This window comes from Crassostrea angulata, chromosome 7 (genome assembly GCF_025612915.1).
Source record: "Crassostrea angulata isolate pt1a10 chromosome 7, ASM2561291v2, whole genome shotgun sequence".
In the NCBI taxonomy this organism is placed as follows: Eukaryota; Metazoa; Mollusca; class Bivalvia; order Ostreida; family Ostreidae; genus Magallana; species Magallana angulata.
This window is the reverse complement of record NC_069117.1, coordinates 13067087-13180254: the sequence shown is the minus strand read 5'-3', so window position 1 is coordinate 13180254 and position 113168 is coordinate 13067087. Positions and strand designations below refer to the sequence as shown.

The 113168-nt window shown below is 33.2% G+C and overlaps 10 protein-coding genes and 1 pseudogene across 14 annotated transcripts; 9 read left to right on the top strand and 2 right to left on the bottom strand.

Annotated features, from left to right (window-relative positions):
• The first annotated feature begins 9552 nt into the window (after positions 1–9552).
• LOC128155147 (uncharacterized) lies at positions 9553–13862 on the top strand. The gene is made up of 8 exons (XM_052816716.1): positions 9553–9719; positions 9942–10192; positions 10374–10562; positions 10921–11321; positions 11527–11728; positions 12252–12368; positions 12618–12752; positions 13156–13862. Exons 1-8 carry the CDS (start codon positions 9710–9712, stop codon positions 13444–13446), a joined length of 1596 nt encoding a protein of 531 aa, XP_052672676.1. The 5' UTR covers positions 9553–9709; the 3' UTR covers positions 13447–13862.
• A 315-nt stretch (positions 13863–14177) lies between these two features.
• On the top strand, positions 14178–24476 carry LOC128156708 (uncharacterized). Its single transcript, XM_052818957.1, has 15 exons — positions 14178–14340; positions 15370–15520; positions 15851–15988; positions 16314–16456; positions 16699–16903; positions 17422–17517; positions 18012–18107; positions 18601–18878; positions 20451–20625; positions 22154–22309; positions 22446–22492; positions 22599–22809; positions 23285–23407; positions 23807–23902; positions 24007–24476. The coding sequence occupies exons 2-15, from the start codon at positions 15377–15379 to the stop codon at positions 24283–24285; spliced, it is 2187 nt and encodes a 728-aa protein (XP_052674917.1). The 5' UTR covers positions 14178–14340; positions 15370–15376; the 3' UTR covers positions 24286–24476.
• A 420-nt stretch (positions 24477–24896) lies between these two features.
• LOC128155727 (uncharacterized) lies at positions 24897–30174 on the top strand. 2 transcript variants are annotated; one of them, XM_052817575.1, is made up of 8 exons: positions 24897–25536; positions 26101–26326; positions 27393–27602; positions 27956–28146; positions 28699–28870; positions 29143–29244; positions 29445–29555; positions 29646–30174. In XM_052817575.1, exons 2-8 carry the CDS (start codon positions 26123–26125, stop codon positions 29934–29936), a joined length of 1281 nt encoding a protein of 426 aa, XP_052673535.1. In that variant the 5' UTR covers positions 24897–25536; positions 26101–26122; the 3' UTR covers positions 29937–30174. The 2 variants fall into 2 exon arrangements, with proteins under 2 accessions (XP_052673535.1, XP_052673536.1); XM_052817576.1 differs by having other exon boundaries at positions 25524–25659.
• Positions 30175–31045: 871 nt separating this feature from the next.
• LOC128191756 (uncharacterized) lies at positions 31046–35563 on the top strand. The gene is made up of 8 exons (XM_052864010.1): positions 31046–31222; positions 31391–31584; positions 32015–32149; positions 32711–32970; positions 33383–33584; positions 34334–34426; positions 34706–34801; positions 35042–35563. The coding sequence occupies exons 2-8, from the start codon at positions 31438–31440 to the stop codon at positions 35321–35323; spliced, it is 1215 nt and encodes a 404-aa protein (XP_052719970.1). The 5' UTR covers positions 31046–31222; positions 31391–31437; the 3' UTR covers positions 35324–35563.
• Positions 35564–35732: 169 nt separating this feature from the next.
• On the top strand, positions 35733–39733 carry LOC128191757 (uncharacterized). Of its 4 annotated transcripts, XM_052864011.1 has the most exons (7): positions 36096–36324; positions 36432–36489; positions 36607–36714; positions 37397–37618; positions 37863–37946; positions 38040–38135; positions 38345–39733. In XM_052864011.1, exons 4-7 carry the CDS (start codon positions 37433–37435, stop codon positions 39095–39097), a joined length of 1119 nt encoding a protein of 372 aa, XP_052719971.1. In that variant the 5' UTR covers positions 36096–36324; positions 36432–36489; positions 36607–36714; positions 37397–37432; the 3' UTR covers positions 39098–39733. The 4 variants fall into 4 exon arrangements, with proteins under 4 accessions (XP_052719975.1, XP_052719974.1, XP_052719971.1 ...); XM_052864015.1 differs by lacking the exons at positions 36096–36324; positions 36607–36714 and adding an exon at positions 35733–36031; XM_052864014.1 differs by lacking the exon at positions 36607–36714 and having other exon boundaries at positions 36095–36324.
• Positions 39734–42363: 2630 nt separating this feature from the next.
• LOC128191755 (uncharacterized) lies at positions 42364–48929 on the top strand. Its single transcript, XM_052864009.1, has 6 exons — positions 42364–42506; positions 43600–43709; positions 43927–44125; positions 44233–44304; positions 44394–44486; positions 46993–48929. The coding sequence occupies exons 1-6, from the start codon at positions 42477–42479 to the stop codon at positions 47488–47490; spliced, it is 1002 nt and encodes a 333-aa protein (XP_052719969.1). The 5' UTR covers positions 42364–42476; the 3' UTR covers positions 47491–48929.
• A 113-nt stretch (positions 48930–49042) lies between these two features.
• LOC128191753 (uncharacterized) lies at positions 49043–54201 on the bottom strand. Its single transcript, XM_052864008.1, has 8 exons — positions 54080–54201; positions 51727–52091; positions 50933–51130; positions 50458–50711; positions 50136–50337; positions 49909–50007; positions 49690–49812; positions 49043–49553 (listed from the first exon to the last, which is right to left on the bottom strand). The coding sequence occupies exons 2-8, from the start codon at positions 51934–51936 to the stop codon at positions 49269–49271; spliced, it is 1371 nt and encodes a 456-aa protein (XP_052719968.1). The 5' UTR covers positions 51937–52091; positions 54080–54201; the 3' UTR covers positions 49043–49268.
• LOC128191752 (uncharacterized) lies at positions 54131–69114 on the bottom strand. The gene is made up of 17 exons (XM_052864007.1): positions 69077–69114; positions 66182–66361; positions 65804–65983; positions 65359–65490; positions 61626–61796; positions 61316–61390; positions 60862–60993; positions 60090–60260; positions 59206–59358; positions 58827–59030; positions 58493–58711; positions 58166–58348; positions 57896–58014; positions 56462–56690; positions 56101–56184; positions 55533–55637; positions 54131–54412 (listed from the first exon to the last, which is right to left on the bottom strand). The coding sequence occupies exons 2-17, from the start codon at positions 66335–66337 to the stop codon at positions 54131–54133; spliced, it is 2595 nt and encodes an 864-aa protein (XP_052719967.1). The 5' UTR covers positions 66338–66361; positions 69077–69114.
• Positions 69115–71067: 1953 nt separating this feature from the next.
• LOC128157323 (uncharacterized) lies at positions 71068–80996 on the top strand. Its single transcript, XM_052819821.1, has 9 exons — positions 71068–71173; positions 71362–71673; positions 72185–72466; positions 72918–73268; positions 73421–73528; positions 78504–78552; positions 78653–78723; positions 78842–78908; positions 79092–80996. Exons 1-9 carry the CDS (start codon positions 71122–71124, stop codon positions 79207–79209), a joined length of 1410 nt encoding a protein of 469 aa, XP_052675781.1. The 5' UTR covers positions 71068–71121; the 3' UTR covers positions 79210–80996.
• Positions 80997–86266: 5270 nt separating this feature from the next.
• On the top strand, positions 86267–89307 carry LOC128157126 (uncharacterized). Its single transcript, XM_052819512.1, has 7 exons — positions 86267–86574; positions 86738–87016; positions 87472–87822; positions 88267–88371; positions 88473–88494; positions 88624–88688; positions 88814–89307. The coding sequence occupies exons 1-7, from the start codon at positions 86364–86366 to the stop codon at positions 88861–88863; spliced, it is 1083 nt and encodes a 360-aa protein (XP_052675472.1). The 5' UTR covers positions 86267–86363; the 3' UTR covers positions 88864–89307.
• Positions 89308–96287: 6980 nt separating this feature from the next.
• LOC128156706 (uncharacterized) lies at positions 96288–101787 on the top strand (annotated as a pseudogene).
• Positions 101788–113168: the final 11381 nt, after the last annotated feature.

Genomic DNA, 113168 nt, shown 5'->3' with positions numbered 1-113168 from the left:
AGAAAATTTTAATTACTCATAAGTAATTTGAAATCTAATTGTGTAAACGCCAGTTTGTCTAGAGCTAATTTACATGTAGAACAGAACTACATATAATTATCATTTAGAATTACTATTCTTAATTCACAACCTCTTAATTGCCAAAGACACGTATATACGTTTTATAACAGAATTATTACAATATTATGAAGTGAAAAAATAGACCAACAAAAAGACGTCGCATTTATCACCAGTGCTTCGGGGCGTGATCTTTTGTTTAAAAAACTACACAGTTTTATGCATGTATTAATGTTTGAATGCCTTTCACACCTTCATACTGTATACATGTACCTTTATATGAATGGCTATTTGCATTGACAAACAGTAAGTTCTCCGATGCCCACATAGCATTACTTACAGTGGTGGAGAAGAATTAAGGTGCATCATATCACAGAATACTAGTAGCCCATTCTAGTGCCTTTGCAGTTCATAATGTAACGATAGCAAAATCAAAATGCAATTCATTGTTTAGATTTCCTGTCATTCTTATGAGAGAGAGAGAGAGAGAGAGAGAGAGAGAGAGAGAGAGCAAGCATACATTAACCTTATATGGTGATATTATTTCCTCTGATAAAAAAAAGTGTTTATGTCACAGCTACCGTAACAGAAATTTAAACGTTTTTAAAATATGATAAAATCGGAAGACAAACATCGAAGTAACTATATGATGCTATTTCCTAGAAATAAGCCTGAAATACGCCATTAATGACGATCAAATTTTATTAATACAACATCTGTTTCGTCTATATCGATACTCATATCAGGCACGTAGCATCAGGGGGGGGGGGGGGGGCAGGGGGGGGGGGGGGGCCTGGCCCCCCAACTTTTTCTCGCAGCAACAAATTTTTTAAAATTTACATATAAAAAAAGGATTATCAATGTGTTGGCCCTCCCCACTTTTTTTGAAGTAAGGAAAAAATTGATATGAAAATAAGGAAATGAGGAGTAAATTGAAGTAACCTCCCCCCCCCCCCCCCCCACGGATTAGGAATTTCATGATTGGGAGGGAAGAAAATTTTGGTAGGGGAATTTTTTTTTTGGAAGTATAGTTAAGTCAAAATCAAAATGCAATTCATTGTTTAGATTTCCTGTCATTCTTATGAACGAGAGAGAGAGAGAGAGAGAGAGAGAGAGAGAGAGAGAGAGAGAGAGAGAGAGAGAGAGAGAGAGAGAGCGCAAGCATACATTAAACTTATATGGTGATATTATTTCCTCTGATAAAAAAAAGTGTTTATGTCACAGCTACCGTAACAGAAATTTAAACGTTTTTAAAATATGATAAAATCGGAAGACAAACATCGAAGTAACTATATGATGCTATTTCCTAGAAATAAGCCTGAAATACGCCATTAATGACGATCAAATTTTATTAATACAACATCTGTTTCGTCTACATCGATACTCATATCAGGCACGTAGCATCAGGGGGGAGGGGGGGGGGGCAGAGGGGGCCTGGCCCCCCCCCCCCCCCCCCACTTGTTCTCGCAGCAACAAATTTTTTAAAATTTACATATAAAAAAAAGAATTATCATTGTGTTGCCCCCCCCCCCCCCCCCACTTTTTTGGAAGTAAGGAAAAAATTGATATGAAAATAAGGAAATGAGGAGTAAATTGAAGTAACCTCTCCCCCCCCCCCCCCCCCCACGGATTAGGAATTTCATGATTTGGAGGGAAGACAATTTTGGTAGGGGAATTTGTAGTATAGTTAAGTCTACCCCCCCCCCCCCACCCCACGGATTAGGATTTTGAAAATTTTTGGAAACTTTAAATTTCCTTTTTTTTTTTTTTTGCTTGTCAAGATTTTTTGGATGGGTCTGGCCCCCCCCCCCCACTTTCAAAAACGATGCTACGTGCCTGCATATAATAGCATTCATTTATATAAAAAAAAATTTCTGTCCTTCGCATATAACATCACTGAAATGTAATAGCTATGCAGTTCAACAAATTTATGATAAAATCCATTACCAAGGTTGATAAAATCAATTCACTTAGGAAAATGTTTGATGCGCGAGTATTTTAAAACCAGTTTAACATTTTATCTCACATCAGACACGTGTAACACAAGCTGTCTTGAAGCCCACTTTCCTGATTTGAAAATAATATGTGAAAAGATTCAAGGTTATTCATTTCGAGCCAACGGAGGACTTCCCTGTCTAGATAGTAATATTGATATTCGTATAGCGTTAAGGTAGTACAGATTTTATTAATTTAACTTTTCAGTTGAGGACAGAGGCGTCCAAGGCCTGTTAAATTCCCTGCAGACAAATATTTTTATGTTTTACATTTTGACGTGAAATTTGATTTATCCAAATATTTAGATAGAATAGCCTAATCATTGCACTGACTAACGTTAAACAACACAAACACAAAAGTTGTGTGAATTGTCATTTTTTAAAATGACATTGAAAGTTTACATATATATTTTTGTAAATTATATATGTACATACATAGATCAATAATGCAAGAAGAAATCAGAAAACCAAAATAAGATTTTATTCTACATGTGTATATATAATTACAATACAGTAGGCATGTTCACGAAAGTATCTTAAGATTCGTCTTAAGACATGTCCTAAGACATATCTTAAGACGAATCTTATGACCAATCTGAGATATATCTTAGGATGTTTCTCGAGGCTATCTCAGATGTGTCCTAATTTAAGACATCTTAATTTCAGTTTGTATGTATCCTTACAAGAAAAACAGTTTAAAACGATGATACAAAATACTGTTCTATACTTTGGAATGTATTTTTTCAATCAGAAAACATAATTTGGGTACATATATCATAAATAGAGTAAATAAAATCGTCTTAATAAAGTATTTATATTTTCACATAAGTATTATATAAACTATGCAGTGTGTTGAGCATTTGGTCGTTATTGATTTACGGTATAAGCGTTGTAACGAAGCGGGGGAGGGGGTGTTAAAAGAATAATACATGTACATGTACACAGAGAGAGAGAGAGAGAGAGAGAGAGCGAGAGAGAGAGAGAGAGAGAGAGAGAGAGAGAGAGAGAGAGAGAGATATTTCTTGTGAAACATTCACTACATTATTGTTCTTTTGGATTTTTTATCTGCCTTTAATCCAATAAATGTAAGTGATTGTCTTCAATATTATGGAATTTTAACATGTAAATAAATACTTTTAGGAAAAGCTAATGTATGTAAATGAATGGTTCACACAGCAGTCAACATACACTTGTAAAAGCACGTGTACATTGTTTATGTTTTTATATGATCAGCTAATGATATTGGTAATTGGTTTTAATTCGCGCCAGTCTTAAATCATCCGTGCGTCCAGTTCTGTCCAGTGCCTATTCATTACATTATACATGTTAAGCGAGTATTGTATTGTTTATTACCAAGAACCATACGATTCATAGGTTTAACATATATACATAAGTGAACAAACATATGAAAACATTTTTAAAAAACAAAAAAAAAGAAAGACCCTCATAATCTTGTATTAGACTGCGTGAACCATAGCCATGTCATCAAGAACTTTTTTGTTCTGAGGCTGAAATTCAAATCATTCTCAAAGAAGTGGAGAAATGCAAAGGAGTCTTGTTTTCGAAACTTTCGACGGTAACGACAAACAACACAAAAAAGCGAGTATGGGAGGCAATTTGCGAAAAAGTCAATTCCTGCAACTCCTCCGGACATGCCAGGAATGTGGATGAGATACGAAAGAAATGGACAACATACATGTCAGAAACAAAGAAAAAAGCAGCAAAACAAAGAAGAGAGCTAAAAAAGACTGAAGGAGGACCGCCGCCGGCTGATCTGACGCCTCTTGAGGAGTCGGTGATAGGTATAATTGGGGACACGCCCATTGACGGAATTCCTGGGGGTATTGATGTTGGAGTGGAGACAGAACTCGGTACCGCAATGTATGTATGTTGTAATAGGCGACGGCAATTTTTACTAGTTAAGACACCTGTTAGGATGTCTTAAAGTTAAGATAATTTTAAGACATGTCCTAAAATAGGACGGCTTCAAGAAATTGACTTAGGCCTAAGACGTGTCCTAAGTGATGTCTGAGACATATCTTAGTCTTAAGATAGCTTCGTGAACATGTCCACAGGAGTATAATGGTGGTTTCCCCTGATAACAATTAAATCATTGTAAAATGATCAACAAGAGAACAGACTATAAAACATATAATACAATATACCCCAAAAATTGTTGGTGTTCAAAAATAAGAAATTGCCCACAAAAAGCAAACACAACTCCAAGAGTTGACTAGCCAAATTAGGATTATCAGCCTTCAAATTAGTGCAGTATTGGTTTAAGTATACTTGGTTAAAACTATAACTGTTCCCTAAATTGGCTGATAATATACAATTTGGAATAAATATTCATAAATTATATAATGATTCAGAATTCAAGCAGAAAATGTGTTTTTATGTAATAATTATATTTTATGTATACCTGAGAACCAGTAGGCACAGCAAAAATTTGAGAACTATGGAGTTAGATTAAGCCAGATGATTGAACAAGATGTATAAAAAATAATATATCCTCAACAAATCAATAGCATGAATAATGTTTAAATTAAATGCTTATCCATATACATATATTTCTTAAACACAGCGGTTGACTTCCAGCCTATAAACTGCCCAAATACTGACACAGCAGTTTACTTCTAACCCGTGTGATATTTTTATTATATTATATTATATATCATTATTATACATCGCAAATTCACAGCAGTTTTTAAATGACCTTATAGATTAATTAATGTATGCTAATAAAATATAACACAAACAATAAAGTTATTTATTTTCGTTAGATAAAGTACAACAATTGAATTTTGATTGTCATGTTGTAAATTTTGTATTTACTGCCACCTGGTAAATTCAAAATTTACAACATGACAGCCTGTTAAAGATATTTGAACGAAAAAATTACAATGTCATATAATCATAAAGAAAACTTACATTTCAAGGAGTGTATTGACATTTCTAATAAAAAAAATCAAGAGTGATAAAATCGCCGGCCGTGTTAAATGATTTAGAATTCTCTATCTGTTATGTTTACAAAAATCACGCAATTTATTTACATTAATCAGATTTATATAATAATCAATATGTATAAAATAGAATAACACATGCATATTATAACTACCTATGAAAATCGTGTGTCTTCATTGTTTCAATCTAACGCCCTGTTCGCCACACTCCTTTCATTTAAAAATTTAAAATCATATAATTCATTAATCCAAATATTTCAAATTTCTAATAGTGTTGTATACGTAGAACTGCAGGCATGTTCACGAAGCTATCTTAGGACAAGGTGCGTCCTAAGTACATCTTAGGATACGTCTTAGTCTTAAGTCTGTTTCTCGAAGCTCTCCTAAATTTAGGAAACGTCATAACTTTGTCCTCTTTAGGACATCTCTTACCTTGTCCTAAGACCATCATTAGACTGTATAATAACGTTTTGGGGATATTGGGGTTGCTGTGAAGCTTATTCCTACGACTGATAGAATAAAGCAATATTTTTACAGTTCCAGCATTTCAAACAAACATCTAATTCCTAATCCTGGAGGGGGGCATATTCATTTATTCTATCATGTACGTTCATTTTATGAATATAAATTGGAGAGGGACCCTGAACCCCCCCCCCCCCCCCCCCCCTGAACTTCCCCGTTGCTACATGCTTGCCTGTGAGCTGACAAATTAAGCAATTTTTTTTCCAGCAAATACTGTCTCTGTTTGACAAATGAAAATTATTCACTTATTTTTAATGTATACAATGAACACTAAGTAAGTTACATTCATTGTTTTGATTACTTTTGGATAAAATTTTTCTAATTTTCTTGGCTAAAAAGTAAAACATCGGTTTATATAAGCCATGCGTGATCATTCGAAAATTCTCACTTCATTCTGAAAAAAATAATCTTCGAAAAAACCGTTAGGTTGAATAAACTTTATTTATGAATTTTCTAGATATATTACAACTTATTTCTTATTTACCATCGTGTATTCTATATATGACAGATTAAAGGGAAATTGGTTGTGTTTCTACATGTAACGCTAAATTCTATGAAAAGCGTATGTTTATGTATAACAGAACTTGAATGACAAGACTATCCAATGTTAATTTACACTCAAAGAATGAAAACGTGTTATTTAAATAATTATTTGCTTGTAAGCCTATTCTGTCCTGATAATATTTTCATCGAATAAAGAAGTAATTTGGATTTCTGGGGGTGCTGTTTAAATTTTTTATAATTTTTTCTATTTTGTTTGTTTTTGGGTTTGTTTTGGTTTGTTTTTGTTTGTTTGTTTTTTGTTTGTTGTTGTTGATATCTTCAACTATCTATAAGTTGTTATTGCTTATTGATATATATTTAATTAAATGTAAATTTTTAAAAATGTATACGATAAAATTACTAGTTTTTGACCTATTGTGTTACATGTAACTACCGCCACGTACAATTTCTCTGGCAACATGTTTGATGATTTGTCCCCGCATAAGTCTCTCAAATTCGATTTTTATGAATAAATGTGAAAAATAAGAATGGTTGTAGAAGGTTAGGATATCCTAACTTAAGATGTTCCTAAGTAACCGTCGAGCTACATCTTAAGACGTGTCCTAGGTTGATCTTAGGGCGTTCTTATCTTAGGAACACTTAGGTCATATCTTAGGAAACTTTCGTGAACATGCCTGCTGGTCAATAGAATTTCAAGAGTTACTTTTCCTTTAAATGTTATTGGTATACTGTTTTAAGTTGTTATGCTCTGATCATTGGAATCCGATCTACGTGGCATAACATCACATTACATGTGGCAAAACACTACAAACTACATATTGTAGAATCGGTTAGAGCTTGATTTGACCAAATATGATAATTGTCAAAGGTCGATTAAGCGTCGTTGTAACATGGTGATCGCCCATTTTTTTTTAAAAGTTTCTAGAAAAAAGATGTGAATTAAAAAAAAACAACAACTACCACTACCGAATTTTAGAAATACACAAATACATGTACTTCCTCTGAACTGATTTAATAGTAGTGTGGTCGTACTTGTATACTATAGTATATATGGCTATTCAAAGTTAATTCTTTGTTTACCGTTACCCGCACGCATAGGTTTTGGACACATTGTCAGTTTTTTCCAAGTGTGATTTTATAATTTGCAACAAATGCAAAATACTATACTCTGTCCCGAGTTTTTGCTTCCACCACTTTTTGCTTGATATTTCGATAATCATAAATACCTTTGTGCTCAAACTACGTTCATCCACTAACATCAAAAATGTCCAGATTATCTGTTTTGAAACGCCCCCTCTACCACTTCAGGTTTCAATACACATCCAAAAAATAGAAAGTTTACGGGGATTATGCGTTGCATCAGCCATTAATAATCCCGGATGATAACGTTGAAAATTGCGCGAGGTATCCCGAGTACTTCCGAATGGAGAAAAGATGTAAACATTTCCCATTATAAATCTCCGTTAGAAATTTGTTTTCGTTCCTGTGAACTTTTATGAGTGAAAAATGATAATTGTTCAATGAAGATATCTTGGATATATTCCTTTTTGTCGATTTCAACTGTATTTCTTTCACAGGTATGTGTATTTTTATTAAAAATCATCAAAAAGTGATGGAAGCAATAACTAGGGACAGACTATAATTGTAAATCTGTAGAAATACGAAATGTTTAGGGCACATTATGGAATATTTACATTTTCCAGTGTCTTTGCCTGTGATAACGCTACGTATCGATTTTGTATTATATAACCCATAACTTCAAATAAAGCCAAATTGAGGCGCCAGTAGGGTTTGCTTATTCGTATTTAAATATTTAATCGTACGATGGTTTAAAATTATTTAAATATAAGTAATAAGGAATCATCCTTTGAATATTATGAGGTGATAATTTCGGTCGGGGCGTGATCAAATCTATCATAAAGCCCTTCGGGCTTTATTGGATTTGATCACGCCCCGACCGAAATTATGACCTCATAATACTCAAAGAATGATTCCTTGTTCCTTAATTATAATCGGTTCTTAATTGGATTGTCTTTAAAACTGATAGGAAAGAAATTAGATAGTTAGTTTACATAAAGCTTGAATGCTCACTATATTTGTATTAATATAAAAATTTGTATTAATATAAAATTCAAAATCATATATTCAAAGATATTCTAGGTGTACATAGAAAAGCATCAAATTTAGCAGTCAATGCTGAACTAGGTTTTTATCCACTTTACTATTTTTGTTATGAAAACATGTTTAAATACTATATCAGACTAAGAATTATGGAATCAAATACCACATATATGTATAATAATGCACTGTTAGTATCAGCTTTTAAAGAAGACAAAGAGTTAACTTCGAAAAAGAGTTATACTTCATGGCCAAACAAGATTTTTAATCTCCAACAAAAACTAAACTTAACATCTTTAGATATTTTCCATAAGGATTTGAGGTTTAAGTTAAATAAATTTTTTGTTGATAAGATCTTTGAGCTATTGAACAAAATCTCATCCTCTAACTCCGGAAAACTTCATCTTTACAGTAAAATATTAAATACTAACGAGTACAAGTTGCAAGATTACTTAAGTTTTCCTTGAAAAAGCACGAAAGATCCCAGCTAGAAGATTAAGAATACGTGCACATTCAATATTCATTGAAACATTTAGATATTGTAAACCAATTATCCCAAAGGAAAAACGTTTATGCTATGCTTTTAAATTATTAGTCGAAAATGAAAAACAGTTTGTACTTTACTGTCCTGTGAATGACAATCTTCGATTTCATTATTGTGATATCTTTAATGATAAATTGTACTGTGGTATTGATCCCATAAAAGAAATTGTTAATTCATGTGGTTATAATACTACAAAACGTCAATGTATCTACTTGGATAAATGTTTTATGCAGAGAAAACAGTTCCAGTGACTATGAAGTATTGTATAAAACTGTATTGCATGCTGTAGCCTTTATGCTACAATTTTCTTTTGTCTGTCATTTGATTTTATTTTGACTGTATGCCAACATGGTGATGTCAATAAACCATTGAATTGAATTGAATTGAATATAAATGAATAAAATTTTTATCGCCCTGTCTCGAAGGGTTGGTGTTTTGAAGGTGGTCACATCAACGTTAGTGGTGGTGGTAAGGGGGGTCTGGACCCCCTCTGCAAATTCAAATTTCTTTAAATTTACATTATAAATTTACCATATGCCTCGGACCCCCCCCCCCCCCCCCCCGGTAAAATTTTCTGGATCCGCACATGGACGTTAAATGTAGAATTAACTTTGGGCAACCTAACTGGAACATCTGGTACATATTGTACCTGCAAATATAACACTTCTACATGTACATATTCTTCTTACCATACAACTTACATGTACCAATATACTAGTACATATATCGCATAACAAGATCTAGAGTTATCTCTCTTTCCATAAATTCTTTGAGTCTAAGTCTTTTCCTTAATGTGCCCCAGTTTATTGATTTTTTAGTTTACCTGTGATATTGAACATTTAAATCTCCAATATGTTAGATATTATATCCAGTTATATCCAGGTATGATTCAGGAATACGATAAAAATAGAAAAGCATTCTACTAAATCTTGTGTACACATTTTCTCAATAAATCGACTTGATCATAAAGGTCAACTATTGGTGAGATTCGGCTTCTCGTATCAAGTATGGCTGAAGGTAAGTGAAATCGAAAGTAGACAGTAATTACATTGACAACCATCAAGCGTTTGATATATAGAGATACGCATGTACATTGACAAAATACTTAGATATTTTTTTATAATAAAAAAAAATTGAGGAAATATTTTATAAAGTACTAAATAACATTACCGTATTGTTTCACTCTTTAATGAGATGTTATTCGTACATATCTCATTGTTATGTTCCAATTTTTACCAGGGGTCGTGTTGAGGTCTTCCTTTGGTCGTAACATTAAAGCACCAAGACATGGTTCCTCTGGAAAGGGGTTCGGACTCGGAACAAATGACATCAAACCCGCAGGACTAGAGGAACACTGCAGGACCAATATTGACAAACTACTGAACAAAATGGGCCAGCACGTGGAACAGAGTATGATTATGATGGCAAATATGGAATACACAGAACTGATGAACTTGGAGAAGAAACTTAAGCAGCTAGACTATAAGACGGTTAGTTGGTAGGAAATCTTAAATTACATTGCACATGTCATGATTATATAAAAGAAGGAAAAACTTCTGAAAAAAATACAATCATAACGTGTAAAGGATGTACATGTTACAAAGACTTACGGGGATGGGTGGCTTATTGTCCGCGATTTTACTGTTTCTAATTTAAAAATATCGTCATCAGTTTCAGAAAACATCGGAACTAAAACCAAGACCGAACACCAAAGTAGACGATCTCTGGGGACCACAGCTTTTTCATATCATACAAAAATCAAGGGACACACAGTTATGGAGCCTTGCCGATGACGCCTTAAGAGAATTAAACGCTTTACAGCGGTCAGCAAAAGCGTACGATGACCTAAATAAATCAAAAGTAGGTCTATATTGGAATGTTTATACATTGTATCTATCAAATTCATGGTGTTGTTTTGCATATTGAATGTTGGTGCGAAATGTTTTTTTTTTTCGCTTAGGTTTATATCCTCTACGAAATTTAAATATTAAAATTACTTTACAGATCTAAAAGAAATCGTGAAAAACATTGAATAATTCGGAATTAATTGTAAAGCTGACCTGCAACAAAAAGAAGAAAAAAACCCGACCCCCCCCCCCCCCCCCAAAAAAAACCCCCAAAAAACCACAACAACAAACTAATTATACGGTATCGTTACATATATTAAAAAACCCAACACAAATCAATAAATAAGCATATATATGTTTGACATTTTCAGCCCGATGGCACGCCACGTGAAAAAAAATTGCAGCAAAACTTTAGTGGTTCTTTCCTCGTTAGACGCAATTCCAACCAAGGCCAAAATCACCGACCTCCCCAAAAAGGAGGTCCAATGAAAGCAGTGCACCCTGTTGAGGAGGTGACGACTAAACCCCTGCATCATGGGAATAAAGCCACGGCAACAAAGCCAGACTTCAGTAAGAGTTTCATCAAAGGTTCCATCATAGACAGTCCCTTTAATAGAAGTATAACACCATCCAACCGACCGCCGTCTGTGCAAAGATCTAAAAATGTGCAACACGGATCTGGAGGCGCCATTTATTTATCGAAAGAGGAACATGATCGTCTGCAGCGGAAAGTCAAACAGCAGGAGATGCAAATTGAAGAGCTCACAACGAGGTTTGCTCTCTTTATGAATATATCGATGTTCTCAATGATTTTTAAAAAATAAGAAATTATTATGTCACCAAAGCAGTTCATCATTGTTATCATTCAATTTTATGATTACGTGTATTTGACAGCAATTAGGAAGAAAGATACATTTTTTGTAATTGCATGTGTTTTATGTTGCAAAGAAATGCACGAATACTGATATATTTTGCAGATTAAGTAGCTTTGCCAGCAAACAGCTGCTAGCCGGAAACCCAAACATGGCTGACCTGAGCGACAAAAACCGGCCTACAAAGATCGGGGAGAAATTTGGTCTGTTATTTGATGAGGAATGGTCCGAAGCATTCGAATCTTTCAACGAAAAGCTCCGGTTTCCGGAGGAAGAATGCCTGCGAGTTCTGTCTAAAATACTTAGGGTACGTACTAGCTATCTTTTTTTCTGACAAAATTATTACACATATAAAATCTTCAGTAATTAAAAGTCTTGAAATTGCGGAAAAAATTACAAGACTCTCATAATTTCATTGCATTATTTTCACGATTTCTGACATAGAATTATAAGGTATATTGTTATACTTTCATGTTAAATACTGAAATCTGATTGGTTAAGACGCATTTATAATATTTACTATTACCCTCAGCGTTAGCAACGCACTTGGCAACGGGTAACATTAAAAAATGTTACATGCGCGAAAATTATGCGCGTACGGTTCGCTGTAGAATTCACGTTATTCCTATATAAAAGCAGTAACATTTTCTTAAAATTTTTAAAAAAGACATTCAGTATACCCTCCCAAACAGGCACTATTTATATATTTTAGTACCCGCTACCACTGTTGAGAGACTTATCAGATTTATGTTAATCCTGAAATTAACATATAAATAATTTACACACTTCCTTGAGTAAAATTCTGGACTTTTTTTTATTGGGACCTGAAGTTAGCCTTTGATTTCTGTAATACAACGTCGGAGAGCCAGCTACAAGATTTGACAGCATCAATGAAGATGCACATACTGCACCCGGTCTCCTACCCAAACAAGTCACCAAACAATTCGGTATGGAATACTAGTACACGTTATTATGAAATGAATTCAAAGAAAGAATTAAAACTATTGAATTGCTTCATTTCTTACCTTTGTGTGAATTGTGGTTGGCAGAAAAGTTTAGAAAAATGCCCATATACTAGCTTAAATATACATAATGTACATGGTATCTGACTTTTTTGTTAGTAATTTTGTTTTAAAGTTTAACCAAAATTTTTATTAATTTTGAATGATTAAGCATCTTGACTGCTTTTTCTACAGTTGACGTCATCGATTGGTTCAATCAATTTAAGACTTAGTGAGAGCGAAGGAAAGGCGCTGCAATCCTTGTGTCACAGGCATTCCAAGGAGTTCAGAAAGGCCGCGGGGCTCAAATCGGTTCCTGACCTACAGGAGGTCAGTGTGCATCATCGTTCAATTACATATACATATATATACTGGGTCAATTCAAATTTTTTTTAAAAATCCCCACGTGCAGGGATATATGTTATATAATGAACGTTACTATTTTTATCTTTATTACAAACCAATCTTGTGTTACGATGTGGAACCTGGGTATATTGTTTTCTTTTCTTTTCCTGGCACAAAAATGATTAATGACATGTAATATATTATTTTTTAATTTAAGTTCAGAAAAAAGGAAATTATAAGTTGAAGTTGAAATGATATTTGCCATGACAAGTTTGTGACTTGATGTAACTTACCCGTTAATTCACAAAGCGATTATTGTAATCGTATGAGGTAATTTAACATACATTTTTACTGAGCACTGACCAACTATATATTATCTTTTTGACAGATTTTTAAAGCGCAAGATTTAAGAAAAAACTTTCAACTTGAGCCGAGGCAGTTGCCAAAACCAATACTGGAATATGTTGATGCCTGTATTGAGATCACGTGGTTAATGTGCATACAAGATCCGCCAATGGTGATCACGTGGGCATCAGAAAGGGAGACAATTAATACCAACTATTACAAATGTTACAAAACAAGCGGTAACACTGTGAAAATTTGCGTCTGGCCGTTGCTGCTATTACATAGCAAGGGACCAATAGTGAGCAAAGGGTATATTCTGCCAAATGAACGTTAATCAAATGATGCGTATGAGATTTTTATGAAATCTTGTCTTGCAAATCTGTGATATAGTTTCTTCAGTAAGTTATTTATTGCCAAAGAAGAGAATGCATAATATTGTATTATTTTGAACAAAGATACACATAAATCATTTCATGTGTATTGTTTCCGTCAACTTAGTTTGAGTTCAATACAACCGAACTGACAAAAGAGAACTTGCAAAGTAAATTGAAGCAAATACATGTAAATACGTATACATCTTATCAGAGTACGGAAGTTCCTGGTAACATGTACATTTACATGTAGATGTTAATATATTTATCTGAATTATAATATCGCTATTAAACGTGTACTTACAATTAAAGATTTGTAAATCTTGATATGAATCATTTTAAAAAAAAACTACTTAATGAAATAAATAATTATACTAGATGTTTTTGTTTTAAAATTTCTATAGTATATCTGATGGACACGGTCTGTAGTATTTATTCAATTGAATATGTTTGGGTTTTTTCCTGTAGTAAAGATATATGCATTTTATCATTATACGATGCCAAAAACAAGTGAAGTTATCCTTCCTTGCAAATACAAGTAGATCAATATTTGCCACTAATTTCGATATTGTTGAATACATGTATGATGGTCCTTTAAAAAGATTTTAAAGTATTTAAAAAGTATTTGTCTCAAACAGATATAGAAATAGCTAGAATTAGTGTAGAATGATACACGAAGGACGGCCTCAATTGCAGGTGTTTATAAAGGAATTATCATTGATGATCAATACTATAACGCAAACCTAGCTAGTAGCTATAGGACATCCCTGCAAGGAGCCTCACATATAGATGTTGTCTTGATGTCGCCTTGACAACCAGGTAAAACCGAAACAGGAAGTAGATCGTGACAAGCTCAGGTAAGTTTGTATAATCTTGTGACTGTGTGCACTAGTAGATTACGCGGGAGCAAATTGTAGAAAGTATATTTACAAAACAAAAAAAGTAAAAAACAAAAATTTAAAAAAAATGAAACTAGCTAAGCTAATAACCCTAACTTGTTGATTCAGAGCCTTTGAGAGATTGTGGTGGGACTTCCAATTGATTTAAGTGTCATATTTACAAAACTCTTAGAACCTGTAATCATAAATTACCAATTGAAATTGGAAGATAGAGTAACATAGAAAGATGTCATAGACTTTGTTTATTATTTAATAAAAACACTTTGGGTGACGAATACCACTATGTTTTGGAATGTCAGGCATTTTCTTTATTCCGCATCAAATTAATTGAGGAAAATTCTCATCAAATGTTAACACTTATAAATTCGGGAATCTTATGAATACATTTATGAATACCATAGATGGTATATTTCATTAAAAAATGTCCATATTTGTTAAAAAATTAGCTCGACTTGTTTAATTTCTTTACTTTTCCTAAATTGACCCTACATTTGTACATTTGTAAATATTTTTTTGTACCTCATGTACCATTGAAATGGTTTGAGAGAAATAAACGTTCAGAGGTGGGGGTGTGGACGGGGGGGGGGGGGGATCTGTTAAAAACAAATAGACATTAAAAAAAAAAAAAGGGATAGATTCCGATGCTTTGTCGACAAAGGCGACGAGGGGTAGTGGGATAGGAGTGATCGTTTCTGAAAATATCAATAAATCAAATTTACCTCGAGTCGATATACATTTTTTAGTTGAGATGGTCCACTCCCTCCTTTAGCGGCTCGAAATTTCTTAATAGAAAAAAGTACAATGTATTAGCTCCGTGGAAAATTCGGACCGTCAACCCCGAATTTCCCATGGAGCTACAGAAAATATGAAAAGAACACACTACCACCAACATGTTTGAATTCTTGTATTAATATGTTTCATAAAAGAAGTCTTGTTTTGAAAAAAAATGCTGCAAAATTGCCATCCGAATACCTGGATTATTTACAGGTTAAGGATGACGAACAGATGCCATAAACTGAGAAATCTTATGACAAACATCGAAACTGGGAAATATTCAGATATCAGTGATGTAGAGGCCGCTAAACGAGAACTTTCAATTATTTTTCAAGCACTGCCGTCAGTACCACCTAATGCACAGGTATACATCTATAAATACTACAGCTTATGTAAAATGATTACATATCACCGTTTTCACGTGTTAATAGATGAAATGAATTGATATCGTTAATAGAACATATTTTGCAATCTAGTGTAATTATTACAGTTTGTATGCAAATAAATTACTAATGAACAATATCTTTATAAAATTGTGCATGTAACTTCACCAAAGTTATCTTTATCATACTTGAATAATTGGTCAATTTCTTCCATTTCGAAGCTCATTTGCACAATGATTGCGTTGATTACTGTAACAGGAAAGAGGCATATAGCAAATAGTTTCATCAATTAGTTTATCTTTTTATTTTAGAGAGATTTGATCAAATTCCTTCAAGTAGCCGAGTCAAAGAGTCCTGGAGAAATACTTAAATTCAAGAAACAGTACGATTTTGTATCATATCACAAAATCCTTAAGGAGTATGACGAATATCTAGATAAAATATCAAAAGTACGTATTCGTGAAAATGACTAATATGTAAAAATTTCCTTTTAGCAAATATATAAAAATCTATTTTATATACAATTGTACATATAGTAAAACATGTATATGAAGTCAGATTCTGTCTCTTCTTATTTGATAATTTTTTCTGCAATCCAATTATTTGTATAATGGGGTAAGATATAATAAAATCGACAAATGAAATTAACCATGAATTTGAGAATTGCACATTTAGAAATCAACCCAAACAAAGGCAGCGAAGATGTGTAGTGTATAGTTCTTTGCAAAAGATGTCGTAAACCAAATCTTTTATAATGTTTTATATAAATCTTAGCCTGGGTCACAGAAAGGTTCTGGGAAATCATCAGCCGACAAAACTCGTCAACAAAATGAACTCCCAAAAGCAGAACCCATGAATACTAAAGAAAACTACGAAATAGCAAAAAAGGATTTACAAATCCAAGAACTGCAAAATAGGTAATCGCAAAAAGAGCATTCTTTTGCATTTCATTTCACATGAGTTTCACAGTGAATTGTTTTGTGGTAATAAGCACATAAAATCTTATAGAATTCGATTCATTTGTACATTTTTCTATAATTAAGTACATACACCAAGTTTGATTTAATACACAATGTCAACGTGTTTTAATGTATCTATCGGTCATATGTGTATGTATACACGTGATTATTATACATGACGATGTATCTATATTTTACAGACTTAGCAAAGTTGCCGGAGAAAAATTAACGGACGGTAACCCAAACATTACAGATCTCAGTGACGTCAACAGACCGACTAAACTGGCCGAACAATTTAGGGAGCTCTACGACAACGAATGGACATGCGCATACGAAGAGTTACAGAAGGAATCTGGGAAGAAGGACGAGGAAGAAATAGTGAAAAAACTTGGTAAAATATTAAAGGTTCGTATCTGTAGCTTTATTATATAAAGTTGATAAGTAAATATTTATTGTACGAATGTTTTATTTGACAGTGATATTTTTTCATATCTTACTGTATACTTTTGATTTCACTCGTGGAATAATATGACATTTTAGTACAAATCATGAAAGATTTAATATTTTCCTTTTTCGATTTTTTTCAGTGCACTTTAATGCATGGACCTCTCTTTAGATACATATAAAATACTGTATACAGGGTTATTTTCGCCCAGTGTTATTTTCGCCCTTCATCACTTGCTTGCATACGGTGTCGCCCCGTCGTGAATTCGCCAAGACAAAATTGTGTTTAAAGAGAGACAATATGAAACATTGTAATTCGTTCAATCTAATCCATAAAAGCATGGGTTTATTCCTTTAGAACCATTACTCCGAGCATCAAATCTTTTTAGGGAGAATTAATGTAGATGTGAATGCCTGAATACGAAATTCATACTGGTATTGCACATAAAATGTTTAATTAAATGGCGTCTTTGTTTCAGTTATGCTATGAATTCTGTGTTCGCCAGGCCAGAGAACACAGGCATAAGATACGAGAAACTCTGGTGTACCCCACCGGTGTCCAGGCCACCATCAATGTAAGAACTACAAATGTAGAAATGCTATAATATTAAAAGCCTACGATGAAATTCAGATTCATCAAACTCCCGTACTGCAGAATTTAGAAATTACTTACTGTAGCGACAAAATCAAATCATTGCAGATAAAAAAAACAACTAAAGATTTTAGTATTTTATTGTTGAGTATCTGCTTACTATTTGTATGATGCATTGATTATTACATTGGATTCTTTTATTATAAGGAGGCTTGATGGTGAATAAATTAACAATCAGATCCTCCTTAATACAATATTACTCTCAACGCCATGACTTGTGCTTAGTAAATATTTACGAGTACAATTTGTTCTTTTCCTATAGGTTTATACAAAGCTTTTCTTCTTAGGAAGATTAATATAGTTTTAAAATGTCCTCGACCATCCAACCTAAAGACATTATTTTTATTTCTCTCTTTGAAATACACGTACTAGATGTGATATGAACAATTTTGAAATCGGCTTTTTTCCGTGTTCTAGGCAAACGTTGAACCAAACATTGAAGAAATTCTCAAACCAAAGGTTCGCCAAATACAACGAGAAACTGGTGTCTACGCCATTCCCGCCATTCAAGAGGTAGATTCTTAACTTCATTTCTAACTACAGGGGAAATGCTCAGTGGCATTGTTATCGTAATATCGCACTTTAGATTGATAGAGATAGGATAACTAAAGAACCATGTCAGACACGTTAAAAATACAGACTTAACTGACTGACAGATCTTTAAAAGAAGATAAACAAGTTTGAACTCTTTTACCAGAATCATAAATATATGCAAAGCCATAGTTTATAGTGACATGAATCGTTTGGCATAACTTGTCAAGTAAAACACATTCTTTTATTGCTTCAAAAATTACATTTACGTCATGCATGCAATGTACCAAATGTTATGAACGTTCCATAAATGTAACAAATAACATGAACTTTCTCATTTTTCTCTCTGATATGTATTTGAAGTTCACTATTAGTCTAATGGAAAGAAATGTATTACTATATGGTTTGTTTACTGGACCAACGATTTTATCGTTCTATTTCTATCATGTTCAATGATTCTGGATTTTGTTTACAGATATTCCGTATGGAACATGAACGCGATATCAAACGAAACGAATGGGGCGAATCAAAAGGCATCTCAAGCTACATCACGAAATGCGTACAGATCTGTTGGCTGTTCGCAATTCAAAATCCGCCAATGAAACTGAACTGGCCAAAAGAGGAGACAACGTTGGATGATCATTTGGTTGAATTCACAAAGAGGGGGACCCATATCAAGTTTGTTGTATGGCCGACATTGTATTTACACGACAAGGGACCATTGATGGCAAAGGGCGTGGTTCAACCGTTATAGCATTGACTGAATGAAATTAACGAGATTGTCTAACAATTCTTATATAGATTAATTCTATGGGAAATGGTATTGATTAGAATTAGTTATTATTAATTATTATTATTATTATTATTATTAAAATTTTAAAATCATATTGCTATTTATTGTATTAGAACTGCAGACAGTTTCATACAAATTGGAATAGCAATGCATGAAAAATAGAGAAACCTGCACTGAGTTGAAATAGCATTCTGCGAGAACTACATGTAGTTTTATCTGACGAAAGTGTTTCTGTATATTTTGTATAAAAATATTCAAAGAAATGATGTATTATGTAAATATAACAATGATGCAATAAAATAATATTCAAACATATGATGTACAATATACAGATAACAATCATGAACTTAATATCTTAACTACCTTAAAATGAAATAAAAATGAGCAAAAGTAAATAATAAAAAAAACAAAACAAAACTCAGTCTTAAAAAACATTTTAGAAAAAGCAGCGATAAACGACCATCTCATCTTCATCATCATCATAAACATTTATCATTCTGTGATTGATTGATTTTTAACACAAATATTTCGCATCCAGTTTAGATGACACTGGCTGTACATGTGCACAAATCATTGATTAAAAGGAATTAACAAACAAAAATGTCTTATCGCTCTTTTAGAGAGACCAGAGTGGAATGAGTGCGATGTTTACAAAAATTATTCTATTGTTGTAAATGTTGGTTTGTATCCTTCACGGACATCAACGTTTTTAAAAACTACCGGTATTTAAACCTTACAATTAAGTTCATATCTCTGTTACTTATGATCAGCGTAAAGTTAACGATGTGTTTGATAGAGGAATAGATGACTCTTTTGTATTGCCTTGTATACCACTTTGGAGATGCATGTGAACAAGAAACAAGGGAATAATACTGGGCTCCTTGCGGGGGATTTAGTTAAAAACTTAAATGTTTTATTAAATTATTTTATTAAGCAACAACTTAAACTACGTCTCCCTGATCAATCTTATGAAATTTTCATGGACAATATGCAAATTTTATTTAGAACCATGAGTTGTACTATAAAGAAAATAAAATATCTCATGCTCGAGAGGTCAATGTGAATGAATTGAGTGAGAGTTGAGTTTGTTAGAAACAATCAGAATATTAAAAATAATGGACGTTATGAAATAATGTGGAGATTCTCAATTCGATGTCCTTTTAATTCACAATGCATGCATATGTAGTCAATCCATTATATCACAATGCAATGCCCCTATTATGCCTCAAACAATCAAGCAGTTGTATTCTAGTAAACAAAACGTGTACATGGTTGTAGTCAAGAATCGAGGTACGTACCGACTTTAAACAGATTATGTATCCAATATTATAATCATGAATTGAAAAATAACTTATTACCGAAAGGTTTCTACGTCCCTTAATATTTTTTATTCAAGTTTACTTAATTTTTCTGAATATAAACCACATCCCCTTAAAAATCTCCGAAACAAACCAAATCTATCGATAATTTGTCGACATTTCATTCCACAGATTTCCGACTGGAAGAATGCCTTTAGACTTTTAATGTGGCAGCAGTTATAATTTAATAAAAATGTCGGATAAGTACGAATATTTGAAGAAAGTGATCGACAAACTCCATTTCGGTAAATATTACGAGAGCGACTTCAGCTCGACAGACGTTGAAATCGCCATGAGAGAACTAAAAGCTATATGTCAGAGTCTACCTCTACTCTCTCCTGATGTACAGGTAGGACAGCAAAAGAATTTCCTTCACTTTCAGTGCATTGAGAATATGCATATCACTGGCGTCGGAAGCAAATTGAAAGTGTGTGTGTGGGGGGGGGGGGGGGGCTAGACTAATCCTCAGAAATATTGAGAAAAAGTAATTCCCAAAATCATTGAAATTCCTAATCCGGGGGGGGGGGTTGCTTCTGAATCCAACTTCTCCATCTTTCGAGGTAATTTTAGGAACAATAATCTTTCCCGCGAGAAAAAGTGGGGGGGGGGGGGGGGGGGGGGGGGCTGAACCCTCTATCATGCTATGTTTCTAATGGTTAGGTATAACTTTGCAAAAAAAGTTGGGGGGGGGGGGGGGGGGGGCTTATACCCCGGTTCCGACGCCTATGCATATCACAAAGCTGGGATTTCATTAATATTCGTTGGTATCAAATTCGTGGATGAAGTGAAAACCATAGTTTCAAGGATACGTAAATTCGTGGTCGATGATCCTATTAATGCAAATGTTGATAGAAATCATACTTCAATGAACATTTAAATTTCGTGGATCAACTTAACAACGAAATCAACGAAAATTGGCATTCAACGAATATTGATACATGTAAATCCGCAGTATTTATGTTGGAAAGCAATCGGTTTTTTTTGGTCACCATACCACTTTTTGATGTTGCTGTACTTTTATCAGAAATAAGAAACTGACATACCAGTATGTTATATAACTAAGTTGCAGGTCAGCATAATTAAGTTGTATGTCGACCAGAATAAGATGCACGTGTGTAGACTGTGCGATATGGTAACCGTAGTTCATGCATGATGTTTTAAAATAAATTCTTAAAGCTGCTTGGTCCGATTTTATACCAAATTTTATGCACGCTTTTAAACGATGGCTATGCTTAGTATATGTATAATAATAGACATTGCAATTGTTTACCCAGTAAATTAAGCCAAATTTCAATAAAGAAAAATACGTACAAAATCTGCTAACAAAACATACGACATTAAAAGGTACCGCGTTATTTCGCCTCATGTTAAATTTCACCCCTGACGACGATACGGGTTTGGTTGTATTACGAATTTGACATCGCTTTAAATAAAGGTCGAAATGGTCAGACAAATGATCAGACAAATTACAAATAAACATGTGTACGTTTTGTTCGCCAATATTTCTAAAGCCTGCTTTCTTTACAATCGATGCAAAGCATGCGGGTAGAATAATCCCAATCATTCGGGGGACGAAACCATGCGGTTTCCTCGTGATGCATTTTGGTTTGTTTTTTCGTTTGCCCAAAGAGAAATTATTTTTATTTACTTTGAATATTTCTAACTTAGAAAGGAGATTGATTCTGCTGGTGTAAATAGGAGAAAGTCCATAACTTTGTAAGATAAATGATTTGTATGAACAAAATTTTGATACTGTAATTACGAAAAAATCGGACCAAGCAGCTTTAAAGATCATTCATGTTGCATGCCTATATAAAATCCATTTAGTGGCAGAACTATGCCACCATATAAAACATCTCTAACTTCCACATCTACAGAAAGATATTATGAGATTACTGGAGGCTGCCCAGTCCCGACATTTGAGGGAGGTGCTGAAATACAAGGCTGACGGAGAGGAGAAGTTCCACCATCTACTGAAAGAGTACAACCATTTCCTCCAGCGACAGACCTTCCTACCAGATATACACCGTCACGTATGTATTACACGTACATCTGAATTCGGATTACTTAGTTTATGGTAATTATCAAAACATTTCTCGCAAAGAAGTAATTTTATTGAAAAGGTGTCATTTTATTCATACTTCTGTATTCTCCTTTACCTGTATAAAGGACCAAGTTCAATCCGACGATGTGAAATCGAGTGAAAATAAAACAAGGTAAATCAGTTCTTGAAATCAAAAATATTTTCTGAATGAATATAGAAATTAAAGTAGTTACTAATGACAAAAAAAAAACAGATTTAAAATCAAACACAATTTTCAGTGTAAGTTTTAGTACAATTGGGGAAGAAATTTGGAGAGACAATTTTGGATCACCAGTAAATCCAATGGAAGCCATTAGTCCGGACAAGATAGCTGAGAGTTACAAGGAACTCTACCACAATGAGTGGTCCGCCGCATACAAGGCCTTACAGAAAACTGGAATGATAGTTATGGAAGAGGAAATAGTTAAGAAACTGAGTACAATCTTGCATGTGAGTTTCCGTTTCATTTTCTTTGTCTGTTTTGTGTTGCCATAATAAAGGCTGTGGACAGGTTTCCCCACAAAACAACTCTAGGTCATTTCCATTGTATAATAAACCTATATTGGCATATATTTATATACGGATCTATGTTAACAACAAAAGAAATAATGATTTGAATGAATCTTTACTCACAAAATTCTGACATACTGTATACGGGGTTATTTTTGGCCTTCTTTATTTGTGAAGGGTTTCTTCCCGTCTTGTATTTGCTCGAAAAAAGTTGTGTTGAAAGAGAGATAATCTGAAACATTGAAATTCGCCCAGGCATAAATTTATACGCCCGCTGGCGTCGAGGGCATGAGCGAAAATAAAACGGGGACGAATATTTCCCTGTATTTCATCTTTTTAAAGTCAGAACTACGTTATACATGCATGTGATTTTGTTTCGATTAATATTGAGACGCTTAGAAATATTTGGTTACAGTTGGTGTATGAATTGTGTCGTGATGAAGCCAAGAAACATCGATCCAAAATAATGGAGACACTGGTTTACCCGTTAGGAGTCTCTGCGACGATTGATGAAGATGGAAATTCTCATTTTCAACAGGTATAGAACTCTGTATGCTTTCCGACCCTTGAAAAGTTACGATGTTTTTATCAAAAAAGAAAAATAAACAAGACGAAAAAATAACCATATTTTATGATCGAAGTCGCAGCCAGACAAAATATTATTTGACCATACATATATTGAAAGTTCAACAGTCCATATGTACACATACCTGATTCAGAACTGTATTTTCAATGCACCATACTTAAACGACAAAAGTCACTGCTTACTGAAATTAAAGCATATCATACTATCTACACCCTGTATGTCAAAGAATTTCTAGAATAACCAAGCTCGCATGTTCAAAAGGTAGTCATTTGGTAAATCATTATATGCATAGTGTACCCTACTTTTTTCTGTTTGCTAACTCATAGATAAGAATTTTCATCCATTCCAAAGGCACATGTAGATCCCGAGACAGATAGGAAATTACAACCAGAGGTACATCGGATACAACATGAAACTGGCGTGTACGCAGTTCCTGCGGTCCAAGAGGTAAAAACAAAAATTTCTGCACTGTCTCACTCTAGAAATAGAATCAGTTGAAAACTGAAACCAAGGCTAAAAGACGTTTTGACTTTTTCTGACTTCTTGAACAGATCTTTTGGCACAAACATGGAGGAGGGTTTATGGAAACTGGATGGGATAAATCGAAGGAGATCATGGCCTATGTGGAGAGTTGTGTTCGATTGTGTTGGTTATTTTCTATCCAGGACCCGCCCATGAAACTATCGTGGCCCGAGGAAGGATCAGAAATAAATGAACACGTAAAAGTGTACACAAAACATGGCAAAAGGGTCCATTATACCGTGTGGCCGGCGTTGTATTTACACGAGAACGGCGCCTTGCTGTCGAAAGGTGTTGTACAGCCATACTGAGCACTCTTTTGTAGCACGTGACATACGAGACTCAATTTCATAGGTTATCAAAGTCCAGCTTGTGTAGTACTTAAGATAGAAGTGAGAGTCAGCAGTTGATATTTCATCTGTTTGATCCTTACACATATTATGTCATTTGTGTGGCCGTTTCGTAATCAACACAAGGTCAATTAATAAAACATTATCAAGGTTGCACGATTTATTTCCTACTTTCCGACAAAGAGCACGTAGTTACAGCTTCTTTCTTTCTTTATTTTAATTTTGGTCAAATATTTTATCCAATCTGAGTGTGATACAATGTTTCTTATGTAAAAAAAAAATTCGAGTCGAAATCTTCGGCATAAGTGATTGAAAATATATTGTATTAGATATTCATTACAGCAAATCAAAAGATGTAAAATGCTTTATTTGGAGGAAAACATATGTTAAATCTTCTCTGAATATATGCACAAACTTTTGTTATCATTATAATTCAGAGTTAATGTCCACAATAAATACCTTAACGATCCTTATTGTAGCAATCAACTTTTAAAAAACTAGCATGGCATGAGTCCATAGTGTATATGTCTGTCTTTGACAGATGTGATACGATCAGGGTTAACAAAAAAACCCCTAGGTCCAACTTACAGCTTGGTCCAACTTAACGTCTGCACAGATCGTTCTGGAAATGTTATTTCTGTGTAAGAATTTAAAAACGAGCAGCAACACACTCTTAAGGTAGTTATGTATTCGTGTATTTAATTTCCTGCAATTTTCAATGACAAACGTGTTTCCTTTAAGGCACTGCTAGTGAAATTAATGTGCCAGCAACTCGTTTAAAGCACATTTATATTCTTTGTTATTATGTAGGAAATCAATTTCCCTGTGATTTATCAAGAAATTCATTTAACCTTCTATTTTCATTACTGCATGGTTACCAAGAAGCACACAATCCCGAGAAACATTGTCCATGCACGGACAGGGAAAGCTTTCGTAGTGTATCCGAGGTTTTACTCCAGGTCACTGCAGGCAAACAAAGGCCTCATACAAATATTTATAGAGATCTTATCAACCAGCCATGCTCAGTTCTTCTAATTATTGACGTCCACCGGATTCCCTTTTTTCTCTTGGTCTATTTAAACCACAAGAAGATCATATTTTGTTTGGAAATCCGAAGATATATATTCTGTGACCCCCTGAGAGAAGCAATCCGTTGAACTGTTACTATTTAAATGATATCTGCTTCAAAATAGCTGTGACTGTCACGCCACGGTAAGTCTTGAGCAATGGGGAATTGATAGTTCATCTGATTTAACCTATTTGGATGTGTCTTTGTGTATTGATTTTATTCAAATGATCAATAGAATTCAAGGATTACTTTTTATCCAGTTATTGGTAAGTCAAATTTCATCGCCATATTACATCTAGTCAATCTAAAGAACCCATATATGTATGCGTCCTAAATTTTAATTCGTTTTCAGCTGGGAACTCATATTTCTAAAGGCCCAAACGTATATGTTAAGAGGGTGATATATTTGATAAATCGGGCTGAATTTTCAAACAATTTTCTAAGGTCTGGACGTTATCTAGAACAAATTCTCACGAATCTTTTTGCTTGCCAAAATGATAGATAAAGAGGTAACGTTTTTAGCAAAGTAAATATTTCTCCTATTGATTCAAAAAAATCTTTCAAAGGTAACACTTTATTAAAACTCAAAAGCGATCTAATCGTCTTACATAAGAGAGTATTTAGTTAGAGCTTTAGTCTTCGATCAATGTTAAAGTATCAATGACTGGCTAGAACTGTTTTAATTAGTTTTTTCTCTTCATTCGCAGTCCTGTGGGTAACTTATGAGAGATGCATAAAACCGTTACTTCTACGACAAAGCGGGCACCGGATCTTAACTTGCCCTCCCTGAAGACCCATGCCCGGAGCAACATTCAAAAGACTCTCCAAGAAATTGAAGGATACGTATCAAAAGAGGAACTAGAGGCGGCCAAACTGGAATACGTGGGGCTGGTGCAAGCTGAGCAGCTTCTCAAAGAACGGTATCCACAACTGGTGAGTCCATTTACATTTAATATAGTGTCTGTTTGCGAGTTTGATTTGTGTAGATTCAGTACATAAACAATGGTGAAATGATCAATTTTGTTTCAATCACTTGTTTACATATCATTGAAATATAATGAGTGTGCTTCTGCATGCACATTAGGCAAATGACGAATTGGGTTGTATATATATCATTCAGTGCTACAAAACTGATCAGACGGTTTTTTTAACACCCACTGAGAACTACAATTGACTTTCCATTTTTTTAATTACATATATATGGACGCGTCAAAGTGAAAACTTTAAAAGCTTAAACACCAATTCCCTTACAAAACATTTATAGCAAGGTCCGAAAATGAATTAAACCTTGCACGCGAAGTCCCATTCACGTTGTTTTCCTTTATACTATATGAAAATATTTACTCGAGATGTATAATAAACTTTAAATCAATTCTACTTTATTTTATATTTTAACCATGCCGCTTTTAACCACTTATAGAATTTGACATTTAATCACTCTCTTGAATGAACAGTGCATTAATGATCGAGAAATTCTGTTGACAGAAAACTCTAGTGTTTCAAGCTTAAACAGCTTGGTTGAATTCGAATACAAGTTCCTTCGATTTTTCAGATAATAAAGTTTGCCTTATATATTCAAAACATACGAAGCTCTATTTTTGCAATCACTTTATTTCTGGAGTGAAATAAATATAAACTTTGTAAACAATGTGTCTTTTATGATTTTTTAGATAGTTACACATATTTGGTTTCTAAACCAAAGGAATTGTAAAACTTGCATGTCATTGGCCAAACCCTGTTTCAAATGAGTCTACACCTAAATGTGTTAATGTATTGAAGAGTTTTCAAACGAGAAATTTTGATTTAATATTCTAAAAAAAATTGAATACTAGTGACAAAACCTTTCATACAGCAGAAAATTACCTTCCTATGGTTTGCAATAGATTACACTTTATTTTTTATGCGTGCTTTTGAAACTGCACTTTAAAGCTTTTATTGTGCTACTGATAAAATCACGTTTTAAAACCTCAAAATAACTCTCTCTGTTTTGTTATTTAAGTACCAAGATGTTTTGATATCTGGAATTGTGGAAACGCAGAAAAGCGCCCGCCATGGTCCGGAAACCGGCGCAAAAAGCAGACTGAAGGAAGTATTGATGGTGGCATGCCGGGAGCCGAGCATCAATAAATACACTTCCGGTACATCTCTGTACGAATATAATTCATTGAAACGCTCTGAGAAAATGCTGATGGGTATGCAGAATAAGGCGGTTAGTATGCATGTAGCTATTACTTCAGCTTACTTCGTCCTTATTCGTCTAACAGCTGATTATGATCTATGAAAAAATTCTGATTTTGACTCACAGTATTATGAATGAATCAGTGTTCAATATATGGATAGCCTTCAATATGATAGAAGATTTACCATTGAATTGAAAGAAAAGAATGAGTTTGGACTATATTTCTAAATTATGGACGTATCGTCACACCATCTTTACGCACCATATTTAAATATAAAGAAAACATTTTTTTCTTAATTTTTTATATTATAATAATTATGCTGAATACAGAACTTACTTACATCGAAACAATTGTAATACCGATACCTGCTCCCTTTTACCAGGAGTTACCACAAAGGTATCAGCCCAAGAGGATGACCATCATGGAAGTATCCCCCCGCGGTAAGCACAGTAAGAAGACGTCCCGTGGGGACTCCACCCAGAGGTCGGTGGCCGGGTCCTCCATCAGCGAGTTTGAAGACGTACTGAGGACGGTGGAATTCCAGCAGTCCAAGATAGACCAGCTCACCAAACGGTATTGTTTGATCCATTTGGTTTATAATTTACCCTTTATTTTGAATCAGAGGGAAAAAACCCATTGTATATGGAAAGAACCATTTTAACAAGTCCTTGGACTTTCAGTAGGACGTTATTATCTATTTCTTGCATCCAAATAGGTTAAAAATGGCGCTGGTTTCAAGTGAAATGCGTATATGTAGTCTTAGCTCAAAGGTCAGACAAATCTTGATGATTTTAAAGAGCCATTGCTGAGTGGCCAGCAATGAAATAAACAGGCCTACGTCAAATTGCTGTTTGACACAACTGTTCGAAATGTACATAAAATCCAAGCTCTTGTTAAAACGGTTTTAGGATGAAAGTACTCAAGTTAGAATGTTATGAATTGCAGAATTCAGAGTGTAAATACACCGTTATGTTGTATTTTTGGGATGTTAACGTAATGTTACAAAAATATAAATTTACTTCGCACCAGTCCTACCGGTATTAAAATCAACCTTCTCCATTCACTTTCATTGTTGCGACAATCAAAATGAAAAGAACATGTGAAGCTTTGATTTTCCTTTTGTAGACTCGGTGGCGGACCAGAGGAAGACGATACAACACTCAGTAGGGCACTTAAAATCACCAAGCGATTCAAAGACTTCCGGGACAAGGAGTACGCAGGCGCGTACCATGAGATGAGCCTATGGAACCAAGGCAAAGACACTGAAATCATGTATAACCTCATGCGGATAATACGGGTAAATCACTGGTCCATATTTTAAACAATTTCTTGTCATATCTAGTACATATAAAACTTTCTTATTATACTTCAGTGAAATTTATATCAAATAATAAAGCAATATATTAAATGTGAATGCCATTGAATGTAGGTCACTAAATGACAATTTTGACATTAGGTCGCAGCTTATTGATTGGACCATTTCAGAATGATTTATTTAACGTATTGAATTCATACACTGAATTGTAAGATTTAGAGCCAATCTTCTATAAAAATGTACTTGACTTTCAGTACGCCTATTCTTACTGCCAGACGGCTGCATACGGGCAACTCTTGGACTTAACCACAACCTCAGCAGTGCCACTACTGCAGCCCATTAAACTTCCGTATCTGGTAAAACATAAATACATTCTTGATTTTTGTCTTCATGCGCACAATTTACTTATCACTGTATTTTTCATTTCTGTTTAAGTTTGAACATCTTAAAAATTACGAACAGTTTAAAACTTAATGTTTTGATGAATGAAAAATTGCTACAGTAACTATGACAACTTATTCCTGGTCAATGGATATGAGAATGATTTATGTTACAGGAAAATTCGCCAACACGAGAGCAACGATTAATGCTATCATCAAAGGGAATGAAATACGTCAAGGGATTGCGACAAGAAGTGGCTACCATGTCTGTACCTCAACTTTGCAAGGTAGACAACTCGTTATATCTCAATTACAAAAGTCAGAGTTTGCTTTCCTTATCTCGGTCTTACTTGTGACCAATGCTTCTCTCCTTGTAGAAATTTAAAGAAACAACAATAGAGAGAGATTTCCGATGGGATCATACAAAGCTTCCCATTGTTCTTAGTGACTACATCGACAAATGTATAGAGATTTTGTGGTTAATGTGTGTACAAGACCCACCAATGGCGCTTACTTGGCCGTCAGAGGGAGACAGAGTTGACACGGATAAATACGAGTTTTACTCTGATAGCGGCAGATATGTGTCCATGTGTGTCTGGCCTGCAGTTCTGTTACAAGACCGAGGAAAGGTTTTATGTAAAGGATCCATTATTGCAGCGAAAAGATGAAATATCTATAGATGATCTATTAACTAGGAATGTATATTTGTAAATGTTATTATTATTAATATATATAATGTAGACTCGCACATGTACGCACCTAAAAACCTTTTATCTGGTTCTGCATCTACATGTATGACACAGACTGTGATACCATATACTAGATTCCTCCCCATGTTGCAAGTAGCATAATTTGTAAACTAGGTGGTGTGTATTTTCATCATTTCATCATTTGTTATGCCTTTTTGTTAATTCTTGAAATAAATTCAGTATAATGGAAAAGTTATATTTTTGTTTTTCTTGCATAAACATTTCGTTATATTCAGTCCTTTCACTCAGTTTATACTAGGATAAACGATATACATTGCATTACCTAAGTTAGACAACTGTATTATATAAATTCTGCCAAACGAGAATTTCCCTCTGTGCATTTTACGCTTTTATTTTTATCTAATTTGAGTATGAATTCATAAGCCATTAGGTTCATTGAATTTTGTTTAAGAAGAAAAAATAATGAATTGAAAAATAGTTAACATAATACGTCATGCGGATTGATCATACATTTTTCGCACAATTCATTGAGACGATAACAAAATATTGATACGAAGGACAAGGATAAGAAAATATATCAGCCCCTGAAATACTGAATACACGCACATCTTGAATTTTCTACTCATTAAGGATTTATCTAATAACCTATACGTGCATGAAAAATTAGATAAACAATATACAGATGTCACACTACTGACTTATATCTACGATCATTTTTGTTTTTTTGTTTTTTTTTGCAACGCACATCGGTATATTTACTGATGTGTATAAAGTAAATAAACGCGGGAGATTAATTACAATCAAATGGATCATTGGAATTTACCTAAAGAACAGGACATTCTTGGACAATTTGTGAAAATGATTGCGAATTTCAAAAGACTAGTATAGCTTAATTTAAAGTGAGGGAAACTCAAAAGGGGGAGTTATTGGTTGGTCTTGGATCAAATTTAATTTGATTTTTCACATCTGCTATTTATCTGTACACAAATATTGAACTGTGTACAAGTCTTTATGGTGCTAATCTCCAATGGATCAAGGCAATCAGGTCCATTTAAATGCACAGCGTGGAATCACAGACAAGAATTCCTAATCAAGCCACGGCATATATCAATTAAATCAATGATCAGAAACAATGTTACCATACCTGGAAAGATTCCGTCGACAGGTAACTTAATACCTGTCTGCTTTGTACAGACAGGAATATAAGACCATTGCAGGTCAGGTCGGGATTTAAGACGAATAAGGTAAGATTTGACCTCTTGACGCTCTACTATTTGTTAGCAAACAATACAAAAGTTCTGTACATAAACAAATTAATGATTTACAAAATACGGAAAGCAATAGCAAATATGTATATATGTACATGTTCTGTACATAATGATTATCTTATCCTCCATTTAACGTTCATACAGACGACAAAAGTTGTAAAGAGAGGATAAAAAATAAAATGATGTAAAAGATGGCCAAACCCGAACGGGCCCTACAAGAGGTTGTGGGGATTGTGGCTCACAAGAAGTATCACCTGTTGAGCAGGGAAAATATTCAAAATGCCAGAACGGAGCTAAATTATCTCCTGAAAGGAGTAATTGGAGCTGGAGCTGATAATGTAAGTCTCTCTCTCTCTCTCTCTCTCTCTCTCTCTCTCTCTAATAATTATTTAGATTGAAGGTTCCAACCGAGATTGGTCTTGTTGCTGAAAGTAAACAAACCTTTAGGTCTCCGGTGACCAATGTCATTGGATTACCTGAATAGAGATTGCTGTACTTTTAAACATGCAAATATATGATGGTTTAAATCGCCAAAGGCTTATTGAAATTACATGAACAACAGACATAAAGATGTGAATATATAAAAAGATGTTTTGAATTATGTAATTTACATGTTTTGAATAATATAATAATGAATCTGATGTGAGGCATTTATTTCACAGTATAAATACATGGCCAAATTCGACTGATCCAAGTTCTCGTACAAAGAAATTTGACATTGGTTAATTGTGATTACGACGAGCTATAAACATCTCAATGTTTTTGTAGGTGGAGTCGCTGAGAGCTGCCCTGGACGCGGCAGAAAGCAAGGACTGGGACAAGCTTGACCGGGTGTTAGTGGACGCCCAGATCGACTACACCACTCTGATGAGGGCCCTGGGCAAGGGCTACAGACAGACTCCCGTAAGTCCAGTTACGATCTAAAGAATACGCTTCCCAATTCTAAAGTAATCCCTAAATAATCAAGACCGGTAGTTGAGAATAACAGGTCAACTTTTGTAGTTTACGTTTGTACACGTCAATATACACAAACAATGGTGAATTTTAAAGCAACATGGGTAATCCCATGGCTTAATGCTTAAAAGCATTGCACATGTCTTGAGGTGATATAGGACATCTCTCGATATTAATATAGATATAAGTGCATTATAACTGAAATACTTTCACCGATTTAGAATTTTTAAATTTTAAAACCAAAAATTAGCTTTTAAAAATATTTGGAGAGGTAAAAATTGTAAAAGCCCAAGAGGGAACCCTCTTTCCAACTGCGCTACGCTGTCAGGTAACAATAATGGAAGAAAAACTTCTTCTATAATTACACTTTATTTTGTTGCTTATTTCGAAAAACACGTCACAACATGGAAGTGTCCCATACCACCTTAAAGTAGATATTGTATTGGAACCCTAACTGTGAACAATAATTCCATATTTATAAGTTTCCGTTTGGTTTATGTCTACTTTAAGAGAACCGTCGAAAGTAAGAGGTTCGCTGGAATTCACGATTTGCGGGATGTTCCAAGAGATCTTAACAGTCTGTCCAGAGCTTCCAAGATGTTCGTGATCGCTGAAAAAACAGAGGTAGATGACCTTCTGGAGGGGATACCTGAGAGGTTTGTGGACGAGGACGAGAAGGAAGAGCTGGAACAGCCGGAGACTGCCCGCCAGACGGACCAGTCCAAACTCATAGAGCAGCAGCAGAAGGAGATCGATGAGCTCAAGACCAGGTAGCATGCCGTGAATTTCTACAAGAAAATTCGGATTAAAATTTTCATGCAGACAGCTACAACTTTCAACCCCTCCTTAATCCTTAACTTTCCCTTGTCACACGTACATTTTGTACATTGTAACAAAGATACCTTGTGCTACATATGCATGACCTTCTTCAATTATACCTGTATTTATTCCTGTATCTGTCACATTAGATAAGAAAAGCAAACATGTTTTACGATAAAATAAATAAATTAGTAAGTAAAGTAATTAAAACTTTTGAATACATTTGACGCGTATGCATATACTTTCTTGATACTGCCATATGTATATTGTTATTCACATATGGATTACATGTTAAATTCCAAATATGAATGATCAGTCATTAGGTTCTATAACTCAATAAAATATTACGTACACTTAACATAGATTGAGTAAAGTGGCAGGAGAAAAGCTGACGGAGAACCACCCAATGACAGTTGACCTTAGCGACACAAACAGACCCACAAACCTGGCTGACCGGTTCTCCGAGCTCTACGACAACGAGTGGACCAAGGCCCTGGACGACCTGAATAAAGTCAAAGAGGAGCACGAGGACGGAAATATCAAACTCCTCGCCGACATCTTGGAGGTATAGTCAAAATCTTTGGAAGCCTGGGTCAATCGCCAACCACCGACAAAGACATTATTTACTCTATTTACAAACTAGGGTACAAATCAATAAAACTGATAAATAAACAAAAACAATTATGTGACAAGCAAAGTGAATTTTATCATTGTAGCTAAGAAACACGCACATGCATTTACACGCGTCTCTACATATTAGTTGATTGAAAATGCATTCAATCCTTTCTTAATCGAGGTAAAGGGAGACATTACTTGGCATCTGGGTATAAAAGTATTTGTTTCCAGACTAATAATAACACAAAATTACAGATGCGAAGTTTTACTGGGTTTTTATATTTCATAAAAAAAGTATTCTGTATGTTTGTATATTTTCTATGCACGCCAATCATTTTGCATTAAACCGAATGTTCCAAAATGTTTCGAGACATTTTAGTTCAAAAATAAACTCTCAGCTGATGTATTAATTTGACTGATGTGATGAGTTGAAATCTTGGAGACTTTCTCCATTCATGGGCGACTTTCGAGTCTTGTACATTGTAATTAGAAAGTTGATCCGTTTACAGGTAACTTACTTTTCTAACAGGCGACTTTTCAGTACTGTAGTTTAGATACTTGCTCCCTTTTCAGGCGTCTTTCTAGTACTATAACTAAAGATATTTCTTTTACAGGCGACTTCCAGTACAGTTATAAAGACTTTTTTTTATTTACAGGCGACTTTCAAGTGCTGTAATTAGAGAATTGCTTCTTTTACAGGCGACTTTTCAGTACTGTAAAAAACTGTCAATGGACCAGTTCCAAGATTTGTGGGAGAAAACAATATTCCCAATGAAGTCAGTACCAGAGTGGGTGTGTATCTAAATCATTTTGATTAAATATCCAAAAGGTATAAATCTTAAAATCTTTGACGCGGGCCTGTCTGTTCCTTGACAACCCTTGAATAAAAAAATTCAGAGGGAAAAATTCAATATTAAAACATGATATACAGGTGAATAAACTAAACAATAAGATTTTTGTCATCATGAGTTGTATTGAAATCGTGTGATAAAAGAAGCCATCTAATCAGATGTTTAAAGGTGTGTCACTCTAAGTTACATAACTTTACGTTGTCTATTTGTCTGTTTTAAGCTTCATGTGTCGAAAGCATTGCAGAAGGAAGCCTCGAAGGGGTTGAAGGCTTTTAGAAAAGATCATGGTGTGTTGAGCGTCCCTTCAATACAAATGGTGAGAATTAATGGAATCAAAATGTCACCGCAGTGAAAATATCTGAAGGCACATTTCCTTATTGCAAACTTGACATAACGTTTGACTCCTTATATGAAAATACTTCATGCAAATGTTTTTGTGTTTTTACGTTTGGTTTTGTTACAAGTAAATAATACGTTATTTTATTCATGATTGTACATCTTCACGTTTTAAATAATACTTTTTCTCTTGATTTTTGTCGATATCTCTTTTTTACAGATATTCACAAGAAAACATCTGGCCATTATGATTGACCGAGACTTGCACTCGGACAGTTTGATAAAATATGCTAATAAGTGCATAGAGTTATGCTGGCTTTTCAACATCCAGGATCCGCCCCTGTGTTTGTTGTGGGCCCGCGAGGGACAGAGGGTGTCCGAGCATTTAAGACTTTACACTGTTCAGGGAAAAACGGTCTCGTTCAATGTGTGGCCGTCATTGCTTCTACATGAGGGCGGTCCGTTGTTGAAGAGAGGCGTTGTTCAACCATATAGCAATTAAAACTCGTGTAAAACTACAACACATTCTTCATAGAGAATCTGCCATGACAACCATATTTCATAATCTTGCCAAAATTGATCATATTGTCATTTATGAATATGTTACATGTATATAATAATTGTTGCGTTATTATGACTTTTGTACATGTGTATATGTGTATGCTTGCAAATGTACATGATTATAATGGGTCATGCAACATGTAAAACGACGCATGTAAAATAAAAGGTACTAGATATATATTGTTTCTTTTTATAAATATAAAGGTTCAAATATTTTAATCTCATGGTGTCTGTTTATCCATTCAATGCATGAATGACCTAAATGTTTGCGCTCTAACCGTCAGATTATTCAAGTCAAATGTTATCTTTGTAAAACACTATCACTACCCCGTTATGCGGAGGTGGTGCAGATTAAAGTATGCACACTGCTGATAATATATATTTTTTTTGGAATTGTGACATTTTACATGATATGTTGGAACTTAAAGGGTGAACAGAAAAAAATCCTGACGTCGTCGAAGTATTTTAAAATATTTCTTTCTGACAGGAAGTAATAATACCCAGAAATTCCTGGTTAGATTGTAAAACGCAAGTCAAATCAAAGAGAGTCTCTAGGAGGGAAGTTAATTTCCGATCAGTGGGCGGTCAAGACGAGGGTACTAACCGATCACCTTTTGCCAGAGACGAAAAGACAACTGAAGTCTCCAAGGCAAGTACATTGTATTCTTCTTCTCTTCTTGTGCAATGGGCAAGACAGTTGCGTGCAAAACACCGTAATAGATAGATTATGCAAAGGGACTGTGTGTGAATATATTATAGATATGAAAGATACGGAAAAGTCGTAAGAATTAATGAAGACGCATCACATAATTTATAATAAGATATTAATATGTGCCCAGGAATGCATTAGTCGATCGTCAAGCTATTTTCACCACGGAAACAATGTAGTGCTAATTACTTCACGTGACGGTCCGACAATTAGTACAATAGGAAATAGCCCAGGTAAAAACTGAATTTCTGCTTAAGATGTTAGATATGTATCTACAGGCTTGAAGCGATATTTTCACCTGTCAATGCTAGTTATAAGTAAAACACATCTTTATCAATAGGTCAGCGATCTTCAACGTGGACGCCAGTTAGAGGTGTAAAAATCAGTATACCTGTCAGGTGAGAACAGAAAAGGTTTTGAATTTATTACGATTTACAACCTGCTGGATTTACATTTGTGAGTGCAAATAGACGTTGTATATAAATGTCCTTTACTTGATGTTATGGTCTTTTTAGAGACGACCTGGAACGGTTGTAAAAGGACAGAGTTATATATACACCGAGGACTATACGAGGACAGACGACAGACAATGATAAGACGTGAGCAGACGACATATGATAAAGGTAAAGATTAATATTGAAGTATTGTCTATGACTCTGTCTCATTGGTGCTGATCATCTGGCAATTCAATATGACAGTTTCACTAATTGGAATTTTATGCATATATCCTTTTAGAAATTAAGCCTGCAAATGTTTTTTCTCGGTCATATGGAAGGTCGTCTTCTTTTGAATGTTATGCAAAAGAAAAATCCCAACTGTGCCAAATGAATTAAATCCCTATCAAGTTACGTAGAAAAATTGCAAAATTATTATTTTCAATAGCTCTTCCATATCAATGGCATTGTATTTAACTATAACATAATGTTTGATCTTGTCGCTGAGTTTTGTGCTCAGATATTATTACATTCATACAATGTATGTATCATTCTAATTTGCCGTTCCACTTACATGTATCGTGTACAACCCTTCAAGCTATCATGTAAAAAATCAAGACGCATGTTTATTCACGTGTCTAACCATTTATACATCATATCAACTTGCTTTTGATGGTTAGGTAAAAAAAAATAGCATTATTATCAGGGACTTGCATACATCAGTTTATCGATCCCCTTGATAGCAGGTCGAGTTTCATCAATTGTATAAATAAATTGTAGACTCATTTGTATCTCGTTCCAAATAGCAAGAAGAAAGAAATCGTCTGGGAACGTATATTTGCTATTGAAGTACATGTATATTCAATTTCAGATTAAAAAGTGACAAGGAAAAGAAGTGAAAATTTTAATGGAGGGGCGTTGTGCTATCTCGGATCTAAGTGATCCAATCAGACCTCAAAAAGTGTCGGAGATGTTCAACGAATTGTACGACAACCAGTGGACGGAAGCCTTTGAATGGCTGGTCTCTCAGGCCAAGACGGCAGACGATCGGAGCGACCGAGTCGTCACAAAACAGCTGCTGGACATTTTGATGGTATATGACATCATGTACTATATGTACATGTACCTGTATCTGTATAGAATTGTCCTCTATAACTCTTAATGAGTTCATTAATTGTATTCTATTCCACGCTTTTCTTTTTTGTAAAAAAAAAAGCAAACAAACGAAACATACTTTTTTCGAATTTGTAAATCCGGGTGAATAATATTGTTATGTTTGAAATAACACATTCAATTTCGTTAATTTTTCAATCTCTATTGTTTGTTTCCGTGTAAAGGATTGTCACAAGTATTGCAGTCGAGAAGCAGAAGCACAGAGGAAAAGCATCATGGCTGCCTTAACATTCGACTCTGGAAATCAGGTTTAACTCTCTCTCTCTCTCTCTCTCTCTCTCTCTCTCTCTCTCTCTCATATTATTAGAACGTCGTAACATGAATAATCTGGTTAATTACAGGTAGACCAAGCCACGATGCTGGCACAAGACACAAGAAGAAAACTCAGTGATTTTATCAAAAGCGTGGCCCCAGAATTAGTGTCATTCCTAAAGCGTGTAGGTATATCACACATATTATACATGAAGGTTAAGATCATTAATCCCTCCATCGGAAAAAATAACCTAAATATTCTATAGAATCCTCACAATAGTCGCTCTGCATTAAACAGTGCATTGGGATTTTAAAACGTTGACATCAATTGAAACACATAACTGTTGTTGTATAGATATGTTATCTCATGTTCCACATGTATTGTGATTTGCAGAAATATTCTTCAAAGGTGGTTAATACGGCCTTCAGAAATTACCAGGACCGATGTCTCGAATGTTGTTGGTATGCTTGCATCCAGACTCCTCCCCTCCATCTTAGTACAGATTTCACATTGTTTGACGATGATTGTCACAGAGGGTATCAGACTCCCGGAGATTTGGTCGATTATGTCGTCTGGCCTGCAATATATATAGAACGTAACGGGGCTTTGTTGAGCAAAGCTGTCGTTGAAAGTTGCAATGAAAAGAAAAGTGCTAAAGACGAAAATGCAGTCACAGTAGATAAAATGTCGTTACCTAAGCAAGAGCTTAATAATAACACTTCTGCTGCTCCATCTTTGTCATCAGAGAATGATGTTGAAAGAAAACATGTGGCTAGAATTCAGATTGGTTCCAACGGTTCCGGGACCGAACCCACAGTAACAATATCTAACAACGCTTCAAGCTCAAACTCAACATACGGACGGCAATTCAGTTTTACAGCAGAAGACTTGGAAAGTAAAAAGTCCGAGTTAAGAGAAACAAAGACTTTTGAAGCTAAACCTGAAAGCAGACAAGAAAAGAAAGAACTGGCAAACTTGCTTGATAGAAGTCTATCTAGCCAAGAACCGATGTTACAAAGGACACCTTCTGCTGTCTTAGACGTTTCTGCCGAGGAACTAGAGGATAGAAAATCAACATTGAAAGAAACCAAGACCCCGGATACTAGGCAGCAACCAAAAGAAATCGGCTCATTCAACTTTGGTTAATTATGTTCTTTAGATACTTTATCTGTAGAGTGTTTATGGTTCAATAACATCATTGATGTAAACTGCATATTGAACACATACATTATTATTAACGTGATTGAACATTGTACATTGTGACATACTGGAGCAATTTCGAACAAATGTACCGGAAGTCGTCAAAAGCTACAAACTTTAAGATAAAACGAATTTGATGAACGAAAACTCTTAACTATATATTGGTTTTTTATACGCAACTCGAATTGGATATTAAAGAAGATGGGGGAATAAGATAGCGCAAATGCCCATTTAGTTTAGTCGTAAAATACAAATTTAAATTCTAATTTTCCCCCCAACTTAATATACTTGATAATGTTATAATACAAGTTTACAGATTGGGAAGCACAATTTATAACTATATTTAGTTTTGAATATCTTTTATTATAATATATAACAAACGAGAAGAAAAAAATAAATTCTAAAGTTTTGGTGGTATCAAACCCACAACCATAAAACCCGAGCCCTATTATGTTACCTTATGTCTGTTGCTCTAACAACTGAGCCATTTCAGTCACAACAAGCTATATACGACTTCAACTACGAATGTATGGACTTGTATTATTTTTCTAAAACGTTCAATTGTTAGTATGCAATACGACATTTTTCAAAGTAAAGTGGGTCACCTTCCACGTTTTCGTTGATTGAAATCGGTATGATTTCCTTTAAATCGTATATAACTATGACAAAAATATGGAGCTCAGACCCACTCTATAAAAGAAAAGGCATTAATTGTCAAAGTTCTAAAAATGACAATGTGGAGGTTTTGATACGCACACGCCAGTTTAAATCAACGTATTCCAAATATTTTACATATTTAAGGGTTATAAATCGATGATTTGATTAATATACATTGTTTTCAATAATTTAGAAAAAAAAAATGAGATTTGTTGATATTTTGATTTTATAGCGTCTTATCTATCCTCAAATAGGCAATTTGCACGCCTTATTTACCCATTTTCTTTTTTGTTGTTGTTGATTATATAAAATATAAATGTTGACATATTAACACATTACATATAGTTTTTTTAGCACACGACAGGTGCACGTGTCACCTTTGTTTATCTGATTCAATATTACGGCTTTTAAATAAAAAGAGACAGTTTATCAAAATGCAAAATATAAAAAAAAAACATATTGCAGAATTAATTGACAATTTAAGAAATAATAGCAAAGTTTTGTAAGTTATCTTTTTAATTTATAAATAAAATTTGCATCTTTTTGACCAGTTGAAATCACGTGAGTTTTGCTGAGTGCTGGTTATGAAATTCCTTTAATTATCACATAATCATTTGAATACTGCTATAGAGCTACAAATTTCATGCTTAAATGTTCATTTGTAATCAGCGATAAAGAAGGTCCGTTATACAAGCATAATTATTCTTTTGTGATAGTTTTACCATCATCATATCATAAGGGGAAAACTAAAGGCGGAGAATAATATTATTATCAACTATATTTATGTTTACATGTACCGCAGTAATTTTGTTTTCATTATATAAACTATAAAAAAAATATGATTTGAGATACTAGTAATGAATATTTTGTAAAAGATCACCAACTCTATTGTGAACATTCGAACAAAGAAAAATTAATCTAGAAAGACAAGTGGGCAGTTTCTTATAGTTATATAATCTAAAATACTTTAGATCTAACAGCATGACATTATATTGTCCCTTATGAATATACTTAAACAATAAATTACTTTCTTTGTTGATTCATTCGGGATATGAATTTAGCGACATCGCAGAAAAAATACATGTATAACCTGCGTTATAGCGGGTTATGTAAATTTTTTCTGCATTGATCGCTACCTTTATAACCCGAATGAATCATCAAATTAAAGAAAGCATTTTATTGTTTATAATAACATCTTTCTTTTAGCTAATTGATAAATTGATTATGAAAAGTAAGTAAAATTCACTTAATTACTGTCAATGTACGTAAGTACGTTAGCTAAAATAAACAGCCAAAACCGTCTCCTGTGAGACTTTGAGTCTGACATCGTCATGATTATTTCGTGCAATCCGTGATTTTTTCTAGGTCGCTGTAGGTTTGGACAAATCAATAAACAGGGTCTAAAACTAACAGATATATTGCTATTTAGACCCTCAAGTCAAAATGTTTTCTTCTAAAATAATTGTATCGCATAGCACCCTAACTCCGTCACTACCCTAACTCCGTCACTTTCGGGAAACTCCTCGCCGTTTGAAATCAAGTGCGATTATGACGTCATTTTTTGCATGTCAAAAATCTTCAATCAAATGTCAACAATTTACAACGGTTAAATTTAAGAATGTGTTCAAACATAACAAAATTACACCCTGTTCATTTTATGCAACAATAATTGCGTGAAATCAGCTAACACCTTTTTACGGGTGCACTAAAATAACGATATTTCTGACATGCGGGCCTATTCGATTATTTACTGTGGTCAGTCATTTTAAGAGAGGTCAAGATGAAACATTTCACATGTAATTTATTTTTTATTACGGTTATTGATACATTTTTTTCAGTCCGCAATAGCGTTAATGCACTACACTGATGATAACGTCAAATCGCTCATGCCGTAATTTTTGCCTTATACAGGGTTACAGATATATACGGTAATTATAGAATATGCTACATTTATTAAAAATGTAATAAATAAATAACATAATCATTGATATATTCATTCTTGATATGATATATTTGAAACATATAAGGACAGAAATCAAATGACATCCATACATTCTGAAAAGGTCGTTGTGATTGTTGTTACAAGGACCAATTTTTTTTTTATTCTGGCGATCATTTCACTTTGATGAAATGATATACAATTTAAATTGTTTACACCGATTTTACTTATTATAACTTGGTCTAGATGCAAGTTGAGTTTAAACTAAATTGTTAATGTGTCTTCATTCCCTGGCGTATCATTGATCATGTGGGTGACGGAGTTAGGTTCATAAGTTATGATAGCACGTGTGATAAACGTCGTTTTCAGAGGGCTTATTTGAATAATATTAAGAATATTTTTGTTAATAATTTTATAAATTATAACATTTCATGTTATATTTAGTGATTGCAAATGATAAAAACCGCAAAAAATAATTTGCAGAGAAACGCGGACTGTTTTTTCCGGTTATGGTGACGGAGTTTGGGTACTCGGGGATACAACATTAAAACATGTACCTGTTCATTCTCCGTGCATTGCCAATTTAATATCGGGCTCGATATACACTAAACTCGACAAAACAGAGAACTGAGAAGTAAATAAATAAAAAAACAAATACCAGTTTATTTTAGACGCTGATTGCGGAAGGCCTACAACTTATACAGGTCGCTTACAGTAAAATTTGCAAAAATGTCCAAGTCAAGAACTGGTAACGATACAGTGAGTAAAGCATGAATATTTTATATCAATGTGTAGGAACCGTTAACGTTATTAACATTAGTATTACTAATGTAACTATTCATATTGGAAAAAAACAAAACAAAACAAAAAACCAACAACCGTGCGCAAAATATATTTTGCAATTTACATGTTTATAAGTCCTTTTATATAGAAGTCCAAGCACACAATGCATCACACAAACAATATTTCCAAAGCATAAGACAATGTAGTACATTACGTAAATTCAGTTTTAACTACTCTGTAAAATGCACTTTCAGTTTGAGACTTATACTGGTAAATAATGGATTGAAATGCCTTTTTACGCTCTCATCACTCGCAGATGCTATTCAAGAAATTCATTCCTTGCATTTTAAACAATTTTACAGCTTTAAAAAAATCAAAATACAAAACAGCTAGCCTCTTACACCTAGCATGAAATTATGAACTGCCATTGATAATTGTTGGTATATTTATCTAAAAATACTACATATTTGAAGCTTGCATCAATCTTCCCAAAGGATTATTGGTATAAGTTTCATACAGTAATATTAATTTTTTTGCACTATAAAACTTAAATCATCATATTAATTGACATAAAAGCATGTACATGTAAGCCTCTAAGTTTGATAAGCAGTAACAGTTCCTTTGATATAACCATTTTTTTTTTTTGAAACCTCATGTTAATTTTGTAAATTGGACTGTTTTTAAAATTAATTCATTATATGTATGTATGAACTAAATAAACCTTTTTTTTTTTTTTAGGATTTTCCACGACATGATCATTCATTCACTAATAACTGAATAAAAATAATATTTCCTCATAATTAAGACGAAATGCCTTTGGCAGACCAGATTAACTTTGAAAATACTGCCTTTTTTCCTTAGTATAATAAACTACTAAAACTGCCAACTTATAGCATGTTTTAAAACAGTATTTAAAAAGATAGTTGTTGAAAATTCAAGCTTCATATGGTACATTTGTACTAGTATATTTGTCTAACATTGTACCATTTTAAGTATCTTTTTGTATGAAATTCATATGAAATTTACATAGAGTTAAAAATCTTACATGTTCATATTCAATATTTTTCAGGGAACCTGCAGGGAAATGGAAGAAAAATCTCCAACTTTGGAAGAAAAATTGGAAAAATATAAAACTGAAAATGAAAAGTTAAAAAATGAAAAGCAGAGTTTGTTATCAAGGTAAGGATGAATTCTGTCACAGACTCACAGTGGTAGATTTTGTTTTAAAATTAATTCATATAAGTCACTTTTTAAATAGTACATGTTTTCAAAACATTTGTTTTCATTTGGTGTAATCTATTATCAAAGGATTCACTTTTTTAATACATGTACATTTTAGATTAAGTCAATTTATTAATACATTTAGATTTGAAGTCACTTTATTAATACATTTTAGATTAAGTCAACTTGCTGGGGTTCAAATGACAGAGAATAACCCAAATGTAACAGATCTGAGTGACATTAATCGTCCCATCAACCTTGGCGAAGATTTCTCTGAGATATATGACAATGAGTATACAGATGTTCTTGTGTATTTAAAAAGAAAATCTGATGATGTTAAAAACATGCAAGACAAGTTGCTGAAAACAGCAGAGGTAAGCTTCAGTTAAAATGATTTGTAGCATATTCCATGAATCTAATAAATCAGGCAATATTTTGATTTTCACCTGAATTACTTTTTTTTTTTTTTTCATATTTTTAGATTTGCCACAAGTTCTGTGAAGACTTTGAAAAGAAGCAGTTTAAAGAGATACTGGGAGTCTTTCACTTACATGTACCAGTGAGATATTTTTTTCTTTCCTTTATAATGGAGATACCTTAAAATACTTCATGTGCATATATTGACAGTATTAATTTTTTCAGGATGATCGACAGTCACTACCTAAAGGTGTTATCAAACATGTGAAAGATTTAAGGACTTCACTTCTTCATAAAACAGAGGGTGATCTTGAAAAGGTGAGAAATAAATCACATTTGAAACTGACTATACATTTAAAAAAAAAAAATCAACTTGATTTTTAGGTCACCTGAGTAAACGTGCGTCGTGCGTTAACAATTTACATTTCTAACTTCTTCTTAAAAACTACAAGGCTGATTGTTACCATTTTTGGTGTGAGGCATCTCTATGGTAAGAGGAATCTAAATTGTGAAATTCATGGCTCTACCATCCCCGGGGCATCACATGTGGGACCAAACATGCAAAAAAAGCCAAGTTTTTAAAAATCTTCTTCTCTACTCCTGCACATGTGAGGAAAAAAATGGTTGCAGAGTTATGAAGTCCATGAAGCCCTCTACTAAAATTGTGAAATTCATGGCCCCTGGGTCAGGGGTTCTGGCTCTAGGGTGGGGTCAATATGGCCATATAGTAAAAATGTATTAAATCTTAGAAAATCTTCTTCTCTACTCCCATATATATTTGTTAAAAACTAAATGCATGAATATGATGTCCATGAAGCCCTCTACACCAAAATTGTGAAATTCATGACCCTTGGGTCAGGGGTTCAGGCTCTAGGGTGGGGCCAATATGACCATATAATAAAAGTGTATTAAATATAAGAAAATCTTCTTCTCTACTCCCATATATATTTGTTAAAAACCAAATGCCTGGTTATAATGTCCATGAGGCTCTCTACCAAAATTGTGAAATTCATGACCCCTGGGTCAGGGGTTCTGGCTCTAGGTGTGGGACCAATATGGCCATATAGTAAAAATGTATTAAATCTTAGAAAATCTTCTTCTCTACTCAGATGCTCGATGCTCCCGTTTTAATATGACATATCATTAAAACGGGAGCATCGAGGATCTGATTTTAATCCGATTGTGTGTTAATGCATATAATGTTTAATTTTTTTTTTCTTTTCTAACACATCTGTATAAAAAACTGACTAGTCTTATAATTATGTTTACCAGGAAGTCCTCTACTGAAATTTTAATTTTCATGTCCCTTGGAGTATGTGTTTTGACTCTAGGACAGGGCCAATATGGATGTATAGGTGTACATGCATATAATATTAAAAAATGATCTTCTTTACTCCCACACACCTGAAAGGAGAACTGAATTCATGATTTTGTAGACCGGATCTTTAAGTTTTTCGCCAAAATTTTAGGTTTCACAGTTCTTTTGAAAGATTTCAGGCAGGGAGGTGGTCATCTACAAATTTATAATTTTTCTACCCCAGAATGAAATTTAATTAATTAAATGCATATATGAGACTCCTCAACAAGTTTGTGTGTGGGTTATTTGCTACTCAGGTGACTGTTAAGGCCAATTGGCCTCTTGTTTGTTATTATGTCTAATAATCAAAACTGTCTGAAAAATAAAAGCGATTAAAATCTGCAAGGATTGCTTCTCACGATTTTATGCGAAAATTAATTCCTCGCATTTAATTAGGAATCTACAGTATTGGTATTAACAGTATAGGGAATATTTTCAAACAGTTTATGGTTTGTAGATCTAATCATTTCAAAATACATGTGCATGTATCTGTTTATACAAGTACAGTGGGGCCTCCGGTATCCGGACATCTATTAATCAAGAAAACTGGAAATTTTTACATGACTTTGTGTCTTATCTACATATTCAAACGTTATTTTAAAACGAATTGTCACATGAATTAATGCCTTGATAGATTAAGTCAAAACCGGAAGTACAGGAAGAAAACAAAATAACATGTTGTCTCATCGGAAGTGCATTCATTTGGTGGATCTTGCAATTTTCTAACTAGTAAACGTTTATTTTATCAATAAAATTGACTTTTTTTAAGAATAGAAAATACTTTTAAAAAATAAACCAATTATTGTGGAAAATGGCACGTCGTTGAAAACAATACGTAGATATAAATGGGCACATATCACACTTGGACATAAAGAATTTAGCTAGATCCGGTTATCATTATAGTTTGGTTGATATTTCATGACAAAATGATAATATTAAGCGGGGTTCTTTATATTTAAAAATGTTCATATCAACGACAACTCTAAAATGTGTTGTTTTTTAGTATGAAAGGCCAAAAAACAAGTATCAACACTGGGAGTCATCGTCTACAAATACATTATCATTCATGACAACAATAGATACATTTCAGATATCTGGACGCTTCACCTATCCGGACGATTGGACTTGGGAACGAAAGCGTCTGGATAACTGAGGCTCCACTGTAATTGCAATATAATTGCCTATAAACTGGAAAGGTTGCAAAACAAATGAATACTTTTTAAAATTTCTGTAGAGTTTTTCAAAACAAAAATTTCACAACCTTCATTACAAGCATTATAGATTCTCTTTTAACAAAATAGTGTCGAAGTTAATAAATATGATAATAGTTAATAAAATTTAAAACGATGATTTAAACAATGTATTTTTTTTTAACAGAAATTTTAGTAATATTATCAGTACATCAATTTACTATGTTTTTCTTTATGGCAATTCTATATTTTCAATTTTTTTTTTTTTTTCATTTAGGAATTTTTTCAGAGTTTGACACCACATCAATTGCAGAATTCCTTACTGGCCTGTAATGATGACAGTGTGAAGAAATACATAAGCAAGTGCCTGTCGTTCTTCTGGAGGGCCTGTATCCAAACACCACCACTGTATTTCGACTTCAATGTAAAACCAGGCACACCTTTTGATAATGCAGTACACAGGAAATGCACAGTGAATGGACCAATGGTTACATACACGGTATGGCCTGTGGCTTATTTACATGAAAAAGGTCCTCTTCTTGTGAAAGGCGTGGTGCAGTGTGAAAAGCAGGAAAAGACACCAGTGGAAGGTGTAAAGCCAAAAGAATCTAAAGATGGCATGAATTTACATACAGGGCAGACATCTTCACCTGGGAAAGCTGTTCAGGTGATTTCTATTAAAACATGTAGTAGAGGCACAGAGCCAACAAAAGAAAAAAATGCAGAGAAAAGTCTAGCATCAAAACCTGAATCTACGTCTAGAGAGAAGAAATGACAACAATCTCGTGATCAGCAGTGATACATTGATTTGTAGCAGATTTAAGAGATGTGGAGTTACATTTATGTTAATACAAGACTTTACCTTCCCATCCAATGAGCCGAAAACAGCATTTACTTTGATATGAGAGAAGTCAATTAAAGATCAGTATTTAAGATTATTTTGTGATATATCTAGCCCTATTAAAAATTTCCTGTTGATATTTTTTGGCAGGCATTGTTTTGATAAAAAAGTCATGTTTTATTGCATGATTCTTTTAAAATTAAAATATCTTCAAATTTTGATGATCTCAAATGAAATTTTGACTTACAATTGTATTAGATCTAATGATAAAATACATACTACATGTAGGTATGACATTTGTATACTGAATGAGTCAAACTTACAACAATATTGTCTCTGAAAAAACGACAAGCTACATGTATATCTAAGAATGAATCTGTCCTAGTGATGTTTCAGGCAGATTGTTTTGTTAGATACAGGGACACAGAATCCACTCAATCTGATGTACTTTGGTTTACATGTTTTAGCCGATCAGTTGATCATTTTAGAGAAGTAAAAAAATACATGTTTCATATTATGATACATGTAATTACACACTTTTGTGATATCCAACTGATATACATGTACATACCGATGTGATTTCCTTTGTGGTGTATGTCTTATTTATGAAATATTTATTGAAACATTTTATGAAAGTCTATTTATTTAAATGTATGCTGCTTAAAAATCTTTTATCAGTGTACGGTTCATTTGTGAATGTTTTATGCTTCTTTTAAATATTTCTAGAGTAGAATTGAAATTTCTTGATAGCTTTTACAAAGTAAAGGCAAATGTTTACGATTGGCGTAGCGGAAAGCTAAGGGTCTTTGCCAAGATGCGAGGTTTTTGGTGCTACTTTTAACAATTGTGGTTAGATAAAAGAATGTATGAATGCATGTTCATGATTTAGCAAATAGCCAAAGTTTTTAAAAGTGAGAAAGGTTTTAATAGTGACGATTTGCACTCCAGACTTGCTTTTGTCAAATATTTCAAAAACTCTGCATGTAAATGATTATGGAATGAAAAGGCAGCAATAGTCCAATAGTATTGTATTTTGTTTTAGAGTGATTGTTTTATGGGAAAGAGTTGAACAAATTAAGTCATAACTATGTGCTTGCTATAATTTAATATTTCTGTTTTTATTTGTAAGAAATTAGTTAAATTCTAACCATAGCCATGAGCGGGTAAATCTAGTATAAATTTGAAACTGAACACTTAAATTGTTTTGATACAGTTATAAGTCAGCTCTGAAAAAGAGTGATACCAGCTTAGTTTAACTACAATCAAAACAAATTGATTACAGATGTACATGTTAGATGATGTTGGAATAGACAAGAAAAGAGAACATATTTTTCGATTTATATTTTAATCACATAAAACATTCATTGATACTCTGGACGCCTTGTTTGTTAAATGAGAATCTACTGAAAAAAATGAAACAAAAACGTAAGGCCTTTGTTTTTGCATCCATCAATGTATATATATATATTTTTTTTTATTTTTTTTCAAAATTCAATATTTTTTTTTCCATCAATGTATATGATGCAGTTGTAGAGATGAAATATTCCAATTGTTAAATCGCTGATCAAATACTTCCAGTTATCAAAAGCTAACGATGGAATTGATGAATACAATCAAAACAGTCAGCCATAAACATTCTAAAATGCACGAAAACACCAAAGTCATTAAAACTGTACATGTTAAACTACATGTACGTATTCCGGATATTTTATCTAAACAGGAACCACAACTCCTCTGGTTAGCAGTGGGCCGCCATGTTGAAGGAACACAGCTGGCCACACGGGTTGTTTGACTATCTCCCCTTTCCTTGAGTAAAACGTGTAGTAATTGGTATTGACGCTTTCCCCATCATTCGCCCACGTTATCACCATTGGAGGCTCCTGTATGCACATTAACCAAATTATTTCCATGCATTTATCAATAAAATTAAGCACGGCTGCCGGCAAAAGGTCCAGGTCCCATTTGAATATATGCCTCACAACCTGGTCTTTGAAGTCCTGTAAATAGAGTGTTATATCATTAAAAAAATCGAGATAAAGGTACATGCAAATGATGCATTGTAATGACGTTTATGTAGTTTGACATAATGAATCCCATAATAATATTTATCGTCTATAGTGAATTAACACTTACTAAGCAAAGCTCTGGAACAGATACTCCAGCGTTAACTTTCCTAAAATCCTTTGCGCATCTCACAGCGCATGACGACATCAGTAGCTGCTGTCCATCGGGAAGATTCTCGACATCATTGGAATCCTTGAAAAAATAATAAAAACGCGGGTAAAGAATATCTTGTTACATGTATTTGTTCAGTATAGAAAAAGGATTAAGTCAAGTTTACTAATAATATACCTTATACTGTCGTTTTGGATGAATCAGAGGACCATATAAAACATTTTCTAACATCTGTAGTTGCTCTTTCGCAGTTGTTTCACAATAGTCGTAAATGTACTGGAATGGAATCAAATTCTTTTTGTCAAATAAAGGAAACTAATAAATTGATTGTATAACCGTGTACTAGTATTACTATTCAAAAACACATGCTTTATGATAATTATATCATTCATTTATACTGATACCCGGACAATCCTAAGTAGATGGAAGATTGCATCCATTTCTCCCCATCGAAGCGTCATTGTCAGTGCGTCAAACGCGTCGTTCCATTCTTCTTCATATACGATGGCAAAGCGTTCTGCAAGACGCGTTGGTCGACCTTCATCATCAGAATTGGTAATATAAGTGGTTTCTTCCGTTGGCTTGATGTTTAAGGTATGCGTCAACCTATTGATTATTTCATTTGAATATTGTACATTAAGATGTCACAAATTATATATATATATACTTGTGATTAAGTTAACAAAATTTGGGAAAAGGTAAGTGGGGTGACTCTTATTTTCTTACCTGGACGTCAGCTCTGCGATTTTTGATCTCTGAAATTCTATTGTACTTTTCAGTTTCAAATAATCATCAAACAACACCATTGTCCACTCCCCGTCTTTGAGTTTATCGGGGGATTTAGACCTAGGATTGTCTGAATTCTTAAAATTTTCCTCCTCAGGATTCGTTTCCGAGTAGGATTGTTTGTCTTTCTTCAATTTCCTCTTGTCTTTCTCGGGAGTGGCTTTCGGAGATTTCTTTGATTTTCTCCCTTTGTCCTGATATGGAAGAAAAGTTCTATTAATCATATACATGTAATTCAATTTAGAGTGTGAATTCATTTAAAAAAGTGTTAATTATATTACTTAAATATACGTTATTGTTGTCATGCATCTGAGTTTGTTTTCGCCATCAAGATGCGTTACGAGTGTCTGCATTTGATTGTCATTTGTTCATGTAAATGTAGTAAACATAAAAACAAAGAATTTCGTGCTAGCACCTGCTCTTCAATCTGATGCTTCTCCAGTACCTCCTGGGACCTTTTGAGGGACACCATCTCGTTGAGTGCCGCTGGGATCTTGTAGCTGAGGGGTGTTTCCTGTGCGTTCTGGATGATATGATAGAGGACTCCAGTGAGGTAGTCCATAGGGTGAGTCGGATCACTGTTCTCCATACGACTTCTCTTCAGAGCTATGTACTGCAGTGTAAACATTATAATTTCATGCATCACCCAAGATTTGAATAAAAATTTATATACACACTCTGGTTTCCTCTTTCACGTGACCACAAGAAATCACCATTTGGAAAATCATTTACTTAAATAACAACCTTTTGAACCTACTAAAATGATCTCTTGATCTAATGTAAGACCACCGTGAAAGATTACAATGTACAAATGTTGCAACTTTTGTAAAAAGATTCGATAGTCTGTAATGATATTGCCGCTTGGAATATACGCAAAGCCACTAGCTAGCTAATTCGACCATCAGATGGCACACGAAAAATGCGCGTGTCAAGAGGTTGGGATTTAATTATTATTGATAGGCACGAACCATGCCGATTTTTATCAATTAAAGTAGGATTCGGAAATTTGTAATTTCACGCACACGTAACTACAAACAGGTTTATCATTTAATATTTACCATTTTTGATAACTATTTCCATCAAAATTACTAACATGAAAGAAATACTAGAAATGAAAAATGATTATAAATTGGTGATATAACGCCATAAAAACCACCATTTAACACTAGACAACTTTCATGTAAGATACAAAAAAGTTTATATACAAACCTTGCCGGGATAGAGGTCTTTCAACAAATGTTCACATCTCAACAGTTCGAGGTACTCAGCTTCGGCGACATCGATGTCTACTTTCGATACAAGTCGGCGCATCCCTTGCAAAATGTCCGTTATATTTTCTCGCCAGTGTTGCTCGTACTTCAATGGATGCAAACTAGAGTAAGTAGCTACTATTGCTGGTACTCGTTTTGGTGCTTCCATAATGTTACTAGTATGGTTGGACACCACAGTCTTAGGAGAAGGCAATTGTTGTTGAGTCCGATTTATAACATTGCTTTACACTGGAGAGTTAGAGCAGAAATGTACCCCGGAACAGCACTGACGAATGTTTGAAGGCGAGGTCAACTGAGTTTCCGCTGGAACCGGTATGGCACAATAGTATGTGGGATTGCCTTTAATTGTTTATTTATTTACGATGGGTTTTAATTTTAGATAATGAAACAATTGAAACACAGACAAGACTTGACAATGCAAAAGAATTTGATGTTGAACACAATACATGTTTGGTCCATTTTGGTGTAGTGTTTAAAAGTCTGTAAAGAGATTTACACAATGGTATTCATTAGCAAAACAACCTTTTATTCATTTGAAATGTCTCATCAGAGAATTGATTATGAGATAATTAAGACAAATGTTTATCTTGTTATGGGAGATGAAAAAGGAAGGGGGGGTCTCCTAACCTGTCCAATCCATCTGATGTGTCCATTTTAAAGGATTTTATAAAATTCTAAGTAAATTAAAAAAATAACGATGACTTTGTATATTGATTTGCTAACACAATTACATGTCTTTTTTTTTTTTTTTTTATAGGAAAATTGTTTATTCCAACTTTGTCTATATGCACTCTCTTTGTTTAAATAGAAAAATAAAACTTTTTAATTTGGAAGTATCTTAATTTTCGGGCACAACTTTAGCAGTTTGATTAAAACCAAACCATAGCAAAGGATAAAAGACACAATAATGGGATATAGAATATAAAGCATGGCATTTTCTCTCCCTTTTATTGATCACAATAAGGTGTTACTTATACAGTGTACATTTGAATATCATGCATGACAAGTCAAATTTTTTATACTATAGCATAATGCAAACATTAATCGTTTTGGGGATTATGTTTGTATTTGTAAAAATAACCTTCACCAAAATATACATTGTATATCTGTGACGTCAGGAAATTTTAATAAAACAAAACGAAACATAATGCAAGTGTATATACAAATTATAATGTACAAATATCTTTAACAAAATTTGTCGCTTTCAAATGCAGTACGGAATGCTCCAATACGTTACACGGACATGTTAGTTGTGGCAAGTGACGGCAAACGATAAAGTAAGCAGGCACTGAAACCATTACCGAATTATTGCTTTAACAGACTATATCATGTGGTAAATCGATAAACACAAACGTCTGTATATATACATGTACATGCTATTCTAGACCCTAAACGATTGCTAATTTCTACACATCTTATTTCTATTTTCTTCAGATTGTCAAACATTCATTGCCTAAATAAAAGCATAAATAGTCAACTCCCAAATACAATCATTTGTAAAAATGACATGTAAAAAAAATGATACTTTTAATCACAAAAAGGCACTTTAATTGTATAGCCAATTAAAATATGTTGCGACTAGACATGGTTTTGATTTTTTTTAAATTATTATCTTATTGGATAATCTTACAAAGCAGGTCACCATGCTCATGTGAAACAACGAAAAAAGTACCGCAAGTCCATCAGTAAAAATAACCCCTTATTATATCTGTAAATATGATATTGTTTCGGAATGACAACGGTATTTTATTATATAATAAAGATTATTACATTGATATCATTATGAACATATTTTAATTTCTGCATACGTTTAAAAGGAAATGATTATGCCAGGAATGATACTAATATGGCATCCTAGTGAATCTGTTATTGTTCGTATAAATGGATTAATAATTGGTCATTTTCGCTTTTTTTCTTTTTTGCGGTTCTCAATAATTTGTGTGTAATGTTGGTACGATAAAACTTTACGTATGAAAAAATTAAATAAAATACTTAAACACAGGCATCTCACAAATCACCAAAATAACTAGTGTCTTTTTCTAATTAACAATTTTTAATTGTCAATCAGTACATGTAAATAAATATAGCCACGAACTCACTGACAATTAAAAATTGTTAATTAGTAAATTACATAAGTGATTTATATTTTTGTCGAAAAATGCTCATAATAATGTTTAAAAAACAATTACAAATTGAAAACTTATATATTAAAACTTTGATCGAAATTATAGTTAAAGGCTTAGAAAAGTTAGTTCCAAATAATAACCATGTAACAAAAAAATTCATAGTACCTTTCTGAGCTTAGAGAATGGACGTGAATGTTAAAAAAGAACTGTATTTAATTACTCCTCCGGCAAAACATGACCTTTTGTCACCAAATGACCTCCATTAAAGAGAAGCAGGGCTGGCCAAACACACACCAAAGTGGTTTTCCCCTTTCGTCCGTGAAATGCAAACTCAGCTTTAGAAATTGTTTCCTTTTCTTGAAGACAGTGTAAGTGCATTGGTGGATCTTGAATGCGCATATACCATGTTAGTTCGACGCATTTGTCGACGTAAGCAAGTAATTTGGGATCCTCCGATTTTTGCTTTAAGAATTTCTGCAAACCATCCTGTTTGAACACCTTCAAAAATAAAAGAGGAAAAATAAACACTTACTCATACAGATTTTTGTGGGTAGAGAAGTTTAAATGAATCACTGATTTGCTCCTGGGATCAATATCCAGTGAGCCATATTCTAAAATTTTATATTCAATCGCCGCGGACAGTCAAATTAGGTTTATTCTCCAGCATCATATACATTGTATATATTTCATCCCAACATCTATACTACTATGTTTAAATAATAGACTCGAATTTTGGGGGCTTTGATACCGAGAAATCGGAAGAGTAAGTACTGTCTTTTGTTTTATATATTTTAAACATCATTCGTACTTGAAGATTACCAATTTGATTTTATTTTTTCTCAATCTTATTAATAATCAACGAAAATATCTTTTAAAAAATTCGGAAATCATCGGGATTTTATGGATTTTACAATCTTGCGCATGCGCATTACATTTACACTAAGTCATGGAAGGCTCTTTAATTTACGTTTCCACAATTTTTAAATGAAAGGTATTATAGCCTCAAAATGGTTCTTTGTGAATAATTTGACTGTTATTTTCAACTAAGCTTCATTTATTTTCTCAAAAATCATTTCGGAGCGATTCTGCAATTTTTTGCTACATTACGGGTATATCATATGTATATATCGGAGGCATTTAACTATGGTGAAGGCCTGTCCCAAGACACAGTTACATTATTCTAACTAAGCATAGTGTAGTGAAAGTAATAGCATTATTGAAGGCTTAAAGCTTGGTTATGTAAATTATGTCAACAATAAGGTGTGACGATGTATCTATTTCGTAAATGTCCGATATCATATGCATATGACAACCCGTAAACTCTAGTGTTTTTTAAATATTTGGCCATGTTTAAAAATGCTTGTATTTAGAATGTAATCCATGAAAATTTTGTCTATTGCTAATAACGAGAGTGAAGATTAGGAGACCCTTGTTTTCGTTCAGAGATTTAAATTAAAGTTCACCTATTGCCCCCCCCCCCCCCCCCAACCACGAATTTTTATTTAAATTTTAAAATTTGATGTTGACTACTAGTTTTATCAAGTAGGCATGTTCATCTTTTACCGTCAGTATTAATCTCATCTTTAAGAAGAGACAGGTGTTTTGTGATTTGGCAAACCTTTGAGGCCATTTTGATGGCGTAAGCCGCTGCCTCCTTCCTGTACTTCATGGCGTGTTCAGTCACAAACCGGTCGTACTCTGTTCCTTTTGCTTTATCTTTTTCCTAAATATCACACATAACCACATTAGGGTTAGAACCATTTTAACAAGAGCTGGACTTTAGGTAGTTGGTAACAAACAGCATTGTGACGTAGGCTTGTTTATTTCATTGTTGGCCACTCAGCCATTCCTTTTTGAAATCACCAAGATTTGTCTGGCTTTTGAGCTAAGACTACAGTGTAAATTTATTGAAACCATCGTCATTTTAAACTTGTTTTGACACAAGAAATAGATAGTTACGTCCTACTGAAAGTCCAAGGCCTTGTTAAAATGGTTCTAATTACAAAATATACCTTGCATAGTACAGTGTATATTCACATGTATCTTTAGTTTTGTGTACTTATTATCTAATTCATAGAAGGATTTGAATCATGGATGTTATTGTGGTAATTACGTTTATCCTAAGAAAGTTAAGACAGACCATTTGAAATATTTTTCAGATTTTGATAATACAAATGCCATCAAACCTGGTCCGTTATAGTTCCAAGTAATGTTAGTTTAATGTCTTCGAGATGTTTTTCTGTTCTCTCAGCAGAAAACTCATACGCAGCCTACGAGTAGCATGACAAGTTTATCATACAATAGACACATGCATCATGTTCAAATAAATAAAAGGCCCAGACTTACCCACATGACATTTAATGCTATAAGAGACAATTCATTTAAATATGATAGTGGATTCCTGAATTATGAACTTAAGAATATATGAGATGTGAAATTCTAGAGACATGTATTAATATTTTTATGTTACAATGAGAGAAATATTTTGCAATGAAATCTTAAAATTAATGAAAAAAACCCACTTGCACAACATGAACATTTTCTAACCATTAAAATATTTTTTAGAATCCGGAGGACTTCTTCAAAATACTCGGTGTCTGGATCCTCAGTAGCGTTAGGGTATACCAGGGGTTTGATCACTTCGAACGCCTCCGACCACTCGTTGTCGTACAGCTCACTGTAGAACTCGCCAATCTTTGTAGGCCGATGCTTGTCACTCAGGTCTGCTATGTTAGGATTGCCCGCCGTCAGCTGCTGGCTAGCAAACTTGCTTAATCTTTGAATAGAAAATTTGAGCATTGTGAAAGCATTAAAGTCGAATCACCTATAACACATACTAGTATTAGAAAAAAAATATCAAGCCATTGGTAATGACCGTTATATGTGAAAAAATATAAAATACGCCATGGACAAAAATATTTTTGTAATGTCACATTTTAAAACAAACAAAACAACTCAACCCCCCCCCCCCCCCAAAAAAAAAATAGAAACAAAAACCAAGAGGCCTATGGACCACGTCGTCAACCTGAGCAAATTGACAAAATAAAATCAACTTGACAGAATCATATGCAAAATATCTTTTTTTCCTTGGATATTTTTATGTTTATCATTGAGCCCTTGTTGTAACAGGATTATTTAATAGTTATATCACGTATTGAGAATTGCAGCTCTCGAGAAGATTTTAAACAACTGTTTACAAATGTGATATAACCTACATCAAACGAGGCAAAAGAATTGTCCAGGAGCCAAAGTCTAAACATTATGTAAAAATGCTTGAATACAATACCAAACTAGATTACCACCAGTTGTGACCCACCCTACCCTCTAGGGCCATGATTGAACAAACTTGAATCTACCCTACCCGAAAATGCTTTTATACAAGTTACAGCATTCCTGGCTGATAGGTTTCTGAGCAGAAGATATACTCTTAGTAGACTACATATTCCTATTTAACAATTCGACCCTCCATTGTGGCCACAACCTACTTTTGGGGATAATGATTTAAACAAAAATAAATCTACCATACCTGAGGATGCCACCACATAAGGTTTAGCTTTTCTGGCCAAATGTTTTTTTAGAAGAAGTTTAAAAAATATAAACATATATATATATATATATATATTTATATATATATTCAATACTTTTTAATTAACTTCCCTTGAAAGAAGGCGTGCACCTCATTTTAACAAATTTGAATCTCCTTTATCCAATGATGCTTGACGTTTGGTTAAAAATTACCAAAAATGTTTAAAAATTACAGAAAGACAGGTGTTGGGACGGACAGACGGACGTTAGACAAAAAGTGATCAGAAAAGCTTTAAGCTATCAGCAAAAGTGAGCTATAAGCCACTCAACCATTATATGTAATGTAAGTTACATTGAACGTCTAAAGTAATTGTCATATTTAAAGTTTTCTACATAAAAATGAAATAAAGTTCAAATGTTTCCATCTATGTAATATACATGTAAATGTATATATACCTTGATGTCAATTCGTCGATCTGTTTAATTTTCTCCACGAGTTCATTTTGAAGCTCTTCGTATGATTTGCGTGGTATCACCATAGTATCGCTATGTTTGTTATAAACGGTCTGGGTAAGCTGTTAATGGCGATATCAAAAGACGAATCAACAAATGATCAATATTAAATATTATCATCATTATTCTGTTTATTAATCCTGTCCACTTTATGATTCAATATAGGAATTAATAATATTATTTAATTAACTGTTGTAATTGGGATATACTTACTTTGCCACAGCTTTCTGCAATAATAAATTGTTGTTCAGATGTTATAAGAAAAAAGAATTCCTCCCACGCCTCTCTGTATAAGGGATCCGTTTTTTGTAACCTTCTTAGAGCAGAATACAAAGCTTCGTAAGAAGCTATAGCGCATTCTTCTGGGTCTGTCATGAAAACTTGCAGTTCTCTGTGCTACAATAAGAAGATAGTACATCTATAGCAATAAAAATACTAAGACTTTTGTATGTATCAAAAGTGAATTGAAAAAGTTAACTTTGCATCGGTAACTAAAATGAAGGGAAAAATATCAAGAATTGCTTGAAACAATGTAAATACTTGTTCAGGAAATCTCCTTTTAAAGTTTTCGTCTCGTTTGAACAACTGATAATACTGTTTTTCTGCCGCCGTCAAATCTGTACAAGTCAGTTTAAGTTTATTCAATGCCTTCTGTATTGGCTTCAACTTTGCATACTCCGATTGTGATATTTTATTCACATTATTGACCGAGGCACAAGGCACATCTTTTTTCGGATAATTGGGTGCAGCGGCCGACGCCTGTGTTCAATGGAGAATATGAGTTAGTTAATTGTTATTCAAGAGTGTATATGTAAGCATGTGTGGGATTGCACAAATAAAAAGAGACAGAGAAAGTGAAAGCAATAATACATACCCCCTTTGTTTTTTTATCTGCTGGAGGATCATATGAGGCACCAGTTAGAATTATGAATTCATACAATGCTCTTTTAACTAATTCTTGTGATTTGTCTTTTGTTTTTTCAAATGTGTCCTTCAGATAATCAAATAAACCTGGTGATTGTTTTCTCTGTTCATCTGTTATGTCTTCGATATCGATATCAGTAGATTTTTTATACGTCTATAAAATATATGTAAGCAAGCATTGATTCAAAACAGTTTTTTATAACAATTTGCTCAAAATTGGAAGGGGAAAGATATCGAAATTAGCTTTGTTGAAGCACTGATTAAAATTTGCTCTTTCAATGTCGCTAAATATAACCTGAATTTAAAAAAAACCTGAGATATTTCTTTACCTGTAAATTCTGACGATCTTTGAACCTACGTTTCTGATTATCCAGAAGTTTCTGATACGCCGTTTCAGCTTCCTTTGACCTTCTCGTTGAAAGAAGTTGAGAAATTGGCCTTTCTACCTCGCGCTCAGCGTTGACGATATCTCCAGTTGTACTCTATTAAGATATATGATGTAAAAAATATTTATAACGAACCGGATCCCTATGATGTTAAATTTAATGTACGCGCAATACAAATTCATCTCACAAGATGACACAATCCAAGTGTAATCATTGTTACCGTTATTGGTGAGCAGTACAGCCCCGCCAATTGTGCAACAACAAAACACGACTGTGAAAAGATCATTCATATGAACTGTATACACGTGCATTTTTGGCGTGAAAATCACTTGTTACAAAATTAACTTTACATAAACATTCATTTGCATAAAATATTTTCACATGAGTATTACGTTAACTGTTGTTAACGTTTGATAGCACACCCATAATTCATATACACTAAACATTTTGTTTTTATGATTCCCAAATACATTGTTCTAACTGGACTACTTTTTACACGTTTTTTTTTAATATGAAGACCGCGTGAGGCACTGTTGGCTGTTAAGTAACGACATAACGACATACTTAATGTATATTTTAAACAGAATTTAAAGAACGTGCATTGCTATTAGCAATAGTAAACTGTAGAATTAGATTTGATCTATAAGATAATGTTGTTCAGAGTCCCTCTCACTAAGAAGACAACCTCCTTCATGCTGTTGGGTCGGACCTTGGAATTTAATGAAAAATAATATGAGAAATGTGAATAAGAAAAACATTTACATAATACCATATTGAGTAAACTTGCAATAATACAATAGATAAGCATTTTGAATGTGATCACATACATCTGTTTGTTGTCTTTCTGGCTTTCCTGCTTTAACCGTTGGTTGGATTTCATTCTTTCCTGTTTTAGTCGGCTGTTCTGGTTTTTGTCTTCCAGGTTCTCCTGAACATCCATGGTATGTTTTTCGAGGATCAGAAATGTTCTTGGACATATCAGATCCAATCGCCATTCCCTGCAGATAGTTTTATAAATAAAAGAAACCTCACTTAAGACTTTAAGATGTGAATAGCTATTTAATATAAGTTAATATGATTCGCAAGTGCGGTACCTTATTTCAAAAAGACTTTATAATACCTAAATGAATTGATACCATTGCTTAATATAACAATTTATCCAAGTAGGATTTGATTTTAGTCGCTCTAAGTTATGAATTCTGACATGATGTCTCTGACACACCTCACTTTTCAACAAATAAGATGGTTCTGCATCATATTGAAAAGTTGAGTACATTTTTATCATACAATGTCACTACCTTCATACCCCCAGGGATTATCGCAGTATGCTTTTATTATTTGAGTAATAACGTTACGTATACATTTTAAAATCACAGGACACAGATAACGCTTATCCTGACACATTTTCATCTTTGCTAAAAATAAACCATTCTGTATCATACACAATCTTCTAGATACCGGTACAGTACAGTTTTCTTTCCTCGTTTACATATGAAACGCCCACGTTCGTGGTCTGTATTGTAGTAATTGTACTGATGAGTCCAAGGAAAGCATTTCAGGCCGTGTCAGAAAATTAAGATAAAAGAGTTCTTAACTTACCTGTGTAAAAGACTGTGAATCAGGACGACCTCCTATATTCTGATGGGTGGGGCTGTTCTCTGATCCTAAAACGATGCCCATTGTCTGTCTGTCAGAACTAGTAGGAGATGCTATTGCACCATGACCATCAGCCTTGTATCATATTAATAAAAAAGGAAGATATTAATGGAACTTTATTCATTATGTTTTAATGGGTGGATTTAGAAAGAATAAAAACATGTTTACTGAAAACTTTACCGGTAGAAATCTAAAAATAAAAAGATTTATAAAAACAAAACAAGGAAACTTCTTCAAACAGTACAAAATTCCTACTTTAAAACAAAAGCAAGTTCCCGGTTTATCTGCTATTCTAAACTATGTATTTGAATAAAAACTAGTTTATCTATAGTTACTCCATGTTAAAGTAGAAAGAAAGGTAAAATACACACATCTTTTATCAGTTTGACAAACGTACATGTGTTGGATGTGTTGTCATCTTCTCTGTGTGCGCGGATTGATGTGTGGGTAAATGGCGGTTATCTTTTTGGAGCTATATAGCAAATAAACGATCAATAAAAAGGTCCCTGTTTATACATGTAAATGTTTAAAGCTTACGTTAATAAGTATCAAATAGTGTTTATATAGTTACTGGTCATACATGTTGTCTGCATTCATTGAGCCTCTGATGCATATTCTCTCTCTCTCTCTCTCTCTCTCTCTCTCTCTCTCTCTCTCTCTCTCTCTCTCTCGTAAAATTAAAAGGTAATAGTAGAAAGGCCACATACATCTGTTTGCTGTTTTTCAGACGTTCCTGTTTTGGTCGTTAGTTGAATTTCAGACTTTCCTGTGTTGGGCGCCCGGTCTGCTTTTCCCCTTCCACGTTCTCCAGAAAGTCCATGGTGTGTGTTTTGGGGATCAGAGATGTTCATGGACATACCCGAAGCATTCGCCATTCCCTGAAGACAGTTTTAATTTAAAACAAGAGTCCCGTAGGCCACATCTCTCCTGAGCAACAATATGTATGATAAACTCAGCTTAACGTAGTCATAATACAAACTATCTGGACAATGTAGTATAATACATGTAGATCCTGCATATATAAAAGTCCATTTTTTTAACCCTCGATATTCTTATGTTTATCATCAAGTCCCTTTTTAACATGATGACTTTATACTTATATCACCTGTTGAGCATTGTAGTTCTCAAAAAGATCCTAAACAATTGTTTATATATGGGATATATAGCTACATCAAACTCTGAACACCTTGTGAGGCCAAAGAATCGTCCAGGGGCCAAAGTCTACCCAATTTTAAAGAATCAGAAATATGTCAAAATGCTTGCATATAAGTAAAACCATATATATCATTTCAGTTTTTGTGATTGATTAAAATATTTTTCATTGTAAAATTCGATTACCATTGTGGCCCCCACCCTAATCCTCAAGACTTCGACAGAGTTTAAATCTACATTATCTGAGGTTGCTTTCAGTAAGTTACAGCTTTTCTAGGCAAGTGGTTTTTAGAAAAAAAAGATATTTTACATTTTTTAGATTTATATTCCTATGTATATTTTTGTTCCCTCCCCCATGTTGTGACCCCATTCTACCCCCGGGGGTCATGATTTTCACAATTTTGTATCTAAACTACATAAAGATGCTTCCACACAAGTTTCAGCTTTCCTTAGTGAACAGTTTGTGAAAAGAAGATTTCTTAAAAGATTTACTCTATATATTCCTTTGACCTCCCCCCTCCCATTGTGGCCCCACCTTACCCCGGAGACCATGATTTAAACAAACTTGAATCTACATTATCTGAGGATGCTTCAACACAAGTTTTAGCTTTCTGACTGAATGATTTCTGAGAGGAATATTTCAAGATTTACAATATATATTCCTATGTAAATTTCGACACCCCCCCCCCCATTGTGGCCCTACCCTGCCCGTAGGGTGATGATTTTAAACTTTAAATCTACCCTACATGAGGTTGCTTCCATACAAGTTTCAGCTTTCCTGGCTGATTAGTTTTGAGAAGATTTTTAAAGATTTACTCTATATTTTTCTGTATAAAACTTCACCCCCCCCCCAAAAAAAAAATTGTGTCCCCACCCTACCCACCCTCGGGGATCATGATTTGAACAAACTTGAATCTACACAAGCTGAGGATGCTTCCACACAAGAATTAGCATTCCTGGCTGATCGGTTTCTAAGATGAAGATTTTTTAAAGATTTACTTTATATATTTCTATGTTAAACTACACTATATGAGGATGCTTCCATACAAGTTTCAGCTTTTCTAATCAAATGGTTTTTGAGAAAAAGATTTTTGAAAAATATTAACAAATTTTCAATAAACCGCAATTATAAGATCTCCATTTGAAAGAAAGCAAGGCCCTTCATTTTATCAAACTTGAATGAATCCCCTTTACCCTATGATGCTTTCTGCCAGGTTTAGTTGAAATTGGCCCAGTGGTTCTGGAGAAGAAGTCGAAAATATAAAAAGTTTACAGACAGATGGACAGACAGACAGACGGACGCCGGGCAAAAAGTGATCAGAAAAGCTCACTTGAGCTCTCAGCTCAGATGAGCAAAAAACCACCTAGATTTGTCTTTAAGATATGAACAGCAATTAAAGTTAACAATATTCCTGAGAGAGGTACCGCTGTTCAACAAGAAGCCCAGGGGACACATCGCTCACATGAAACAGACTGAGAATAGTTTTCTTCATTGATTATTACAAGTGGGATATGTAACACACGTGTATTTCTAACTCCTAATTTCACATGCTTTAACATAATTTTGACTTTTTATTATCCTATTTTATTTTCAATTTTTTTCTTCAAATTATAATTTTGATGCATAAAAATGTTGAGAGAATGTCAAAAAGCCAATAAACGTTTGACGCACTTGAGGGTCCTCCAAACCTCTCTTTCTGACAGAAAAGGACAATATGATTGAATTGCATTGGGTATACTGAGAAAAATGTTTGACTACTTCATAGCCCGATGAATATCACAGATTGTTATCCCCCTATAACTCTATACGAAAAAAAGTCCAGCATTTTGTCTGTAGGACTGGAACTGTTGGATTGGAACTGTTAAAATCAACTGTTAACAAGAATAGAATTCCTGGGTCCTCCGCCGGTCAAGCAGTTTACAAGTATCGAGTCTATCGACCAAGGCTGATTTAGGAACCTGACCAAGGTATTAGTGGTATAAACATTTGGTATAAATTTAATGAAAATCCGTCAAAATTTGTAGGCATGAGAGCGCTTACAAGGTCAATTTTAGGATAAAACGGAGTCATTATTGTGGTCAAAGTCCCATAACTCCAACAAAAAGTATCGACCAATGCTGATTTTCGAACTTGACCAAAGTATTAGTAGTATAAACATTTGGTATAAATTTAATGAAAATCCGTCAAAGTTTGTAGGCATGAGAGCGCTTACAAGGTCAATTTTTGGATAAAACGGAGTCATTATTGTGGTCAAAGTCCTATAACTCCAACAAAAAGTAGCAACCAATGCTGATTTTCAAACTTGACCAAGGTATTAGTGGTATGAACATTTGGTATTAATTTAATGAAATCCCGTCAAAATTTGTAGGCATGAGAGCGCTTACAAGGTCAATATTTGGATAAACGGAGTCATTATTGTGATCAAAGTCTCATAACTCCAACAAAAAGTATCGACCAATGCTGATTTTTTAACTTGACCAAGGTATTAGTGGTATGAAATTTGGTATAAATTTAATGAAAATCCGTCAAAATTTGTAGGCATGAGAGCGCTTACAAAAAAGTGTGACGGACGAATGCACGGACACGTTGTCTCGTCGTTTTCACTGTTTGGTTTCAAATCAGGAAAACACAGTAAAATGACACCCCTTAGCTTTAAATCTAGTACACTCGTGTTTGTGCATTTTCCTGAAAACAGTTTTCCGTTGAATACTAGTATCTTGTGCTTTCAAATTGGTTCTCGGGACCTACTGGTCAGCAGTATACAGTTGTTGACTGGGGTCGAGGGCAACAGCCTTCGGCCTTGGGCAACAGTTTGCGAGCCAGTCGGACAGATCAACTGTTGCCCGAGACGCAGTCAACAACTGTTTTGTTATACCCCTTCTAATCAATTACACGTTTATGCGGAATGTGACGTTACCGGTCAACAGTCTTTTTTGTCCCCCGCCGCAACGCGGAGCGGGAACATAGAAATGCCGGGCGTCCGTCCGTGTGTCCGTGCGTCGGGTCGGGGAAGAAAAAAGAAACTTTTCTCTAAATAGAAGTTTATGCCAAAGAAAATAGCACCCTGATTTCACTTTTTCAACACAGGTGCTCTCTGAATTTCTGAATTAAATGAACAACGTTCAGTACACATTTAGCACAATTTTCTAGATAGAGAACAGTTTTTCCAAATACATATTAAACGCTACTTAGTGCTCTGTATCGCAGTTATTGCAAGGCAGACTTCCAAGGGGAACATACCAGACTGTGTCACAAAATTAAGATAAAAGAGCTCATATATAACTAACCTGTGTAAAAGACCTTGAGGCAGGACGGCCTCCTATATTCTGATGGGTCGGGTTGTTGCCTGATCCTAAAACGGTGCCCATTGTTTGTCTATCACAACTGGTAGAAAATGCTTTTGCATCATGACCATAAGCCTATAACATATTTATTCAACAAAATTATTTTATAAGTTGCATTTTAATGTGTCCACTTAAAGGTATGGTCATAGAAAGCATTTGTCATATAAGAATACCGATAGTTAAACCAAAAATAATGAAAAAAAACAAAGACAAGGACATTTCTTTAAAAAAAGTGCAAATTCCTACTTTTAAAGAAAAACAAACATTAATAAATATTACTTTAAGGAAATAACCGATTGTAATTACATCTGGCTTTCATTATGTTTCTAATTCTCTCTCTCTCTCTCTCTCTCTCTCTCTCTCTCACTCTCTCATGTTTTTCAATTACCTCTTTTAAGAAGTATCTTGCATTCAAAAGATAATAAAACTCGTCCCACTCTTCCTCTTTTGATTCTGTCACATTCAACACAGTGTATAAAGCAGATATCTCTTTATCCTTTGTCAAAGTTGCGCTAAAGTCTGCATTCTTTGTTTTAGTTGATTTTCCTTTTCTCTCTAACATCTTGGCCTACAAAGTGAAGAATTTTTCATTTTTATAAGGAACATATTAATTACAAAGTTTGATAGATTAAAAGTTTTAAAATACCTTGCAGTGCGATGGTTAATCTTTACTGAGATCCGTTTTGATATCAGTTATAAATTAGTTATAGATTCAACTTATAAACCCGCTATTATTTATAAATGTAACACAAAAAAGGATGCCTGCCTTTTCTGGGTAGTCTTGTTTTAGCTTTCGGAGATACTCAAGAAGGTTTTGATACTGATGCTGAGCACTCGTAAGGTAATCTGGTAGATTTTTACACATCTCATTTAGGTCGGGGCGACTCAGAAGTTGTCTGATTGGTTCCTCAGAAGTTGCCATTCCTTCAAACTGTTTTCAGCTCTGCTGTAAATATAGTGAAAACAATCTTTCAATAATTAACAGCACTGTACATTTCTTACGTTCTGGTAAGGATGTTTGATTGTTGCAACATTTGGTTATTTGAATGCAGGTAGGCATGGCTGACCATACGTTACTAGTATTCAGTACAATCATGGATATAAACTAATGAGGTTCATATTTTACCATGTCATCCTTTTCAAAAATACCTTACTAGATGCCCTGAAAAACCAAAGGTACTCAAATATGTGTTTCCTCTATCCCCACTGCCACAATCAGGTTTTGTACCAAATCATTAAATCATTAGATAAACAATATTTTGCCTTATAGATAAGCTATAAATTATATGTGTTTGATTTATTGTTTGCATGTCTTTATACCTTTTCCTGACCGTTTGCTTCATTATACAGTTTTCGCTAGGTATTAAAAGATAATTTACCTCTTATTCTTATGTTACGTGTTAGATACTTGTACCACCAAAGCAATAAACAATAAATGTATACTTCATGATAGAAGTCTTGGATAGAATGTAAATATGAATATTGCATTAACAGGAATTAGGTAAGTTTTTACCAGTAAACAAACTTCTTTACCAGATGTACATGTACATTCAGTTACAGTGTTCAGGTTTATTTTCTCTCTCATTACTACTTTAACATATGGTTCAAGAGGACAATATACATGTACAATTATTTTAAAAATAAAATGCTTTTTTGGGTGATTCATGCAGGATATGAAGGTGGCGCCATAACAGAAAAAAATCAGAACCCGCATTAACAGGTTAAGTAAAATTTATTCTGCAATGATCGCTACTTTCATAACCCGCATGAATCAGCAAAGAATGCATTTTATTGTTTATATTTACATCTAAATTGATTTCAAAAAGTAGGTAAAATTCACCAAATTACTGTACACTAGTACGTTAGCTAAGGAAACAGCCAAATCGTCTCCTCCAGGAATTTGAGTCTGGCATCATCATGATTATTTCATTTTTCTTAAATAGCAGTAGATTTCGACTAATCGATAAACGGGGCGTGTAGATTTTAGTCTGGTTGATTCTATAGAGTTTTGAATTAACTTTTAGTATCGGTAAAAGATTGGAGAAAACATACTCGGTACATGAAAATATATTACAATATACATGTAGATGAATTAGATCAGAGGTACAGAAGTACAGATTAATAATCTGAGAGAGAAAATTTATGCAACTTAAACTCGCGGAGGACAATGCAACTTATGATCATAATGAATAAATTGCGGTAAATGTATTGTTTTGATCGTGCAATCTGTCCCAGTTATCTTATGTATTTTGAACTATAAGAGGTGGGTCGTTAAAGTTATTAAAACATTATTTGCATTACGTGATAGTTTTCGATTATAGATTTTTTTGTGGGTTTGTACTGATGCTTTAAAAAAAAGGAGGGGGAAAGGTCTTGTATTGAGGTTCTAAAAGAATTCTAGCATAAAATTAAAAAGTATGTCGTTTGCATGCGAAAGGAAGTATTGCATGGTCCTAATGAAAATATGGAACTCGTTCGGAGAAGCTAGGACACACTGCAAAATCCGTAAAAATGATGCCATTTAGAATTCTCGTTCTCCAGGGCTTTTTTTCTTCGTATTGTTCAGCGACCTGGTTCATGTAAGCTATTGCCTTACTAAAAAAACTATTCATGCTTAGCCTTAAAAATTTATTTGTGCTAACACTTCATTTTTTCGTCTTATTTTTTTTTTTACTTTATAACATTACAGCGTTCTGGCTATTGCCTTAACATGGTAGGATTATCGTCCGAAATCCCACTATATTATTATAGAAGCGTCACTAAAAATATTTAGCTTAAAAGGAAACTCAAAGGCATAAATGAACAGAGAATATAAGGGACATAACAGGCCCTATTGTTTCCTTCCGATTTTACATTTTTATCCATATATGACTTCCTCTATTTCTTACTAAAATTATTTGTTATTTAGAGCAATATAGAAACTGACAGCACTGATATCTACACGATCGAGTTCAAACCGGTTTATCGATCGGTCGACACCTTCAGCAACCCAAAAAATATAAAGAACTGCCCGAAATAATTAAGAGGATGGCAAACTCAAATTCCATATAAGACGTACGATTTGCCTTTTTCTAATATCTAACGTACGGATGTACATTAACAATAATTTAGTTATACTTACCTTACTTTTTACGATATCAGTTCCGATTAATTTGTTCAAAGAAAGATGTAAATATATATGAACAATAAAATGTTTTTTTCATGACTCATGCGGATAATGAAGGTAGCGCTCATTGCAGAAAAAATTACGTAACCTACTGTACATGTAACGCAGGTTGTGTGCCTGCAATTTTTTCTGCAATGTCGCTACCTTAAAATCCTGCATTCAAATATACGAGAGTTATCGATCTTCCATAATTAAACTCTCATTGTTTATTATACACAGCATCTCTAAAGTTATACAAAGTAATTGTAACATTCATGCCCATATATTAAACATCCTTTCTATATTAAGAGCAAACGATCAAATTATACACTTTCGTTACACTCTTACTCCTACTATATGTATATCTCAACTGAAGAACAATTATTAAACATATCGATGTCACATAAAAGAACATTAAATCTTCAGGGAAAATAAAAAATCAATTATATCCATGCACGTTTTTATGATAAATCCAAGTTTAGACTTTAATTAAACTAAACGATACGCGATACTTACCAAGCTTCTCATGAAAAACCTACTTTCGGTTTAAAAACAAACAAACGAGAGTTATCGTTCCTCTCTCTCTCTCTCTCTCTCTCTCTCTCTCTCTCTCTCTCTCTCTCTCTCTCTCTCTCTCTCCGTAAATAGGAATAAAACATTCTACAGAATCGTTTTTGTATAGCTTGTTTTATCTTTGTTGGCGTTAATAATATCTTAAATCGGACATATGATATGAAGAAAAAAAGAAACGTCGTGGATAAAAATTCAGACTACAAAGTTAAAAATATTTTTATCTTCAAAGTTACATGTAAGTACACAAATTGGTTTTGTTCATTGTCTAAAGATAAACAGATTGGATAAGTCGAATCTGTGTTTGCAAGATCATCGATATCGAACGTTTTACACCAATTTACAGCTTGATGACAATTTTCAATTTCTTAACATACAATGTTCTAAATTTACTTGTACATTATAATTCTTCATAATTAAATTATGTAAACGCACAATGACTATGTAGTTTATCTCTGAAATATCATATATAAGTATATACACATTCTAATAATATTCTATTAAATTACAAATAATACATATAAATTCCCTCAAAACAAAACTGTTTTACTTTACATTCATAATCATCATGGACATCAAATTCCATTGTAAATTTTTTAACCTCAACTTTTTAAAATCTAACAATTTCTTATGCAATTTTAAGAAATGCTACAAATATTTCTAGAGTTTTTTTGCAAACAAAAATAATTAACCAAAAATAACCCCAAAAAGTAATTATTTTTGGATGTGTAGTTGATCATTACTTAATTAGTAGATATTTTTATTTGACCTTTCAATTCTCATTTACATAAATGAATACTTCACAAGTACTAAATTTATTACTCACGCCTCATATCTCTGCATTATATAAAATAGTTTGTTAAATGGTTGAATCTGAGTATAATAATTTAGTCAAAGAATTTCAATGCATAAAATCATTTTTACCTCACGAAAAGTGAAATTTTAAACTTTCAGAATAAGAGCACATGAATAAATTTATGTTCATCGTTTTATTCTGTGCAAATGTACTTACACATGGTCTTGTTATCTTTGGATCTATTTTCTCTTCTTGTGATTTCTGTTTTGTTCTTTTGTGTATATTTTTCTGTTACTTGGATCCATAGCTTTTCATTTTTACTTTTATGGCTTACAATGATACTTCTTAAATTAACACCATTTGCATGTTGACGTGTCGCAAGAAAGCGACGTTACATCTATAATGACAAATCAATGCAAAACTATAAATGAATGAAATGATTTCATGGTCTCCTGCTAAACTTTACTAGTTCATGGTTTTGGTAATATGATATAAATCCTAAATATGAAGCACGTACAATGTACACACGCCCCCACTTCCAGTAACACTTGACTCTGTATACAAATTTATTCAATCAGGGTTGTGTATAATGCAAGTGTCAGGCACGTAGCATCGGGTGGGGAGGGGGGGGGCACTTTTTCTCGCAGCAACAATTTTTTTAAAATTTACATATAAAAAATTGAATTACCATGGAGTTGCCCCCCCCCCCCCCCACATTTTTTAGTTATATACTACCCCAGCCCCCCAGCCCCCCCCCCCCCCCCCCCCCCCCCGGATTAGGATTTTGAAGATTCTGGAAAAGTTTAGTTTTCCATGTTTTTTTTTTTTTTTTTTTGCTGTCAAGATTTTTTGGATGAGTCTGGCCAGACCCCCCCCCCCCCCCCCCCCCCACACACACACACTTTCAAAAACGATGCTATTTGCCTGAGTGTTACTTGATAAACTTATGATTTTAGTTCTGTGATGTGATTGCGTGTCATAGCTCCAAATTAAAACAACTTTGTGAGAGTGGAAATGTTGTTAAAACGACAAAGTATGCATCTCAATGTTTGATTATCGCAATAGTACTTACGCTGGTGTATTTTTGATGTAATAAAAAGTACTTTGGAATTGCGGAAATTATTCTCATCACTTCCGCATGATTTATATATAAAACGTTTATAATAGTATACCATTTATTCTCATAAAATTAGAAATGTACATTATGATATGTCTGTTCATTGTTCTGTTGAGATTTACTCTTATCAGTAAGTAGTTGTTTCATTGTTTAGTTCGATTTCTCACACTTTTATCGTTTAATGTCCATTAAGAATTCATGTGATCAATTGTTATCAATTTGAAACAATCAATTTTTTTTTATACATAAACTAGGGGAAAATGTTTTTAATTTCACTACAACAGAAATTTAACTAAGACAACATTTTCTACCTAAAAGGGTGCAACTCGGATTTGGACTCTTCCACTTCAGTAAATGTTTGGATTGATCGATGCACGCTACATATAAATTACACTCGACCAGCTGGAAATGGATCATGTTTGCCAAGATCCTATCGTGTTATGATTGTTTATTCAGAACACGATAAAATTACTCAGACAGATACAGACATCCTAAAATACTCTTATTATGGCATAAACTCAACATCGCAATATACAGTAAAAGTCCTACCAGCATTTTCATGCAACGTTTCCAACAATACTTCAACTCTTTTTGGAAATTCTAGTGAAACGACGATTTCAGCCTTAGCAGGTAAGTTTAACTGTTGTTATATACTAACAGTAGTTATTTACAAGTGGTGAATGCGTTTCGTTATAAAACTTAATGAAATTCGTTGAGATTTTTTCTTTCTTTTGTTTTATTTTTTTTCAATAATTTAAAATCACATGTACATAGCTCATATAAATAAATGCAATATTCTCTGTAAAGTTCTGGAAGGCGCTATTCGTTTAGTGTTATAATTAATTATTTCACTATGAAAATGTTAAATTCTAATTAATAATTATGTATTTCAATTTTTGTATTACATCGATATGTTTATTCTAACTTGACCTGTAATCATTTGGTTTTTTGCACTACTTCCGATGCTGTAGAATACCTCATATATGTCCGTTTCTGTTAATTTGGTCTAAGTGGAACAAACTAAGAGGAGCTAATCGTTCTGTCAAATTTTTGTTTAAAAGAAAAGATCTCCTGAACAAGAATCAGTTATTACAAATATTTCAGAGCAAAATGGCAAGTAAGCTGTTTTCATTCTTTTCAGAATTTTATAATCAAACTGTCACAGCGAATGAGTCAACAAACGTTTCCATAAATTGTCCTGTTCAAGAAGGAGCCTATGGAACCATCAACTTTATAAAATGGAACCACAAGGTAGGCAAAAACAACGTTGTGGTTCGGAACTTCGCCACACCAACAGTAAGACTAGATAATGTGAAATTTGAGGATTCGGGAACGTACTTTTACACTGCGGAGTACCGAGGATGCGGGTTCCAGGCTGCCAAGCTTTTGCAAAGGAAAGGATTTGTACATGTTAATTTTCACGGTGAGAAACAAGATTTTTTTTCTCATTAATTGAATGCATTTTTATTTACAACCTGCATTCGAGTAACATCTATAAGTTAGAAGCAGTCTTATTGGATAGATAAAGTGAAATCTGTAAAATACTTATAAACTTTATTATATTTTATTTATTTGATTAATAAATCTAAGTTTTGAAAATGTCTCGATTATCATACTTCTTGTAATGCTTGCGACTATCATACCCGTTTGAACCTACAAAAATAAAATGCATTCCTTTGTTTTAAAAGAGATAAAAATGAAATGCTTTAGTAATTCATGCAGATATATTTATATCAATGGAGTTCATTTTCAACAGATAATTGTAAGACTACAAATTCTTTTTTTTTTCAAATTAGAATTTGAATTTTGGCATATAGGTAGAGATCTTTCTTCAAATAAGACTGAAAAGATTTACAAAGACCATTGCATTGTAGGTTCACCAATTATCTCAGAAGTTAAAAGAGCAATTGATGGACAGGCAGAAAATAACTCAACCTATGTAATGAACGTAATAAGTCTTCCTAAAGCACCTAGGTCTGGAATAATGATTGAATATAAAAACGGACCCAAGTTGAAAATTAATTGCTCAAAGGTTGTTCCAGCTGCTTTTCCGTATTACATGCATGGACAGGTTCTAGATGTCAATGGTTATCAAATGGCATTTGAAATTGAAAAAGTAACCGAAAAATGGCTGAATGAATTCACAGTTTACGTTGACAACGACTTTGGAGAACATGGATTTAAAGTTGTGCTGGAGGAAAGTAAACTGAAATTGAACACGTTTGGTATAATATTTTCTTTTTTTTTCTTTTTACAAAAAATTATAAAAATATACTATGCAATTTTAGACAGATTAAAATAAGATAATGAAAAGAATTCTATACTTCTTATGATACAAAAGACTCATTAAAATCGTTTGCTTTTCTTTTCATATCAGATATAGAAAGTTTCATCAACATGAACACAGCTGCTGTCTTTGGTTTAAGTGGAGGAGTTGTTTTGTTTGTTGTGATAACATCTGGAGTTGTTATCTGCTGTATAAGAAGTAATATTTGTTAATATTCAAATTTTCAATTTTACATTTTTTGATACACATGCAAATCACTTTTGACAATTTTTTTACTTCAAAGTCTGTCCTGAGTCTATCATAGTTCCTAAGTATTATCAGTGGTGTAGTGTTGGTCCGTACTGTTAACGTGTGTGTAGAATGAAGATGGTCCGCGATTGAGGTTAAAAAAAAAACATCAAAATAGGTAGTGTACTTTAAAATTACCTCTAGCAGAAACAAAATGTGATTCTGTAATATTTGAAGCGTCGCATTAATAAAGAATAAAGATTAACTGTAATTATTTTCGCAATTGATCATCCTTAGCAAAAGAACCTGTATGGGGGACAAGTTTGCAATTAATTATAAAGCAAACACGTCAGTTAGATACACTTTCTTTGCACAAAAACCCACAAAAAGGCAATCGGTTACCACATCATAATCATCAGCTTAAATATAAAAAAGGTTAAAAATAAAGTATTAATAAAATACCATTTCATCATGATCGAAGTCATCATTAAGATGATTATTTTTTTTACAAACTTAAAATGAATACTACATTGCTATCTCTAAGTTCAAAAATCACCATACATTCACACCTAAACCGCGTATTCTTTTGTGTGGGGTGGGGGGGGGGGGGTAAGAGGTTGATTATTTAATCACATTCCTGAAAAAATGTTTAAAAAAAAGTCCTTTACATTTTTGTATAAAATTAGGGTAATCCGGCAAGGAAGTAAATGAAATATATTTTTAAATCTAACTCGTCAGAATATAGATAAATTGTGCTCTCATTTGGATTTTGTACGTCGGAATACAACAAAGACACACATACACGGATAATTAATGTTGCTCGTTAGAAAATATACCTGATAGATACATCCATACTACATATAAACCAACATTTAAAGAAAATCCACATTTATATATTGAAATAATTATGAATAACTATGTGTTATATTTAAAAAATAAAGTAAGAGTTTTCGTGAATGTTGGAGAATAACCTCCTTGGTCTTGAAATGTTGTTTAGAAATATAAAAGCCTCGGCTTCGCTTCGGCTTTTATATTTATTAACAACATTTCGAGACCGAGGAGGTTATTCTGCAACATTCACGATAACAAGAACTTTATGTCTATTTTACTAACAGCTCCGACTATCAGCTGATCGGTTTATCTATAGAGGGAGGAAGTAAGTCATATCTTCAAGCGAGATACATCTGATTGGTTGAGACGGCTGTTCCGCGTAACCGTCCCCAAAGGTTTTGTTAGCAACGGCTGTATCGGAATGCGAAATTAAAAATGTGTGGGGGGAGGGTCTTGGAACAGCCACGATTGGCTCTTTGAAATATACATTAAATGGAATACACATCGCTCTATAGGAGACCCGTTTTACCAATGTGTGTTTCTTTTTTTATAAAGAGCAAGTTTTTACGTTATAAACTCGTGATCGACTCGAGTTTGGTATGTGTTTAAGATCTGATAATTTATTGATGACGTTCGTTGTATATTGGAAAATAATGTCCGCGGCAGCTCTTTAATCTCGGCAATAACTGTAGTAGAATTGGATATACATAACGGTACCAAATACAACCACCCTACAAAAAAGCAGACTCCCACAAACACCGGCCGGGTCTGCTCTGTGTGTCCGCTCATGGTCTGCCAGGGCGGACCCAGAAACGACTTCAAGCAGACCCAGAGCGAACATGAAAAGCAGACCCCGATTTTAGAAGCAGATAATTAAATCGCTGCTAGAAATAACACAGTGTCTCCATATATGTATTTGGAATATACAGGCAGTAAGAAAAAAGACGTGTCTGCTTAACTTTTGTCGTAAAACCGACCTGGAAGGCTGATCCAGAGCAAACCTATAGAAGAATCAGGGCAGATAAAAAACTTTTCAAAAGCAGACCCTGAGCAAACACAAAGCAGACCCGAAGTGGTTTGAGTATATGTATTTATACAAGATTTATAGTTAGGATGTATTCTTCGAGTGTAAAAAGTACAATGGTAAATAAATTGCGAATCTTATAATTATAAAAGAAAATACCCATAAGAACATGCAGGAGGACAAAACTGGAATTAGGTTTCTACTCGATAGTAGTAAGAGCATTTCGACTAGTTAGAAAGTACTTCTTTTGCAGAAGTCCAAGAAAATCCCCACAGCTTGACTTGTGAAACTAAGCCTTGAGAAAAATTTAAATGTAACGCAATTTTTAAATCAAAGAACATATTTTTTAAAAATTTGAACACACAAATGCACAATCACACTGTTCATGAACGCTTATGCAAGCTATTGCGCTTCACAAAATCAACGATCATTAAGCACCAGACTCCAAAAGGACGTAATTTTATGCAATAATTAAATCAAATAAGATATGCCAATGCACTATTTTTGAACGCTTATGCATCTTCATTGTTACAGTACTTTTTAGTTCACCTGAGCCAAAGGCTCAAGTGAACTTTTCTGATCACAAAGCACCCCTAGGTGAAAGGCATTCAAGTTTGTTCAAATGAAGGGCCACGCCCTCTTTAAAGGGGAGATAATTGAGAATTATTGAAAATTTGTTGGTATTTTTCAAAAAACTCAAAAACTATGCGGCCTAAAAAGCTTAAACTTGTGTGGAGGCATCATCAGGTAGTGTAAATTCAAGTTTGTTCAAATCATGGTCGCTGGGCTAGGGAGAGGCCACAAGAGGGGGATCAAGTTTTACATAGGAATATATAGAGACATTTTTTAAAAATCTGCTTCTCAAAAACTATCAGACCACAAAAGCTCAAATTAAAATGGTAGCATTCTTAGATAGTGTAGATTAAGTTTGTTCAAATCATTGTCCCCGGGGGTATGGTGGGGCCACAATTGGGGAATGGATTTTTACATACGAATATATAGAGAAAATCTTTAAAAATCTTCTTCTCAAAAACTATTTGGCCAGGAAAGCTCAAATTAAAATGGAAACATCCTCAGGTAGTGTAGATTCAAGTTTGTTCAAATCATTGTCCCTGGGGGTAGAGTGGGGCCACAGTTGGGGGATTAAATTTTACGTAGGAATATATAGGGAAAATCTTTAAAAATCTTCTTCTCAAAAACCGTTCGGCCAGAAAAGCTCAAATTAAAGTGGAAGCATCCTCAGATAGTGTAAATTCAAGTTTGTCCAAATCATGATCGCCGGGGTCAGGGTGGGGCCAAATAGGGGGATCATGTTTTACATAGGAATATATAGAGAAAATCTTTAAAAATCTGCTTATCAATAACTATCGGGCCAGAAAAGCTCAAATTTAAATGGAAGCATCCTTAGGGAGTTTAGATTCAAGTTTATTCAAATCATAGTCCCTGGGGGTTGGGTGGGGCCACAATAAGGGGTTCAAGTTTTACATGGGAATATATAGAGAAAATCTTTTAAAATCTTCTTCTCAAAAACTATTAGGCCAGGAAAGCTCAAATTTGAATGGAAGCATCCTCGGATAGTGTAGATTCAAGTTTATCATGGTCCCCGGGGGTAGGGTGGGGCCACAGTTGGGGGGTAAATGTTTATACAGAAATATATAGAGAAAATCTTTAAAAAATTTCCTTTAAAAACTTTTTGGCCAAGAAAGCTCAAATTGGCGTGTAACCATCCTCAGATAGTGTAGATTCAAGTTTGTTCAAATCATGGTCTCTGGGGGTAGGGCGGGGCCACAATGGGGGATACATTTTTATATATATAGAAAATCTTAAAAAATCTTCTTCTCAAAAATATTAGGCCAGGAAAGCCCAAATTTGAGTGGAAGCATCCCCAGATCGTATGGATTCAAGTTTGTTTAAATAATAGTCCAGGGTTAGGGTTTGGCCACAATGGGGGATGAATTTTTACATAGGAATATATAGAGAAATTTTTTAAAAATCTTCCTTTAAAGACTATTTGGCCAGAAAAGCTTAAACTTGTGTAGAGGCAACCTCGGGTAGTGTATATTCAAGTTTGCAAAATCACAGTCCCTAGTGGTAGGGCGGGGCCGTAATGGCGGTTTGAATTTTTACATAGGCATATATAGAGAAAATCTTTAAAAATATTCTGGGAAAGTTTTCGGTCCAAAACTCAGTACTTAGTGTGAAAGCACAGGTTATGCATATTTAAGTTTGATGAAACCATGATTCCCTAAAGAAAAGTGGGGCACGAAATTGGGGGGGGGGGGGGGTATATAGGAAAAGAGAAAAATCTTCTTACAGGTACAGCAAGAAAAGGGGCTTGGTATTTACCAAACAAAAGAGGTGGATAAAAATTGGCAGATCTTCATTTTTTTAGCAAGATCTATTGTACTTAGTTGTCAAGATGTTTTGTTAGTGTAATGGTAATTTGATCAGAATTAAGACAATTGTTGCTCAGATTAGCGGTGTGGCCCCTGGGCCTCTTGTTTAAATTTAAATTTACAAACACCTAGCACCAGAAAATATTATTCCAATAGTACTGATTGGTGTACAATGTACTCAACGGGTCCACTGTTGCTTTGACAGCTTAAAAATATTATACACGTAAATGTACAAGAATACTATGAGATTTATTGATTGCATGACATATATGATATAAAGAATTATGTTTTTCTTTTACACTTCTGAACGATTTAAAAGTAGGAAATTAAAATGGTTAACTACAAGTATATAGTTAAAATCTTTTTTCGTTTTCTTTTAAAATTTGGCAGAGATATTAATTTTGAGGAGCATTAACTAGCTAGATAAGGTTTAAATGCTTGATCTTTAATGGTGACACCTATAAAACAAATTAAATATTTTGTGGGGTTTTTTTTCGATTACTACAGAATTAGTTTATAAATTGTTTTGATATTTGAAAAACTCATTCATTAAAAAAATTTAAAATCTATGCTTAACATGAATTTATAGATTATTTCTTTATATTTCTGATCATGTTGAAAGAAATTCTTTGAACTGATATAGATGTGAGAACTATATTGATTTAATATCATCCTTAACTTTATTATCTTACAGAAAAACGAAAACGAAATTCCACATGCAAATTGCAAAGAACTGACTCAAGGTAATGATAGATATTATATATATTCTTACACAATTTGAATATAGAAAATTTAAAAAAAATTGATAATTAACAATTTTTCAAAATCAATGATATTTTGAAGTAAAGCACAGGGAGACAAAACGTTACAATTAGTCGATAGGATCTACAGTCCGTACGAAGCTCCAAATCAAGGTAAAATTAACGCGTGGCGAACCGTTCATAGAGCGTCCAAATCTATTTTCTTTTAAAAATATTTTGACTTACGAATGAGATATATGTAGTATATTGACTGGATGTTTAATATTTGCAGACGGTGATTGCACATATAATCAATACAATCAAAAGCGGATAGAAAGAGAAAGACAACAAATTGCAAGGTTTGTCAAAGTACTAATAGTAGTGTCATTTTCGCTAATATAGACTATTTATGTTCATACTTTTTTAACAATTTACAAATTAAAAAGAAATTGCATTAACATTCCTTGATGTTAAATTTTATTTGCAAACTTACAGCTGTAGTATTTATTTATTGTGTATTTATTACAATGTACTTTTTGTAGTACATATAGCTTTGGAGGATTTTCTCTCGGGGAATTTCATGAGGAGGACACCACCTACAACAATGACCCTTATTCTACGATAAACCAAAAGAATTGCGCAGTTGCAATGAATCAATGACATTTGCTATTTTTGCAAGTTAAGAAAATGTGACAACCAATTTAGTTAATTCGATGTATCTTATAAAATATTGGACAGTCTTTTTCTTAATACCTTAGTACAAGTTGTTTTATGCAAACCTCACTACTTTTCAAACATGATACGGTATATTCGTCTAGTAATTGTTGAAATCTGGTAGTTTTCTTATTCTTAGTTTTAAAGACGTGCTATGCAAAGTGCAAAATAGGCCTGAATAGAAATTAAAGCAAAACTAAATACGTAATGTTATATCTGGTTACGACACGTTAAGTCTTAAAAATATTTCAAAATATAATATACTTTTTAGAAAGGTAAAGGCGTGCAATTTTGTTTTATTTTTTCACACACACACACACACACACACACACACACACACACACACACACACACACACAGGGGTCGATATTTAGATAAATTAAAAGCTATTGTCTCTTATTAAAAAGTATAAACGGGGTATAAATAGTTTATATTTTACAGGAATGACGAATGAGTTCTTTGTTGCGCTGTTTTTAAAAATAGTTTCAATATTATAAGTGAAAATTATACTGCATACAGGGAAATATTCGCCCCCGTTTTATTATCGTCCCTCTCGCCCTCGTTGTCAGCGGGCGAATTTAAGACTCGGCGAAATCCGAAGTCTAAATATCTTTCTTTAAACACAACTTTGTCTGGGCGAATTAAAGGTATATCATTTAAAACCAACATAACTTGACCAGTTCTTTTGTAACTATCTATGAACAAAACAAATACCAATAATACTTACTAATATACTACTTCTAGAGTAGGTGTGTTGTTTACTGTGGTTTCATTAATATTCAAAGGCATCAATTTTCGTGGAAAAAGTGAAAATCACAGTTTCAAGGATACGTAAAATCGTGGCCAGTGACCCTATCAATACAAAATGTTAATAGATATTGCACTTCAATAAACACTTAATTTCGTGGATCAATTTATTAAAAAAATCCACGAAAATTGGTATTCAACGAATATTTATGAAACCACCGTAATATTTTTGCATTTATAATGTAGTATAAGGTTAATGTTTTGATTGATTCGTCTCCTTTCATTAAATAGATTAACCACTAGATCCTAGATATTTCAAAGATTTTGACCTCCCCACACGACAACTCCTATGAGTTCGTAAGAAGAGCATAACGATATGTAGTATTTCTTCAATAGTATATTTTGTTTTAAGAATACACATATCTTTAATTTTTATCCCTAAACCTTTAATAATGAAGTTGATCTTATGATAAGACGATTTCTCTGACATTTAATAGAAAACGTTTGATTGTGACATTTCATTTAAACCTTATTAGGGGACGTTTCGTTATTGGCATTTCATGTGCATGTTGGAATTTCCTCGATATAAACCTACACACATGTGATAAACATTGTTTACACTTATGCTTATGCATGTATTTGAACTCTGTTTTTTTAAGGGTATGAAGCTTTTAAATTGAGGAAAATCATCTAAGTTTAGAATTATTAAGAAACACTTGTTCTTGCATAAATGTAACTATAGGTGGATAAGTCAATTAAATTGATTTGTTCTAATACCTTCCATTGTACATTTTATTCCTATTGATAATTTAGTAATTTTTTCTTTTACTGTTTAAAACATTTTTTAGCAAGAAAACGTTATGACGGAAAGGTGCAACTTGATTTGAAAAAAAAAATTGTGATACTTGCCTGGAGAAGGACGAAACTTTGACCTTAATTGGCTGTTAAAAGCTCACTGTCACGATGGAAATAAATCCTTAACAGTATACATTGCTTTTTTGTGACCTAGTATATGTACTTGTATATATTTAGTAATGTTAAATGGTAAGAACAACCTTTTAAGAGTGTTCCAAACAATTCCCATACTACTAAGATTCCATTAATGTTAAAACAATTGTTGTCTTATGTGAATAGGCTGGAACAGATTCGATGATATATTATTTTCAAAACGACGAATACAATTAGCATAAATAAAATCAGTTGTGGCTTCAATTGGGTTTTTATTCCGTTTAGATTAATTGATGCACTGACATAAATACGAGAAGTTTTCAAAAAAGTAAGCTTAGCATCTGTTGATAAAAAAAAACGAGAGTTGAACTTAAACAAATTATGTCGAAACGAAAAAAATGGCTACATTAAAAAAAACCCACCCCGTTTTCCCTTTGCACTTGAAAAAGAAAAAGGTATGCCAATCCGATTTATTTACACCCCTTTCCACTCTAGTCCCCTATGTCGGTTCCATTTGTCAAAAAATACACAACTAACATTGACGAAGTAGATATGTCTTTTTCGTGTAATTTTTTTAAACAAGCAAAATATCTGCAGTTGTTTTTTTAACGATTTCAACTGAAATCAGTTTTAAACAACATTTTTAATAACTGTGACGGAAGTAAACAAAACAGCAACAAATGAGAAAAAGGGCAAATCACTCTTCGGGTGACGAAATTGTTCCGAAAGTACACAGAGCTATGATAACTATGAAGATGGATTTAGAGCTTGCCAGACTGGAAGAAGATAAGAGGTCACCATTGATTTAATCTGATAATTACAGGTGACGGGTAAAACATTATCTTAATCTAAAAGAAAGTCGTAAGTCAAATAAGGAAATCACAGGGAAAAAATTATTGCAGTTTTATGCTCAAATGGTTTTGTTGTTATTGAGTACTACAGTGTATTTCTATGCAACTACAATACCGACAAGAGTCTTAGCGAAGAGATTACACACTTATTAAATTAAATAGTGAGATAATTAAACTAACAGGGTAAACTAACAAGAGGCCAAGGAGCAACCTCGCTCACGTGAGCAAGAATATCTCTGATCAAATCAGCATTATAGTATCAAAATCATAATATCTTGACTACTAAGTACAGTAGATCTTGCTGGAAGAATCAAATCAATTCACATATTTTAATGGTATATACCAAAGCCCTTTTGTTGTTTTAGTATTTGTAAGAAGATTTTTCTCTATTCCTATATTACCCCCCCCCCCCCTCTCTCTCTTTGTGGTCCCACTTTTCTGTATAGAATCATGATTTGATCAACTGCACAACCTGTGCTTTCACGCAAGTTACTCGTATTTTTACTCCTAATATTTTTTCAGAAAATTTTTATAGATTTTTCTTCGTATGTAAAAATTTGAACCCCCCCCCCCGCAACAAACTTGAATCTACACTATCTGAGGATGCTTCTGCACAAGTCTCAGATTTTCTTACTTATGGATTTTGAGAAGAATTTTTAAAATTATTTTCTATATATATATTCCAATGTAAAAATTCATACCCCAATTGTGGCTCCATCCTACCCATGGGGACCATGACTTGAACAAACTTGAATCTACACTACTTGAGAATGCTTCCACGCAAGTTGAAGCTTTTCTGGCCAAATGGTTTTTGATAAGATTTTCTCTTTACATTCCCATGTAAAACTTGATCCACCCATTGTAGCCCAAAGGACCATGATTTGAATAAACTTGAATCTACATTACTTGAAGATCCCTCAACACAAGTTTAAGCTTTTCTAGACTAATGGTTTTTGAGAAGGATATTTTAAAAGATTGTCTTTATATATTCCTATGTAAAAATATACCCCTCCCCCATTGTGGCCAAACCTTACCCCTGAGGACCATGATTTGAACAAACCTGAATCTACACTACCTGCTTCCATACAAGTGACAGCTTTTCTGGTCCAATAATTTTTTAGAAGATTTTGGAAAATACCAACAAATTTTAATTATTCTAAATCACCTGTCTTTAAAGAGGCCCTTCATTTCAAGAAACTTGAATTCCCTTCACCTAGTAATGCTTTGTGCCAAGTTTAGTTGAATTAAATCGGCCCAGTGGTTCTGGTGAAGAAGATGAAAATGTGAAAAGTTAACAACAACTGCAACGACAACGCCGACGCCAACAACGACGACAACAGACAGCGGACAAATTATGATCAGAAAAGTTCACTTGAGCTTTCAGCTCAGTTGATCTAAAAAGCTGATATAGCCTTTCAAAAAGTATCCATGGTTACATCATTTAAAGTCTTTTATCATAATCCATTAATAAGGTACGTGTAGTTAATGAACAGTTAAAGATATACATGTGCCTTCGGTATCGCAGTATAATGGAATTGTGAGATTATTACTATGAATTAATAGTTGAGGTCTGACAGGATTTATCTTTTATCCCCCCCCCAATTTTTTCTAACTTCACAAAGTGACAACTTCCATTAAGTAACTAAGTTATGCTATTTCATTTTTTATGATACCTTTCTATATCTTTAATTGCCTTGTAAATGCTACATGTATAATAATGAAAAATGCAGAATATGTTATATCTAAAAGTAGCCTTGCAATGTACGCTAATTTTTTTTGGCATAAACATGTTCCCATGCAAATAAATAAGGATTTAATTTTCATGAAGTTTATCTGAAATTGAGAAACGTCTTATGTGTCATTAGAATTAACAGTCATTTTAAAATACATGTATATGTTATACATTACTACTAGCTGCCGAGTTATAAACATTTTTACTACTTTAATGGTCAAAGTGTAGTTTATAACGATTGTGGATATAAAGAATATTTCAATTGTAAGAGAAGTATAAACAAAATTGATTGATGTTACTTTTTTCTGAAAAGAAATAATCAGCAAGTGAATGGAATAAAAAAATGTCATTGCTTTTTAAAAAACTGTCATGTTTATAATCTGTTCCTGACTGTGTCGGTGAAAAATGCATTTATTTGTCATATATCTTTAATGTATAAATCTGATATTTTTTCACTTTTGGAATTTATTTTATCTTAAAACACACCGTTAACGTTTCTAGAACTTTAACTTATTTGTTTGTAATACATCGTGCCAGGTGAATTTTAGGAAAAGGGAAGTCTAAATGTATTTTGGTCATGATACATGTAGGGTTTGTTACAAAACCAATGTTATTGTGATTCATGCGATTGACACAAAAGGAAGCATTAAATTTAAATCTATATTGATTAAATCTATATTTGTCAAGGTTACTCATTAATTGATTTCAAACGCATTTTTAGTCACGATTTTGGTCAAATTTTATTTTTCTACGTAATAATTTTCTAATGATCAACCAACATTTGAATGTCAGTTGTTGAGTTATATACAGGAGAAAGAACTCACAAATCTTTATTTTGTAAATAAGGCTTATGTCATGTTTTTGTTGCATTATAAACATCAATAAAGAAAAAAAAGTATTTTGATCAAAATCGTAACTATGCTCCTTTAAGATATCTAGGAACATTTGATTTTATTTTATTGTAGTACAATATTTGGAGTAAATGAATAATACGATATTTATCAGAACTTCAATAATAAATTTTAAATAAGTGTTCATTTTCTCGTACATCTATATTTCAAAAGAATCAATGAAAATATTTTTTCATTTTTTGAAATTTTTTTTAAATCAAGTCCTTTAAAGAAATTCATGCATGTAACATTTATAAGAAAATTGTATATATTTTTATTTGAATTCAAGTTAAAGATTTGATTTTATATCTTTATTATTATTTTCATTTACAATTACACAAGTTAAAGGTTTTAGTTGTAAATAAAATGAAGTTATCATTTTTTAAAAAAGAAAACGGAATGTTTTAAACAACACTTATCATTATAGAAAAATATGATGAACAAAACAGTTAAAAATCGAATATTATCTAAAACCTCTTATTCCAATTCACGTGTTATAGTATTTTCCCCCTACATTTACCCCAGTATTCTGAATTAAATTACCGTTCTTAATTTTTTTCATCTTTCATATTATGTTTTTGCTAGAAATAAGAGAAACAGCGCATTCATACATATTCAGTAGGTATCTTATATTTTCTATTTTACTAAATATTTTTGGTAGTATTTTCAAACATTTTTCTTAATTTAATTACTTACCAATGTAGGTTTTAAAAAAGTTTAAGGAGATTTACATCCATTAGTCAAAGGTCTCCAGTCCATGGTGAGTTACGTGGACGAAAATCCATTGGTTTTTTGAACAGAAAGATACTGGATGCTAAACTAATTACTAATAATGTCTTCATTAACTTTTACATATAATACTTAACAACCAAGGGCTGGATGATAGTGGCCATTGTTGGGCAATATTATTATTGTTCTTAAAAGGAAGAACTCAATAAATCATTTTCACGTTGCATGACTTTTAGCAAAGATATTTGGATAATTATATTTACTCTAAAATCAATGTTTTCTCTGTTTTCAAGAGCAATATTTTTGTCTATTTTGAAAACTTGTTTCCTTTATCTTACGTGACAATATATATCTTTATGAAAAAAGAAATTGAAATCAATGTTTAATGTTTTAAAATACTTGAGAAAGATTACTTTTGATTTGATATACAAGATACATGAAAACTATTTGTATTCATTTGTAAATCATTTAGAAATGGAAAGCACATATGCCGTTAGGTTTTCTGATTTGATATTTTCATTACTCATCACCCTTAAAGAAATTCAGTAATAATAAAATCAAGCTAAAGATTAATTTTTCTGGACGACACTGCACTACAAATAGGAACATTTCATTGTTTTCCTTGAAAATTAATGCATGTGCATATAAAAATACATATTTTCTGTTTTGATCAAGGAAGTAATTATAAGTTAATGTGTGGTTTAGTTTCAAAGTTTAAACAACAGTATACTCAAGCCTCAGCACTTCACGGTTTATGTTTTCTTAATTGATAATATTACAGGTTTCTTTAGTAAAAAGAATATGAAGAACCTCGAAGTAGGTGGACACATAATCTCCATCAGTAATATTGACCTGAAGTAAAAATTGTTCACTTTATATCGAGGGGTAAACAATCGTGTTTCTTTCGTGTTAAAAAATGTATTTTACAGGAACATCGAGATGTTTATATCTTATCCTTTTTTCAATTCATTGTGAGTATGATTTTAATATAAGCTACAAAACTGAATTTTTTTTTAACAAAGTGTGTTTTAGAGGTCCTATTTGTTCAAATTGTATTTGTTCATAATTTGTCGATTAAAATACTGTTTTCAATGATACAGAAACAATATTTTTCTTGACGTAGGCGGATACATACTCTCCATCAGTGATATTGACCTGAAGATAAACAATTGTTCACTTTATATTCAGTGGAAAACATTAGATATGAATGTTTCTTGTGCAAATTATTTGGTGACTGTTTTCGAAAATGGAAACAAACGGATCGACACTCACATTGCATCATCGAAATATATTTTTGATGGAATTATATCGGCAGCTACATACGAAGTTCGTGTGGTATGCAAAGAAAATTCAACCCGTTTGAAACTAAACTCAAGTCCAGACACCTTAAAGGGAACCATCTCTGCTTTTCCTAGTAGCGCAACATTATCAGTTTTCATTTATTTTCACATAATAATTAACGACAAATCCAACTTATTTGTCATATAGAAATATTCATTAAAACTGAATTCATTTTGATATTAAGTGTTGATGTTCAGTTTCATGTTTAAAACATTAACATGAGATTTCTTTTAAAGCCATGAAGAGTGAATACATCAGTGCAAAAGAATCTGACAACCTTACATTAAGGTGTCCTTTCTTTGGAGCATATAGTTCCTCTGAGATTCTTTCATGGGAATACGCTGTTGGATTAAACTACACGTCTGTTTTGAGAAACTTCCAGTCGACACTAATCCATCTTGACACTATTTCTTACAAGGACATGGGAAAATATTTCTGCACAATGAAGTACGAAGAATGCAGCAATTCATCGACTCAGAGACAAGAAAAAGGATTTGTTTTTGTTACAATAACAGGTAGGTGGATAATTAGTATTAAACAACATTTGGCTTTATTTGCATTCATTGTATATTTCCTCTAATATGTGCATTGGAAATCTGAGACGTTCTATGTTTAATAACACACGTAAAACTGATCACGGCGTATGAGCACAAGTAAATGTCATTTCGCGTTTTGAACAGAAATGTTGTTGTCAAATTTTATGAAACGTTAGTACTTGCCTGACCATTTTCATATGAACTTTTAATATAAATCATAAAATCATGTATATTCTAGCTCAGGAAAGAGTTTTTCGGTCAAAGATTTTGGTACTATATGTTTAGTCGCAGATGTGGCACTATCTTGCATGCCTTATGACTGTTTAATCTATTATACATTTCTTTGACAAAGAATGTAAATAATAGTTGAAAAGCAGCCATAAAGAAATCTAATTTTTTCAATGAAGTCTGAATATTTCATGTTTTCATTTTAGGTCCACCTGTTATCTTGTCAGCAAACACCTCCATGAATGGAACGAATGATCACATTATCCATGTCAAACTTGAATTAATAAGCTTTCCTGACCCAACTTGCAAAATCAGGGTAGAGGATGATAAACATTCAGGTTTTATTGCCAAAAACTGCAAGCTGTGGACAACGGTTTTAGCATTTAAGCAAATCGATAAATATATCGATGTTCCAGGATATATTTTAAGTTTTGATATTGAAAGCATAGACAGCAGTTTTAACAAAAGTCCCGAATTGCGAATATTTGTTTCAAACAAAGAAGGAACCAGGAAATACGAAATAAGAAGCAATAATTCAAAACAACTAAATCCTTTTGGTACAGTACTTGTTATTGCATTTTATAAAATTTATCAAATTTTTTTTAATTAAAAAAAGGGTTGATTATCTTTTATGATCTTATAATACCTACAGCAAAAAAGGAATATCAAATTAAAAATGTACTATTATTGTTAAAAGATGAACAGTGTTGTAAAAAGTCGCCTTTGGTCATAGAATAATTAATAGATAAATTGTTCTCTTTTATAAAATACCATTTTTCTTGATTTTTTTTATCTTAAATGAACATCCAAACACTTTATGTTTTAAATGTTCTAAGGAAAATTGAAGTGTACGGTGTCTTGTTAAGCGAAAGAAAACTTTAGGCCTTTGAAATAATTTGCAATAGAGATAGTAAGGTTGAAAAGTAAATTGAGGAAAAGTCTGATATTAAAGGTCTGAACAGAATGATGGTTTATTAAAAAGATTTTTTTTTATTTTCTAGGATGGGGTGTGAACTTAGATGTATGGATTATTACATACACTACAGGAAGTATACTTTGTGTCCTAAGCGTTGCATTGACCATTGCATCTATTTACAAAAGCAAAAGTATGTATTTTCAAATGTTTTATGCATACATATTTGACAAGATATAACACCATTTTATCAGTTTAACTGTTTGCCTCTATACATCAATGTTTTCCCTACAGAATGGAATTGTTCTGCCACTCAGTAAGTATAAATTACAATTTTAAAACGTAATTAATGAAAATGAAGATAAGCAAAAAGTTGAAACATTAGATTTAAAACTAAAAAGTTGTTAAAAAGCAATCAAAATATTAAACTTGCTTTGATTGACAGTCAGGTGAGAGCGACAGATATATCCGGTGGTTATGAAAATGGGATCGATTTACGTATTCTGGATGGTATAATCCCCATAAAATATCTCTTTAGAGAAAAACTTTATAAAGTAAACTCTGTCAAATTACTGGCATGATACATTTGATATTGAAAGGTGAAACATCATTAAAAATTATTTCTTCTATTCCAGATTACACCCCTCTGGCAAAGTATGAACAGCAACAGCCAAGTTTATGTTAGCGTTAATCAACATTATAAATTCAAAGACTATACCTTATAATGAGATTATTAAAAAAAATATGAATGTTCCTTTCGCATAAAATTCAAGCAATCTACTTTGTAAAAGCATAGATAGATAGATTTACAAGAAAACTTGAATAATTGCGCACTTATATGACGGAATATTGAAAAACTTTTGATTGCAGTGTAATTCTTAACATGTTTTCTTTCAATATTAAATTACATGTATATGTAATAAGAGTAAAAGTGACAAAAACCTCGCCTATACGCAACCCCCTCTTAAAATTACACGGGGTCTGTTATCTCAGTTATCGTCATTTATTTTTATTTTCATTTTAATTTGGATAAGAGAAGCAATTCCTCCTCTTAAAAAATGTTACATGTGTATTAATAGTCAATAATTTCATTTTGATGGTAATGTGGTATATCAAATGAACAACAATGAGGTCAGAATCAATCTTTGTGAACATGTATATATATTGTATACCATAAAGTGTGTATATATATATATATATATATATATATATATATATATATATATATATATCCCCAAAACTTCATTACTAATTGCAATCTTACGATTAACTACAATTATAGCTAAAATTGATTTGAATACAACATGTATTTGAATCGAAACTGTTATTTAAGATAAAAATCTTGAAAAATGTACGGAATAAACTGTTAAATTTCATTTATATTTTTTTTTATTTTGCTTTTCTTTATGAAACAATTTTGTAGTGTTTTATATATAACAAAACAATTAATGACTGTGTTTTTAGACAACCTTGATTTTATCAGCCCCTTGGGGCTAATAAATGTTGCCTTCAACCCCAGTCAATATTTGTATAATATATAAGTTTTGTAAACATATTGCCTAAACAGTCTTTATTATTAGACATAGGATTTCATTTAAAAAATACCCTTCAACTTTATATACGATCGAATTTGTTTTACCTTACCTTATCTTTCAGAAATAATAGTGATACAATGTAGAAGTACAAATATCCGATTTATTCTCTTAAAACTTGACACTATTTTTGATTAACAGAATAAATATAAATCTTTTTTTATATAACAGTGTCAGATTGTTCTATGATTGATTATTTGCACAACAGTCATTGTCTTTTTAAAAAAAATACCTGCATTTTTTCGCAAAATTGTATAAAATTCTTAGCAAATCGTTTTAGGAAATTCAGGAAAAAAACACGATCTTTCAAAATTTTTAGTATTCGCATCTGATAAAGAAAAGAGTATATATATATTCCATGTTAAAATCCCTCTATGTAAAAATAATGTTACACAATCTCCTTTGATGTCTGGAGGAATAAAGTACAATTATCATTCAACCAATTCTAAGCAATCCCAGTTCGAAAATTGTGTGTGTAGATTTAAAATCTTTTACTACATGAAAACAGGTGTCGATTGTTTTATAGATAAACACTACAATGAATGGTATTGTCAGTAATAAATGTTTACCTTGCAGTAAAACCTTGGTAACTAAGGGGGTAAAATTTACTCTTAGAAATTAGCGTCTGTCATATCATCTAAAGAATGGTGCCAATAAACTCTGGTCATCATTTATATACCTATTCTTATTTTTATTCCATTCTCAGTCATACATCATAATAGTTTGATCTAAAAATAATAACAATCCGGATTAAGTGATGCATTGTAGAAAATTAACAGATATTTCTGTTCATTTTGTGCTATTCCGACGATTCGATTTTTCCACATACAATTGTATGGTTATGGGAAAATTCGACAAAAGTCTTGATAGTACATCTGCCGGTTTGTAACATTTAAGCTTTTTTAAGAAATAAAGTTTAAGAAATATAGGGTCTAATCTAAACGTCTTTACATGTATATTCATGTTACATATGTTTCATCATCATAATAATACATATTTATAAACACTGTGCCGGATAATTATGCCAGTGCCAAGGTGGCATTTTTGCGCCCGCTTAAGGCGCATTTCTCTTAAATTTCATTTATGTCAAATGATAGACCATAGCCTAAAGGGTAAATAACCACCTTTGACTCAGGTGTATCTCACCTGAAAGGTGAGATATTTACCTTTAAACATAAATATCCCATAGGAAAAAAAATTCCCCTAGGAAAAATCATGTTCCTGTGGGAATTCTGAGAGTATTGCATAAGCAATACACGTCCCTTGCCGGTTTGTATTATTCTGTGAAAGTTTCGAAGCATACATCTTTTTCAAAACTATTATAAACGAGATGTTATGCTTTAATCAGAGATCAAAGAACAGAGGAAATTCAAACTACATAGTTGATATAGAAATTAAATAAAAAATGGGTAAAATAATACTCTTTATTTTATCTCCTGTAGTTTCGCCAAGTCTATCAAGTATTTGCTGGTAGAACATTGTGAAAACAAAGCACTGTTATGCAGAATATCATTTCTTACCATCTTCTGTACCCCGAATTAACAGAACAATCCAATAACGAACCCGATTGTAATAATACAAAATCCCTGTCGATTAAATTTACAACACAATACTTGACACTATTTTACAGAACTTATTTGTTTGTTTGAAACTATAAAAGGAATGGTACAAGTAATGCACGATATTATTACTGACTACTTTCCTAGTTTATTCAATACACACCGAACCCGATAACGAACCCGAACATTACAAAATTGGAATATAAAACAATTATTTTCTCAAAACTATGTCAACCAGACGCTACAAAGGTGTAAACTTGATCTGTTGTTTGACATTTTGAAGCTGATCAGTAAAATTCATATTATTCCTGAAACGTGTGGAAAACTGAAGTGATACAGACAGACGGACGGACGGACGGACGGACAGACCAACTGACGGAATCAGAGGAAAGCTGTAGTCCCCTCCGGTGAAACCGGTAGGGGACTAATAAGATTGCATCATAAACGACAGTCAGTCAACCTATTTTGAATTTAGTAATAAGGAAAGATTATATTTTCGCACCTTTTAAAAGAAAAGCGAGTTTTTATGATATCGTCGTTTAAAAACAACTGTACCTAAATCGAAAAAACCCTTCGATATGACATTGCCCTTGTAAGTAACAATCTAAGAGAAGGAAATATTAAATTGAAGAACAGTCGAATTTCATTTCAAACTTTGTGTGCTGGCAGATTTGCTCATGTAGAAACTTTTATTGATAAAAATAACAGAACCCTGCATGGTAATTTTGATAATGCCCTTTTGTAGAGCAAATTGATATGTTTTGGTAAAATTGGATGTTACGTCATTTTCTTTTTTTTTTTCGTCTTCATACATAAACTTCGCAAAACTATTTCAATTTTACACTGCTGACATATATGTTTTAGTATCTTAAGTGGACATGCATAGAAAACAGATCGTGATCTCATTCTTCCTCTATCCGATACGGAAGCCCTGGGAGGACATTGACTTACTTCTTAATTGTTATGACTTATTTTTTATGACAAACATGTAACTATTATTTGATAAGATTTTTTAAAATTTCGTGCTATGAATAACACATGGCGGTGGTGTACCACTCAACATGGACACTGACACCAACACTAGTTCCAGCAAAGAAGATTGCTTTTTATTGATATAAAGAATATTTTTTTAAAAAATGCACCCGAGATCGAAGTAATTATATAGGGGGACATATATGGTTTTGATAATTCAATCCGTAGTTCTGTCACTGTCATGTACCAACAAACTTTACCTTTATTTTAGAATAAATACAGTAAAACTTTGTATGAGAACTGAAATATTTTCTATATTACACCGGCCTTTATTTTTGCTCATTTTGGGGGCAAAAGAATATTCTCTACGCGTACATAGATTTTAATGGGTAAGATTCAAATTTTTTTTATTAAACTTTAACCTCGGGATTGGTATTCCCGTACATATGTGAATAGAGTGTAGTATGGTCTTTGGTATTGACATGTTTATAAATATAGGTGGCTTCTTTCTGGGGCACTTTGTTAAATACAAATTCATCTTAATATTATTCTTTCAAATTGTTAAAAATCTGAATTTGCTGACTAACTGCTCTACATTCAGGATCTTGTTTAGTTTATAAATCAGCTGATATGTAAAAAACCAACTGCTCATGATATATCATGATAATTCTATTTACTTGTATATGCATTTATTTTACAAAATCTGGAATAATAATTTACACTGACTAACAGTTATTCATTTGAATATTTTGGAGAGTTCTTAAACAAGGACAAAAAATATTAGAAAGTCAAAAGAAAAAAAAAACAAGAACATTTTTTACCCAAGAAAGGGGTTATCATACATGAATATTTTTTATCGTTGTTTTCAAACTTTGCATGCATGTATCTAGAAGGTTGAAGGTCCAGAAGACAGTTTAAGATTATAAGTTACCCTCCCTTTTGGAAAATTTAAAATATCAAATTTGCATAGTAAATTACATGTAACTGAAAAAGACATTAGACTCCACGCCAACCTCCAGTGTAATATTGTTCCAAGCATAATTTTGGGTAAAATTGTAATGGGCTGTACTTTCAAAAATTACATACTTTTACTATGCATACATTTACTAGTTGGCTGGTACAGGAAAGATGTTTTTTTTTAATCCAAATGAGATGTATTTGAAAATTGATTCTAAATATAAAAAACCACAATAATACATGCATTATTTTTTAAACATTTTTATTCTCAGATACAAAATACATATGCCAATATCTATAACTTTTCAGACAGCCATTCACTTAAATTGAAATACTTATTAACTTGGACTGTCATCACACTTTTAGGTATAAAGACCTTCTTTACCAGGGATATCTAGGTTCAGGTTGAAACACATGCTTATATAGTTAACTGGCAAAGCAAGTTTTAATTAAATATTTGGGTAATATCCCTCTAACTATTTTTAAAATCGGTAGGACAACAAAGTAGTGCCTTTAAGCAAAATAGTCCCTATACTTGCAGAGTGTATATACATTTATTGGGACATTTTAAATCAGAATGCTTGACACATGTCAGAAAAGAGGATTTTCAATTTTAAAAACAAGTGTCAAAATTGAATTATCATTTGAAGAAAAGAATTGAAATTGTTTGATGTACACCCTTTCCAAAACTGAGAAATTCCCTACTTTTATTTTCAGAGTTTTTCAATACAGACGCATTTTGCCGGAAAACGAATCTGACTTCAAACCACGAAATTTTAACAGGAAAGAGGCAATTTGATGAGCTTTCATTCAAGAGGTCCCTCGTTGCTGAACGAAAATTAGGGCCGGAGCTATGAACCCTAACGTTAACATTACCGCCTATGGAAAATGCATTAGTGGACTATACCCATTTGGGTTTCTAATCCTGATATTGGAACTGATTGTCGTAGAGATGAAAAATTAAAATAAAATTAAAAATAACTAGAAAATAACAAAATAAACAAAAATGTATTAAGAATTAAAAAAATAACCTGTAAATAATAAGTATTAACAATTAAGAAATAAAAATTAACAATTAACAAGCAAGTATTAAGTAATAGGTAGTAAGCATGAAGAATTAATAAATAACTAGTAAGTAATAAAAAACAAGTAAGTAATAAGTACAAGCAAGAAACAAAAAGTATATAGCTTGAGACCTGATTGACTTTAAATAAATTTGATATAACATCCATTTAATTTATTTTGACAATTACTGTATTGGTTCTTTATTATTTTCAGAAAGAGGAATCTGATGACATTTTTTTTCATAAATATCACAGAACAATGAATAAATCAAGAAATATCGCTTGGTTAATTTAAATTTTGCGCCACTATGAGAGCTATGACAAGATGTATAATTTTTGGCATGAAACAGCTCAATTTAATCTGATTTGTTTGCTCCGAATTGAATACAGCTTTTGCTATTCATCATCAAAGTGTAGTACAATTATTTTTGTTTTTAATATAATTTCCTTATATTTTAATTACTTCATTTCATTTTTAGGGATTAGTATCTTTTTTTATCATTTGATATGTACTCTTGAGGTTAAACTTTAGAATGTGTAGATGATGTCTTGACCCTGATAATTCCTGTGATTCGCTATTCTATCCAAATCAGTTTGCAAGACGTCTATGAAGAAAATTGCAGACACTCTTTCACAGCTGGATTGTCTGAGTCGAACATCCCAGTATCCACGATATCTTCAAATAAATTAATCCACCAATGAATCCCAAGCTTCTTAAGAACTCCTCACCACGCCTCTATTCTTTGGTCGGACGTACTTTTTCCATACATAAAACGTTTAACACCATGCAGCCATAGAATCATTTGAATGGAATTGAAAAAAGAGGTTGTAAGCAACTAACACTTTTATTTTCCGTTCCCCTATCAACTCGTAAAACTCTTGGAACAAATTTTACATGATGTATACAATAAAGATAAAATTTGACAATAACAGCCGGACTGTTATTTGTAAATGTTGCTTAATTCTAACCACATAATTCGTCTACTGTATTACTATATTACAATGTAGATCCTCATATATTACTATTGCTCTGTAACTCACAAATAATATACGTAATATGTTATTATTCAAATACATGATTATAGTTATATAAGTATAGTGTCCTATATAATTAAAAACATTTATGTAACATGACCTATTATACAAGAAGAGGGTATATATAGGCTATGCCTGTTGTCCAATCAAATATGTTTAAATTCAAAATTCGTCTACTGTACCTTAAAAGTAAAAAATAAATAAAAATTAATACTGATTGAGAAGTAAGTCAATATGTCCTTCCTGGGCTCATAACAATTAAGAAATAAGTCAATGTCCTCCTAGGGCTTCCGTAATCCGACACATTTCCTTTTCCTTAGTGTACAGCCAAATGCAGTAATCTAAAAATAATTAACTACCAGTTATAAAAAATAAATTACATACATAAACAAAACAAACACAAATAATCAACAAATATAATCTCTTTTAAATATACAAAAATGTTCATATACTTAGCAATTTGGCGACGAAGATGATTGGTATGAATATACAGAACGGTTCGATGGAACGAGACGCTTACAGGCGAACCATAAATTGACAGTTTACAGGAACACGGAGCATTGTCTACAGTTCACCGTCATATCCCGCACGAATTACCGAGAATTCTCACAGAGCGCCCTTCCTCTCCGATGTCATAGCGTCTCTCTGGTCGCAGACGATACTTCCAATCCTGTCATGCGCAAGCTCCGAGGTCACATATAAAACAGCTGAGAATAATATAAATACCCCCTCCTTTCCAAAAAAAAAAAAACCAGCTGATGATGAAAACGTGACTGTTAAGTATTTCCAATCTGGGCAAGTCAATTTAAATTCATCGCGTTTACACTTGATAAATCAAACTCAAAATGTGTGTCTGATTTTGCCTTAAAAAAAACTTTGGTTTGGAGAATTATTGTCCTTCTTATAGTTGATAACAGTAAGTTGTTACAAATGATGTACTTGCTAACTGCTTAAAAAGATAAAATAAAAAAAAGTTTATTGATATGAAATAATAACAGCTTTAATATCACTCGAGAGATGCAAATGTTAAAATAATACGTCTTCCCTGTCTTCAGGCGTACGATCCAAGAAAAAGATGAGGACATAAATTAATGGATAAACAGATGTACTCTTAAAGTTAACTGGACAGTTCAAACCAAACCACATGGTTGTGTTCCAAGTTTATACAGGGTTCCCTTTTGAAGAACAATCAAGAAATCGCACGAGGTGACACCGCGCTTACCGGGTATTCATTTGATGAAACAGACTTGGGACACGACATACCGTGTTATATTGTCGCCAATTCTTCAATGTTGCAACGGTTCTAGACCCAATGGAAATAGCTTGGACAAAAGTATATCAGCTATCCCAGGTACTGGTATATCCTTTATGTTCAGTTTCAATATGCGCGCATTGGAAGTAGGATAAAAGAAAATATTTTATCAATTTAACGTTAGAATTCTGCTAGTTTATGTGAATATACAATTAAGATATTTGTAATGAATCCTTATTAAGGTCTTCCGTTTCCAACGGAAGACCTTCTTGTTATTGCTTAGTTTCTGTTTCCCTTATTAAGGTCTTCCGTTTCCAACGGAAGACCTTATTGTTTTTCTTCGGTTTCTTCTTCCCTATTATTATTATTTTTGTTTTTTTTTTCTTACAAATTTTGTGCACGCGAGTTCTCGGAAATGGCTCGGCCGATTTTCATGAAACTTTCAGATCTAATAGATATTGATCTGAACCTTATTGGAAATTTTTTATTTCGATGACGTCACTTCCGTTTCAGAGATATTGACGTTTTAGCGATTTTTAGAGGGTCAGCTTGTCCGTCGAACTCCTCCTAAACGATAAAAGATATCAAATTCAAATTTTCAGGAATTGTAGACGAATGATTGAAGTTTTGTCTAAAGTGAGCCATTTATGTTTGGCACAAAAGGCGCCAAAGCTCGCCTGGACCCGAAAATTGAGAAATAAAAAATGTAGTGATTTTTCTTGGTTTTCTTTAATTATCTCTTTTCTCGAAAATATTTTGTTAAGACATGTAGAGCAATTAAAATTTATTTTTACAAGAGCTTTAATTTGAGATCAAGAAAAAGGGGCTGGCCCTTCAAATTAGGGGCCAATAAGGCTCTAAAGTCTTTTTATGATAACTTTTTAATGTAAAATATTTTGTAATACGTTATAGAAGCAATTATGTTTATTCTAACGTTATTCACCTATACATGGCAATCATTTACTCCTATATTACGTAATTAGGAATTTTAAGGGGCAAGAAGTCCAAAACTTTGATGCTTAATATCTCTAAATGGAGAAACATTTTGATAAGCAATATTGAACAAAAGATGCTCAAAATATTGAGCTTAACAATATGCAACAATAATTTCTTTGTTATGCGGTCCCTGAAGGGAGTTACAGGGTCGGCCCCTAAAACGACCCTCTCCAGATATCTCCAGAACGGTACATAATTTCTAAACACTTGTTGAACAAAATGTGTTTGAATTGACACGAGCTTTCATTTAAGATCAAGAAAAAGGGGCTGGCCCTTCAAATTAGGGGCCGATAACGCTCTAAAGTCTTTTGATGATAACTTTTTACTGTAAAATATTTTGTGATACGTCATAGAAGCAATAATGTTTATTCTAACGTTATTCACATATACATGGCAATCATTTACTCCTATATTACGTAATTAGGGATTTTAAGGGGCCAGAAGTCCAAAACTTTGATGCTCAATATCTCTAAATGGAGAAACATTTTGATAAGCAATATTGAACAAAAGATGCTCAAAATATTGAGCTTATCAATCTGCAACAATAATTTCTTTGTTATGCGGTCCCTGAAAGGAGTTACAGGGTCGGCCCCTAAAACGACCCTCTCCAGATATCTCCAGAACGGTACATAATTTCTAAACACTTGTTGAACAAAATGTGTTTGAATTGACACGAGCTTTTATATAAGATCAAGAAAAAGGGGCTGGCCCTTCAAATTAGGGGCCGATAAGGCTCTTAAGTCTTTTGATTATAACTTTTTACTGTAAAATATTTTGTGATACCTTATAAAAACAATTATGTTTATTCTAACGTTATTCATCTATACATGGCAATCATTTAATCCTATATCACGTAATAAGGGATTATAAGGGGCCAGAAGTCCAACACTTTGATGCTCAATATCTCTAAATGGAAAAACATTTTGATAAGCAATATTGAGCAAAAGATGCTAAAAAAATTAAGCTTAACAATATGCAATCATATTTTATGTGTGATACGGTCCTTAAAAGGAGTACAGGGTCAGCCCCTAAATCGACCCTCTCCAGATATCTACAGAACGGTACAGAATTTCCAACACTTGTTGAACAAAATGTGTTTGAATTGACAAACACATTCTTATGAAATCATAAAAAAAGGGGCTGGCCCTTCAAATAAGGGGCTGAGGGGGCTCTAAAGACTTTTTATGATAAATATTTATTGTGAAATATTTTTATTTACCTATACAGGGCAATGATCATTTACTCCTACGTTACGTAATTAGGGATTTCAAGGGACCAGAAGTCCAAACCTCTGATCCTCAATATCTCAAAATGGAGGACATTCCGAAAAGCAGTATTTAACAAAAGATACTCATAATAATGTACAACCATATATTGTTTGTTATCTTGACCCTAAAAGGAGTTTAGGACCAGATATCGAAACGATTTTCCACATATATCTCAAAAACGATAACCAATTTCTAAACACTTATTAGCAGTACACAAAAATACCTTTTAACTAAAATGAATGAAAAGGAGCTGATCCTTTAAAAAAGGGACACAAAAGGGGTAGATAGTCTTTCACCTATTACTCTTAGACTCCGCTTCCATTTCCAGATACGTTTCGTTGACGAAGATCAAGAGCAAGGTCATTCCGTATTCTAAAAATCGGACGGAAGACCTCCTCGTTGCTCGCAACGAGATCGTGTCTAGTTATTATTCTTCTTTTTTTTTCTTACGCATTTTTGTGCAAGCGAGTTCTCAGAAACGGCTTGGCTGATTTTAATGAAACTTTCAGAACTAGCAGATATTGATCTGAACCTTATTGGAAATTTTTTATATTGATGACGTCATTTCCGTTTTAGAGATATTGACGTTTTTATGATTTTTAGAGGGTCGGCTTGTCCGGTGTTTTTCTCCTAAACGAAAAGAGACATTTGATTCAAATTTTCAGGGTTTTTAGACCTATGATTGAGGATTTGACAGAAGCATTTTCACTGTTCTGTGACAAAAATCATCGAAGCTCGCCTGAGCTTAAAAATTGAGATAAAAAGCGTCATGATTCTTTTGTGGTTTTCTTTGAATATCTTTTTTCTCAAAAGTATTTTGTTAAGACTTATAGAACAAAAAAAGTTTTAAAAGTCCAGAGCTTTCATTCGACATCATGGAAAAGGGGCTGGCCCTTTAAATTAAGGACCGAAAGGGCTCTAAAGTATTCTAATAATATCTTTTTATTGTGAAATATTTTGTAATATTTTATAGAATCAATTATGTTCATCGTAACGTTATGTACCTATATATGACAATTGTTTACTTCTTTGTTACATAATAAGGGATTTTAAGGGGCCAGCAGTCCGAAATTTTGATCTTATATGTCTGAAAATGGAGAGAAATTTTGAAAAGCAATGTTGAACAAAAGATGCTCCAAATAATGTTGTTAACAATTTGCAACCATAATTTTTTTGTTATCCGGTCCCTAAAAGGAGTTATAGGGTCGGCCCTTAAAACGTTCTCTTCCAGATATCTCGAGAACGGTACATACTTTCTACATACTTGCAAAATAAGTTTGAAATGACCAGAGCTTTCTTATCATATCAAGAAAAAGGGGCTGGCCATTCAAATTAGGGGCCGATAGAGTTCTAGAGTCTTTTAATCATAACTTTTAATTGTGAAATATTTTGCTATACGTTACAGAAGCAATTATGTTTATCGAAATGGTAAGTACCTATACATGAATTTTTTTACTTCTTTGTTATGTAATAAGGGATTTTTAAGGGCCAAAAGTCCTAAATTTAAAAAAAAATGAATTTCAAGAAGCAATATTGAAAAAAATACGCTAAAAATGTCGTTAACAATCTGCAACCAAAACTTGTTTGTTATCTGTTCCCGCGATTTCTTCCAGATAAATCAAGAACGGTAACAAATTTCTAATTTTTTTACACAAAATGTATTGAAATCAAAAAACCTTTTATTTGATTTGAAATAAAATGGGGCTGGTCCCTAAATTCGGGATCCAACGGGGTGTATAATCCTTCTTCCATCGCTCTTTTAGATCACATCTGCATTTACTGATATGTTTCGTTGATGAAGATAAAAGGCAAAGTCATTTCCTCTTCTAAAAATCAGACGGAAGACCTCCTCGTTGCTGGCAACGAGATCGTGTCTAGTTTGTATTATTATCCTATTTGTAATGAATATGTTACCATGAATAAAAGATAGTCAGACTTACCAAAATGTCTGTGTATTTTAGAAAGTCAGGAAACCTTAATGACCTAATATATTTCCGACGAACATACTATACTGTCCACTTTGTGTGTTTTACATACCATTCAGTGTGGAGTGGGAGCACAAAATAGGGATCGACTCAACAATAGTTAGAAAATTTACTACCCCGGAAATTACTCCAAGAGATGTTTCGTACACTGAGTCGGGAAAATATGTCTGCACTGTTGGATTTTATTCCTGTGGAGGGTCAGGATTTTAAAAGACAGTTACAAGTTCAGTCAGTTTAATCTTAAAGGGTAAAAAAGGTGTTTCATATATCTATTTTAAATGTATTTTTATGTAAATTTATTCAAACAGTGAAAATTGTTTTCCAATATTTAGGACAACCATACAAACATGCTCCACAAACAGTTGTTGTTAACCCCGGCGACAATTTGACCTTATCCTTGAGCTTGATATCCTTTTCAGCTCAATTTAGTTTAGTTTTAGTTAGAAACAAGAACAACGAAATTATTCATCGCTGTAGTGTTTCCTTTGCTCCAACAAAAGTAACACTTTCTGCTTTCGGAAGGACAGTAAAACTTTATGGTTACAGTTGTCGATTAAATATGCTAAATATTGCAAGAGAGTGATTCGGTATCAGAGCATTATAGTGTTTAACAACAAGGGGTATTGTTCACTTTCTTTTATCGTGGAAGAGTTTTCGGAGAGGGAAAATTTCATTTGTACAGGCCATTTTTCTCCTAAATACCAATACTTTTACTTTGTTTGAATACGCATACACACTATAATTTTTTTAAAATCAATTTCATAAATATTGTAACAACGTAAAAGTGTTATAAGTAACAGTCATTTCTTTTTACTAGTAAAGTTCTTAAGGACAACCTGCTTGTTGTGGCTAGCGCTGGTGGAATAATTCTTGTTATGACCACCGTTTTGATAGTACTATTCATTTATTTGGATATCAGGAAGAAATGATACTTAATTTTATTAAGCATACTTTTATTTATATAGTATAGACAATGTAAGCCCGTTGTGTTATGGCTTCAATAAACAGGAACTCGACTTCTTGTTTAACATGTTCTTATTTCTTTCTTAGTATGTTCAAATATCAGTTTTAGGCAGACAAAAAAGAATATCTTTAAAACAAGGTAAGTATATAATTATGTACAAAAATGTGCAGCTATATTCGTCAACTTTTTATTGTATAGTTTTCATCAGCATATATTTCTCTTTAACATCTCGCAATACTTGAAAAAAGTTTGACAGATAGCGTAGCAGTAGAAAATTGTAATCGTCATACCAACATTAAGACTTTCTCATTTGAATGTAATGTGGACAAAATGAAGGTAAATGTCAACAGAACTCTGTTTTAAAAGTAATAGAACAAGAACAGCCTTGTTAAAACTGACTGCTGTTCTACATTTATATATGTTACCAAAGTCAATGAAGTTTTAGGAAACAACGCTTTTTGATAATTATGATAATCGCAATTAATTGTACTCTTTTATACAAAACAGATAGGACTTGTAGTTAATTGTAACTGTCATCAAATTTTACTTGATTGATATGGAAAATAATTCGATTTCTATTTAACAACTTTTTACGCTTATTTCTTCAGATTATTAGGGTCTTTACAATGCGATTATTAGGCAGATAATATCAACATTTCAAACTTTGGATGGTGTAAAACTTATGAAGTATAGTGGAAAATTTCACAAAAAATAACTGAAGCGGACTCCTGGCTGGATTTTTCTGACATCATTTTAGATAAAACCTGTTTAAGACCACTAATTGTTTCTTTTACAGATTATACTTCTCTAAGAAGAATGAACAGATGTGATGTTTTTCGTCAGCATGATGTTACAGACGGCCATATGATTACTTTAGTTATGAGATTATTTTGCTGCCGAAGCACGCTTAAGATAAATGTAAGTGTAACTTTAACCGAAATTAACCCATTTCGTAAATGTTATCATGATAACGATTTGTGTACAATTTAATATTTTTAGTGAACCAAGTTTGTATATAGCCCCATCCCAATCCCCACAAAAATATGAATAACAAAAGTGTGTTCACATAACTTTGTTGGTCTTTTAAAACTTAAATTACAATTTTGCGATAAACATTTTTTAACTTGAAATTGCATGCAGCTTTAAGTAAACTGTATATGGTTCTGACAACAATCACAATACTCAAACACAAATACTCAGCATACAAGTAGAAGTAGAAAGGCAATTTTTAAAATAACATTTGTTATTTTAAATTAATTTTAATATCTATTACCTTAAAGTTATTATAATTATTCAATGAACCTCGACAGTCATATGCTAGTATCTCTTATACGAATTTGCATTTACGTAATTAAAACATAAATCAGATTAAAAATACACATTTTATTTATTTTTGTGGTAAAAACCGCGTTCGAGCCGTCTGTATATGTTTATGAAATAAAAAAAAAGGTTCAAACCAGAATTATTTCATACAAGTATGCATATGCACAAACTAGTTTTTCATCGAAATTTAACCCATGTGGGATTCTCAAACATGTTATAATATTAAAAGTTGAACATTTGTTCTGCGATTATCAAAATCAATACTTCTTGTTGAAGAAAAGAATATAATTTATTTTGTCGACCACTACATGATATTTGTTAATATTCCTAGTTTTTCACTATCATGCTTGCGCAACGCTGTATATTCTGAAACATGGAAACTAGAATGATTTTACATCCTGTAAGAAGAAAGCCTTGTTTCCACCATTTTTGGACATGTACGTATTTCAAAACGACTTTTTACACTCTACATATATCTAACCACTATTATCAAACTCATTTTCAGCATATATGTGCTATATGAAGCATTCAAGATTGCAATCGTGCAATTTAGGATTCACTTTGGAGTGCTCGTAAATGTTAAGTCAAAATTCCATAACCAAATTTTTATAAATATACTATTTTCCTTTCTGTCAATAAGAAAATATATATACTATTTTTTGTATCAAATATTTTACATAATATTATCCTTAATCAGTTTAATAAGTTCAAAACAGTTTGCAACTTTTTTAAGCAAAAAATATTCATTTATTTCACTTCCTCTGAATTATTTAATTGGTTTCCAGCATTAAAGGTGGAGCAGAAACTATCATATCTATGTAACTGCTGCCTGCTAACCCTGTGTGTATGTTCAGGATTACCCACAAATTTTATAATAAATGCATCATTACTCGTGCGTTATACTTCGGCAAGGCTTTATAAACAGCAAAATGATATTTTTTGTTTTAATACCTGGGCATGGTCAATATGAAATGAACATATTCAAGATAATGGTGTTTTTCTCTAGAGAAATGACAAAATAATTAAGATTTAAATAAATTCTTTGAACACCTTGCGAGCTGTCTAATGTTGAACAATCAAAATACATGAAGCCCTTAACAGATATCAAACCCAAGGACTGTTTAATGAGTTGCTGTTTCCATATGTGTGCAAGGCTACGTAGAAAGAAGTGCAAAACAAACAACAATCTTAAATGTTTTCAACGTACATCATAGCAGAGATACATAAATGTGCATAAACTTGTTAATACATAAACATTATAACATTGGCAAGAAAATCATCAGAGATATTGCAGTGTCTATCCTGACTTTGTTCACTGATGACTTTTTTAAGTCTTTCGAAAACAATAAAGTCAGCATTCTATAATTTCATCGAACAACAAGATGTACATCACTACCGATTAGTACAACGTGATACAGCACGAACATTATCTCTCATGATGCTAATGTCAAGCAGACACAAAACGGGGTAGAGATGGGACTGACAAGTTTTAGAAGTGCGAAATGAATGTACGAGGGTTGTCCAAAAAGTTCGTGGACACATGTAATTTCATTCTAAATAGCGACGCTATATTTAGGAAAGTATTTAAATATTTTAATATAGACTATAATAATGCACGTGTATAAAAATCAGAGCAATGTACATTCTTTTAATGTAGTGATCACTACAAAAACATTGCCTGTACAGGCCGCACAGCCCAGTCTGACGGTTACACGACGTTTTTATAACGTCGCACGTAGTGCGTTGGTTCCTGTTACTTTTCAACGTAGTCACCTTTGCACTGCAAACACTTCTCACACCTTCTTAGCCATGAATAGAACACATCCGAATACCATTTACTGTCGATTTTAGATACAATGGTTCGAGATGCATATTTAAGTTCATCAGAATCCTCAAATCTTACTCCTCTTAGCTGTGATTTGATGATAGGAAAAATTGCAAAATCCATCAGAGCAAGATTCGGACTGTATGGCGGGTGTTCAAAAAGATCGAATCCTAAGAGTTCGATTTCCAGACACGTGGAAGCTGCCGTATGTGCAGGTGCATTATCTTGGTGTAGGATGAAATTTCCAAGGTCCACAGCCATGGCAGGGCGTTTTTTCTTAATTGCCTTAACTAAGTCGCGGCGTAACACCTGTAATAAATAAAACCAACGTTTCGTTTGGTACACTGTATGTAGCTTTAGAATATGTAAATCGTATATAGTAATTAAATAAAAAAAAATTAAGATTAGAATGTCAGGGTATCAAATTTATGAATTATGATATGCTAAATGTAGCGAAATGGATGTTTTTTAATCTGTTATTACAATTTAAATGTGATGAAATGGGTAGTTCTCTACCTTGGAGTAGTATGCAGCATTCACCGTCTGACCGGAGGATACAGTGTGGACCAAAATCATTCCGTGCCGATCAGCAAAGAATATATACATCTGTTTACCCACGGATTTCGCAACCTTTGCCTTTTTCGGTGCTGGAGAACCCCAGCGTTTCCAAATGCTGGATTTTGTTTTTGTTTCTGGATCAAAATGATGCAGTCAAGTCTCGTCCGTAGGAAAGATTCTGTCAAGCCACTTCTCTCCTCCTCTTTTGAAATTCTGTATGAACGCCTTACTTGTCTGCATTCGTCTTTTTTGTGCTCATCACAGGGCGAAAAACCATCTTTAAGCAAGTCCTGAAAGGTGGCTTAAAGGTGACTTAAAGGAGCTTAAAGGCTATACAACCTTTAAGCCGCCTTTAAGTCACCTTTAAGCAAGTGCTTATAGGTCCTTAATGTCCAAACTTCTTTAAGCCACCTTTAAGCCACCTTTAAGCATCTTTAAGTGGCATTTACGCTCTCTTTACACTGCCTTTACACTGTCTTTAAGTGGCCTTTAAGTCAATATTGATCAAGCTGAACAATAAAAACATATATTAAATGCAAAAGCTCTTTTATAGAGATGGGAGGGGGTCATCCGAGGGATAATATAATTTCCAAGGAAAGGGGGGGGGTGTTCCAGGCGGTTTTAATCGTCGCTCCATTAAACGCAGATCGCTATCATCAGCACCGCTCCGATGGACACAGATTGCCGTTATAAAATTCTTTATAATTTTTTGGGGGTTTCAAAATTATTGTAGGGATGAGCGCAGTCTCTGTATCTTAATATGTGCATAAAACTAATTAAAGTATGTTTGTTTTCTATTATAAATTAATCGGTGAAAAATCTCTCTCTCTCTCTCTCTCTCTCTCTCTCTCTCTCTCTCTCTCTCTCTCTCTCTCTCTCTCAGTTCATCCGGTTATTAAACAAAATAAAGATAATGAACCAAAAATGCATGATTTAATTTGTTAATCGGTTTAAGGTTTGTATTTTTTTTTTCAATTTTCATTATTTCTAACTCTAGATCTGCTAGATACATGTTAAAGATGAAAAGACTCTCAACTGCCTTTGTTATATCGGGCAGGATATTACTGCTTTGTTTGTCTAGACATAGTTTTGTTCGTTTGTGTATATCTAATTAGAGTCTATTGTTTGTCCAACTTAAGAAAACCCCTGGAACTAACACAGAATATACAAGATATACACAACAGTTGTGTCGTGTGCCCAGGTGCATGTTTGTGTATATCTAATTAAAGTCTATTGTTTGTCCAACTTAAGAAAACCCCTGGAACTAACACAGAATATACAAGATATACACAACAGGTGTGTCGTGTGCCCAGGTGCACGTCAGGGTTTCTAAAGGCGTTGAATCTTAGTATGTACGAGTATACGATAAGTCTAGTGAATAAAAGTTAATTTACATTTGTAATTCATTTTCAAAGTATTATTTCCTAGCTCTGGGTTTCAAAGATGTTACGTCTACAAATTAACGATACATGTACATATGTAAGTTGCCGTGGCGCAGAGGATGTGTAGTGATGCTAGTAAACTAAGGGTCCCGGGTTCAATTCTCGGGTTTTTTTTTGTGTTTTTTTTTTCATTTTTCTTTCTAGAACAAAAACCGTTTTAGTACCTTTTCTTTCATAAAGTTAATAAATTTTGTTGGAAATTAAGCACAATATTGAATTAATTTTTTTTAATGGCTTAAAGGTGGCTTAACGGTGGCTTAAAGAAGTTTGGACATTAAGGACCTATAAGTTGTCCTTAAAGGTGGCTTAAAGGTGGCTTAAAGATAGTCTTTAAGCTGCCTTTAAGCCATCTTTACGCTTTCTTTAAGCCACCTTTAAGCAATACATATAGCTTAAAGGTAGCTTAAAGGTGGCTTAAAGATCGTCTTTAAGCTACCTTTAAACACCTTTAAGCTATTTTTAAGGAGGACTTAAAGATGGTCATTCATCCTGTGATCGGATAAAAGTCTGGGCACCCATCTTGCGCAAACACGACTCATACAGAAGTCTTCAGTGAGGATATTAAAAACCGAAGATTTGCTAACATCACTTATTGACGCGACTTCTCTTAACGTCAGACGTCTGTTCTTCATGACAATGTCATGAATGCGGGATTTCGTTCTATCGTCACAAATCAAAGGCCTTCCACTTCTTTCAGCGTCTTTTATATCGCAAACTCCATCCGATAATCGTTTGTGCCACTTGTAGACTAGTGATCTTGATATTTGTCGATGCCTTTTTGTGTTCTCCACGAACTTTTTAATTTGGACAGCCCTCGTACATCATCATCTTATATGAAGGAGACACTTAACACGTTTCAGAAAATAAATATGAAATACAAATTAGGAGAATTTTCATTGGAATTTTATTTGTAAACATTGATAAAATATAAATGTCTTTAAAAATGGAGAGGGGAACATCAAAGATGGAGAATTACCAGCTGTACATGTACATCATTTAAATTCTTTACGAGAAGAAGATACTTCATATCCAAAAATTTAATATTCCGCAAACTGGAGTTAACCAAAAAAAAAAAAAACAACTAAAAAAGGGATAAGCATTGCTTTTAAAGAAATACAGAAATATTGAAAATACGAGCTGATAAAACAATTATGTTATACAATCTGTAGGTGTCTAAAGGGCAAACAGAAAACCTATTCTCAAATTCAAACCAATTAAATCACTGTTTGCTCGGGCTGGCCTCAATACCACCTGCCTCATCCAACCCGCATTTACCATTATATGAATGCAGTGTATTTCTAATGATGTACATGACTTTATAGTAGCCTTCAACTAACGGACAAAATGACATTAAATGGTAAAAAAATATGTTCACAGAATTGCGACTTACAATTAGAAGAGTAATTAGTATTGTTTTAACAAGAACCGTGAAAAAAAATCATCAATTGAAAAAATCCTCGTCTGTAGGAAAAAAATGAGGCTTTTTTACAGCTGACATATGTCGTAATGGATAGAAAACCAGATCTTCTACTTATTCTTCCTCTGGCAGGTCTCACAACACTATTTTCCCAAAGGTTCACGTCAAAATTAACATGGCCGAGGCAAAATAATTCCCGAATTCCCGTACGAAAATGTTGGCCGTTTTCCGGCTGGACTCAGGATGAACTTAGACGTATTCCGGTTAAAATATAGCCGTACTTAGGAGTATCAAAGGCGTACCTAGAAAACGCTTTGAATGTTAGACGGATTCCATCTTATTCATAACCGGACCTAGCCTCAAACCTTAGCCGTATTTTCAGCATCTAGCCGTTTTCTGTCAAAGTTAACATTATTATTTCTCACTGCCCGTTTCCCCCCTTACCATCATTAAATATTCCGCCTTAACCTAGCTAATTGGCAATTCTTTGCAAGTTATAATATAAAATTTACGGCTAAAACTTGGCCAAATCGTGTTAAAGGCGCACAACTGTTCATTATCTGTTCTATAAATAGCTCATTCTTATAAACTGTCTGTTGCTTTCACTCAATAAACTTTAATTCTTTCTTCAAATTGTTGAATTTTGTAACCTTATATTCAAATTAATAATCCGATGACACTATCAAACAGGTTATATATGTATGTTCTACACACAGGCTGGTTAATTTTATCTTGACCTCAATACACAGGCTGCCATTAGAGCCACATCCTCTCCCTGTATTGCAGAGGGGCGTCAACAGGGAAAATCTTTTTTTTTTCTATCATAATTTTAAACATGTACATACTATTTTAGCAGCAATGTTTAATTAATATAAAGACAGGAATGAGTTATAAACACGCTAGCATATTTATTGTACTTTTAAACTGCTACTAAAAATTGTTTTACCATGGCCATCAAGCACTTGTAAACATAAAATCAGCGTTACCTATGGAATGCCATAGCTGCCTTAAGGTCAATTTCATATTATATGAACTGGTATATTTTTTATATGCAATAGTAATATCATTATATGCAGTGCTGAAATCATTATATGCAGTGCTAACATCATTATATACTGTTATTTCACCATTATATTCAGGGGTAAAATCTTTATATGAAGTGGTAACATTATTACGTTATGTCGTAAGATCATAATGTGCAGTAGTTTTTTCATTATATGCTATGAATAAATCTTTATATGATATGATAAACTCATTTCATACAGAGCTAAACTCATAATGAACTATTGTTCAATCGTTATGTTATATGGTACACTCTTCATGTGCTGTTGCAAAATCCTTTTATGCAGTGCAACTTCTTGACATTAGGTGATAAGTTCATTATATGCAGTACTAACATCATGTTATGGTGTATTAAAACCATTATGTATGGTGGTAAAACCTTTATGTATTGTGGTGAAAGCTTTACATGCAATTGTAAATCCTTTATATGATGTGACAATTTTATAATATGCCGTTGTTGAGTCATTATATTATGAGGTCAGTTCTTTACATGATGTGATCATTTCATTATATGGAGTGGTAACTTCTTTATATGCAGTCGTAACTCTTTATGATGAGGTTGTAAACTGGTTCTCGCTGAAAAGTTTTAATGGGGAAGAGGTCCAGTTTTATTTTGAAAAAGATGCCGCGCGGCGTTCTTTGTGACGATGCACATTTCCTGGTCAACTTGTCGTTTGTTTTGAAGAGAGAGAGAGAGAGAGAGAGAGAGAGAGAGAGAGAGAGAGAGAGAGAGAGTGAGAGTTTATCTGTCCTTTCACATCGATATCATAATATCAATCATTGAACCTATTTTGTGTGAAAAATCGAATGTATTATTAGTAGAGTATGCTTTTAATTTAAGAGTAAAACAAATTACAAAAAATGAAGCAAGCGTTTTAAAATCAAAGCCGAAAGACCTTTGTTTCAATGTACCAGGTAAATGCTACTCCTCGCTGATTAATGCCTCCAACACAAAAGGAATAGACAAATTTTTATTCATAGACATAAATAAAAATTATTTTTCATTTTCCTTAAAATTAATTTGATTTTTAAGAAATAATAAAGAAATTGGTTGGTCTTAACCTCTTTTTATGGTTGTTTCATCCACTGTATAAAATTTAAGCTCACCGGGCATGTATTTTTGTATTTTAAATTTTACAAAGAAGGTGTTGCAGTTCCTGTGCTATTTTCCATAAAGCTGTTGCAGATATCTTCATATCATTTAATAGGACCATTTTATACGCAGATAAATACAAAATTTTCGGTGGGGGGGGGGGGGGTGCGATGAATACTGAAGTTTGCCGAAGGGGTGGGGGGAGGTGGGTCTGAGGCAAAGGACTATGTGCGGTATGGTCAAATATCTGCCCCCAATTTCAACCAATTTTTAAATAGTACCGTATGAAAATGAAATCTTCACAAATCATTGTAAAAAGGATGCCTATAACTTTAATCTTGATTTTAGTCATCATTGCTCACTCGCTGTTTATCTATGACGTCACTTAAATGACCTAATTCCCGCAAATTTGCAAACAAATGAAGATATTCTCATTTTTGCTCTATATTTTGCATTCGGAAGTATAGAGCGCAGGTCTGCTCAAGTGCGATTTTAACATATGTTTTTCTTCAGATAATTATACATATTATACTAAAAAATGGTACTTGAGCAAGCCTGCGCTCGATGTTTCCCAGTCGAAAAACCATCGGAAAACACCCATATTTTGCTACAAAACATCAATTTTTCAAAATAATGCAATATTCATGACGTCATTTCCACATTATGACGTCACTGTGGTGATAATCTTTTACACCTTTATTTCCAATAGGATTTTAACTATCTTTCACCTTATTTTAAAGCTCTTTCTAAAACTTTGATTTTGGGGGGCAAAAATTGCATAAAACCGCACTTAGTCCTTTTTGGTAATTTCATGGAAATTTTAATTTTTCTGGGGCGGGGTCCTCCCCGCGATCCACCCCACCCCCGTTCAAGACCCCCATGCATTAAACAAATTGTAAAATGGTTTCACTGAAAAATGTGACTGGTTTCATGGCAAATCCGATTTTTGTTTCAAAGAGGCATATTTTTAAAGATTGAACTTCGAAAGAAAACCTCCGAAGTTAAAGAACGGTGTTTAAATCTTAGCAAACTTCATCGTGTCTAGTATAGCCGAGTGGTTACGCAGGATGTCCGAATGATCACCGAGACTAACTTCTTGGTATTTTTTAAATTAATTTTTGAAAAGTAATACCCCTATTCCCATTCTTTTGAAAATAAATGATGTCGGGATAAATAAGTTTCAAAACGCTTGTCATTGTAATATTTTACATGTGTGCTGATTTTTTCAACGTTACTGACTTTGTTCACATTATAAACATTTGTAGCTGCAGATCTGTAGCTCTCTGGTTGAAAAAATTCGGATTTCAACCAGAGAGCTACAGATCTGCAGCTAAAACATTTGCTGCTGAACGAGGAAGTAACGCATTAATCGATAAAGTTCATGTATTTTTTTTTTTGTAAAATATGTCGTTTTCAAAATATATATACATATTGTTCGACATCGTTAAAAGCAAGCCGTGCAATAATGTATGAATCAGCAAAATACGGATAAGTTTGTTCCAAGCACCACGGTTTATATGGATGCTATTAAAATTATTTTAAATAACATTCAAGAGCAAAGTAACTCCTCAATTTAAACGTTTTTGAAGAGACAGAATTAGATTTATTAATTCAAAAAGCTCCAAAGAATTACATATTTAAAACACGATAGCAAGTAGAAATCAAATTGTTCTATGTTAATATCAAGATACATAAAGTGATCTTCCTAACTGTATGCGCGGATCTAGAAGCAGAGGGGGGTATTAAATTTCTACAAAGTACAATCATTTTTTTTTTTAATTTATTTTACTTTTAAAATTAAACGCTTACTCTTCTAAAAATTCATTCGATTTATCACACATCGATGTATCAAGAACAGAGAATATCTCTCTCTCTCTCTCTCTCTCTCTCTCTCTCTCTCTCTCTCTCTCTCTCTCTCTTCAAAACAAACGACAAGTTGACCAGGAAATGTGCATCGTCACAAAGAACGCCGCGCGGCATCTTTTTCAAAATAAAACTGGACCTCTTCCCCATTAAAACTTTTCAGCGAGAACCAGTTTACAACCTCATCATAAAGAGTTACGACTGCATATAAAGAAGTTACCACTCCATATAATGAAATGATCACATCATGTAAAGAACTGACCTCATAATATAATGACTCAACAACGGCATATTATAAAATTGTCACATCATATAAAGGATTTACAATTGCATGTAAAGCTTTCACCACAATACATAAAGGTTTTACCACCATACATAATGGTTTTAATACACCATAACATGATGTTAGTACTGCATATAATGAACTTATCACCTAATGTCAAGAAGTTGCACTGCATAAAAGGATTTTGCAACAGCACATGAAGAGTGTACCATATAACATAACGGTTGAACAATAGTTCATTATGAGTTTAGCTCTGTATGAAATGAGTTTATCATATCATATAAAGATTTATTCATAGCATATAATGAAAAAACTTCTGCACATTATGATCTTACGACATAACGTAATAATGTTACCACTTCATATAAAGATTTTACCCCTGAATATAATGGTGAAATAACAGTATATAATGATGTTAGCACTGCATATAATGATTTCAGCAATGCATATAATGATATTACTATTGCATATAAAAAATAT

Coding starts and splice junctions, on each gene's coding strand:
- LOC128191756 (XM_052864010.1), top strand. CDS start 31,438: ATGGCCAAACCCGAACGGGCCCTACAAGAGGTTGTGGGGATTGTGGCT. Junction 32,971..33,382: donor ATCGATGAGCTCAAGACCAG/GTAGCATGCCGT, acceptor CACTTAACATAG/ATTGAGTAAAGTGGCAGGAG. Junction 34,802..35,041: donor GCGTCCCTTCAATACAAATG/GTGAGAATTAAT, acceptor TCTTTTTTACAG/ATATTCACAAGAAAACATCT.
- LOC128157126 (XM_052819512.1), top strand. CDS start 86,364: ATGAATGTTTCTTGTGCAAATTATTTGGTGACTGTTTTCGAAAATGGA. Junction 86,575..86,737: donor AACCATCTCTGCTTTTCCTA/GTAGCGCAACAT, acceptor TTTCTTTTAAAG/CCATGAAGAGTGAATACATC. Junction 88,495..88,623: donor TGGAATTGTTCTGCCACTCA/GTAAGTATAAAT, acceptor TTTGATTGACAG/TCAGGTGAGAGCGACAGATA.
- LOC128155727 (XM_052817575.1), top strand. CDS start 26,123: ATGCATAAAACCGTTACTTCTACGACAAAGCGGGCACCGGATCTTAAC. Junction 27,603..27,955: donor TGGGTATGCAGAATAAGGCG/GTTAGTATGCAT, acceptor CCCTTTTACCAG/GAGTTACCACAAAGGTATCA. Junction 29,245..29,444: donor CCATTAAACTTCCGTATCTG/GTAAAACATAAA, acceptor TTTATGTTACAG/GAAAATTCGCCAACACGAGA.
- LOC128191753 (XM_052864008.1), bottom strand. CDS start 51,936: ATGGAAGCACCAAAACGAGTACCAGCAATAGTAGCTACTTACTCTAGT. Junction 50,338..50,457: donor ATCGCAGAGCTGACGTCCAG/GTAAGAAAATAA, acceptor AATAATCAATAG/GTTGACGCATACCTTAAACA. Junction 50,008..50,135: donor ATCTACTTAGGATTGTCCGG/GTATCAGTATAA, acceptor ATTCCATTCCAG/TACATTTACGACTATTGTGA.
- LOC128191757 (XM_052864015.1), top strand. CDS start 37,433: ATGGAGGGGCGTTGTGCTATCTCGGATCTAAGTGATCCAATCAGACCT. Junction 37,619..37,862: donor AGCTGCTGGACATTTTGATG/GTATATGACATC, acceptor TTCCGTGTAAAG/GATTGTCACAAGTATTGCAG. Junction 37,947..38,039: donor CATTCGACTCTGGAAATCAG/GTTTAACTCTCT, acceptor GGTTAATTACAG/GTAGACCAAGCCACGATGCT.
- LOC128155147 (XM_052816716.1), top strand. Junction 10,193..10,373: donor AGCAGCTAGACTATAAGACG/GTTAGTTGGTAG, acceptor TATCGTCATCAG/TTTCAGAAAACATCGGAACT. Junction 12,753..13,155: donor CGGTTCCTGACCTACAGGAG/GTCAGTGTGCAT, acceptor TCTTTTTGACAG/ATTTTTAAAGCGCAAGATTT.
- LOC128157323 (XM_052819821.1), top strand. CDS start 71,122: ATGTACATTATGATATGTCTGTTCATTGTTCTGTTGAGATTTACTCTT. Junction 73,269..73,420: donor ACTGAAATTGAACACGTTTG/GTATAATATTTT, acceptor TTTTCATATCAG/ATATAGAAAGTTTCATCAAC. Junction 78,553..78,652: donor TTGCAAAGAACTGACTCAAG/GTAATGATAGAT, acceptor GATATTTTGAAG/TAAAGCACAGGGAGACAAAA.
- LOC128156708 (XM_052818957.1), top strand. CDS start 15,377: ATGACGAACAGATGCCATAAACTGAGAAATCTTATGACAAACATCGAA. Junction 15,989..16,313: donor ATCTAGATAAAATATCAAAA/GTACGTATTCGT, acceptor TATAAATCTTAG/CCTGGGTCACAGAAAGGTTC. Junction 22,310..22,445: donor TACCAGATATACACCGTCAC/GTATGTATTACA, acceptor ACCTGTATAAAG/GACCAAGTTCAATCCGACGA.
- LOC128191755 (XM_052864009.1), top strand. CDS start 42,477: ATGTCCAAGTCAAGAACTGGTAACGATACA. Junction 42,507..43,599: donor CAAGAACTGGTAACGATACA/GTGAGTAAAGCA, acceptor AATATTTTTCAG/GGAACCTGCAGGGAAATGGA. Junction 43,710..43,926: donor AAGCAGAGTTTGTTATCAAG/GTAAGGATGAAT, acceptor AATACATTTTAG/ATTAAGTCAACTTGCTGGGG.
- LOC128191752 (XM_052864007.1), bottom strand. CDS start 66,337: ATGGCAACTTCTGAGGAACCAATCAGACAACTTCTGAGTCGCCCCGAC. Junction 59,359..60,089: donor CAGAAAGACAACAAACAGAT/GTATGTGATCAC, acceptor ATATCTTAATAG/AGTACAACTGGAGATATCGT. Junction 54,413..55,532: donor CCATCAAAATGGCCTCAAAG/GTTTGCCAAATC, acceptor TTATTTTTGAAG/GTGTTCAAACAGGATGGTTT.